Here is a 129419-nt window from a genome sequence, read left to right as displayed (position 1 = left end):
CGCACCCAAATCTTTCTTATTCTAACAATAATTACTTGCAACCCCCTGCAGGATTTAATGTTAGCAAAGGAGGAGTGGTTGAGCCGATGAAGAAGGAAGATAAGTATGAACAAGGAATCACGAAGATCTTGGAAGTAATTACGCAAGATAGGAAGATTAATGACACCAAGATCGGAGTGGTCGAAGCAAGGATAAACAACCTCGAGCAAGGAATGAACACAATCTCGGCAGCTGTAACCAATATTACCACTCAAATGGAGCAAATTCAGAAGAAGTTAGATGAGGATAGAGCAAAGGCAGCAGCAAGAGTGGATGATATTAACAAGAAATGGGTGGCAAAGCAGAAATCTGGGGACTGCCCAGATGCCGGCGGACCGCCGCAGACCACGCAGCGGCCCGCCACTGAGACGGCAGAGACACCAACCAGGCAGGACTGCCCAGTCGCCGGAGGACCGCCGCACACCCCGCAGCGGCCCGCCACTGACAAGGCAGAATCGTCCACTAAGCAGGAGCTTGTGCGGCACAACGGGATTGTACTCCCTTTTCAGCCAAAGAGGAAGTTCAAGCTTGAAGAGCAGTTCAAGCATTTCCTTAACATGTTTTGCAAGGTCCATACTAACATTCCACTTGTTGAATCGTTGCAGGAGATACCAAAGTATGCAAAGCTACTAAGGGAGGCGGTAATGAGGAAGAAAAAGCCGACTAAAGCCGACTTTAAGCTACCGCATCATTGCAGCGAGATCATCCAAAAGGAAAGGGCAGTGAAGCAAAGAGATCCGGGCCAGTTCATCATTAGATGCCGAATTGGAGAAGGGAAGGTTGACAAAGCACTGTGCGACTTAGGATCGTCCATCAATCTCATGCCACTGAAGTACTACGAAAAGCTCAACATTGGGCCACTCAAATCTTCAGACGTAACACTCAGGTTGGCAGATAACTCGTCTATCAAGACTGTAGGTATGATTGAGGATGTCCTAGTTAAGGTTGATGATTTTATTTTTCCCGCCGACTTTATTGTGCTTGACATGAAAGTAGACAAGAACGTCCCTCTAATCTTAGGGCGAGATTTTCTTGCCACTTGCATAGCTTTGATTGATGTAGGTCGTGGCGAGATTACAATCAGAGATAATCAGTCAATCCACCTATAAGATCGAGCGCGAGATGCTAAAATTTGAGGAGGCAAAGCGGGCAAAAATGGAACAACACTGCAGAGCAGTCATGGCTACCGACTTGACCAAGCCCAAAGATCCCTTTGAAGCGGAGGATCCTTCTACCTCCACTATCTACATTGTCAAAGAGGTAAGACACTCTTCTAAAAAGGGTGATGCTAATTCTTCTACATCTGCTCCACAGAAGAAGAAACAGAAGAGAAAGAAAACACCCAAAGAGGACCCCGAGATATACGTCATCAAAACCAAAGAGGGGAAGTACAAGTGGTGGAAGAAGCTAGGGACCAAGTTGCTCCCTATGCCAATTTTCAACACTCGAGTTATTGATCCGCCCAACTAGTGGGCCACTTCAAGTCGAGCTAACGACTTTAACAAAAGCGCTTATTGGGAGGCAACCCAATTTTCTTTTATTTATTTATTTTTTTTTTTCTTCTCGTTTTTTTTTATGTTCTTTTTTTAAAAAAAAAAAAAATATTACGGGGGGCGGTCGCCGCACTTAAAGCACGGCGGTCGCCACACGTGTGTTAACATGTGCAGGAAGGATCGGGCTTAGGGCGGGCCAGAGTAACCGCTGCACGGGCCGCGGCGGCCTGCCAGGATTGCTGTTTACGAAGGCCCGTGTGGCGGTCCGCCACGAGAGACGCGGCGGTCGCCGCACGCAGTCCAGAGACGGGAGTGAGCCATAAAAGGTATATTTTTCATTCCTTTTCCCATTCCTTCTCAAATTCTTTCCTTGCACACCACCCCCACTTATATAAATCACCAAATTCACACACCCACACTATCATTCTCTCAATTCTCTCCAAGTTTAGAGCTCTTCTTCTACAAATTCTCTCCACAAAAAGGTATGAATCCTAACTCAATTTCTGAGTTTTGCTTTACTTCTTCCATGGATTGTGCTTTATTTTGGGTGAATTGTTTGGTAGAATCTCTTAATTCATGATGGGGGATGACTATGTGTATGAATTTTTGAATTCTATGGTTTAATTTTTGCTTGATTGGTGATTATTAAGTTGTGAATGATGATTCTCTCTTGGTTTATAGTGTTTAAAAGTTGCAATCATGTTCATAGCATTGTGAGGCTATTATTACTTCCATGAATTGCAATATTTGTGATTTTGTAGAGATTGTTGGTTCTTACGGATATTTGGTTGATACGTCTCTGCATGGGGGATGAATTCACGTTGGGGGATGATTTTTTTTTTTGTGTCCTAATTTTGTTGATTTTGCTTAACTTGTTATTATGCTAAAAATTAGGATGCTATTGTACCCAAGCTTCCATATAAGATCTTATCTCTTCATTTTTACTTGGTTGAATGCAAGTTTGGGGGAACTTTTGATCTCCCACTGGTTGATGCTCTTTTAAGAGTGTAATTTCTTTTGTAGGATAATGGGATCAAAAGGGAAACCAGAGAATGCGAAGAACTATGGCATTAGCCTTGCCACGGAAGAGCAAAAGGCTATGTGGAAGAAAGTGTCGGCCCGAGAGACTGCACCTTCTAGATATCCCCACGATTTCCCTCTCCAAACTTTGGGGATCATGGAGGATTTTTGGAAGTTGTGCGACGTGGGTGATGGGAATGGCCTCGTCTACATGTTCCAAAGGAAGTGGCCATCGTTTCGAAAGTATACTCTCGAGTTCCTCAGCTCGCTAAAGGTCACTAAGGATCGCCGCCAAAATTTTCCACTTAGCATCGATTTCCGCCTAGGGAACCGTTGGCACTCGCTCACCATGGAAGAGCTTAGTGGGATCTTCCATTGCTTCGACCCCAACCCCGAAGAGGACAATGAATATGAATTTTCAGAGGTTTGGGGGGCGATGACAAATGAGCAAGAGCATGCAGCGGGCTATGCCAAGTCTTCATCAATTCGCAACCCCGTCTTGAGGTACCTCCATCGTGCTATGACTTAGCTTATGTTTGCTCGTATCGATGGGGGAAGTGTCTCCCAAACGGAGCTCAACGTGATGTGGTGCCTACTCAACAAGAAGGGAATCGATTATGGGACCCTCTTTACTTACTATGTGGATAGGATCACGAAGAAAGACGGGGGCGTCATTTGTTGTGGGGGATTGATTACGGCAATTGGTGAACATTTGGGGATCTCTTTTGCCGGTATGACGGACGATGGTGGAGAAAAGTTTATCACTTATGAGGTGCTATTTTCGGTGGGGCTTTTGAAGACCGATCAGTGGGGTCAAGGGTATTTTATGCAAGTAGCGGGGGATCACTTTCCCGTTCCACTCCCGCAATTGACCAAGGTTGATGTTTGGGCAAACCAAGCAAATTGGAAGCTCGACACACCCGCCCACCGGAGAGCAATCGAGGCTAACCCCGTCAATGGGGAGTTTAGAAAGAGGAACATTCCCTCTCGCATTCCTCAATTTGAGCCCGATGAGGATTCCGCGTTTGATGCCATTGATAACTATGAAGAGGGCGCGGAGCATTCACAAGCTCAAGGGAATGAAGCACCGCCACCACCGCAATCCCAACCACGACGAGAAGAGGAAGAAGAAGAAGAGGAAGTGGAAGGACATCGCCGCCGGACAAGAGCGAACCACCGCCGCGGGAGGCCAAATCCGGAAGAGGAGTTTCAAGTCAACACCTCCGCCCAATTAGGAGAAATTTTCTCCTACATGCAAAACATGTCCAACACTTGGGACAATCGATGGGCGGAGCAACAAGCGGAGAATGCCTACAACCGCCAAGGGTGGACGGCTCAAGGCGATTGGCGCACGGCGGAACAAGAATTTTGGGAGCAACAACGTTTGGAAGACGCTCATCGGCGTCAACAATATGAAGAGCTCCGAAGGATGGCCGCCGAAGCTAGAGAGGAACGAGAGACAATGAGGAGTGATATCACGTACCTCGTTGGAGCTTTCGAGGATCTTAGCGTCCGTTTCCCTCCACCTCCTCAAGATTGAAGAAGTCAAGCTCGATGACTTTAAATGAGCATTTGTACCATGTTTTTGAGACGTTTTATTTCTTTGATTTAACAATTTTTGCTTTAATTTTAAGTATTTTTGGTTTTGGTTTAATTTTGTGCTTTGCAAAAATTTTCGCAGGTTCTGACCTCTCCGTGGCGACCGCCGCAAGCTCTGCGGCGGTCCGCCACCTGAACGCTGGAAAGCTTCTTTGACGTGCGGCGACCGCCGAACAGCTGCGGCGGACCGCCACCTGGGCACATTTTTTCAGCGCGATTTTTCAAAATTCTTCGAATTTTCGCCCCGCTCAACCTCTACGCGAAATTTTTCAGGGTACGTTTTTGTTTTCAGTAGTTTACTCACGTCCCTACCGACTCTACAAACTTATTTTACACTTTGTTGTAAATAAGTTTGGGGGGATGAAGTGGTGGACCGTGAGTTTAGGGTTTTCTTTTTGTTTTTTGTTTGTTTTTGCTTTAATTTTCCAAAAACCCGTAGGAGATTTTTGTGTTCTAAAAATGTTTTCTTGAATCCATGTCATGAACATAACATGAAGAACTTAGAAACACGCATGCTTAGGGACACATTAGACCGAGTTGCCAATGATATTATATTCCATCTATGTTTAAGTGTGGCTTAACGTTTTGATATGATGGTTGGGTGAAAAGGTGCATAATTAGTGAATTGCTTGTTCGCCTTGAATCGTGCTTCTACCTTGTGAGATTTGAGCCTTAAATTCTTTCTTGTGTGATTTATCTGTATGCATGTATATGTTTCTAGAACTTGCTCTTAGTCTGCCTAAGTTTACATAGTGTTTAAGCTGATTTAGGAGGATGTTAGGCCGTCTTTTCTTAGCTACTTTTATATCCAAAATTTTCGACCCTCTCAAATTTTTCCTTTGGAGCCAATTTTGAGCCTTTAAGCCTTTTCTTTGGAAGCCAAAATAAATGGGGGGGAACAATTCCTTGGGTTAGTGTAGTTTTTGTTATCTTCTTTTGTAAAGGAATTGGAGAGATAAGGAGGAAAGTATAAAAAGTAGTGTGCTTAATATTAAGAAAGTACAAGTTGCGAAATTGAGAAAAATTCCAAATATGTGCTTGATCTTAGAAAAAAAGAGAAAGGGTGTGTAAGAAAGAAAAAAGAAAGAGAAAGACAAAGAAAAAAAAAAAGAAAAATATGTGTGAAAGGTTGTGAAAAAAAAAACGAAGGATTGAAAGTAAGTTGAAGGAGAAAAATAAAGTGTTAGAAGTGCCTTAAGTTTTAGAAAAGTGGAGTCATCTTAACTCTACTTGGGATATTTTTATATTTGAGTCACTTTTTAGCCAAATATTCCTCACCTACCAAAGAGCCTACGTTACAACCGAAAAGAAAGACCTTTCGGACTTTTCATGCTTAATCACATTGAGTAGAGGAGGGATTAGACTTTGAGCAAGCCTATGGTAAACTTTGCATGATGCATGATTTGAGTGATTTACACTTTACCTTTATACACTTTGAGAGTGAGAGAAAGAACACTTCCCATCTTTGGAAGTTTGCCACATGTGAGTGCTTGAATTCAAGGTGTTCCACGAGTTAGTAATGAAAGTGCACTATTAAGCCTTGCTTGATTTGATTGTGTTAATCCATGCTTAATCAATTCTTTCATCTTTTGAGGCAATTATGATGTCTAGTCTTTGTGCATTCCGTGTGTCTATTCTTGTGTCTTTAGTGTTTTGTTCGAGGACAAACAAAAATGTAAGTTTGGGGGAGTTGATACGCCCGGATTTTGCACTGTTTTAAGGCCATTATTTGGTCCGTTTTTGTCATCAAAATCACTCTACATGTCCATTATTTGCATATTCTATACATTTTGGTATTTTGACGTGTTTTGTGAGAAATGTGCATATTTGAGTCGAAAAGGGGAGTAAAAACGCATAGTCTGGAAATCTGGAGTCAGACGGCGACCAGCGACCGCCGCGAAGTTGTACGGCGACCGCCGGCGCCCGGCGGTCAGAGCTATGTGGCGGCCCGCCTCGGAAATTTACGCTAGGAGAAGAGCCTCGCCTGGCGACCGCCGGAGGACATGTGGCGGTCCGCCACCGAAGGGTCAGAGTCTCTGGACTCCAACGTGGCGACCGCCGGCCAAGGTGCGGCGGCCCGCCGGAGAAAGGCGGCGAATCCGACCAGCCCTAGATTTGATCCAAGATTTACCAAATTTTGAAGATCTTTTCCTTCTATGATGAGGAATAATCTTCCCCTATAAATAGGACCTCAAGCTTCATCAAAAAGAGTTTTTTTCCGACACACAACAAGAACACATTCATAGAGATCAAAAGCTAGAGTACTTCAATTGTGCAAGGAGTTGAAGAAGGATTTCAAGAACATCAAGAACGACAAGGATTCAACCTACGGGTTTTATTTGCTTTAGTTTTATGTTCAGATTGCTTTCCCTTCAATCTATGTTTTTAGTTTATTCAGTCATGTGTAACTAAACTCATAGGATTCTAGGGATGTGTTAGTAGCAACTTTGGTTATACAATTCCGTTTTCTATTTAATATCCGTTTTGTTTTTACTTTGTTTCTTCCCTAAGTTAATCATGATGCTTCATAATTGAGTGACACAATTATGTATGATTCAATACAACTTGCTTCATAACTGTGACAGAGTTCTAGCGAGTTAGATCCACTTAGTAGACACTACAGTTAGCTTCCTTTAATACGGCACTGTTAATTGAGAGTGAGGACTTTTCAAGGGTCTTAGGAGCTTTTTGGAGTTACGTGTTAGGATTGACAACCCTAATGTTAGTAATCAACATTTGTATCGCATGAGCATAAGCTAGGTGACTCGTCCTTTCAAAGTATTAACTGTGCTAGGATATTGTAGTTTGGAATTTGTATAACCATAAAGCGAAAGCACATCCCTGGAATTCCCCTTATCTCTATACTTTTCTCTCCGTGATTTGCTTGTTTTTAGTTGTTTACTGTTTTTAATATTTACTGTTTTCAAAAAGTTACAAAAAAAATTCTTGTTTCTCCAGATAGTAATTGAGTTCTAGTAGAAGATAGACACTTTGTGTACATCTTCCCCGTGTTCGATACCCGGTACTAACCTTTTGCTATACTATACCTACTCTGTATACTTGCAAGTATTTATAGTGCAAATAAAAAGTGCATCATAAACCATAGACACTTGCTAGTCTTTCTATGTTGCACTTCTATAAATATTCTGAATCTCTTGAAAAATCAAATGATTCTAACTCATAGTGCATCAAATAGACTTTCTCAACTCTCAAGCTATTTAACGAAATGTTAAAATCTTGATAGTCTAGATAAGTTCGAACAATTTCTAAGTATTTTCTTGGCCTTAAGGCTAAGAGCCATAAATACTTTATCATTCAATGATTAAGAAGTTGATGTGTTGTTGAATACTCAACCTTGTCGCACTTATATTATTTTAATACTATGATGTCTTACGCATCAACCATAAAATAATAGTTGAGCATTAATAGCTCCCACTGCAACAAAAACCTAACTGGATCAAGATCTCTTACTTAGAAGTTGCATTGTCATGTAAGTCATTGTCCTTCTATAAAATAGGTCAATCCAACTCACAAAGCATCTTTTCTCGCTTTAAACAAACTTTGATGACAATTCAGGCTCTCCCATTTTCACATCTAGTCTTTTGTTCAAATGAACTAAGACTTAAAAAATGCAGCCTTTATGAATTTGTCATCTATCATGTTACTTTGCTCTAACAGTAACATAACGACTATTATTCTGAACATTTTCTACTTTTCAGTTAAACCTTCTTGTAGTCATTTCTTGTTACTTTAGGCGATAACTTGTGTCAGAAACTATTTGAGTGATCAAAAGATCCTCAAAACATTCTGTCACTTTAGGATATTCCAATCGAATCATGTTGACAGATTCTATTGATATCCATCTTTCATCGTTATTAACCAAGACTTGTCTAGCTACTTAAAGGAAAATAACTTGACCTTATTCCTCAAAGAGCTTGTCAAGTACATGCATAATGCATTCTCGAACATTCTTCGTGGAATTATGTCGAGGAAATGGAGGACATGAATCATTGAGTATAAACTCAAGGTTTTCAGCGATGAGAAACTTATCCATTTTCGTTTCCGGTCTACATAATTTAGGCATTTGAGTTTTCTTTCTTTAAGGATCGCAGGCAAATATTAAATGACATAATGAAGATTTGGCAAATAAACTTATTATCACATACTCATGCTCAAACCACAAAACAATTATGTATCTTACAACAGCAAAATTAATAAATTGTATCATTCTCTGGAGGTTAATACGCATTAAAATTTTGACAATTTTACTGGTCACAACACCGACCATTAGATTTAGCATTACAGAATTTTATTTCTATAACACACTCCCATAACAATGTTCATGTGCTGACAACAAAACCAAGCTATCTCATAAATTCTAATTGAACCCTGAAACTCGCAGTTCCTTAGGATTATTGTCCCTACTCTGCAGGTGGCAATAATATTGGGAACCACTTTCTAGTTCATTCAATTTATTATGTGAAAAGTCCGCCCTTATGAACTTGCTATTTTCATAGGATTATTGTCCCTACTCTGTAGGTGGCGATAATATTAGAAAATCAACTTCACAAAATTTGGCAGTCCAACCGATGGAGACCGTATACAACGCACTTGTTGTAATCATCACTTAGATATTTTGTATGGTGTTTGCATAATTATCACATAAGCAGATAAAGTAGATAATCCACTTAAAATAGATAAACACCAAATAAACAGATAAATCCATTTAATCCATGGCATTTAAACACATATGATAATTATCGAAAATTATTTAATCTAGTCATGGGAGAATCAATTAAATAATTCAGTTTTATCTTGGATAATCTTTATCCAAATTCATTTACGATTTATCAAGATAGAGTCAACTATCTAAATCCACTTAGGATTATTCTAGATTTTATTTACATAAAATCAAATCCTACAATTCAAGATAACGTTGATCTAGGATTATCATTATTTAAATCGTACTAGAATATTACTAGATAGAAACACTTCCATCATAATCCTTAAGATAAATAAAATCCAATGAACCAAGATTTATACAAATCTTGATTCTATTGTGAATAGACATCCAGAATATATCAAACATTTCTTAGGATTTCTTAGATAAATAAATTTATCTAAATCCAATTAAATAAGGATTTCTTATATATCATCTTTATCCTAATCTATCAAGGATATAAATCCAAAGGATAAGGATAAATTGGATTAATACTTATTTTAATCCATCTAAGATTTGTCTTAATAGAATTAAATCTATTCAAATCTATAGGATAAAATAAATTAATATAAATATTTATCCTAATTTATCTAGGATTTATCTTGGAATAAATCCATACAAATCCATAGAATAAGATAATATTATATTATAAGCATTCAAATCTATCCAAGATTTATCTAGGAACAAATCCATATAAATCTATATGATAAGAATAAAATATTACATTATCACTATTAAAATCCATCTAGATTTATCTATGAATAAATTCATATAAACTCATAGGATAAGAATAAAATAATATTATCATTATCTAAATCCAACTAGGATTCGTCTAGGAATAAATCCATATAAATCCATAGGACATAGATAAAAGATTAGATTATTATTTTCCAAATATAACTAGGATTCATCTTGGAATAAAATCCATACAAATCCATAATATAAGAAAATAATCTAGTTAATCCATGATTTAATTCATAATTAAATCTCATATAATATATAAAATCACAAAAGATATATTCGAATCTTATTTCTAAATTTAATCTTGAATTATCTCCAAATTAATTCCAAGGGTTAGAAAACCCTAATTCAATTTTGGAAAGCGAAGTCACGAGAACGAGGCAATGCGACGTCGTGCGGGCTGCTCACGGAGGGACGCCGCTGCTGCCCGACGTCAACGCAGCTGCGTCATTGTCGCTGCTTGTGCGTCGCCTCCGACAGCTCTCTCGGCTCCGCAGCCGCTGCTGCCTCCGTGACGACGTCGCTGCTTCTCCGCGGCTGAACTGGCGCCGCTGCTGTATCATCGCTGCATCCCAGCGAACGCGCTGCTGCTTCTCCATGTCGCCAACAAATTGATTCGAACAGATTCTCCACGAATTGATTATGAGTTTCGAAATCACATTCACTCCAATTCAAATTAGAATCCGATTTGAAACAGATGATTAATCAACCTTGTAATGATTACTCAATGATTGAAAATCATATAAAACATCACATTCATAAATTAACCACATATTTGGCGATAACTTTTAATCGCAAAAGGGAATAACACACAAATAAAACAGCACAATGATTACATATAATAATCACACATTTTGATTACTAATTTCGTGTGATCAATAAAAACATGTAAACATGTTTAAATAAAACACGCAGCAACCATATTCGCCTTCGTCATAGTTCGTCGTTCATACAAAAATAAACATCAAACACGCGGCGAAGAAATATTATGCATTCAAACAATTCACATAACATGAAATTAATCCACATAATCAGAGCCAAAAATTGACTCTGATACCAATTGCTGGGGTTTGGTGCCTCTTGCACAACGGAAGACTTGTACAAAACAAATAAATCAGACGTAGGATATATTTGACCGATTATGCGATTAATCAATTCACATATTAAACAGATAATTGCATGTTAGAACACAAATAATTCATGCTCATAGAAAGTAAATCCTAAACATGATTTCTACGGTTTAGAGTTATCGATTTGATTCACCAAAGAATCGTCGATTGCTCGCGCCTTCTCCACGATGATCTTCAATACTAGACCACGGATCTTCTCTCTGGTTCCCAAACTGTATCTCGATATCAGGGTGGGCTGATCTTATCAAAATACTAGGACTCGAATAAAAGAGACAGAAAAATTCCTCACGGAGGAGGAGCTGAAATTCTCATGAAGGAGAAAAACAATAAAATTTCGTCCTCCTTCAAAAATAGAAGGAACGAAAATTTCAGAAGAAAATATATTGTGTATTTTCTGTCTCCTTTATTCTCCTATTTATATTAAGTTCCTTTTGGGCATAGACAGGGATCTATGGAAGGTTTTGGATATGAGCTCCCTCAATTAGCTTTTTACTAATTAAATTGAACCCACAATTTAATACAAGCTTTAATTGGAATATTACGAGCAGCCACTACAGAAGTAATATTGAACTCTCTCCATCCAAATCCGAAATTACAAGTAATCCGTGTTTCCGTTATTTATATTATTTATTTCCCGCGCTTAAGATATAAATGTCCATTAATTAATTAATGTCTGCTATGGACTTAATAAATTAACATCTTATTAATTCCAAGAGTAGACTTAGCAAAAAAACATTTATTTATTATTCATAGAGTAATAAAACTCCAACTGACTAGTTTTCCGAATAATAAAACCTTGTTCGAGCTCCTCTTGAGGACATTATCAAACGAGACTCATCTCGCGCACGTTTCAACATAATAGCAATCCTAGCACCGCTAGATATTAATCACCACTACCCAATATATCAGGATTATTGGGTTGCGAAAAACCCGCACCATTTGATAAGTCAAAGTAGTGCATAATCAATACCGTATGCTCAATGCTAACATATGTAGATTAAGAAATAGTATTTTATCAAGACCTAGTCTTTCAGTAGATAGCATAAAGACACGTCTTGCTGTTAGATCCGTTTAGTGCTATATCACACCAATGTCATCTTATTTCAGTAAGGCTTAGAAATATGCGAACTGACATTGCAACCTTTCACGATAGGTAGCCAAAGCCTATCCAGGTTGTGAAATTCTTCTTTTTCTTTTGCAAAGCATTGCATAGATCTGACCGTGTTACCTTAAAGTGGACGACGCCCACAACCGGTCTACTAAGCAAAAGACTTAGACTTTGTTTACTTTTTATGCATTTAAATGTTTATAAAACATCTTATAAATGAACAAGCAAACACAATGTGATAATAATAGTGATTATATTCGTGCGGAACTGCTCGAATAATACTGAATCGGGTTAAAAGTGGATTTTAGAGTTTTACGTATACAAGCAAGATTCTATTCGAGCGAAACTTGCTCGAAACATGCTTTTCAGTATACCAAACCTAACAAGTTATGTCTTGGATAATCTTTATCCAAATTCATTTAGGATTTATCAAGATAGTGTAAACTATCTAAATCCATTTAGGATTATTCTAGATTTTATTTCGATAAAATCAAATCCTTCAATTCAAGATAACGTTGATCTAGGATTATCATTATTTAAATCGTACTAGGATATTACTAAATAGAAACAATTTCATCATAATCCATAAGATAAAAATAAAATCATATCAACCAAGATTTATACAAATCTTAATTTTATTTAGAATAGATATCTAGAATATATCTAATTCCAATTAAATAAGGATTTTCTTATATATCATTAACATCCTTATCTATCTAGGACATAAATCCAAAAGATAAGGATAACTTGGATTAATACTTATTTTAATCCATCTAAGATTTGTCTTAATAGAATTAAATCTATTCAAATCCATAGGATAAAATAAATTAATTATAAATCTATATAAATCCATAGAAAAAAATTATATTATATTATAATTATTCAAATATATCCAAGATTTATCTAGGAAAAAATCCATATAAATCTATAAGATAAGAATAAAATATTATATTATTACTATCAAAATCCATCTAGAATTTATCTATGAATAAATTCATATAAACTCATAGGATAAGAATAAAATAATATTATCATTATCTAAATCCAACTAGGATTTGTCTAGAGATAAATCCAAATTAATCCATAGGATATAGATAAAAAAAATTAGATTGTCATTATCCAAATTTAACTAGGATTAATCTAGTAATTAAATCCCTACAAATTCATAAAATAAAGATAAAATATCTATAATTAATACATAATTTAATACAAAATCAAATCTTATATAATATATAAAATCTATAAGATATATTCAAATCTTAATTCTAAATTAATCTTAAATTATTTCCAAAATTAATTCCAAGGGTTAGGTCACCCTAATCTAAATTTGGAAAGACCTCACGCACAAGGCGTTGCCATGTCGCGTGCTCTTGCCTCCGTCGAACATCGAGTCCGGGAAGTGCCCACGAAGGACTCTCACTTGACTCGCGAGCCACTGCGTCGCGCAAACTGCCCAGCTCGAGAGCTTGGGCTGCTGACACAGCTTGGCCAGCCTTCCGACGATCGAACTGCCGCCATTGCTTCTCCACACAGCATGCCGGACAGTGCTGCTGCTGGTGCGTCATCGTCGCTGCTGCGACGTCGACTTCGCAGCTGCCAGCCCTGCACCGTCATCGCTGCCGCTGTGCCGTGACAATCGTCATCAACGTGCTGCTGCATCTTCGACTTCGCAGCCGCCTTGCTGCTGTGCTGCCGGAGATTTGATTCTCCAATCCACGCACAATCAATATAATTCCATTTAATTAATATGATCAGAATTCAAATTGATTCTCGCACATGAAAAAGGAATTAATCAATTGGAATTACTTTCCAACTGCTCAAAAACAGCGACACATAAAGAAGCTTCGATATCTCTCCTCTCGCCGAATTGTTTATTCATTCAAAACAAACACAATCCAATCGAGGAGAAAACATGCATACAAGCAATCACATAACATGAATTAATCTTTAGATTCAAAAATTGGCTCTGATACCAATTATTGGGGTTTGGTGCTCTTGCACAACGGATGACTTGTACAAAACAAATAAATCAAACGCGATCTATTTGACCGATTATGCGATTAATCAATTAACATGTTAAACAGATAATTGCATGCTAGAACGCAAATAATTCATGCTTAAAGAAAGTAAATCCTAAAACATGAATTCTACGGTTTAGAGTTACCGATTTGATTCTCCAAAGAATCAAGATTGCTTGCGCCTTCTCCACGATGATCTTCAATACTAGACCACGGATCTTCTCTCTGGTTCCCGAACTATATCTCGATATCAGGGTGGGCTGATCTTATCAAAATACTAGGACTCGAATAAAGAAGACAGAGAAATTCCTCATGGAGGAGGAGCTGAAAATCTCACGGAGGAAAAAATCAAGAAAAATCGTCCCCCTCTCTTATTTGAAGTAGACGCTATTTTCTATTGGCAAAAAGTGATTTTCGTCTCATTTATTATCCTATTTATATTAAGTTCTTTTTGGGCCCAGGCAAGGATCTATGGAAGGTTTTGGATATGGGCTCACCACAATTAGCTTTTTACTAATTAAATTGAAAATCCAAAATTTAATACAAGCTTATATTGGAATATTACGAGCAGTCACTACAGAAGTAATATTGATCTCCCCACCCAAATCCGAAATTACAAGTAATCCGGGTTTCCGTTGTTTATACTATTTATTTCCTGCGCTTAAGATATAAATGTCCATTAATTAATTAATGTCTACTATGGACTTAATTAATTAACATCTTATTAATTTCAAGAGTGGACTTGGCAAGAAATACATATTTATTATTCATAAAGTAATAAAACTCCAACTGGCCAGTTTTCCGAATAATAAAACCTTGTTCGAGCTCCTCTTGAGGATATTATCAAACGAGACTCACCTCGCGCACGATTCAACATAATAGCAATCCTAGCACCGCTAGATATTAATCACCACTACCCAATATATCAGGATTATTGGGTTGCGAAAAACCCGCACCATTTGATAAGTCAAAGTAGAGCATAATCAATACCGTATGCTCAATGCTAACGTATGTAGATTAAGAAATAGTATTTTATCAAGACCTAGTCTTTCAGTAGATAGCATAAAGACATGTCTTGCTGTTAGATCCATTTAGTGCTATACCACAGCAACGTCATCTTATTTCAGAAAGGCTTAGAAATAATAGGACTGACATTGCAACCTTTCACGATAGGTAGTCTAAGCCTATCTGGGTTGTGATATTCTTCTTTATCTTTTGCAAAGCATTGCATAGAACCGACTGTGTTATTACCTTAAAGTGGACGACGCCCACAACCAGTCTACTAAGCAAAAGATTTAGGCTTTGTTTACTTCTATGCATTTAAATGTTTGTAAAACATCTTATAAATGCACAAGCAAACACAATGTAATAATAATAGTGATTCTATTCGTGCGAGACTGCTCGAATAATACAGAATCGGGTTAAAAATGGATTGTAGAGTTTTACGTATACAAGCAAGATTCTATTCGTGCGAAACTTGCTCAAAACATGATTTTCATTATACCTAACCTAACAAGTGGAAGCTCTCTTGGGTACGGATTTTCTCATACTATGAGCAAATCTAAACTCCAGGCAGATGCTCCAGATGAAATCCAACTAGCCGAAGGATCACTGGCGATATGATAAATTAGGTACGTTAAATAGGAAGAAAGAGTAGAAAGAAGAGGTTTTTGTTCTCCCATAGAAAACAAAGAAAGAGGTCTCGTATAATTGATTCCTTTTAGTACCTTTTAGGTTAAAGTTTATAATCACTTAAGCTCTCCATGGTTACCAGTGTTCATCATTTACATTTTCCAGGCTAATTGTATAGATTCGACAGTCCCTGCTGAGGCTGTCTTTGCCCAAGAAGTAAAGAAATTACAGGCTGAACAAGTTACTCTTGAACCATTTTAACGAGATCATGCTTGTGTGGTCCTAGTTTCTAATTTTGTTTGTATCCTAGTTTCAGTAGGCAAATAAGATAAAATTATACTGTTCAGATTATAATTTTGACGTTTTAATATTTAAAAGCTTAAACTGAAAAACCAAACTTAGCCTGAAAATCAATAAGAATAGAAGAGTACTAGTAAAATTGGATTTCGAAAATATCAAATTTACTCCAACCGAATTTTACCCATTTCTTACCAAAACTGACCAAAGATCATAAGGACCAAATTTGGAGACGCTATTTTAAAGCATCCCAAATAAATTGGAGGCGCAATTTTAAAAGCGTCCCCAATAAATTGGAGACGCAATTTTAAAAGCGTCCCTAATGAATTCACCGACGCTACTTAAAAGCGTCTTTGATTATATTTGGCACACTCCCACTAAGGACATTTTTTAAAGCGTCGGTAAGTTATTTGGAAACACAAAAAAGCGTCCTTAATTGAGTTAAAAAGTGTCCTTAGAAGTTATTTTTTAGGTAGTGAAAGATTTAATCGGTCACGACTGCCTTTTTTTAGGGTTAATAAATACGGGTGATCACGACTAATGAGACTTTAAGAAAAGGAAATAATGTAGGATTTCAATAAGGAATTTAACTAAAACATTTAATATCCAAATTAACTGAGGAATAATTAAAGTAATGCCTTAACAGTTAAATCCAAAGACAACGAGTATCATACTTAATAATCCAATAGTAAATGAGGTTCAAAACATAGCTGTGAAAGATAGTATTATCTCAACGGAAGCATTCAAGAGAAAGAGTGACGTCATGTATGAAAACACGATGGCACTCGGAATTCAAATAAGACCAGCAAGACTTCAAATTTAGCTTAACACCACCCAGTTCGTCGCCGCTCAACCTGCATTGGGAAAACACCACCCAGCTCGTCCACAATAAAAGATAATAAAATAAAATGAGACATTTATTAAGACCGTCTAAATAAAAAAATATGAGATATTTAATTGGGACGGATGGAGCACAAAAGTACTTTTTTAGGAAAAACAAGGCTTAAGTTGATTAAGTCGTGTTGTGCTTTAAAAGAGCATTTCATCTTCACTGATGCATCATTTCTGCACTACTAAAAGTAAATATCTTTAAAAGGCCCATTAAGTCAGGCCCAAGTGTATCTAATCAACACGTCTACCAGATTGTAACCCGACAAGCCCGACCCGATTGATAAATATAAATTCACATGTTATAAAGTTTAGATTTCACTCTTTTGATGGTCTATTATGTGAATTATGATATTATATCATATATATTGTATACTTTGATAAAACACTTGAAAAAGGCATTTTGTTCCATTTTCAAACCTACTCTATAGTTATATCATGGCCTCTCTCTATTTCTTTTCCTACAGCATGGATATCTAATATATAAATCAAACTCATAGTATATGCTTGTGTAAGAGATATGTTAATTGTATAAAACTATTTTTTGGACTAATAAACCTAACGATAAGTAAAAAAAAAAAACCATTGATAATAAACATGACACAATATAATAGTAGTTTTCTATTTGTTCTACAACCAAGGCTACAAAAACAAGGAAGGGTAAGTAGAATCGAAGAGGCTTTTAAGCCAACTTTATTGCCGTATTAAATAAAGCAAACCTCTATAAATATTCATAAAACAACTTCTTTCCTTCAAAATTCCAATGAAAAATTAAAAAGAAAGGTTTGCATGATGGAGAAGACGACGCTGGCACATGACAATTAAAGTGTCAGATACTATACTATGAATGAAGAACATGAAGGCTACTGGAGATAAATGGAGCCTAACAGTAAAAGTTGTGGGAGAAGATAATGAAAGCGCACAGCAGCAAAATATAAATTGAAGCAGATTAATTCTTAATTAGTTATGGACTTTTAAATTAATCTTAATTAGTTGGCCAAAATATTTAATTGATTTTTTTTTAAATTCACTAATTAATATATTGAAGTATTTTTTTTTATTTTGAAAGTTATTTAATTTTATATTTTTGTAATAAATTTTTATCATACACATTTATGATTTAGATTTTATATGATAATATTGTTATCATTTCATAAAATTTTCACCATGTTAAATAAGTGTGAAAGAAAATAAAATGGATCGTTTCATTTTTCAACATGGTATCAGAGCAGCTAACGACCCATAATTTGTTTAAAAATCAATTGTTAATATACCTATCCAAAAAAAATCCACATATTTATGCTCGATCTTTGGTTCATCAGATGATATGTATTTAAGGTTCAGATATATGTTCAAGTTGGTGCAAAGAGAAACCAACCAAATCAAACTGAGACGGAGAAGAGGATAAACCAAATTTGGTGCTTTGATTTATCATGTCATATCTCACCACAAACCAAATCAAACCAAACCCATAGTTATCAAACAAAAAAAAAAGAAAAAAAAAAGAGATTTCAATCATTTTCTTAGCCGACAAGGAGAAACACTTTCAGTGGCGAGCGAGACTGCTTGGTTGTGTGGTCGAAATTAAGCCTCCGCCGAGGACGGAGAGAAACAAAACGTACGAGGCTGAGCAGGGAAGGAAGAAAGACCCACAACTTATGAACAAAATTCATTAAATTCTTTAGTGGTTGAAGAATTGCAGAAAACCCTGTCTGTGAAGAAGGAAAAAGTGGATCCTAGATACGAGCTGCTCCTAGACACATGCATAAAAACTATTAGAAAAAAATGAAATGACTCCTGGATAAGAGCGAAAACTCTTTAAAATGGCTCATCAATATGAGCTAAAACTATCTAAGTGGACTCCTGGATATGAGCAAAAACTATCTAAGTTGGCTCTTGACACAAACAAAAAAATATCTAAGTAAACTTGAAGTGCTTCTAAACACAAGCTTAAATTTTCAATGATTTAGCTTCTCGTCACGAGTCAAAATTGTCTGAATTAGCTCTTGACACAAGTCAAAATTTTCTATAGTATCTCCTCGACAAGAATCAAAACTGTCTGATTTAACTCCTTGAAACGAGTATAAGAACGAAGCAAATTCAAATTGAAGATTGCTTCAAGTACAGTATCGTATTGCCCGATACTTAAGGACACTACAAAAAAGGAGGTGATTTGCTAGCACCATTGTGCTCGCAAAAAGGTAATAAAGTGCTCGCAACAACCCGATTTGCTAGCACACTGCGAGCACTAATTGTGCTAGCTATAGCGCTTGTAGCAAATTTGCGACCATTTTGCGAGCAAAAGTTATTTTGCTAGCACCTTTTTGCTCGCTAATAGGAGAAGTTGACCAAGCTATATATGTGCTCGCAAATTTGCTAGCAACTCTAGTTGCTCGCTAATAGGAGAAGTTGACCAAGCTATATATGTGCTCGCAAGTTTGCTAGCAACTCTATTATGCTCGCAAGTTTGCTAGCACCTCTATTGTGCTAGCAGGTTTTTGGCCATTTGTATTCATCAGCAATTCTAATATATATATTTTTTAATTTATTATTTGGACAATTTATTAAATAAAAAATCATAATGACAATAAAAAAGTAACAAAACTAAAAAATTATATAAAATCAATAATATTGTTTTACACTTTTAGTTTATAAAGACTTGAGCTATTTTTGACTTATCATTTCGTCAACCTATTCACTGACGTTCATCAACCGTTCCCACCTCCTATTTTTTTTCTCTAAATCTGGGCGCAACTCGCATTTTGCTGTCTAGTTCAGCACGTGCTGCTGCATTTTGCCTCTCCAACTCCGCACGTGACAACTCAGTTTGCTTCTCCAACTGCTCGCGCACCTCAATAGTGACTTGCTCTCGCTGCATTTTTATTAAAGACTGAAGCAGTAGATTTTACCATTTTCTAACACGAGGCTTTATCTCCCAGCAACCTGCGATCCAAATTTACATGCATTTCATTCATAACGGTATGCAAAGCTAAATGATTGACTTGACTACTATAAAAATACTAGCAACAAAAAATAGAACTGTTTTGCAATTCGAATTTTGTGTAAAATCTTACTCATGTTCACTTCATCTCCTCCCAAGTGAATGAATTAGTACTTGAAGATCTTACTGAAATCTGGAAACAGAATATTAGCACTTAGTTAGCTGATCATAGTTTCCGGGATGAGAAATGAGAGGACCACATTTCATAAACAGAAATGAGATGTATCAGAGAGAATCTCATTCATAGTACCATCCTTATTTTCTTTACTTCTTATTCTCGAGTCACTGACTCTATATCTCTTGTATGTAGACCTAGTTCTAATACCATTTAGATAATTAAGTGAGAATCCTATATTTTCTTCTAATATATGTACTACAAAAAGGTAGCATAGATCCAATCTATTATAAAATGTATAAATACATATGCAAAACAAGAAGTGCATCTTCTCTGTGTGCCTTCTTGCACATCGGACATTAGAATAATGAACATCAGCATTTATTATAACTTAAGACAGTAAAGCCAAATACTTCACAATAAACAAATGAATCCGGATATACATAAGGGGGATTTACCTTCACATAGCGAAATCCTTGTGGATCAGCACAGCTCTTGCATCCTAACATGATCCCACACCTATACTCCATGAAATGTGAATTATTCTGAGTTGCATTCACATTACAATAACACAATAATATAGCATAACCTCAACAATTAATTAACAGAAGTCTTGCAATCACTTACCAAACATGTTCTTTTGTAACCCTTCTGCATCTGATCCCATAACTCCAAAGTTCTGCAAAGTGCCTACATCCAAAAACCAAAAGTTAATCTATACCAAATTCCTCGAGTAGTAAAGTTATGCGGAGAGATAATATATCCCCCCTTCAGCTGATTGAAGCACACCACAAAATTTCTTTAGGTATAACGGTTCTATTCATCAAGATTCTTAGTAGCACTGTTTCCAGAGCTTACAAACGAAGACCCAACAATTCTCTTTCCATCCAGAGGCCTAGTTGAATAATTGGTGTTACTTTGAACTTAACTTTTGTCAGTTTCAAGAAAAGGGGAAAAATGAAAGAAAGTGCAGATCAGTTTAAGTTGTGATTTCCTTTGCTATAGGATATATACTCGTCGATAAACAGCGACAAACATGATATAAAAATGGCCTTAGATTCTCATGTCTAAAACATCCAGTGTCACCTTTAGCCAAAATTACTAAAAGGTAAGAAATTATTGACTGTTGACAGTCGATTTGGATTACAGCAAATCTCTGCCCAACTGCCTTCTTTAACACCACAATTTGAGGAGATATTGAATATGTAGACATGTCTCACCTGGAACAAGATGTCTGTATTAGTAAGTCCCGGCAGAGAAACCTGGATGCAATAGTTTACCAAGAAACACCAACACACCACAATAAAATCTTCAGAGACCATCTCCATCATGTACGCACTTATTGAGCAGGGTTGTTTATGATATTAATTGTATAACTAGGCATCCAACAGATCAGGGGAAAAAAATAGAACAGAGCAGCCAAACTCTTGTTAACCAGAAGCACATGATTTACTATCAAGTCTGCTAAGTTCTTAAAATTAAATAGTACTAATTAGTCCAACAAATTTCAGTTCTACAACACTTTTCAGCAAGTTTAACTACACATTGTCATCCTAAATCCTTCGAAGTCAATTTATTAATTCATTTTTAAGTATGATTTAGTTAATTCATTAATTATATCACAAATTATCATGCTGTTAGCATCTCCATCAACAAACTTTCTCAAATCAACATCTAATAAGAAAAAAATCAGACTACGCACTAAATACAGAGTTTGGAAGGGTACGAACCATGCTATCTTCGACCTCATCCGGCGCGGCGGAGCTCGAGCCAAACCGAGATCTTTGCATCGCTTTGTAGGCTTGATTTTTCCCCATTTTCGTGATAGTAAATTCTACAATTTTATCCAGCAATAATCGATAAATTTTTTGAAGCGAGAGTCATGAAACAAGAGAATCTAAACAATTAAATTCATTCCATTGATTTACAGAGAATTATTGAAGATAACAATTAGAGAGGGTTATAGAAGTACCGACGAATCATTCCAGAAAACGAAATTCCATAAAAATTTTATCAATTTCTCGGCGAAGCCAAGCAGAGGGGAATCGAGTGGATTGCTACCGAGAATCTCCGATGAGAGCGGCAGAAGGAGCCGCGATGATGTGAAATCGCGGATGCACGCCTTCGATATATTCGATTAGGGGATATGCAATGAGCAATTGCTTGGAGAACGAGCGGTCCGATCATCGTGATGTTTGATTCCAGAGCTTCTCCGGCGATCATCATCAGATTTACGCTCAGCTTGAGTGATCGTTAATGACAGCGGCGGAACTGCGGCGACATGCGGCTGAAATGCGACGGCAAAGCTAGGGCTGCGACATTGAAGTTGTGTAGAGGAAGGGAGAGGGGAGAACTGATGGTTAATTAGAGATAGAGAGGGAGAGGGAGTGCAAGGGCTATAACTACGGCTGTAAGGGTGGGCGTGTGGGAATGGAGGAAATGAGAAGAATTAGGTTATTAAGTAGTATTTAACTAGCACCTATTTTTGCTCGGAAATTTGCGAACAGAGGTACTTTGCTAGCTAACTTGCGAGCACATGCATTTGTCTGCACCGTTTGTCACGATCGCGAGCACGGTTTGCTCACAAATTTGCGAGCACTATATGTGTGCTCTCAAAACTCCTCATTTTATCCCCTTACTCTCAATTGGTCATTGTTTGCGTTTTTGCTCGGGATTTTGCTTTCAATTTTGCTCGCAATTTTGTGAGCAGGCTATATTATGCTCGAAAGTTTGCGAGCACCGGTGGTGTGCTCGCAAAAAGTTGGTCGCAAACGGAAGCTTTTTTTGTAGTGGGAGGTGTGTTGGAATAAAATGATTCATCAAAAAGAAGATTGAGAGTAGAGTTGTGGAGTTTCCATTTGTCTGATCAAAAGATTAGGCTGACAGATATTCTTACCAAGACAGTGAACTCGAGAAGTCTTGCAAGCGTACTTTTTAAATTGAGTTTTAGAAATCCCACCACTCAACTTAAAGGAGAGTGTTGAAAAAAAAATAATTAAATCATAATCTTGGAGCCCAAGAATATTTGGCGCACAAGGTTTTACTATATAAACATTCTTTGCAATGCTCTATTTAAAGGGTAACATATTATTCCATCTGTCTCATAAAAGATGTCACATTTCTATTTTTAGATAAAATTCTCCTTCACAATAATATAAATATTATATTTTCTACTTCCACAACACACAGAATAAAATCTTCTAAAATCCTGTGACATTTCACGAGTGTGACATCTCTTGTGAGACGGAAGGAGTATTAAATACGATCATTTTAAGTCAATAAAATGTATCCTTAGCTATTCTCATTTTTTACATTTCCATATTTCAATTCATTTTCAACACTTCTAATAGAGTTTCCGTGATTTTTGTAAGGATCTTCATGAGTGTTCTTAATTTGCTCTTGATTGTATGGATAATTTCTTTAAGTCGTTAAATCACGGACGCAGTATTAATATTCTTAATTTTGCTTTTATTGATTAAAGCAAAATGGACAATCTGGCATTCGTGTCGTTTTCTCAAATGCCGAATCAATATTTGCACACACAATAGTGACAATAATGTGACAATTTATTTGATTAGTGGGGGTACCCGATGACTTACCTGGCTTGGCTCCAGAATTATGCATATCGACATATTTCGGGGAAACACATTATACAACATAACGAAAATCATAATAATAGGAGTGTGTCAGTTGGCCCAACGGTGAGAGGTTAATATCTAAAACAAAGGTTTTAATAATAATAATAATAATATGGTTTAAAAACTATCATAAAATTTTTATTGTATATACAAGATTTAAATAGCCAATATTTTAATAAGAGATAAAGTATTAAAACATAAGAAAAAATCATTTACAAGAAAAAAAAAAACATAACAAAAAATCATACGATTACGCAAGCATTTCTTCATCTCACAAATCTAGTAACGTACATATAGTATTTTTTATTTCATACTATTAAACTACAAAGTCAAGAGGTAGTTACTGGATATTTGTTTTCGAAAGGCCGTCTGCCTTTTACATGTCCTTAATTTCAAACTCAGCTTTTGAAATGCTTGCAATTTATGCAGCTACCGTAGCTTCAAAGTCATATAATTAGCATCAAAAAATGTCACTTGACATATATCAATAATTAGCCTCACCCTTTATAAAACCTCAAGCAAGTTATGCAATCATTTCATCCATTCCACCAAATCCCAATCACTCCTCAAAAGACAACCAATTCTTTTCCAACTTGGCTTCATATTCACAACTAATCACATATATATGTGTGTGAAGAGAAGATTTCAGCCTGCATTTAATTTGAATTTGTATGGAGGCCTTCTCATTTAGCAGCTTTTGGAATTGGTATCTCATGAGGCTCTTGCCGGGGTGGCCCCACTACCAATCTCCTTACGACTATGGTTTCTCTCTCTTGTTAGTGTTTCTGCTTACCTTCACTGCTGAGTTCTGCTCCAACTATCCCGTCAGCCGACGAAGCGATCCGAGGGTCGCTGCACTGGGTGGTGCCGCCTTGAGGGCGCTTCAGATGTTCATGACTTACTTGGCCATCATAGCCATAATGGCCACCGATTTCGTCTTCTTTGCAGCAGCGGTGGCCGGACATGCCGCCGGAAATCTTGTTGCTGGTCTGTATCAGTATCATATCGAAGAGGTCGAGTCTGTGTTGTATGACTGTAGCTGTGGAAATTATTACACTATGTGAATCAAGCTATGTCGGAGGTTGAATGCAGTTGAATATTTATTTTCTTGTTCGTTAATTTTCTTCGAAAGATGTGTCACGCATGAGTTGTAATACATGAGATAAAAATAACAAGGAAGAATGATAAGTTATCTCCAAAAATGTATGGTCCTCTCCTTTCATATTTAGATAGATAACGTGACATCAATCTATTCCAAGTGAGATAAAATATCACAAAATGGCACATCTATCTAATCCAAGAGTTGTAAAAAGGTTCCTGGTACTAGGCCATAATCTGGACCATATGCTTGTAGGTAGAGGAGCGGTGGCCTCGAGAAGATGCTCTTTACCGTCATTTATAGCATCGCGGTTATCCGCATCGAGGGGAGCCTCTTCTTGCAGATCCTTTCCACCAGCCTCAGAAATCTCCCCTGGTTTCTTGTCAAACAATCCCTTAAACTGTTGACGAGCTCGTTTGTGAATTTCCTGAACAACCCAGTGGCGCACATTGGTTCACAAACAAATGTAGTAACTTTTATGAAACCTTAATATCTGTTATGATTAGAAGTGTTCCATAACTGAGCCAAGATTTGTTTTTTGATACTAACCTGCTCCTCCTTTTTCAGTTTGAGAAGAGCTGCATTTGCGGTTGCTTCTGATGATTTGTCGACGCTCATCATCTAAAACCAAGAAGACTGATTCAGATGGGAGATAAATAATTATATGACTGCCTTTACCACCAGTAACATTTCAATGATGTTGTACCTTACTGAAATCTGCTCTAGCTTCTTCGAAGTTACCAACAGCCATGTATGCCATTCCACGGCGATACAGAGCTTTGACATGAGCTGGGTTGGCATCCAATACCTTTAAATGCAGAAACGCATTAGTCGGTCATTTCATGAGATTTCAAAAGCTAGCTACCTTCTTAGTAGGAATCTAAATCTGGAAAATATTCACCATAAGGTTTGGGGATTACCTTATTGCAACTTTCAACTGATTTCCTATATTCGCCAATTTTCAGCAAGCACGCAGCCATGTTCAGGTGCAGCAAATCCTTCAACCAATTTGAACAAGTACATAAATTAACTCGTTTCTGAAGATAATATTGCATAAATTCCTTGTAATACGTACTCTTGTGTTTGAAAATTCTTTTCCCTCCTCATCATCTTGAGGATTAACATGATTAAATTCCCGAAGCACCTGGAAAAGCAATCCAAATCACTCAATAACAGTATGCTAGTCAGAAATAACTCAAAGGGCTGAACAACTAAAATGGATAAAAGCAATGTATATTAAAAATACATGCTGCCTCTGAAAGCTTAGGAAAAGAACTGAGATCAAAATAAAAGGAAATTACATGTTCATATTTTGCTTTGGCAAGTTCATATTTGCCTTCTTTGAATAGCCTGTTACCCTGAAATATACAGAGTATAACATTGCTGCCTCAGTATGAAGAAATATCAAATATTTACAACTTAAGAACAAAAGCATAAAGTATAAGCATGGTTCGACCACAGAACAATAGATACTGTTGATTCATCTAGAATTTAGTGAAGGAAAGAAATGAAGCTTGAAAGACTATTTTTAATGAAAGAAAAAAGTCCACAATCTCACATTGTATTGATGATTGTTCATGAACTACCTGGAACATTCATCAACTTGTAAAGGAAGAAAGATATGAATAGAGAATGTATATTGTGAATTCTATCGGTGCACATCATCATTACAGATGCATCAGTACATATCTTCTGATTGTACTAAACTTTTTACACACCTGCTGCAAGCAGGTCAGTAGTTATGTCTCATGGTGGTTACTGATTCTGGTATAACATGCATTATGTTAAGATACTTATACATCACATAAAGATTTCCTTCCCTGCCGTATACACTTTTATATTTGTTCTCGCCCCTTCCCATTTTGAGAAGAAAAACACATTGACAAATGAAAAAAGTCCCCACTGAGTAATCAAGTAACATATACCGTGCCTTTGATCTTCTCAACATCATCCATTATTTCTCTAAAGTTGAAACCTGTCCAGTCCTGCATCAAGGATTCAATCAGCAGCATTGCAGATTGGGCAGAACAAATTCAGCCAACAAAGAAATCTTTAATTTTTTGGCAGGATACAAGAAATACATTGTACTCCCTCCGTCCCATTGAAGATGACTCATTTTCCTTTTTGGTTTGTCCCAACCAAGATGACCCATTACTTAAAATGGAAACACCTCTATCTCTACTTTATTCCCTCTGTCTAACTCTCTCCTCTTAACACACAAAATATAACTGCATAAAATCCCGTGCCGCCCAAGGAAGGGGTCATCTTCCTTGGGACGGAGGGAGTACTATTTAATCATAATAAATACTCCCTCCGTCCATGAATAGGAGTCTCATTTCTATCCGGCACGGGTTTTAAGAAATATTAAGAAAAGTGGATGGAAGAAAATTAGTGGAATAGGGGTCCCACTTGTATACATTAGTTTTAAATGATATGTGAGTGAAATGAGTTAGTGGAATGTGGGGTCTCTTTACCATTTATGGTAATTATGAACCGGGACTCCTATTCGAGGACGGAGGGAGTAGGTTTCTAAACAGGATTAGGCTACAGTGAAATTTTTTTGACCCACTGTATTTATGTTAGATTTTTCAATTATTGGGTGCTCTCGTATTCATAGCATGAGACATTAATCAAATTATCATTGATCATAATAAAACTGCAACAAATTTAGACTGAGTGATGTGTCTATATATTCCATTAGAAATACCCTTATGTGTCTGAGGCTATTTAGTTATCCATTTCTCACTAGTTTTCATTAACAAAAGAGGACAAAATAATACATTTCCTCAATCGAGTTCCCATACTCATAATTTAAAGATGACATTTCAATATTGAATGCATGGGCCACATGTAAGATTATTGTGGTTCAGTTTTTATTCCATATCATGATCTTAAATTTTCTTACCTTTTGCTTCTCGTAATCAAGAAGCTCAATCTCCCATTTTACATAAGCACCTTCAGGAACGTTGGCTGGCCTGTTCATATTAATGAACAACAGAAACTAGGTAAATAAATAATTGGAAATAAGTAGACCATGATCGACAGGTTAGCAGCAGAAGAAGTATTTTTTAGCAACATTTACACTACGTGTAATATCTATGTACGATCACTGGTAGTTTAACCTTGGAAACTTATCGTAAGCATAGTCTGGGGGGCATGTGACCGAAGCTATCTCTCCAGGTAACATCAATCTTGTGCACATTTCAAACCCTTCTGGCACCTATTAAAACCAGAAGTAAATAACAGATCTACAAAAGCTTTAAAGAAGTTGGACATATAAGCTTAGCTCTGAAGTGTGTCTTACAAGGCCTTCCCCTGATCTGAACTCAAAAGGCTGATCAGTGTTATCAACTCTTGTATCATAGAAAACAGTGTTTTCCTCATTGAGAAGCATCCCCTTGTAGTGGACACGTAACAGGCTATCATGAAGAGGGCAATCCATAGGAAATTCACCTAATTATTTGGAATATCACAGAAAGTACACAGGAAATGTTTTAGCAATTTAATATGCTTTATTAGGCAGAAAGAAACCTATAATGAAGTTGGTAAATGACTATTATTACAATTATTGACTTTATCCGGTGAACTGGCATTCGTTCAATATAATAGATCAAGGAAACAATAGAATAATTATTGAACAGAACCTCTCCCATCTCGCAAACGGCGTTTTATCAAGCGCCCATCCCCAAGGACATCACGGACCTGCGAATCCAAACCAAGTTATCTCAAATAACTTATAAATAGATTTGACAAAGCGCAATTGATTAGACTCCTCCCCCCCAAAACACACACCCCGATAGAAAATTGGATACTAACTTTTCCTCGAACAAGGAGAAATGAAAAGATAAGCTACTGAATATAACCATGCATTTTAATATTGGTTTACAATCACACCATCCCCTAGATGTAGCTCCCTGAGATTCTTTCCTTTGAACAACCATGAAAAGGGTAAACATATTATGCGTTTTACCTGAACAAAATGCAGCAACTCTACTTCAAAGTGGACTTCAGAAATACCTTCAATGGAGGGCATCAGAGGGCATTGAGTTAAGTATTCCTTAATGACATAAATAACTGCTTTTTCTCCTCGTGTCATTGTTCCAATTCCCAACTCAAGACCTTTTGGTATCTAAACACAAGAAAGAATAATAAAAATAGAACTTAGATATGTATAGCTATTAGTTATCTTAAAAAAAATATTAGCAAGGTATTATCAAAAAATATACATTAAACATGTCTGAAGACAAAAATAACCATAATACATGAACATAAATAAAGGAATGTGCTGCTTACTTCAGATTTACCATAGGTGAACAGAAACGGTTCCCCATGTGTATGAGAATATATCACCTTTCCATCTCCAGACTTCCCTGATATCCTACACGCAATCATATGCAAGGTAAATAACTAGTCAAGCCAAAAGTTTACAGGAACACAAAGAACCATTGTTGAGCACTACAAAAGAAATATATAAGGCTGTAAGAAAAAACACAGAGAGATAGATTAGCTTCATATCTCCAAAACTGAAGAGAAATTGTTAAAGAAGCAGTTCTTATACCAAGCTTTAACTTCATAGGGTTCTCTTGGTTGTTCCCAACCTTGTCCATCTTCCTCGACCTATTAGAAAAATTAAAATAAAAACAGTCATTCAATTATTCTCCTCATAATTATGCTTTAACATCTTAAACACGTTAGCCAAGAAAATATCAATCATCAAATAAGTATGCTCTAATAATAGTGCCTTGTTGTATGATTATGAAGGCTTATTATTTTGTATAATGCTCTACTTAACCTAAAATCATGGCAAAGATAAAGGGTCAACTTCCACTTATATGTCATTCCACACTTTCATGAGTGAAACCGACGTAGGATATGTATCAATCTATCCCCTCTCGAACCGGACGGCACATGTCGGGTGGTAAACCCAAAGCCATGGGCCCACCATCCATTTCTTTCCATGCGGGCCCACATCTTCTGTGGCAACACTTTGGTCACACCTTCGGTTAGCCCATTTCTGTAGCCTTTCGGTCACACCTTTGGAACCACGTTCACCACACCAAATTCATAGGAACATAAGTCAGGAAGCCCTAACTTAAACCAAAACCATGGTCAAAGCTAAAGGGTTAGTCCCACTTATATGTTATTCCACACTTTCATGGGGAACCGATGTGGGCCCAAGGGCCATCAAATGGATGGTGGGCCTTGTACTTAGATATGTCATCCGAAGTGTTCCGTCTGTGGACATTTGGCTCAAAAGGGGGATGGATTGATATGAATCCCACATCGGTTCCACATAAAGTGTGGACTAGTATATAAGTGGGAGTCAACACATGGTTATGGATTAAGTAATTGCTCCCTAGGTTATGGATTAAGTAATTGCTCCCTAACTTATGTGCTTATCATGATCAGATGTCATACAAAAAGCAGTAATGCATCATTCATATGTAACTAGGCAATGGATAAAACAGGCAAAGCGGGTTGGAATCAGAGTAGGGGAGACAGGGCTACGTGCTGGGTAGCGCAGCACATCTGTTTTGGGTGAATCTCCGCAACTTGGCTACAAGGTAAAAGCAATAGCAAACACAGGTAATGGGTTGGAACTTGGAATCCCTGAAACTTACCTTCTTTAAGACACCTAAATCTTCAGTAATAACCTGAGAAAATGAAGGGAAAACATCCAAATTAATAGCTTCAGGGAGGTTGAAATTCTCCAAGCTGAGTATCACACGGCAAAAGTCTAGGAAACGTAAAGTTAAATCCGTTCAGAAATGACGCCAAAGTTAATGAGATAATAATCAATACTCCCTCCATCCCATAAGAATAAGAACTTTCGAAGGGGCATGGGGTTTAATGAACAATTGGTAAAGTAAGAGAGATAAAAAGAAAAAGTGATTGAAGTATTGTTAGTTGAGAATGGGTCACACCTCTTTAGAGAGAAAAAAATTTCTAAATTAGAAAGTTCTTAATTTTAAGGGACGGACTAAAAAAAATAGTTTATATTTTTAAGGGACGGAACGAGTATGTTATTTGAGAATGTATGATGGTACAAAGTCAGTTGCAAAGCACACAAATATAATGTATAAAACTGTCTAAGCAATGAAAAGATCCGTGCATAAATTTGTATGCAAATAGCATCAAGACCACACATATTTAAGATCTTTGAAATCATAGCATAATAACAGAGAGTATGCACCTACCAGAGTTCAGCAATTTTTGTATGGGAACATATAGGGTGCAATTCTCTAATTCTACAAGTCTTAACCAATTGTAGATCACATATTGACGTGAGCATATAAACTGCATTAGTGTTTAACAAATAAGGTAGCCTCTTAAAACTTGTGATTTATAAAAACTGGTGTAAAGCTAATAAGAAAAATTAAGACATTTTTACCTTGACTTTCGAGAATTCAATCAACTCTATCTCAAAATGAAGTTCATCATCCTTGGGAAAGCCATCGGGAACAGAAACAGGGCAATCCTCCTCACCATAATGCAGCTCAGGTTTTACCTTGAACTGATATCAAATATACATCATCACCCAGTGCAATCAAGGCAAAAAAATGAGGTTTCTCGACCGGCCACCCACGATGTTTTGTATACATTAACTTTATATGGATTTTTATTCTAAAAGGATATACATATCAGCAATCTCACTTAGAAGAGAGACTGTAAGTACATATAGTCTAAAACCAGTAAGTATCCATTAAGAGTGTTATATTTCTGTTACTCCAAAAACTATACACATGAAGGAGTGAAATGATACGTTAAGTTTAAAGGGAAATCGGCGATAACATGTTGTAAAACACCTACCATTGCAACTTCACCTTTCAACATTGTAGGAAATCCTTCTAGCAATCCCAATATGATCTTGCTTTTTCCCAATACCTGTCGTTTTGGAATACCTTTGCCTGTACTCAAGAGAGGTGAGATAGTCCTTTGCCAAGTAAGCATAAACAAAATGAAAACTAAGCAATAACAAATTACTGCTCTGCAAAACTAACCTTAAGCCATCTAATTATACTAATATAGGAATACCTTTAAATGCTAAATATGAATATTCTACTAGAACTAGTTCAGCTAAAGCACATACCCCCCCCCCTCCCTATCTTACCAATGGTCATGATAACAGAAAAGCTTACTCACCTCCATATTCTGATCGAGTCGACTCCACAACAACGCCATCTAATGTCCGTATTGTACAGTGATATATAATCTGGATAAAACGTCATATTTATAAAATCACATCCATTTCTCCACAGAAGAATCATCACTAGCTATTAAACAAAAAAACAGTCAACCTGATCACCCTCTATTGGTGTCTTTTCACCAGCTCCAGGCCTTATCAAAGCCTTCATCAAGCTACCAGGAGGCATTTTCTTTTTCCTACATACAATTAATTGTGCAGTCAGCTAACTAAAATAAACACTTATACAAACTTTAAACAAAGAAAGGATGAAATAGACATAAAATTGTTCTCACCTTTTGTCATCTTCAGAAGCTGGCTTTTTCTTTTGCTGTTTGAGTTGTTGATCCGATTCCTCAACCACGGCCATGGTATAAATTCAGCAATAGCAGGATAATTCAGTTGAACTCGCGTAAATGGACTATTGGAGCTCAATTTCTGATTACAGAAAATAATTGAAACAGCGATGAACCCTAGGCGACACGGGAAAATAAATTAGGTTGAAGTAGTTGAAAATTATTGCATCTGTCTGCTTTCAGCATTTCCCATTAACTTTTTTCTGCCGTCGATTGTATTATTTCATTTCAGTTTGACGGGTGAGAACTTTACTCAATTGATCAAGTGTTATGTAGTTGGCCGATTAATTGAGTTTAAGTACTCATATTTAATATTTCCAACAGTAATATATGGGTTCTGGATCTAGAGCAACCTAACTACAGGATAAATAAACAACGTAAATCATTTTTTTTTTTTTCAAAATCCTATATTTAGTACTTCCTCTCATCCCATAAAAGATGTCACACAGCACGAGATTTTAGGAGATTTTGTTTTGTGTGTTAAATGGAGAGAGAAAATATAGTTTTTATATTCATGTGAGAGAAAACTTTTTCTAAAAAGAAAAATGTGACAACTTTTGTGGGACAAACTAAAAAAGAAAGTGTAACATCTTTTTATTAGTTCTATGTTTTTGGAGGCTAGCTCCATTGTTCTTCTCATTACTCCCTCACTGGTTCATACACCACTTGAAGCCTTCGGCCACTTGTCGAAGGAGAGTCGCCTCCGTTCCAGCCAGCCATCGTTGTTAGAAGTTATTCAAAGATCCACAAAACAATATTTACTTATTTGGTTTTACGTTTTGCTAGTTCTACTTTTATTATCTTTGCATTCGAAGTGGATTTGAGCTATTATTCCGTTTTGAACACCTTGTGCCTTGAATCTCGTTGCAATGGAAGTTTTATGTTTATTTATTTCGTGTTTCAGCCTTGTTAAGTTTCTTTCTGCCTAGTTAGTTAGATCTAGTAATTTAACGTTCGATCTTTCCTTTCATGTTGAATCTGTTTAAGAAGTAGATGTGGTGATTACTGACAGTCGCCCTTTCCGCTCTCGTCTCCATCTTCTTGAAAGTTGTGTGTGTCGTCGCAAGCTACTCAAGTTGGGCAGTCGACCTGATCAAGCCAGCCTACTTCTGTCTGTTTCACCTACAAAACTGCGGGTGAGTGGATCTAGTAAAGCTCGGACTGATCAAGCTGAGAGTGAGAAGAAATGAGAGGCTGAAGGGAATACGACATCAAAAACCTTAACCCACTGATACTAACTAATTAGCATAGGGAAGTAAGGATCGATTCCACAGAGATGAGGCGTTTTGAATTGTTTGTGTGATACGGCTTGGGGCTTGGCTCTTGCCACGCTTTACTTTGGGGTGGGTTAAGTATCTACAGATGCGGAAAAGAAAAGAACTAAGTAAGTTGAACAACTAAACTACCTAACTGATCAACTCAGAAAACATTACTATAAAAATACAAACAGAATAAACGGGGTTGTCAGGCCCCTGCAGAAGGGTACGAAAAGCAAAACAACTTTAACAGGGATCGTCTTCCTCAACAAATCAGCATAAAGAAAATAGAGCAGCAATAGATATGAAAAGCTGAAGAAGACGAAACAAAAGAAAACACATAAAACTTAAAATTACTCCTACGATTTAAGCTACGACAACGTAAAAACAAGAACTACGGCTAAAGCATGCAAAGACGAAAAGAAAACACATAGATCTAAACAGAAAACAGAGACTCAAACAGAAAACAGAAAATCTAAGCTAAGACTCGCATAAAACACAGGAAAATGAAAACATATCTAAAACATCAAAACATAAAACAAGCACGGAATGAAGAAAACGAAAACAAAACTTAGATTAAACTAAGACAAAACAGGAAAGAGAGTCGATTACATGAAAATAAAACAGAACTATGTTTCATCACCCCTTCTCGGAGTGGGATTACAGACGGAAACTAAAATATGCAAGGAACAACAAAGAAAACAGCTAACTACCAACTAACTAGACGGAACCAAGTGTGTGCAGAGGATTGAAGAGTGAGGAATTGAAGAGAACTTTGATTTTAGCTCTGGAAAAGAGCTAGAAATCCTACCTAGTCTAAAGAGAACCCCCGCTAAACTACTCAGAAATGAAATGTGGGGGAACTCCCTTCTCTTAGTGTGCAATGCTCGTTTCAAAGCTCTTCTCTGAAAGTGCCCCAACCACGGCTTCACCATGGACCATCAGGTAGGAATCCTCTATAATGGGTTTAACGAGAAGATTTGTGCTATGCTTGATTCAGGTGCAAATGGAGGATTCTTGGGGAAGACGGGTGAGGATGCCATGGCGGTAATCGAGGAATTCGCCACCAACAGCAGGGGGTGGACGAAAGAAAGGCATAACATGAAGAGGGTAGCTTCCATTGAAGAGGCCGAGGAGAGCTCTTTTGCTAAGGAATTGACTGAGCTCAGAGTTAGGATAGACCAAATGGATGTGTCGAGGAATGAGGATCCGATTCCACCAACCTCCATCATTGCGGTCTCTAAACCCGAAACTCCTGCCTCGATAGTGGAGAAAATCAATTACATGCAAGGAGGCGGTTCCAACAGAAATTATAATGGAAACCGCCCTCACCCTAATCATTCATATTCTAACAATAATTTCTTGCAACCCCCCGCAAGATTTAAGCAAGGGAGGAGTAGTTGAGCCCGTCAAGAAAAAAGAGAATTATGACCAAGGAATCATGAAGATCTTGGAAGTGATCGCGCAAGATAGAAAAGTCAATGATACCAAGATCGGAGTTGTGGAAGCTAGGATCAACAACCTCGAGCAAGGGATAAACATAATCTCGGCTGCCATTTCAAACATCAACACTCAAATAGAGTAGGTCCAAAAGAAACTTGATGGGACAAGGCAAAGGCAGCAGCACGAGTGGACGATATCAACAAGAAGTGGGTGGTGAAGCAAAAATATGGGGACTGCCCAGCCGCCGGCGGACCGCCGCTGACCTACCAATTGCAGTCTGCCAGCCACCGGCGGACCGCCGCATACCCCGCGGCGGGCCGCCACTGACAAGGCACAATCGTCTACCAAATAGGAGCTTGTGCAGCATAACGGGATTGTACTCCCTTTTCAACCAAAGAGGAAGTTTAAGCTCGAAGAGTAGTTCAAGCATTTCCTAAACATGTTTTGTAAGATCCATACTAATATTCCTCTAGTTGAATCGCTGCAGGAAATTCCAAAATATGCAAAACTACCAAGGGAGACGATGATGGGGAAGAAAAAGCCGACTAAAGTCGGCCTTAAGCTACTACATCATTGCAGCGAGATCATCCAAAAGGAAAGTGCAGTAAAGCAGAGAGATCCGAGCCAGTTTATCATTCGGTGCCTGATTGGAGAAGGGAAAGTTGACAAGGCCCTATGCGACTTAGGGTCATCCATCAATCTCATGCCACTAAAGTACTACAAGAAGCTAAACATTGGGCCGCTCAAGACTTCAGACGTTACACTTAGGTTGGCCGATAACTCGTCTACTAAATCAGTGGGTATGACTGAGGATGTGTTGGTAAAGGTTGACGATTTCATCTTTCCTGCCGATTTTATTGTTCTTGATATGAAAATGGACAATAATGTTCCTCTAATCTTGAGTAGAGATTTTCTAGCCACTTGCAAAGCCTTGATTGATGTAGGTCGTGGGGAGATCACAATCAGTGACAATTATAGTCGCTCCACCTATAAGATCGAGAGTAAGATGCTTAAATTTGAGGAAGCAAAGCAGGCAGAGATGGAACGGCAGTGCAGGGCAATCATGGTCACGGACTTGACAAAGCCTCATGATCCATTTGAAGTGGAGGACCCTTCAACCTCCACAATTTACATTGTCAACAAGGTAGGTCCTTCTTCCAAAAAGGACGACCCTAACTCTTCAAATTCTGTTCCGCAGAAAAAGAAGCAAAAGAAGAAGAAAGCACCGAAGGAAGACCCCGAGATCTATGTGATTAAAACCAATAGGGGGGAATACAAGTGGTGGAAGAAGCTAGGGACCAAGCTGCTCCCAATGCCGATTTTCAGCACTAGGATCGCTGATCCGCCCAACTAGTGGGCCACTTCAAGTCGAGCTAACGACTCAAAACAAAAGCTCTTGTTGGGAGGCAACTCAATTTTGTTTTGTTATTTCTTGTTATTTTCGTTTTTGCCTTTCCTTCACAAAAAAAAAATAATTCGAGTGGCGGTCGCCGCACTTAACACGATGGTTGCCACACGTGTGTTTACATGTGCAGGATGGAGTCGGGCCTAGGGCAGGCTTAGGGTGGGCCAGAGTAACCGCTGAGCGGGCCGCGGCGGCCCGCCAGGAAGTGCCATTTTCAAAAGCCCGTGTGGCGGTCCGCCACGCATTACGCGACGGTCTCCACTGACGATCCAGAGATGAGAATTGGCTCTTATAAGGTAAGTTTTTCATTCCTTTTCCCATTCCTTCCTTGCACACACCCCACCATTATAAATCACCAATTTCACACACCCACACTCTCATTCTCTTAATCCTCTCCAAGTTTAGAGTTCTGCTTCAATTTTCTCCAACATAAGGTGTGAGTCCTTACTCAATTTCTAAGCTTTGCTTTAATTCTTTCATGGATTTAGGTGTTTTTGGATGAATTGTTCGGTAGAAACTCTTATTTTATGATGGGGGATGATTGTGTGTGCCTATTTTTGAATTTCCATGGTTTAATTTGTATTTTGGGTGGTGAATTGTTGTTTAGTGAATAGTGATTCTCTCTTGTTCTTAAGCTAATATGTTGCGATCATGTTCATAGCATTGTGAGACTATTATTATTTTCATGAATTGTAATACTTGTGATTTTTTTTAGAGATTATTGATTTGTATTGATTTATGGTTGATACGTCTCCGCATGGGGGATGAGTTCACGTTGGGGGATGGAATGAAGTGTCCTATTTTTGTTGATTATGCTCTAATGTTAACATGCTACAATTTAGGATGCTATGATACACAAACTTGCACATGATTCTTGATTCTTGGTTTTTACTTAGTTAAGTGCAAGTTTGGGGGAACCTTTGATTACCTATTTGTTGGTACTCTTTTTAAGAGTGTAAATTTTCTTTTGTAGGATAATGAAATCAAAAGGAAAGCCCGAGAACGCGAAGAATTATTGCATTAGCCTTGCCACAGATGAGCAAAAGGCTATGTGGAAGAAGGTGTCGGCAAGAGAGATGACACCCTTGAGATATCCCCACGATTTTCCTCTCCAAACTTTGGGGATCATGGAGGATTTTTGGAGGTTGTGCGACGTGGGCGATGGGAACGGTCTCGTCTACATGTTCCAAAGGAAGTGGCCATCTTTTAGGAAGCTCACTCTTGAGTTTCTTAGCTCACTCAAGGTCACCAAGGATCGCCGCCACAATGTCCCGCTAAGCATCGACTTCCGCCTAAGCAACCGTTGGCACTCGCTTACCATGGATGAGCTTAGTGGAGTGTTCCATTGCTTTGACTCCAATCCCGAGGTGAACAATGACTATGATTTTTCCGAGGTTTGGGGCGCGATGACTAATGAGCAAGAGCACGCCGCGGGTTATGCCAAGTCTTCGTCGATTCGCAACCCCGTCTTGAGGTACCTCCATCGCGCTATGACACAACTCATGTTTGCTAGGGTTGATGGGGGAGTGTCTCCCAAACGGAGCTTAATGTGATGTGGTGCCTGCTCAACAAGAAGAGATTCGGCTATGGAACCCTCTTTACACTTTATGTGGACCGGATCACGAAGAAAGACAGAGGCATTATAAGTTGTGGGGGCTTGATCACGGCAATTGCCGAACACTTGGGCATCTCTCTCGCCGGTTTGACGGAAGATGGTGGGGAGCGATTTATCACTTATGAAGTGCTCTTCTCGGTGGGATTATTGAAAACCGACTATTGGGGTCAATGCTTTTTCTTGCAAGTAGCGGGGGATCATTTCCCCGTCCAATCCCGCAGTTGACCAGGGTCGATATTTGGGCGAACCAAGCCAATTGGAAGCTCAATACTCCGGCCCACCGAAGAGCCATTGAGGCCAACCCCATCAATGAGGAGTTTAGAAAGAAGAACATCCCTTCTCGCATTCCCGTCTTTGAAGCCGAAGATGACTCCACCTATGATGCTATTGATCACTATAATGAGGAAGGGGAGCATTCGCATGCCCAAGATAGTGGAGTGCCGCCACCACCACCGCCCCAATATAGCCAAGAAGAAGAAGAAAAGGAAGTGGAGGACCATCGCGCCGGACTTGAGCGAACCGCCGCCGCGGGAGGCCAAATCCCTATGAGGAGTTCCAATCGAACACCTCCGCCCAACTAGGAGATATTTACTCCTACATGCAAAACATGTCCAACACTTGGGACAATCGATGGGCGGATGATACGCCCGGATTTTGCACTGTTTTAAGGCCATTATTTGGTCCGTTTTTGTTATCAAAATCACTCTACATGTCCATTATTTGCATATTCTATACATTTTGGTATTTTGACGTGTTTTGTGAGAAATGTGCATATTTGATCCGAAAAGGGGAGTAAAAACGCATAGTCTGGAAATCTGGAGTCAGACGGCGACCAGCGACCGCCGCGAATTTGTACGGCGACCGCCGGCGCCCGGCGGTCAGAGCTATGTGGCGGCCCGCCTCGGAAATTTACGCTAGGAGAAGAGTCTCGTCCGGCGACCGCCGGAGGACATGTGGCGGTCCGCCACCGAAGGGTCAGAGTCTCTGGACTCCAACGCGGCGACCGCCGGCCAAGGTGCGGCGGCCCGCCGGAGAAAGGCGGTGAATCCGACCAGCCCTAGATTTGCTCCAAGATTTACCAAATTTTGAAGATCTTTTCCTTCTATGATGAGGAATAATCTTCCCCTATAAATAGGACCTCAAGCTTCATCAAAAGAGAGTTTTTCACACAACAAGAACACATTCATAGAGATCAAAAGCTAGAGTACTTCAATTGTGCAAGGAGTTGAAGAAGGATTTCAAGAACATCAAGAACGACAAGGATTCAACCTACGGGTTTTATTTGCTTTAGTTTTATGTTCAGATTGTTTTCCCTTCAATCTATGTTTTTAGTTTATTCAGTCATGTGTAACTAAACTCATAGGATTCTAGGGATGTGTTAGTAGCAACTTTGGTTATACAATTCCGTTTTCTATTTAATATCCATTTTGTTTTTACTTTGTTTCTTCCCTAAGTTAATCATGATGCTTCATAATTGAGTGACACAATTATGTATGATTCAATACAACTTGCTTCATAACTGTGACAGAGTTCTAGCGAGTTAGATCCACTTAGTAGACACTACAGTTAGCTTCCTTTAAAACGGCACTGTTAATTGAGAGTGAGGACTTTTCAAGGGTCTTAGGAGCTTTTTGGAGTTACGTGTTAGGATTGACAACCCTAATATTAGTAATCAACGTTTGTATCGCATGAGCATAAGCTAGGTGACTCGTCCTTTCAAAGTATTAACTGTGCTAGGGTATTGTAGTTTGGAATTTGTATAACCATAAAAGCGAAAGCACATCCCTGGAATTCCCCTTATCTCTATACTTTTCTCTCCGTAATTTGCTTGGATTTAGTTGTTTACTGTTTTTAATATTTACTGTTTTACAAAAAGTTACAAAAAATTCTTGTTTCTCCAGATAGTAATTGAGTTCTAGTAGAAGATAGACACTTTGTGTACATCTTCCCCGTGTTCGATACCCGGTACTAACCTTTTGCTATACTATACCTACTCTGTATACTTGCAGGTATTTATAGTGCAAATAAAAAGTGCATCAAGTTTTTGGCGCCGTTGCCGGGGAAGATAATTCACTTTGGAGTGATATCTTCAAACGAACAATTTTACTACTTTGGATTTTACTGCTTTCAATTTTTATTTTATTTTATTTTTATTTTCGTTTTTATTTATTTTTATTTTTATTTTTATTTTATTTATTTATTTTTTTTAGTTTCTGCAGGTTGTGCAGATTTACGTATCTTGTGGAGAAAATAAGATGGCGGAGCCTACCAACCACGATCTTATCGTCGCCCTCCGAAAGGAGGTGGAAGAAATGCGAGAAGAGAGAGCTCGGGCAAAAGCTGAAAAAGAAAAACGAGCAAGGGAGGTAGTTCCAGTCTTGAATATGTTTAGTCATGGTAACATTGTGGACATTCCTGCAGGACCGCAGATAGAGGCCAATAACTTCAAGTTGGGAATACCCTTAATCAATAGGGTTGAACAAAATGCCTTCGCAGGAAGAGATAATGAGGACGCGAATCGACATCTCACCAAGTTTGTGGAAATAGCTAATACAATCAAGATCAATGGTGTTGATGATGATATTGTGAGGGTAAGACTTTTTCCCTTTTCCTTAACTAATGCTGCTAAAGAATGGTATGATTGTCTGTCTACAGATAAAACCACCAATTGGAAGGATCTAGTGGTACTCTTTCTCGACAAGTACTACCCGCCTGGCACCATCCTTAAGCTTAAGTGTGAGATTTTTCAATTCATGCAAGGATCCGATGAGCCTCTATATGAAGCTCTCGCACGTTTCAAAACTCTCCTCCGCAAATGCCCGAACCATGGTTTTGGAATAGACCATCAGGTAGGAATCCTTTATAATGGGTTTAACGAAAAAATCTCTAGTTTATTGGATTCAGGGGCGAATGGGGGATTCTTGAGGAAAGGAGGAGTTGCTGCTATGGAGGTGATAGAGGAATTAGCTACCAACAGTCGGGGTTGGTCCAAAGAGAAGCACAAAGCTGAAAGGCTAGATGCAGTGAAGAGACCATGTGGGAATGAGACATCTCAAGAATTGGCATCCATCAGAGCAAGACTTGAAAAATTAGAAGCTACAGGCAAAGAGGGGAATGTCATCAAAGATGTTAAATATGTCCAAAATGGGGGGTTCAATGTGAGCAAAAAAAAAGAGTGGAGCCACCTACCAATGGAGAAAAATATGAGATGGGCATCCAAAAGATCTTGGAGGTGATGCTTGAAGATAGGAAGATTAATGACACCAAGATCGGAGTGGTCGAAGCAAGGATAAACAACCTCGAGCAAGGAATGAACACAATCTCGGCAGCTGTAACCAATATTACCACTCAGCAAGAGGCAGCAGCAAGAGTGGATGATATTAACAAGAAGTGGGTGGCAAAGCAGAAATCTGGGGACTGCCCAGTCGCCGGCGGACCGCCGCAGACCCCGCAGCGGCCCGCCACTGAGACGGCAGAGTCAACCACGCAGGACTGCCCAGTCGCCGGCGGACCGCCGCACACCCCGCAGCGGCCCGCCACTGACAAGGCAGAATCGTCCACTAAGCAGGAGCTTGTGCGGCACAACGGGATTGTACTCCCTTTTCAGCCAAAGAGGAAGTTCAAGCTTGAAGAGCAGTTCAAGCAATTCCTTAACATGTTTTGCAAGGTCCATACTAACATTCCACTTGTTGAATCGTTGCAGGAGATACCAAAGTATGCAAAGCTACTAAGGGAGGCGGTAATGAGGAAGAAAAAGCCGACTAAAGCCGACCTTAAGCTACCGCATCATTGCAACGAGATCATCCAAAAGGAAAGGGCAGTGAAGCAAAGAGATCCGGGCCAGTTCATCATTAGGTGCCGAATTGGAGAAGGAAAAGTTGATAAGGCCCTCTGTGATTTGGGAGCAAGCATCAACATCATGCCGCTGAAGTACTATGAAAAGCTCAACATCGGGCCACTCAAGACCTCGGATGTGACCATAAGGTTGGCCGATAACACGGCCATCAAAACGGTGGGTATGATTGAGGATGTCTTGGTGAAGGTAGACGATTTCATCTTTCCTGCCGACTTCATTATTCTTGATATGAAAGTAGACAAGAATGTACCTCTAATCTTAGGCAGAGATTTTCTTGCCACTTGCAAAGCTTTGATTGATGTAGGTCGTGGCGAGATCACAATCAGTGATAATCATGGTCAATCCACCTATAAGATCGAGAGCGAGATGCTAAAGTTTGAGGAGGCAAAGCGGGCAAAAATGGAACAACAGTGCAGAACAGTCATGGCTACCGACTTGACCAAGTCTAAAGATCCCTTTGAAGCGGAGGATCCTTCTACCTCCACTATCTACATTATCAAAGAGGTAAGACACTCTTCTAAAAAGGGTGATGCTAATTCTTCTACATCTGCTCCACAGAAGAAGAAACTGAAGAGAAAGAAAACACCCAAAGAGGACCCCGAGATATACATCATCAAAACGAAAGAGGGGAAGTACAAGTGGTGGAAGAAGCTAGGGACCAAATTGCTCCCTATGCCAATTTTCAACACTCGAGTTATTGATCCGCCCAACTAGTGGGCCACTTCAAGTCGAGCTAACGACTTTAACAAAAGCACTTATTGGGAGGCAACCCAATTTTCTTTTATATTTTTTATTTTCTCGTTTTTTTCTTATGTTCTGTAAAAAAAAAATATTTGGTGGCGGTCGCCGCACTTAAAGCACGGCGGTCGCCACACGTGTGTTAACATGTGCAGGAAGGATCGGGCTTAGGGCGGGCCAGAGTAACCGCTGCACGGGCCGCGGCGGCCCGCCAGGATTGCTGTTTACGAAGGCCCGTGTGGCGGCCCGCCACGAGAGACGCGGCGGTCGCCACACGCAGTCCAGAGACGGGATTTCCACCATAAAAGGTATGTTTTCCATTCCTTTTCACATTCCTTCTCAAATTCCTTCCTTGCACACAACCCCCACCTATATAAATTACCAAATTCACACACCCACACTATCATTCTCTCAATTCTCTCAAAGTCTAGAGCTCTTCTTCTACAAATTCTCTCCACAAAAAGGTATGAATCCTAACTCAATTTCTGAGTTTTGCTTTACTTCTTCCATGGATTGTGCTTTATTTTGGGTGAATTGTTCGGTAGAATCTCTTAATTCATGATGGGGGATGACTATGTGTATGAATTTTTGAATTCTATGGTTTAATTTTTGCTTGATTGGTGATTATTAAGTTGTGAATGATGATTCTCTCTTGGTTTATAGTGTTTAAAAGTTGCAATCATGTTCATAGCATTGTGACTTCCATGAATTGCAATATTTGTGATGTTGTAGAGATTGTTGGTTTTTATGGATATTTGGTTGATACGTCTCTGCATGGGGGATGAATTCACGTTGGGGGATGATTTGTTGTGTCCTAATTTTGTTGATTTTGCTTAACATGTTATTATGCCAAAAATTAGGATGCTATTGTACCCAAGCTTGCATATAAGTTCTTATCTCTTCATTTTTACTTGGTTGAATGCAAGTTTGGGGGAACTTTTGATCTCCCACTTGTTGATGCTCTTTTAAGAGTGTAATTTCTTTTGTAGGATAATGGGATCAAAAGGGAAACCGGAGAATGCGAAGAACTATGGCATTAGCCTTGCCACGGAAGAGCAAAAGGCTATGTGGAAGAAAGTGTCGGCCCGAGAAACGGCACCTTCTAGATATCCCCACGATTTCCCTCTCCAAACTTTGGGGATCATGGAGGATTTTTGGAAGTTGTGCGACGTGGGTGATGGGAATGGCCTCGTCTACATGTTCCAAAGGAAGTGGCCATCGTTTCGAAAGTATACTCTCGAGTTCCTCAGCTCGCTAAAGGTCACTAAGGATCGCCGCCAAAATTTTTCACTTAGCATTGATTTCCGCCTAGGGAACCGTTGGCACTCGCTCACCATGGAAGAGCTTAGTGGGATCTTCCATTGCTTCGACCCCAACCCCGAAGAGGACAATGAATATGAATTTTCAGAGGTTTGGGGGGCGATGACAAATGAGCAAGAGCATGCAGCGGGCTATGCCAAGTCTTCATCAATTCGCAACCCCGTCTTGAGGTACCTCCATCGTGCTATGACTCAGCTTATGTTTGCTCGTATCGATGGGGGAAGTGTCTCCCAAACGGAGCTCAACGTGATGTGGTGCCTACTCAACAAGAAGGGAATCGATTATGGGACCCTCTTTACTTACTATGTGAATAGGATCACGAAGAAAGACGGGGGCGTCATTTGTTGTGGGGGATTGATTACGGCAATTGGCGAACATTTGGGGGTCTCTTTTGCCGGTATGACGGAGGATGGTGGAGAAAAGTTTATCACTTATGAGGTGCTATTTTCGGTGGGGCTTTTGAAGACCGATCATTGGGGTCAAGGGTATTTTATGCAAGTAGCAGGGGATTACTTTCCCGTTCCACTCCCGCAATTGACCAAGGTTGATGTTTGGGCAAACCAAGCCAATTGGAAGCTCGACACACCCGCCCACCGGAGAGCTATCGAGGCTAACCCCGTCAATGGGGAATTTAGAAAGAGGAACATTCCCTCTCGCATTCCTCAATTTGAGCCCGATGAGGATTCCGCATTTGATGCCATTGATAACTATGAAGAAGGCGCGGAGCATTCACAAGCTCAAAGGAGTGTAGCACCGCCACCACCGCAATCCCAACCACAACGAGAAGAGGAAGAAGAAGAAGAGGAAGTGGAAGGACATCGCCGCCTGACACGAGCGAACCGCCGCCGCGGGAGGCCAAATCCGGAAGAGGAGTTTCAAGTCAACACCTCCGCCCAATTAGGAGAAATTTTCTCCTATATGCAAAACATGTCCAACGCTTGGGACAATCGATGGGCGGAGCAACAAGCGGAGAATGCCTACAACCGCCAAGGGTGGACGGCTCAAGGCGATTGGCGCACGGCGGAGCAAGGATTTTGGGAGCAACAACGTTTGGAAGACGTTCATCGGCGTCAACAATATGAAGAGCTCCGAAGGATGGCCGCCGAAGCTAGAGAGGAACGAGAGACAATGAGCAGTGATATCACGTACCTCGTTGGAGCTTTCGAGGATCTTAGCGCCCGTTTCCCTCCACCTCCTCAAGATTGAAGAAGTCAAGCTCGATGACTTTAAATGAGCATTTGTACCATGTTTTTGGATGTTTTTGAGACGATTTATTTCCTTGATTTAACAATTTTTGCTTTAATTTTAAGTATTTTTGGTTTTGGTTTAATTTTGTGCTTTGCAAAAATTTTCGCAGGTTCTGACCTCTCCGTGGCGACCGCCGCAAGCTCTGCGGCGGTCCGCCACCTGAACGCTGGAAAGCATCTTTGACGTGCGGCGACCGCCGAACAGCTGCGGCGGACCGCCACCTGGGCACAATTTTCCAGCGCGATTTTTCGAAATTCTTCGAATTTTCGCCCCGCTCAACCTCTACGCGAAATTTTTCAGGGTACGTTTTTGTTTTCAGTAGTATACTCACGTCCCTACCGACTCTACAAACTTATTTTACACTTTGTTGTAAATAAGTTTGGGGGGATGAAGTCGGCGGTGGTTCGACTGCCGAGGACATGGCTTAGCCGGGTGGGAGGACGACAGTCGCACGGCTCCGTCGCGGCGGCCTAATGTGAGCCGCGAGACCGCCTTAACGGTTAAAATGGATTTTTTTTATTCTTTAATTTTTATCTATAAAATACCTATTCTGAATTCTCAATTTATTTTTTTTTCATTTCAATTATTTTTGTTATAGTTTAATTAAAATATACTAATAATTTAAAAAATGTGAAGCGTGGCTAGATATGATTGAAAAAGTTTTATGTGACTGAAGTATGGCTGGCTGTGATTACCGAGTAAATAATTTTTTTTTATGCCTGAGGCAGGGTTGTTTCATAATTGTAGCCTCAATTGTCGAGAATCAAGACGCTGGAAAGAATCAATCTAACTTGGAAAAAATTTACCGAGACCCAAGAGAGATGTTGCCTAATACGGAAATCAAATGGAGAAGCAAAAGATGCAATGCATATTGCCCATAATTAACAATTAAACAAGTTAAAAGCAAAATTCGTGACACAATAAATCAAAATTAAAAACAAATTGATACTCCCTTGTTTCTGAATAAGAGTTTCATTTTACTATTTTAGCCCATTCGCAAGTAGAAATTCTGGTTCATTATTATTATAATTAAATGGTAAGAGGCCTCCACATTCCACTAACTCATTCAACTCGCATATCATTTAAAACTAATATATACAAATGGGACTCATATCCACTAACTTTCTTCCATCCACTTTTTTTAATATTTCTTAAAACCCATGCTGGATGAAAATGGAACTCCTATTCGCCGACGGAGGGAGTATTCACTAATACCTAAACAAAACATAATCATTTAAGTATAATACTCCTTCCGTCCAACTAGTAGGATACACTTTGCCATTTAATTTGTTCCAAATAATATGACACTATGTCTATTTTGAAAACAAAAAAAACAATTATCGTGCGGTAGTTGTTTTTGTAGATGCCAGCAAATCGAGTGATGGTCCTCTTCACCCGCTCCCACTATTTCCGGCACGGCTCAGCCGCATGTTACATCCCACCAGCCGGTAGAATTTGACGTTGGCCTTTCTAATGCGTGCCCACATCTTGTCGATAGTCTAATTACTCCCGATAATGGGATCTTCAACTATACTGATCCAGGCCTTTGTCAGAGCGATGCACTCCTCCTCACTCCAGATCCTCACTCCAGACGGTCCTCCGTCCCTCGGTGGCCTCCTCCCCATCGTCCCCTGCATGCGAGGACTCACCGGTGCCCCGGCCCTTGCCCTTGCCATTCTTCTTCGACTTCCCTGGTGAAGCAACCCGTCCCCATACCACCGGTTGACCCTGAGCGGGAGGCTCCGTCACGGTGATAGACCCAACTCATCCAGTGAGAAAGTCTCAATGCCGGTGAACTGAGTCTCCAGTGGAGTACTCTGGGAACCGGCAGACAATAAATCCATGTAGGGCCGATAGACATTGTCCCCAGGTGATTGGAGGACCCCACTTTGCTACCCCCCACTCCGGCAGACATGCCCTGCATCATACCGGGCATCATCATCCAGCTCATCCCGGGCATCATCCCGGCCGCCATCCCCGTCATCCCCCCACTCACCCCGGGCATTTGGAACACCATCACACCCATTCCTGCCATCTAAGGGTACATATTATAGTACCCGCCCATCATCCCCGGCATTTAGGGCATCATCCCCCCCCATTCCGGGCATCATCCTGGGCATCCCGGCAGTTCCGCCGGCGTTTCCCCCACCTCCAACGAGGAATGTCGGCGTTTGTGACTCACTCGTGGCGGGAGAATCACTGTCGTGCTTCAATTATCTTCAATAGAAATGAGAGTAGAGAGAGACAGAAACTCGTTAATACAAGTGGTGCAAATGAAATGAAGTGCAACGAGCCGTATATACAGGGGCGGATCTATGTATATAGTTGGTGGGGCATTTGCCCCTCCTCAAAAGTTTATACTAGTGGTATTTTTCTCCAAATTTAAAAATTTATTTGATATTCTCCATTAAATGCTCCTCCTCGTTACTACAAAATATGTTTACAAGTATACTTTTGCCCCTCCTTATGTCAAATCCAGGCTCCGCCCCTACGTATACATAGTGTTTAAAAAAAATAAAAATTTAGGATGTCCGCCGGGATGTCGGTCGAGTCACCACAATAAGGATAACCCTACAGACGACATCTCATCCGTCTCCCACGTCTGTCACCCACTCCTCCATGCAATAGTGGACGTCACTGATAAACGAGCTGCTCACCGGTCGGATGTCTGTCGGACGTTCGCTATGGTGGATGCTCTTTTATGGAGTAGTAATAGTTTTTTACAACTGAGCCAAACTGATTAAACAATTTAATGTGTTGGACATATTCCAGTCAAAGGAATCTAATCTAGATATTTTTTACGTAGTCGCCTTTATGGTTTTTGTCTTGCTATATTGTCTGATCTTCATTTTATTTTTATGTCTGTCGTGATTTCTGGAATAATCTACTCACTTGTGTCTATACTTGTTGACTTATTAATTTTTCCATTTAACAAGTTTGTGAAAATGGGTATAACACATGTACAATTATTTAAATTAAATCTAAACTCATTTTAAATATATGTTACATTAAAAACTAATTTTATTTTACAATTTACATTAAATTCATACTATTTTTTAGTATTTCATATATTTAGACAAAAAAGTAATTTTATAGTATGATTGGAGAAATTTTCTGCACAAAAAAAAATGAGATTTAACACTCCTATTAAAAATGAAAAGTTTTTCTTTATGAATTATCCTATAAAAAATGAAACGTTATTTAAAATGGAAACAACTTCATCTCTACTTTTTCATCTTTCTTATTTGCTCTCTCTTCATAAGCAGACAAAAAAAACTACTCCCTCCGTCCCGGAGTATTAGACTCACTTCTTTTGGGCACATGATTTAAGGAATTGATATTTAAATAGTTAAAGTGGAGAGAGTAAAGTATGAGAGAGGGAAAAAGTAGGGGAGAGAAGAGAGAGAAAAGTAGGTGGAGAATAAAATAAGATAGATATTTTTTGCTAAAAGGGGAAATGAGTCTAATATGTTGGGACATCCCAAAAAGAAAAGTTGGTCTAATACCTTGGGACGGAGGGAGTACATAAAATTATGTTATGATTCTCAAATGTTTCATATTTAATGGGATAGAGATGTATATATAATTGGAGATGATTTAAGAAAAAAACTCAAAAATAAGTACACCATCTGTTCTATAGTAATGAAAGCATTTTTTTTCGACACGAAGATTAAGAAAAATTGTGTTAGGTAAGTAAGTTAAGTTAAGAGAAAATAAAGTGGAAAATGAAAAAGGTAGAGAGATGAAGAGAGTAAAGTATGTGTGGAAAAATATGTTGAATTTTTCTAAAAAGGGAAATGATTTTATTACTCTGGAACATACCAAAATGACAAAATAACTCTGTTACTATGGAACATACCAAAATGACAAAATGACTCTGTTACTATGAAACGGAGGAATATAATAGGAAAAAAAAACAAACATTCTCGTCTTTGTACCTTTGTCTTAATATAAATAGATATGTTTTGCCGATTCATGTATTGTTTACTTTAGTAATGAATTTTAGCCAATTGGAAGGACACCCATCGTATTCTGGAATAATATTGTTAGAATAGGTAAATACTTTTCATTTTAACTTAACAAAGTGAACATTATTCATCTTGAAACAAAAGGAAAATGGAAAAAAGGCTGTCCTCTTCAACATAATTTGTTGCACCTCAAGCCAAACAAAACAAACACACATAATCTATCAAGGTTATTCCATTCATCACTTTTGTAATTTATAATCTAAATAAAAAATAATCAGTCGCTAATCTTTTTCATCATCATCTACTACTACTAGTATTAACTACTGCCACTGTCTTAGTACTACACTACTACTCTGTATACCCATATTCTTTCTCTCTACTAAAAATATAATTAACGAAATCAATGCAAAAATCACCATTTAGTGATTCGGTGTATCCCGGCTTTTTTAATACGTCCACTCTTGTGGAAGCCTGAGTTCTTGACTCATAGCGGGTTCGGGCTGGCTTCTTCTTTGTTGTCCTCGTAGGAACGGCCCATTCTGGTTTCTTCTTTGCTTCACACTAGCACCTGCAAATTTTGAGAATAAGTTGTTAGCAAATACTCCCTCTCCCACAAAAAATACTCTTTTTCCTTTTTTGTTTTTTTATATACTCCATTTCATATCCCTTTTTTGGTTTTTTGATAAATGTACATATTTTTCTCTTCATTCTTTATTAATAATATTCTCTTTCGTTATCAATTTTGTATTAAAATCCCAAAATTGGGAGAGAATAATTAGTACTTTAATGCTGCATCTAACACAAGTGTAGAGAAATTAAAACAGCAAATGAGTGAAGTTAATGACCTGGTTTGTTCCGGTTTTGGGCGGGGACGGATCCTAATGTTCTTGGCAAAAAAACTCCGGTTCCGATTCGCTCTTTTTTAAGGGCAGTTTCTCCAAGGAAAACCGTTTTCATTGGTTGCTGCTGTTGAGACTGGTGCAAAGAAGGCCAGGACGCCATGGAACCTTGACTTGTTCCTATTTCTCGGTCGATTTGCCCCCACATGCTGTGATGCTGCTGAAACTGTAGCAAAATTTGAGATTCAGTTTGAAAAATAAAAAGAAGAAGACAGAGGGGACTAACATTAGTGGCTTGCAGGTGCAGAAAAGCGAGAGAGGCTTGTGTCTTGACAAAGGGCTTGATTTCATCAGCAATTCGCATCCTCTGCACTTGCTCTGCAGCAGCACATAGTAAATCCCAACCACTAATTTCCTTGGACGAAGAAGAAGCGCATAGAGTCGATTGTGGAGACTCCAATCCCTACAGCAATGAAAAATCACAAATTCAAATTCAAATTCAAACTCAAATTCAGCAAGTAAATATGAGAGAGAAGTAGAAACCTTGGAGGAGTGAGTGATAAAATCGTCTTCGTCGCTCTCGGTCCCGGTGGCTGAGCTCAGATCATCCGCCGCCTTGGTCTTGAAGTCCATGAGCAAATCATCGTCCGTGAGAATCTCTGAGGGTAGCCAGAACTCTCCATCGTGAAGCTCTTAGGCCATGGCAACTTTATCTGGGAGGCGGAGAGGAGATGGTGGGAAATTTATGTGTAGAGTGAGGGAGTTATATAAGGTGGGAACCCTAGAAGCGCGGCGGTGCCAACAAATACTTTGAAATACAGTTGTAGTCATGTAAGATGGTGGTGGGGTCCGCCTCTCACTAGGTTCCCGCATTTGGGCCCCTTTTTTCTCACTTGGGCCTATATTTTTCATGTTTTTTAAAAAAAATTCACTTTATTTTCAATAGTTAAATAAGTAGTTGTAACTTGTAAGTAGGGGGAATTAATGGTTAAGCAACACGAATTAATCCTATTGCATTATGAGCTCTTTATTTATGGCCAAATGTAGATTACTCTAAAATCTAAATGGAGTATACACTCTCAGATTCTATTCATTCTTTTCAAATTGCCGGTGTTTGATTATTATATGGAATACATAGTTATGTAGTACTTTCTCCATCTTTAAAAAAATAGATAACATTTGAAATTATATGAGTTTTAATACATAATTGGTGAAATAGAGAAAGATGGAAAGAAAAAAATGATTGGAGTATTGTTAGTAAAGATCGAGACCCACCTCTTTAGAGAGATTTTAAAAAAAAAATAGAATTGATACATTACAAAATAGCAAATATGATATATTTTTAAAGATTAGGTTGAAAAATGTGAAAGACAATATAGAATAATCAGAGAAATTAATTTTAAAGTTGTACAAAGAAGAGAAAGTATCACACACACATCTGTTATATAATTGTCTTAAAGTAATAACTAATTTTATTTAACATAATTAATGTTGAAATGTATGCATCAGTATGGGATCCATTTGAGTGATATTTTGAGCAAGGGGGATCTCCACGTCTAAAGTGGGCGCACAGTTTACAGTTTACAATACATTCTTAATCTTACTTCGTTGATAAATTCATAGTTATTGCTCCTTAAATTTGCGCGCTGAGTTTTGTTATTTGATAGAGAGGCGACTTTTTTAAAAAAAAAAAGCACCATGAATATGTTTTATGCAACAATCAAGTGTGTGTGTGTCTGTGTGTTACACACAAATATTAAGTAATGTGTGTCTTTGTGCGTGAATAAAAGTACTAGTAGTAGTAGTAAATGTTCATGCAACTCAAATGTTTCGTGCGTGGCTATACCGACAACAATTAATACAAAATTCAAAAAACATAAAAGAATTCATAGCAGGGTATAAAGTATTTTTATATCTGGATCAAGACTTAAGTGGTGGATGTTGATAATCCCTCAATTAAGGAAATGGCAGCATTAATAATTAGAATATGGAGAGAAGGGTGACAACGTGGTGGCGCCTTTGTGATTGGTGGAGTGATGTGGCGGAAGGAACACACGTTTGTCGTTATCCACGACTAACGTGCTTCATTATGCGTTGCATGTACACTTACAAATTAAGAAATAGTGTCTGGGTATTTTTAATTTAAGGTTTTCAGATTTTCTGCCTTTCACAATGCATGTAACACCCATCCTTTTCGTACTCTAATTCTATAAAATTTATTGCTTTTAATTATCGTGACATCAATGCAACAAATGAGCCATATTGTAAAATGTTCTTGCTATAATGATTGCTACATTAATTGGGGTTAATAATTAAGTTGTGGTGTGAATCATAGTTTATTACGAGTTGAGATGTTGATTCAAGTTTAGTACTTTTGTTTCGGACGAATTGATTTCATTTTGATATTTAATTATTTGGAATAACACTAAAGTACTGATAAATTCCATATGCGAGGTTCACAATCGATTTATCAAAATTGTGAATTTGATTGACTCAATTCCATGTTGGGTACGATAAATTAAATAAATACTGGAAATCTAATCTTTTGAAATACAATCTCTAGCTTAGTATTTAAATAAAACTAGTATCACGTCGTTTGTGCCATGCACAAATTAATATATTTTTAAAACATTAATTTTCAATTTTAAATTAATTAAATAAAATTAGAAAATCAATATTAACAATGAACAATATGAGTAACAATTTTAGTTATATCAGAATCAAAAATCTATACAAATCAATATTGAAGCATAATTGAAACAAATCGTAGTATAATATAATGCTTAAACATTAAATCATGGAGTAGGAAGATAGAAATCTATCACAATAAAGAATTAAACACAATGCATAATTATTCATCATTTTTAAAACTTCTTTATACACTACATTAACATTAACTTTAAAATTAAAATAAATCTCATCATTATAAACTAAAACTTTCAATTCTTCACAATTCGTCACTCTTAAACAGAACTCATAGGTAAAATAACTCGTTTGTCATCTTTAAAGCCGCCCACCTCACCTAAAACTATAATAAAATAAGAAACAAAATCAATTTGCAATACACAAAATCAATATGTATTAAAACGATCATCCGTAGAGCAAAGCATATATAAGATGAGACCCATGAAAGTACACAATCGAACAATTCACACCACATCCATTCGATGAAAGGACAAAAATGAAGAAGTACATTGACATTGTTTCTGAGTTATATCCCACTTGGGCTTCTGGCCTTGCCAGTGTGAGATTAGATTCATTTAGCTCAATTATATGAACTCTGAGTTCTATATTTATTCACATCTTAACCATTGTTGTTGTTGGCATTCATATGCATCATATAGCAACATCGGAAGAAGAAAGATGAAAGTACCAGTGATGCTGGAGGTCGACCTATGGGACCTGGTTTTAGTACATTTGTTTATGAAGAGGAATCGGGAACTGACTTGTGAGTACGCTAGTGTTATATGGCTTTCAGTCACATCGTCTCACTATATCATCTGTATTGTTGTTTCCAGTGGCGGACCCAGGATTTTAACGATGGGGGGTCCAAAAATAATTTTAAAAATAAAATACAAATATAAAAATAAAACAATAATGTTTAAATATTAAAGTCAAATACAATCATATCATAACATTTCTCTTCTATTTTTCATCTTCTGAAATTGCTGCATAATAGTTTCATTACTAACATGAACAAAGACATCCTTTTCAATGTAAGGAACTAAGCAATGATGTAACAGTTGATCTCCCATACTATTACGTAGAGTACTCTTGATGATCTTCATTACTGAAAAAGCTCTTTCCACTGAGGCAGTAGCAACCGACAAGATCAATGACAACTTGACTAACAAATAAACTAATGGAATATTTTTATACTTTCTTGTAGAAACCATCTTCTCAGCAAGACCACCAATCCCAAATACTTGTGAAAAATTTTCGTCTATCCGCACATCAAAAATAAAGCTTTCAAGTTGATTTTCAAGCTCTTTCAAAGCAACTCCAAAAAATTCTGATGGATAATAACTAGCAAGACGAAGCAGCTTCTCCAAATCAAACGCAGAAAATGAATCTCTAGGATCAAAACATGCCATACATGAAAGTAAGTCTGTGTTAATTTCACCAAAACGATGGTTTAACTCTTGAGCTTGCATGTCAATCACAGAATAAAATATCTCAACTCGATAATAGTGGAGATTCTTCCTTTTTTCAGCTCTACGGTTTACTTTTCCTCGAGGCACAAACTCATCTTCCATGTCAAGGACATTTATCTCATATTTGTTACAGAACTCAGAAACTTCATTAAGCAAACCCTCCCAACCTTCTTCCCTCAACATTTGCAAACGTGCTTTTTTGCTACCTTGACAAGATTCATTGCATTGACAATGTCTTGATCCTTTTTTTTAGCACTTGAGAGAGTTCATGTGTGATTCCCAAGATTTGCATCATAAGATGTAATACAAAGACAAACTCAAAGAGATTAATTATTGCTGACACATCATTAGCTTCAGCCCTATGTGGATACTCATGAACATTCTCCCCCACATATACAAGAACATCATTAATCGAAGAAAACAATTGCATCAAGTTGATAAGAGTACCATAATGCGAACTCCATCGAGTATCTCCAGGCCGCTTTAACGCCATCTCTTGATTCAATCTCTCCCGGTATGAATTTCATCACTTGCAATGCGCTCTAAAATTTTCTCTCTCTGCTTTTCTCTAAGTATATCTCTGCGCTTACAAGAACTTCCAATAACATTACACAAACGGTTGACAGTATTATAAAAAGACCCAATACTTGTATGCTTTTTGGCAACAGCGACAATTGTGAGTTGAAGCTGGTGAGAAAAACAATGTACATAATAAGCACTAGGATTTCTCCTAAGTATCAAACTTTTCAACCCATTGAATTCTCCTCTCATGTTGCTTGCACCATCATATCCTTGTCATCTCAAACTAGATACACTTAAGTCATAAGTAGATAACAAAGAATCAAGTGCCTTCTCCAGTGAGGTCGAACCGTGTCACTAACATGCACCACACCAAGAAAACGTTCCATAACACATCCATTCTTGTCCACATATCGCACCACAACACCCATTTGCTCTTTGACAGATATATCTCGACACTCATCAACTAATATGGAGAAAAAATCATTTCCCATATCTTGTACAATGACTTTTGTTGTCTCAACAGCAAATGCATTTATGATGTCTTTCTGAATTCTCGGTGATGTTAGTTTGAGATTGCCAGGAGCATTTTTTAGTACAACACTAGATATCTCATCGCTGCAAGAGGAAATAACTTTCAAAAGCTCAAGAAAGTTACCTTGATTTAAGGATCCTTCAGACTCATCGTGTCCGCGAGAAGACATTCCTTGCATGATAAGATAACGAAGACAAACAACCGTTGCATTTAATCTGCAGCGATAATCAAGCTTCGATTGTGTTGACTGCTTTGATATAGAGACTTCAATGTGTTGAGCTTGATTCATCAAATCCTGACATGCTAATCTACACCTATTATGAGCACTTGTATGATTTCCAACATGATCTCGTAACCTTTCTTTCTTTCCCCAAGTAGTAAATCCCTTTGATACAAAGGCATCTTGTCCATTTCTGTGGAGTCTTGAGAAAAGATAGCAATATAAGCAGTAAGCAGCTTCCTTTGAAACACTATACTCCAACCAAGGCTTAAATTCATCAAACCAAAGTGAGACAAATTTACGTTTTCGATTTCCATTACTTGTAGAAAGGAAATTATGGTTGCGTGGTTGACATGGACCTCTTAGCAAATAAGCTCTACGAACTTGTTCTATTGAGTTTGGTGGATAACTCATTATGTCAGGTCGTTCTCCGGGATCACTTGGAAGCTTCTCTAAATCAACTTTATCATTGTCTTCATTCGGTAACTCTTGAGATTGGAGAAGTGCGGGTTCATCCTCTAAATCGACTTTATCTTTGTCTTCAATCGGTAACTCTTGTGGTTGGAGAAGTGGAGGTTCATTCACTGACGAAGATGAGACCTCGGCAATAGGAGAAACTTTCTTGAAATAACGATGCATTTATCTATATAAAAGAAAATGCACAATTCAATAAATGCATATTAGAAACTTAAATTGCATCTACATAAAATAAAATGCACAATAAGTACATACATATTAGAAACTTAAATTGGAAACCACTACTAACTCATTGAAACATTACAAAATGAATATAATACTCAATTTGGCAATCCTAAATAAACAAAGTAAGATATAGAATAAAAGAAAGATGAACAAATATTATCTAAATATTATTCACAAACAAACAATCACAAACAAACAAAGTAAGATATATATTTTTAAAGCTCAAACACGAAGACACCCCATTTTTAAATAAAAAGCAATTTTCTCTTACTCTGATTTAGGAAGTGCCGAATAGTTCTACTATTCTAGGAATTGAAATTGTGAAAATGCCGTGCTTTGATTCTATTGTATAAACAATAATTTTTTAAAGTAATATACAAAAGTGTATTGGAGAAAGAGGGAGGAAGAATTGCGGCGGGTGACATCTGGAGATGAGAAGAGTCCATTTAACTCACATAGGTTAACCACAATATAATATTAATTAATATTTAATTTAATTTTAATGTGAAATTACTAAAATACCCCTGATTTTTTTTGAAAATGTTGGGGGTCCCATGGCCCCCCCATGCCCCTTCTTATGTCCGCCTCTGGTTGTTTCCATGTTTCCTAGCTTCCACGGTGACATAGTAAAACCTCTCAGTCACTCCACTTAATCACACATGATATAGTAAAATTTTCCACTAACTCTACTTAATCACAATTTAACTGCCTTTAAATTATATATATTTAATTTATCATAATTTTTAAAATTAAATGGAAATTTTGTAAATTTTTCCAAAACTCTCATTTTATATATTGTATAAATACAAAGAGTCCTGAGCCCAAATTAATTAATTTAATTCCTATGCTTAGTGAGCCCAATTAGAGAATGAATTTCTTGAGCCCAAAGTCTCTCTCTTTTGTTTCCAACGCCAACAACTCAATACTCTCACCTCATACATGCGTTCCCTTCGTTAAATTTGCAATCCATCAACTAAATTGATAAGCTATTTGATTCCCCTTTGACTTAAGTCTAAAAAGCCAAGAGAGTGTAAAAAAACACTCAAGTGTGAATGAAAAAGTCAAGAGAGTGGAGGGGGTGACAGAAAAGGTAAACATCAAATGAGAGAAAAACCACAAGTACAACTAAGTGAAGGGTGCTTGTTAGATTCTAGGGCCAACCTTGGGTGGGCATTAGATAATCATTTGCCTTTTGCCCTTGGCGAGGATTATAAGTTTTAACCCACTAACACTTCTTGTATGTCTTTTTGTGTTGAGGAGCCTTTTGTAGTTAGTAAAATTGATGAAATGGAAGTGACGCAACATGTTGCACATGGTTTGGAAACTACCTCACCAGTGAAGGATCAAGAGGAACAAGGGCAAGTCGATGAACTCTTTGCCCAAGGTTCAAGTGCATTAGCTTTGTCTCCTTTTGATGCTCTCTTGAATGTGATTGGATTTGAAAGGCTAATTGGTGTTGATAGATTTTTAATTGATGACTTGTGTGATAAGTGGTCTCATGAACTTGAATCTTTGAATGCTAAATCTATCTTTACATCATATGATGATCCTTTCTTGAGAAATTCAGGCATTGATAAGCATGTTATTTCTATTGTGGGTTCTAACTTGAAAGATGGATTGCATGCTAAAATGTCGAAGCTTTTATTTGTTTGAAATTTTGAGCTTCATGAATATGTGAATGAGAATAGTAAAACCAAGTGAAGTGAAGTTGTTGATGACTTTAAAATTTGCTATGTATTCATTGCAAAATAGCAAGACTGATGTAAACCAAATAGATGATTATGTAACTCTAATATTTCTTGCATTTTTAGTTAAATCATCTGTATATGTCAATTAGTAATTCAAATTTGACTATCTTTTGTTAATTGATTTTTGTACGCAAGGAATGGGGTTATTTGGTTTATTAATTGATTTATAAAAGCCTAATTTATATTATATGTTTTCTTGGCAGGAAGTGCTGTAATATTGAAAAGGCACTCCAATTGAGGAAAGAATGAAGTGCTGTAATATTGAAAAGACACTCCAATTGAGGAAAGAATCGCAAGGTTTAAATGAAAGAAAATAATATTTTAATGAGATTAATATCTATTCCCAAAAGAAAAAAGAAATAGAAGGCGTGACTTTTACTTGGGCAGAAGGAAATCAAAAATATAAAAGGGGAGCAGACGCCACTTTTGAAGGCAGGGAGAAACGGAGACGACATAGGAGAGAAGAAATTGAGATACTTCCATTGAGCAATTGAGGAGAGGAGCGATTCTGAAGGAATTGAGCGTGAGCAGACGAAGAGAGAAAAGAAAGGAGAAAATTCCAGCAATCATCTACTCCAAATTTACTCTATGATTTGTAGGGTTCTATCTCCATTTATCATTGTTCTTGGTTTGATTGTGTTAGGCTAAGAATCTTGTGTTACTCCAAACACGTAGTATGACATTTTGATTTCGTGATTTATTCTATGCTCGGTTTTATCTCATGTTCATTTTTACCACTTATTTGATTGAATGGATTTATTACTTTAGGTGCATCTTTAGTGATAATTCTATAGTCTTGATTTAATGCCTCTTTAGCTTGAATTGAGATGGATTTTAGTAGTAATGAATTATCAATTGGAATTGTTTAGATGACAACTTGATATTGAATTTTGATCTTAATTACAATTGTACTTTGAATCTCGCGCTTCTGTGTTCTTAGGATCATTGAATTTGGTTTAAAGAGTAAGTGTTTAGCTATTCTTTGACTGGTTGATGTTTAGCATGTTTAGTGCTTGCAGGTTGAATAATTTTAATTGTCCTGAATGTATGAGATAGAATTGAATGCATAGGATAAATTCGTGTCTTGTCAGCAAGTGTTTGGAGTAACAATTGTCTCACTTGTGTTAATTTGAATTCAACTTTGTTTTCATTGTTTTGAGAAAGGAAAATTTTAAACGAAAACCTTCATCTTTAATGTTTTTTATTTTATTTGGAGTTAAACAAACTTACCTTCCATGTGGATCGACATCTTAAATTACTACACACGAAGCTGTATTCTTGCAGTTAAGTGGTAATATTAGGGATAATTTTGTGAACTTGAGTGCAAATCTATTTTGACTTAAAAGACCTAAAATTACACATCAAAGACCATTCAAGGGAATTGGACTAATCTATGGTCGTTTTGTGAAGGATTTTTCTACTCACATGGCTTTTGTGGATTGTGTTATGATTAATGGTATAAAAATGTCTTGTTTTCATATTTGTGCTCATGTTTTGAAATTATTGGAGCAAATGCTTGGGGCTTATTTTATTAAGAATCTTATGGTACTTGTTTCTTTCTACAAGTTTCATATGCATGATGTTGTGCTTATGTTTTATGTTGAGCATAAAGGTGTATGGATATATTGTTCCCTTATTTTTGATCATTTCTTGAAATTATTGAGACAATGGGGTGAATTCCATTTTTATAATCTTGGGTTGTTGATTGATATATCTTCTTGCATGCTTGATGTGAATTGTAATGAACCCACTTTATATGTCGGACAAGAGCTTATCAATTTGTGGTGGAGTAGTCCTTATTTGTGCAAGAATGATGTATATTTAGTTGAAGAAAATCTTTCATTGCATGATCTTGAGAATATGAATTTTGTAATTATGCCTATCTTAGTTAATTTCAACTTTGCACATTATGAGGATCCTTTCTTGTGGATGCCTAGTCTTGATGAGAATGCCAAATCTTTTGTAAAGATGTTCAAGAATTTGGGTATAGATAGTGTGGGGATGATAGAGCCAAATGGAAACAAAGTGTTTGGGACATGTGTGTTTTGACATGTTAATTGCTTTTATTGCATATCAATCAAGCCTTTCAACGCAATTGAGATGGTTTATGGTCTTTTTGCTAAAGACTTTATTTCTAATGGTCTTGTTTGGAATTTCATTGTGAAAGAATGTATAGACTTATGTGCACCCAAATCTTGTGCCTACTTTTTTAGATTATTTGAGTATTGGCATGAAGGATATCTCGATGACTTTGTTTGTTTTATTATGAGGATAATAATTTGAAAAATTTGTATGGAAATATTTTTATAGGCTTGCCCTCTATGGATTGGTTTTGGACATGAAAGAATTCATGAATTTATGTTCTCATACTTCTTGTGACTTGGTCATGAACTTAATGGAGCATGAATATATGTTGGATTGGCATTTGGTTTTGTGCTTGATCATAGACTGATAGACACCTTATTGGTGCGATACCATCTTTTGGAGTTTGTAGTGGTCCTAATCCCCATCATACTATGATATTTGATTTGCTCTTGCTTAATTTTAAAGGTATGCGAGATCGGGATTTGAGGAAAAATCATTTCCAAGGAGAGGAGGATGATATGACCACGTGTGCCGGACATCAATAATCACTTCGACGACGTGAGCCGTGGATAGATTGGGGCCAAGGATGAAAGAGAAGGCACTTCCACGATACTACAAAGCTCGATGGTCTCCCGAGGATGATAGGAAAGGAAAACACTCGGATTTGAGGATAAATCATTTCCAAGAAGGAGAGAATGATATGATCATGGGAGCTGTGCGTCAAACGTTTCAGCCGCAGCTGGATTCCAAAAGTAACCGGCCTATTGAAATGACGTCCAGATGCTTATCAAAGACCACAAATGTCTTTGTCTTTGAAAGAGGATCGCGTGAGTATCTTGCACAGCTCAATCGGAGTCCAGAGGAGAGAGTTATGACCAATTTACGAAAGCTCCGCGCTGAGGAGCGGATGGTCCAGAGAGAACGCTCAACCGGGCGTTCTATGATCTAGAAAACACTCGGTCGGGCGTTTTTGTCCGATTTTAGGAATTGAGGTAGAAAGTTCACTCGGTCGGGCGTTAGCACTGTTTAGGCCGATTTTATCCATTTTTTAGGCTTTTTCTTTGATTTTCAACCCCACCTATATATAGTCATTTGTGAGACTTTAAACAAAAAGTTGATTGATGATTGTTGAATGTTAAAAGACTCCTATGGAGCATCTCTTTGTGAGATTTTTTCCAATTCCTACTTGTAGGTTTCTTGATTTTTGTCTACTAGATTAAGTCAAGTAAATATATACATTTATGGTTGTGTATCCATAATTGTGGAGCCAATGGAGTTTTTGTCTTGGTGAAAGTAGTCAGGATTGTCCTCATTTTCTTGTGGGAGATCTTAGGTTCCAAGGAGGATTCCTCCCACTATACACTTCTTTCCATTTCTTCCCTCTTTATCCAAATCCCTTTTAAATCTAGTTTTTGAGACTAGACTCACCTCTCTTTCATATCTTTCATTAAAAATTGAAATTCAAACATTATTTATGGCACATCTTAGTAATATAGAAGGGTTTAATCATAGAAATCCTTATCACTGTGACAAACCTTTATTCTAATTAGGATGTGACATCTATCCACCATTTATTTAACTTGCATCTAACCTCACTAAAATGTTATATCATCGACTTTGTATATTGGGCCATTGAGTGAAATTTTATGAGCTTATTTCTCAACTTGTATCCAACCTCATTAAACTGTAATGTTATATCATCGACTTTGGATATTGGGCCATTGAGTGAAATTTTATGAGCATATTTACCAATTTTAAACTAAGCCCACGGATCTGATTACTCACTACTCATTGTATAGTACATAACTCTTTCTCAAACAAAATATTAGATGATAAATAATCTCTCCGTGTTTTTTCTAACTCTGATAATAAATTCGCATGATATCGCCTCAAGAAAACGTATGAGATCTTAATTTTAGTTTTGTAACTATTCATTTTCATTTTTATCCCCTATCAAATTCAATTTTCTTACTATTCACGCTTTCTTTCGTTCACCAAATAACTCAAGCCAAATCACCATCAAAATTTGAAAAAATAGACAAGAAGTCAGCATATAAACATGGAGTATATCATTACAACTGAATCAAAACTATACATATATCATATATATATCGAAATATGTTATTGAAATTTCCAAGGAAGACAATGAAGTTTGGAGCATGATCCGTTCCACGAAGATGTACATGATTCTTCAGCGCTATCACAACACTTGCATACCACTCCCAGTGTTGCAAATGTTTTCTTATCACCTGTTCATATCATCATCATCATCATCATGTTGGGATTATTTGACACAAATAAGGAGCACCATAGTTATTTAGGAACTGATCTTGGAATATGTTTCCTCCATCCGCCACTTAAACAACCCTTTTAATTCGGCACGGATTTTAAGAAATTGTTTAACTTTGTGAAGAAAGGTAAAAGGGAGAAAGCGAGTGGAATATCGGACCCATTTAAAATACTCTCTCCTTCTGCGAAAAATAGTCTCATTTTGCTATTTTGTGATGTCCAAAAAAATAGTTCCATTTCTAAAAATGAAAAGTTTTTCTTTCGTACTTCACCACTTTTTCTCCTCATCTCTATTACTTACCTACATTTTCTCCGTCTTTTTTACTTTTCCAATTTTTTCATTAAAACCTATGTCGTAAATGAGACTATTTTTTATGCACGGAGGAGTATTAGTTTTATAATAAAATGTGAGTGTAAAAAATTGGTGGAATGTGAGGTCCAAATACTAAAAGTGGAATAATATAAATAGTTCTGTAAACTGTGAACAACTCAAAATTGCAAAATGGTTATTTAAATGGTGGACATAGGAAGAGAAGAGAGAGAAAAGTTGTTACCTTGTTGAAATCGGAAGGGAATTGTCCGTATTGCTTCACCTCTGCTGGTTTCTTGAATTGCTAAACATGCTACAAGCAAAATCAAATAGATGCTCTTCCTCGTCTGAAACAAGCCCATAGATTCTGGATGGGGGTTTCGTCTTAAAAAATTTATGAGTTTGAGTCCTGGTGGGTGGTGTGAGTGATTTGATTTTTTTTGGTGAAATTATAAAGCAAGTCGATTTCTCTACGGGTCTTTTATTAGAGAGCCACCATGTCTAGAAGCAGAATCCATACAACACACATTTTTACACTAAATAATCTGTCAATATTACAATTTGGGGATTAGGCAAACGTCAACATAACAAAATAACACGCTTTCTACCGTGTTTTTTCTATTATTGCATATATTATAAATTTATTTACTCAAGAAATATTATATTTTTATATCCATCTTTGTCACTATAATAAAATTATCTTATGATAGCGACACTAACAATACCAATTAAAAATAGCATGTATCGCTATTACCATAGTCCACCGAAAAAATAAATAAAAATAGTACTCTCTCTGTCTCTCAAATTTTGATATGGTTTGCTCCGGCACGGGTTTTAAGAAATATAATGGAAAGTAAGTTAAAAAAATTGGTGAGATGTGAGTTCTACTTTTAAAGTATTAGTTTTATATTAAAATATGAGTATGAATGAGTTAGTGGAATATGTGGTCCACTATCAAAAATGATAAAAAGTGAAGTGTGTTAAAATTTGAAGAACGGACCGAAATAGTAAACTATGTCAAAATTTGGGGGACGGAGGAAGTACAACGTAAAATAATGCCTCTGGAAAGCAATGGTACTAATATAAGCATGAATACTATAAGTATATTTTAGAATTTGGCTTAAAAATCAATGCACGATAGAAAAACAAATCAAATGAATGAAAACAACATAATAGCTGGTACACTACAAATTAATTAGAGCAAATAGCAAAAAAATAAATAAAGTGTCGTCGTACCTTATTGATTAAATATTAGACACTATCAAATATTGATTAAAACTATTAATTTGTTATTTAATAGTAATTTGTAATTAAAAAAATTTATTGATATTTGAAAATCAAAATTTAAAATTTAATTTTATAAAATTAAATCTAATATTGAAATAAAGAAACAAAGTGAAGGATGACAAAAGGGAAGAAGAATGATAATTTTAAAATAATATCAGATTTAGTACATCACTGAAATATTATCATATTTAAAATGTAAAAAGACCAAATTGCCCAAATCCCCCAAAACCCCCAAAAGTGTATATTCGTCACGAAACAGTGAAAAAGGACCATTTTGGAGATAAACGCTTAGTCCAGGGTTGTCTGGGGATATTTTGAAAGTCCAGGGTTCATTGGCGAGATAAACACATAGTTCAGGGACTAATTTTGTAGTTCACTCTTTAAAAAAATAGTTAATTATATTATAATTTTGATATTTTTCTCAATTGTCTCATAGAAAAAAATACATCATTTATGCATCTAAATTTATCAACGTAATGCATAAATATATAAAATTAATGATATAATTGACTAAATATATTTAATGACATTCTTAAATAATTGAATGATTTGTTCGAATAAGAGTATTTTTCGTTTACTAAAAGTATATATAATTTCCCCAAACATTATAGGAGAACTAAGAAAAATGTCAAAAATTATGATATAATAATTGACCATTTATTGGAATTACTGAATTTGATTAAATTTTATGATTTTTTAGGTCATTTACTCAATTAATTACGTCAAACAAGTACTGTAGGAAAATATTTTTTGTAGTGAGTGTCTTGCAACTAAGCACAATGCCTCATTTTATTCAGTTCAAGATATAGAGGCTTAAAGTGTCACGACCGTATTTTGCTAAGGATAGCGAAAACGGGTAACCCGTGACTAATAAGAGGGAAACATGATTTTCAGTATACCAAACCTAACATAATGTAGTACAACTTGATGTAAATTTCTTCCCAGATGATGTATCAGAAGAAAATTATTGTACCCTAATGATGCAGCAGCAAGTTTTCCATGTAATTGATGTAACGGAGAAGGATGTTCTTAACTAATGTACAAGTATGCATGTATAATGTATCATTTACTCTAGGAAATTTAGTTCAATACAGGAGGCACCGAGTTCAGGGTATTAGGTCAATATTAGGGTTTTGTTTTCTCTTTTATCAAGGAAGATTGAACTTGGGATACCCATTATCTAATACTCCATCCATTCCACCCTAGTTGAGTCATTTTTTCATTTTGGGAAGTTCTTTCATAATTGAGTTATTTCCATGTATGGTTGATAGGACTCGATTCGGTGTGTTGTGTGCTTTGTTTTCGTGCTCGTGATATGACACATGCAGATGAATCCAACCAGGCAAGAGGATACCTAGACCTAGTTGATAAGGCTCGTTTCATGCATTGATTTTGGGTTAAAATTCTGTGCATTTGGGCTGCTAATCTATATTTTTGAGTTCAGGTGCGTAATAAATCTGCCGAACCAAGGAGTTTAAGTTACTTGACCTGGCAGATGCAAAAGAGATGAAATTGAAGTGAAATTCAAATGTCGTCGTTCAGACTTGGAGGATCAGAAGTTGGCGACAGGAGCAGATAGGATCAAAGAGTAGATATTTTAGAGCATCTTATTCAAGGGCACAAGCGTAAAATCACCAAAAGGATGCCATAGGGATCAGAACCTCACCTATATAAAGAGCTCAACCTTGATAAGGAAGGCATCGCTTTTTACACACACACTCTCTTAGCTCACTTAGGAGGTTCCTTGTTTCATTCCTGTTTTTTTCACACTTCAAATACTCATTTCACTTGCTGCGCACTTGGAGATGGGGTGATTTCTGGCCGCCGTCGTGGTTCTCATCGTTTTGCTGTTGTGTAACAATGCCTTGTGAAGGCGAAGAAACAATATTTACCTTGCTTTGTTTGGTTTGCTTTTCGTTTCAAGTACTTTGTGGTTTTTAAGTTTCGTAACTCTAGTTTCTGACTTTGATCTGCTGGATTCGAACCTATTTCTCGTTATTACGGAAGTTTATGTTGGTTTTTTTTGGATCTAGCTGAGTTGATGTTTATTTCTTGCTTTTCGCTTTCGTTCTTGTTGATTGTTGGATGTTTGGAGCTGAGATCTGTTGGTATGTTGTTGGAGGCTGTGGATTTACATATGTAGGTGTTTGGATTTGTTGAATCGTGGTGGATTTGAGTTGGAGTTTCGTAGATCTGGTGTTTGCCGTTTACGTTTTGCATGAGTATGGCTATTTACTTTTTGTTTCTGCATTCTCTAGGTCCAGTAGCGTAGATCTGTTAGTTTCGGCTTCAATTTCTCGTTTTAAGTTTAGATCTGAAGTTTGTTCTATTTTTATGGTGTTAAATGCTTTGTTCTTTCTGATATTCTCGTTTGATTCATGAAGAAGATGAAGTTTGTTGGTAGTTAGAATCAGATCTGCTTTTGTCAGTACTTTCTGCATGTACTTTTGCTTTTCTGCATGTTCTCCCAGACTCTGTCAGTATTTTCTGCATGTCTTTTTACTTTTCTGTTTACTTTTTCAGACCCTGGTCGTTTAAGGAAATTTGTCCCTATTATTTGTTTTGCTTTTGTTTGTCCAAATTAGGAAAGTCTGTCTAGTCCGTTAACTCCAGTTGTCTTAAAACTCTCAAATATTTCGTTTCTCAAAGTCATGCATGTTCCGTACGTTACCATTTCCTAGATCCAGTAGGTAGAGTAAAATAATTTTAAATCTCTCAGACGCAGTAGTTTTAGTACTCAACCCACAAATTGCATGGCAGCAGCTAACCCCCCCTTTTCCAAAACATCCCAAATACAGTTTCGTAACACATTCGTCCTCGTGAGATCGATCCTTTACTTCCATGTGCTAGTTGTAGTATAGTGGGTTGAGGTTTTTGAAGAAATAGAGTGCATCCAATGACCCCTATCTGATAGTTTCATGATCTTCTAGCCTCGGAGATCTATTCGAATCCTCTAGACCTGTTAGATTGAGAGATATCACATACTGCACTGCGCGTTTCTATAACTCTTCACTAGTCATATCATTGGACACTTGTCCAAAACTCTATCAAAACCTTAACCCACTGACTACTACTAGTATAGAGGAGTAAGGATTGATCCCACATAGATTGATGAGATGTAATACACTTGTGAAGATATTTTGGAAGGATTTCCTGCTGCCACACAATTTGTGGATTAAGACTTAACTTCTATTACTTGGAATGGAACAGGATTCCTAACTAAACTGGCCAGAAAACCAAGAATGACACAAAGTAGACATGTTCGATGTTCCTTCAACATTAGCAAAGAAAATGCAAAAACGAAGGTTTCAAAATGGATAAGGTAACTGGAAAACTCCTAAGGTTCGAATGTGAGACATAACTCCTACATTAGCCTAGACAATGAAAAGGCGACAAGGGACCATAGTTTCTAACTAAGCGACGTTATACTAAAAAGCTTAAAATTGTATGTTGGTACAAAGAGTATAAAGCAAACTAGAATTAAATGCAAAGCGATTTCCTAACATCTTTGTCCCCACGATTCAACTAATGGAAAACTAAAACCTCCATTGATGAACACAAAATCGAAAAATCAAACTACAAATCCTAAAAATACGTACGAGAGCTAAACACGTAAATGAAAGTTCTACACAAATTGACTTGCATGAGTGCCTAATAGAATGTTGTTGAATGGTAAATAAAACATATCTTGGAAATCTTAACTCATAAACTCATTCAATTACTTGAGAAACGATAGATGTAACTCAAATATGTATAAATCAACCGCTAAAAGCATCCAAGAATAAATTACGAAAAGAGATAAACGCACACCAACAAAAACCTTCAACTAGATTAGCACGTGAATCAAGATCCAAAAGCTCAAAACAATGGTTACAAGTACAATAGATTAACTAGAGAATTTTTTCAGATTCCAAATATCAGCAGAATGTAAATCAAAAGCAAAGCAAGACTGAAATATAAATTGTTTCTTGCTCCTAAAACCAGATGGACTGATAAGCGGGTTAAAATGACTCCTTCATGATGAACTTCTTGCTCAAAACTCTTGGCCTTTATTCCATGATTGTAGGAACTCGAAACTTCTTCTACATGTTTTCCCTTCTATTTATAGGATGGCTTGGCTTCAATCCTTATGGATATCTTCTTCATATTTTGACAATTTTGCCCCTTCCGAGTAGGCAACTCCTAGAAACTTGCCACGTCAATTTACATCGTTTTGCTTCACTTCCACTTGATTCTTCTTCAACACTTCTTTGCACACCTTCCTACCCCTTTCCTGCACACTCAATAGCTTGTTTGCACATATTATCTATTTAAACACATCAAACTGATCGGCAACCAATGCACAAAACACGCCTTATTTATATGCTCGGATTTTTTTGCACTGTTTTAATGTCTTTATTTGGTCTGTTCTGAGTGTCAAAGTTGCACTACATGTCCATTAATTGCATATTTTATCTATTTCGGTATTTTGATGTGTTTTGTGAAAAATGTGCATATTTGAGCCTAAAAAGATAGCTAAAAAGTCAGCTGCAACCCAGCCAGTGACTGCAGGGGGCCACCGACCACTGAGCCAGTAGCGGTCCGCTCCGGAAAAATTGTGCTAAAAAGAGAAACACGCCCAACGACCACTGGAGCATGCGCAGCGACCGCTCCAAAAGATCCAGAAGCTACGGGATGATTGCTAGCAGCCGCTGAAACAAGTGCAGCGACTGCTGTTCAAGAGGCAGAGGCTACAGATCAACCCATAGAGACCGTTGGCCAAGGTGCAGCGGCCCGCTGGAAAAACGTGGCGCATAAATTTGACCTACTTTCTTCCCAAGATTTACTATACATGGCTACTTTTTGCCTTAATTGAGGATGCACGAATTTATGGCTATATATACCCCCTCAAACATCTTCAACACAGATCTTCTTTTTGCTGCATAAATCCAAAGCATAATATTTGAGAGTTCATCTATGTTCATCAAAGTGCAAGGGTTTTGTAGAAGGATTCAAGAGAAGATCAATGCTATAAGGATTCAATCTTTGGGTTTATTTGTTTTAGTTCTTATTTTCTTTATGATTTCTCTACAAACTATGTTTTTAGATAATTCCACCATATGTAACTAAATTCATAAAATTCTAGGGATGTGCTAGTAACGACTTTGGTTTTAATATCCGTTTTGTTCTTACTTCGTTTCTATTCTAAGTTCTGGATAATTGCTTCACGTTTGATTGACACATTCTTTGATGATCTAATTGTCTTGATACATAATCGTGAGAGAAGCTTGACGAGTTAGAACATCTTAGTTGACACTACAATTAGCTTCCCTTAAAACGACGTTGATAATTGAGAGTGAGGACTTTTCAAGGGTCTTAGGAGCTTTTGGGAGTTACAAATATAGGATTGACGCCCTTAGTGAAGTAATCTATGTTTGTATCGCATGAGCAAAACTTAGACGACTCGTCCTACTAAGTAAAAACTGTGCTAGGGTGTTGTAGTTGGAATTTGTATAACCATAGCTGCGAAAGCACATCTCTTGAATTCCCTAATCTCATCTGATTTATCTCTGTGTTTTATCTGCTTAAGTTGTTTACTTCTGTTTTCAAAAGTTTTTATTATCAAAAATTCAAAAATCTTTCGTTTTCCAAATAGTAGAAGAAGCTTGGGTTTGTTATCCGGTACTGACCATTAGTGATACGCTCGGATTTTGCATGGTTTTAACGCCATTATTTGGTCCGTTTTGAGTGTCAAACTTGCATTACATGTCCATTATTCGCATATTTTATCCATTTTGGTATTTTGACGTGTTTTGTGGGAAATGAGCAAAATAAAGCATAAAAAGGGCATAAAAAGGTGAATTTCCGGAAGCTGGAACTGAAGGGACGCCCAGCGGGCCACTGCAACATGCGCAGCGGTCGCTGCAAAGACTCCAGAGGACGACTGCTGGGAAAACGCGGCGCGCGACAGTTGACTTCAAACTCAATTTTCCAGCGCTCCTGAAGTCCGATCAGGGCGCTCTGCACACCATTCTCTTCATCTTGAAAAGAGCTTCAAGTTGGTACTGGGATCACCTCAATCGAAGTTATGTGGATAGAGTTATGGCCGTTCTACCAAAGTCGCACAAAGCTGTCAACTGCAGTGTAGGCGGAAATTTAAAGAAGGAAAGAAGATATTACCTTGTGAAGCCAAAAGTTTTCCTTCTACTATGGGGAACGAAAATTACATCTTTCCTAATGCTTGGAGGAAACTTATTACCAAAACTAAATCCTTCTCAAGCCTATATATTGATGCACTATTTTTTAGCACTATAAATACCTGCAAGTATACAGAACATATATAGTATAGCCAAATGTCAGTACCGGGATATCGAATACGGGGAAGGCAAATACAAAGTGTCTATACTCTACTAACACTCAATTACTATTTGGAAGAACAGAAGGTTTGTGAAAACTTTTGAAAACAGAAAATATTTGAAAACAATTAACAACTAGATGTAAGCAAAACACAGAGACAATCGATAGAGATAAGGGACAGGGATGTGCGTTCACAGTTATGGTTATACAAATTCCAAACTACAATACCCTAGAACAGTTATTACTTTGATAGGACAAGTTACCTAGCTTATGCTCATGCGATGCAAACGTTGATTACAAAATTAGGGTTGTCAATCCTAACACGTAACTCCATGAAGCTCCTAAGACCCTTGAAAAGTCCTCACTCTCAATTAACAGTGCCGTTTTAAGGGAAGCTAACTGTAGCATCTACTAAGTGGATCTAACTTGCTAGAACTCTGTCACGGTTATGAAGCAAGCTATATTAAATCATACTCAATTGTGTCACTCAATCATGCAGCATCAAGACTAACTTAGGGAAGAAACAAAGTAAAAACAAAACGGATATTAAATAGAAAATTGGAATTGTATAACCAGAGTCGTTACTAATACATCCCTAGAATCCTATGAGTTTAGTTACACATAATGAAATAAGCTAAACACATAGATTGAAAGGAAGACAATTTGACATAAAACTAAAGCAAATAAAACCCGTAAGTTGAATCCTTGTCGTTCTTGATGTTCTCGAAATCCTTCTCCAACTCCTTGCACAAGTGAAGTACTCTAGCTCTTGATCTCTATGAATTATTTTGCAAGTAGAAGCTCTCTCTTTTTTATGAAGCTTGAGGTCTTATTTATAGGGGAAAGTCAATCCTTGTTGTAGAAGGAAAAGATCTCCAAAATATGGTAAATCTTGAAGCAAATTTAGGGCATCTCGGATTCGCTACTTTTCTCCGGCGGGCCGCCGCACCTTGGCCGGTGGTCATTGCATTGGAGTCCAGAGAGTCTGTCTCTTCGGCGGCGGACCGCCGCACGACTTCCGGCGGTCGCCGAGCGAGTCTTCTCTTCCAAGCATATTTTTCCGAGGCGGACCGCTGCATTGATCTGCCCGCCGGGCGCCGGCGGTCGCCGCACACATCCGTGGCGGTCACCGGTCGCCGTCTGACTCCCGATTTCTGGACTTTGCGTTTTGGCTCCCTTTTTCGGCTTAATTATGCACATTTCTCACAAAACACGTCAAAATACCAAAATAGGAAAAATATGCAAATAATGGACGTGTAGAGTGACTTTGACATAAAAAAGGACCAAATAACAGCCTTAAAATAGTGCAAAATCCGAGCGTATCATATATACCCCATAACCTTATTCATAGAATTCAACAAATTCATAGCCCCCAAAAGGGGAGCCTTCATGGCTCCTCCCTCCATTCTCCAACCCTAATTCCTCCATCCATCATTCCATCACCATTCTTGGAGATTGAAGCAAGGCAAGAGGAGCATGGAGACTTCAAGATTCATCCTTGGGTTTTGTTTGTTTATTTCATGTCTCGTACTTTAATTATTGTTTTAGTTCATTTGTCTATGGATTGCTAAACAATAGAATTTTGAGGTTTGACAGTATTTGACTTTTATGTTGTTCTTTTTATATTTAATGTTCAGAACTCGTTTCCACATGATTTTTCTTGAACTTTTGTTCGACTAATTGGCTGTTACCTTGATTATTGTCAATCTTTGATCGGTGATAGCTTTGATTGGTTTATCTTATATGTTCATACAATAATTGTGACATGAGTATTGATGCATGATAGGGAGAAATCGTGGTAAAACTTGAATCGGATGAACGTAGAACTAATTAGAATAACTAAAGAGTTTGTGAAATCATTATTCTTGATATTCCTCTATTTGTCTAATTTTATCTTCTTTGCTTTTATTGTTTAACTTTATTTATTTAAGCTTAGTTAAATCAAAACTCTTGTTTCTCTAGATAGTATTTGACGCTTAGTACATAATAGTCAGTTGCAATTATATTCCATGTGTTCGATATCCCGGTACTGACCTTTAGCTATACTAGATCTACCCTGTATACTTGCAGGTATTTTTAGTACTAATAAATAGTGCATCAATTAGCTATACTATTTATACCTTGTATACTTGCAGGCAATTTTAGTGCTAATAAAAAGTGCATTACTTATCAAACTGCTCACACTTAACATATACTTGTCCTCAAGTATGAAGAAACAAGTCAATAAAAACAGATAAAACGAGTTCAGGTGCATGGTTAGTTCACCCATCTGACCGACAATAAAACTGACTCAAAAAACAAAAATACTCTAGACTTAACTAAATAAATACTAAAACACAAGCATATTAACAAATACACACATGCTATTCTCAACAGGCCCTCTTTCAAGTTCAGGATCAATCAGGCGGTCAATAGCTTATCATTTTCACCTGTTAGAGTTTGTATACTAGAAATCACCTTTCGAGTGATTGAATACTGTTAAAACTCTTATTTTATTTTCCAATGAATAAAACAAATTATTTTTGTCATAATGTTGTTATGTTTTAGTAGACTGGTTGTGGGCGACATTCATTTTAAGGTAACACGGTCAGTTCTGAATAAAGAAAAAGAAGAATTTCACAACCTAGATAGGCTTAGACTACCTATCGTGAAAGGTTGCAATGTCAGTCCGATTATTTCTAAGCCTTACTGAAATAAGATGACGTTGGTGTGGTATAGCACTGAATTGGATCTAACAGCGAGACATGTCTTTATGCGGGAAATAATATATTAAAGAGGTTAACCCGAATTGCTTGTAATCACAGATTGGATGGGTGGTCAGTATTTCTTCGATAGTGGCACAAGAAATATTCCATTGGTCTTATATTGAGTTATGGGTTATAATTTAATTAGTAAAGAAGGTCCAATTGGGGAGGCCCAATCCAAGCCCATAGATCCCTAACCTAGCCCATCATAAACTCTATAAATAAGGATGTAAGGAGAGGAGACAAACACACATTACACAACACAAACCCTAGCCTCCAAATCAAGGATTTTCGACCCTCTCTCTCTAATAGAGGAATTCGAAAATTCCATATTATGTGTTCTTGGCTTTCTTGTCTTCTCTTTCAAGATCCTTATAATTTCTAAAACATTCCTCCCATAAGGAATTTAGATCTATAGAGTTAAGGGTCATAGGTTAGAAGATCCTTGGTCTTGAAATCATATTCAAGATTCAAGATCTACACGTGGAGAAGTAGCAAGCCACTTCCATTCTTTGGAGAATCATATTTGTAAGTATTCAACATCATAATTAAATTATAAATTATGTGATTAATTGCGCAATAATATGTCTCTACATGTTCAAGCATGAAATTGAATCGATCCACATAATCTCCTAAATAGATTCTTTTTTGGATTTATTTAATTTGCAATTTCCGCTGCGATTTACCCCAACAGGTTCGACTTCAGCACACTTTCCACACGCCCCAAAAGTAGTTTTCATGTTTTGAGAGCAGATTGAAGCGACGAAGAGTCTGATTCATCAACAAGATTGGAGACGAAGACAATTTGGCCATTCAATCCACCTTTGGGAGTATCTTCATTAGTTTTCATATGTTCAATTCACTTTCTATGGATTTCTCTTGTGAATTTGCGTTGAATATGGTGGCTAAATCTTTTGTAGAGTTTTGGTGAAGACCACAATGAATGCTTTTGATTAATTCTAAGACTTTTGATTACCTATGCTCTTGTGATTTCTTTGTTTCATTCTTGTGCCTTTTCAATTCAATTGCTTAGCTACCAATTGGGTTTATTGACCTAATTTTGAGTAATCGAGAGATACCTAATTAGGATTGATAAAAGAATGAACATCACCTAGATAATTTGTATTCGAGAGAAGGAATTCTAGAGTGAGGGCTTGAGCCTTTTTTTTAAGGAGTTAATTGTGAAGTATTAGAAGGAAACTTCAATATTAATGGTTAATCAACGGGTTGAGTGCACTCGAGAGGGGGATTAGCCAGACTAGCGGCTTTCCTAGTAATCCTAGAGACTTCAATTGGGTAATCAAAATTGTTGAATTGTTCGCTTCGTGTTCGTTGTAGTTGGATCCAAGGCTCTACCGTGTTCTCTTATTTGAAACTCCTCTTTTGTTGCGTGCTTTCAGCTTGTTTATGTTTAATTGTTTTCAAAAATCAAACCAAACTTCCAGGATTGTCTAGATAGTAGTTAAAGTCAGTTCGTGGTACTTAAGTTTGCACAATTTGTCTCTGCGGGATACGATACTCTTACTTGTTTTATGCTACACTAGGCCCCGTACACTTGCGGGTATTTCTCGTGTTAAATATAATTCGAGTCAGATTACAAATTTAATCTTGTGCTTTGAAGTTCTCCAAATAACACGACCTTGTGGTGAAGTGGACGTCTGGTTTGTCACTTGACCTAGTGGTCCAGGGCACCAGTCCTTGTAGAAACACTCCCTTGCTCTTTTTTTAAAAAAAACTTGAATATCAGGAAAACCGTCCAACCTGTCAGTCCAATTCGATTCTTAAAACATTGGTCCTACCATATATACGAGGGGGCTGGAATCTAAAAAATATTTTAGTTTTTGAATATCAAACTTATTGGTTTTACAAGAGTTTCATCTAAAATCCACAATGATGAAGATAACAATAAAAGTTTCGAGAAAGAGAAACCGTTTTTAGCAGTTACTTTTATGCAAGCATTATTGGCATGGATGGATATCATCTCTATGGCGGCCATGAATAAAGGGATGAGAAACTACGTTATGTCATCCCGCCACGCTGACGCCACCTTGTCATAGGCCCTTTTTTCCTGCAAGTGTTATTGGCATGGATGGATATCATCTGTAAGGCAGCCATGTCGTCCCTCCACGCTGTCGCCACCCTTGTCATAGGTCCTTTTTCCCTGCAAGCATTATTGGCATGGATGGATATCATCTCTAAGGCGGCCGTGAATAAAGGGATGAGAAACTACATTATGTCAGGCGGACGTGAATAAAGGGATGAGAAACTACGTTATGTCAGGCGGACGTGAATAAAGGGATGAGAAACTACGTTATGTCATCCCGCCACGTTGTCGCCACCCTTGTCATAGGCCCTTTTTCCTTGCAAGCGTTATTGGCATGGATGGATATCATCTCTAAGGCGGTCATGAATAAAGGGATGAGAAACTACGTTATGTCGTCCCGCCACGCTGTCGCCACCCTTGTCATAGGCCATTTTTCCCCGCAAGCGTTATTGGCATGGATGAATATCATCTCTAAGGCGCCATGAATAAAGGGATGAGAAACTACGTTATGTCGTCCCGCCATGCTGTCACCACCCTTGTCATAGGCCCTTTTGCCTTTGTCTTTGACAGGTAATTGCTCTCATTTCAACATAAAAATGTCCATGTCCAAAGAGATTTTTTCTCCGATGTTGGTGAGTTGGTAAATTGTGACAAAGAGTGGTGAATTAGATCTGTATCATGTCAATTTGTTAATGAGTTGATAGATTAGGACAGAAAATGGTAAATTAGATCTGTATCATGTAAATTTGTTAATAAATTGGTAAATTGTGACAAAGAGTGGTAAATTAGATTTGCATCATGTCGATTTGTTGGTGAATTAGTAAATTAGATCAGCATCATGTCAATTATATGTTTTAAGTACTCCTAGACAAAAGCTTCATTTCTAGTATTTTATACCAATAATACAATTATATAATTAAGAGTGAACTACAAAAATGGTCCCTGGACTATGGGGTTATCTCATAAATGGTCCCTAGACTTTAAAAATATCACCAGCAGACCCTGGACTAAGGGTTAATATAAAAAACGGTCCTTTTGCACAATTTCGAGACGAAAATGCCCTTTTGAGGGGTTTTGGGGGGTTGGGCAATTTGGTCTTTTTACACTTTTAACATTTTAAATCTGATATTATTTCAGTTACGTACTAAATTTGATATTATTTCAAAATTATCATTCTTCATCCTTTTTGTCATCTTTCACTTTGTTTCTTTATTTCAATATTAGATTTAATTTTACAAAATTAAATTTTAAATTTCACTTTTTAAATATCAATAAATTTTTTTAATTATAAAAATTATTAAATAACAAAAATTAATAGCATAATCAATATTTGATAGTGTCTAATCTTTAATCAATAAGATATGACAACGCCTTAGTTTTAAACAATATTTAATAGCTTTAATCATAAATAGATCATATAATATGATTTATTCTGAAATAAATATGCATCTAATGTAAGACTAATACAATTTTTGTATATTAATTTGAAAACAATCAAAATTACTAGAAATTTCCAACAAAAGTACTCCTATATAAAATTTTTAGTCAACTTCATAATATTCTATCACAAGCAATTATAACAACCGAACGGAGGCTAAATAGAATAGCTCTTATTTTTCCATCATGATTAATATTATTTTTTTGTACTTCTTCAATTCAGCAGACTATTATATTAAATAACAAAATTTAATAGTTTTAATCAATATTTATAGTGTCCACGAATTAATAGTTTTAATTAAAAAAATTTATTGATATTTAAAAATCAAAATTTAAAATTTAATGTTATAAATTAAATCTAATATTGAAATAAAGAAACAAAGTGAAGGATTACAAAAGGGGAGAAGAATGATAATTTTGAAATAATATCAGATTTAGTACATAACTGTAATAATATCAGATTTAGTACATAACTGTAATAATATCAGATTTAAAATGTTAAAAGTGTAAAAATACTAAATTGCCCAAACCCCCCAAAACCCCTCAAAAGGGCATTTTCGTCTCAAAACAGTGCAAAAGGACCTTTTTTGATATTAACCCTTAGTCCAGGGACTGTTGGTGATATTTTTAAAGTCCAGTGACCATTTATGAGATAACCCCATAGTCCAGGGACCATTTTTGTAGTTCACTCTATAATTAAATAAAAACAGGGAAATTGGTCATAAAAATCACGAACTATCACAAAAATTTTGTATTTCCCACAACCTTTAAAAGTAATCATAAAAATCACCAATTTTTCAAATTGTGCGATTTTCCCACACTTCAGTTTCCAGCGTAAATTTTGCCTACGTGGAATCCTGATACTAATTCTATTGCATACATATAATCATTAATTTAATTTTCCCTACAAGATGAAATGTTTCTCCGATTATTACACATAAGTTTTTTGGCATTCAACATAGGCAAAATTGATGCTGAAAACTTAAGTGTGGGAAATCTGCACAATTTGAAAAGTTGATGATTTTTAAGACCACTTTTAAAGGTTGTTGGAAATACCAGTTTTTGTGAAAGTTGGGAAATTGGACGTAAAAATCACAAACTTTCACAAAAATTTGGTATTTTCCACAAGTTTTAAAAGTGGTCTTAAAAATCACCAATTTTTCAAATTGTGCGGATTTCCCACATTAAAGTTTCGGCCGTAAATTTTGCCTATGTGGAATGCCGATACTTAGAGCATCCATATCATCATTTGTTTCATCTTCTCTACATGGTGGAATGTAGCTCCGACTTTTGCACGTAGGTTTTTTGGCATTCAACGTAGGCAAAATTTATGCTAAAAAACTTTTGTGAAGTAAATCTGCACAATTTGAGATGTTGATGCTATTTAAGACCACTTTTAATGGTTGTGGGAAATAACAAATTTTATGAAATTTCACGATTTTTCTAACAAATAACTTATTACATACCAGTTATACTTATATGTCAAAGTCTTTACTCATGGGAATGAAGTACACAATTGCGAAGTTTGCAACTGCATTGTGTAACATTCTTCCAGCTGCCACATTCGTGATGGCATGGTGTTTCAGGTAACTTACCTATCTCATTACTTGCTTTAAATATGTAATTAGTTAATTAATAAATGTCAATTTATTTGCATGAATCAATTTAGGCTTGAGAATGTAGAAGTAAAGAACGTCCGCAGCCAAGCGAAAATACTTTGCACATAGGTTACGATTACAGGAGCAAAGCTAATAGCATGGGTAACGGGCCCTGATCTCAATCTTCCATGGACCGGATCAGGAGGACCAACACATGATCGTCATGAATAATCAAGGGTGTCGTCTTGATCACAGTTGGATGCTTTAGCTGGGCTACGTTCATAATCTCGCAGGAATCCAATTAATAAATTATAGCTAGTCTTAAATAATTAAAAAAAAATATATTTTATGGTGATGGATTTGTAGGCTGTGACGTTGCGTGCGTATCCTGCGGAACTGTCCCTTAATGTATGGATATGCATGCTAGGATTAGCAGAGGGGGCAGCAGTGGCATTAGCGGCAGAGAAGGAGAACGCTGCAGCCTGGGCCATCAAATGGGATGCTAGTTCTCTTGCGATGGTCTACATTGTAAGCTAATTTTATAATTCACTCGGTAATGCATAAATAAGTGAGTGAAAACTAACTATATATTTATCGTGTGAGGGTTGCAGGGTGTATTTGGCTTGGGATTTGCTTATTACATATAGGGCGTTGTAATGATGGAAAGAGGCCTTGTTTTTCTCACTGGATTTAGTCCTCTAAGCATGGTCATTGTGGCCAGGGACGGAGCAAGCATTGGCCCCATTACCCAGCCATGTCCCTCCCGTTCAGATATTGTGTTTGCTGTAGTGAGAAATCCTATATTAATTGTATTGAAAGATTTAATTTTTCTTGTGTTTTGAGAAAAGAGAAGAAGAATGAATAACATCACTTGAAAATAACGTGAAATACATGTTGGGTTTTCTTGTATTCATCTAATGAGCGCAGCGGAAATTGCATACAAGAATACAGATCTAGATTCATAATCATATTGCAAGTTGAGCATGTAAAACACAACGGAACTAAATCTTACTTGTTGTGTTGTTTTCTTCTGCGATTGAATCCTGCAAGTTGAATCCACTACTATCGAGGTCCACGTGCAATCCAATCCGATGCAGGAACTATCCCGGTACAATTGCTCCGTAGAAGAATGCTAGGAATTCTCTCTACAAAGCTTTACGTATTTTCTCTCTAATGTTACGCTATTTCTCATGTCCCACAATGGAGAATAAATAACCATTATATAGATGAAGAGTCACTAGGGTTTCATGATTGTTGGGCTTATGAACTAATATAATTATAGCCCAACTATAATTAATTAATCCATATTAATCTAATTCTAGCCCATTTCCTTTCAATCTCCCACTTGGACTAGCATTAGATATAATACGCAGTTCCAACTTTGTACCCTTGAGCGGATCAAAATACACTTATAGTGTGACCCTTTAGGCCCTCATTATCGACGACGATCTAATCGAAGTCTGCACAAAACTCCTAGACTGCGTTGGCAGCGTAGCTCGATATATGAAGGACGTTTACGTGAATTCGGTAAACAAGCCTCTACATAAAGTTTATAGTAATATCCTTTCATTCACGAACCACCCGATTGAGCCTAAGATTTGCTATGTGTCATCCAAATAGCTCAATCACTTTATCTCATCTTTATTAAATGACCCATTAGATCATATTCAATTACTTTAATTGAATATATCTTTCGCATTGGCCAATGACTTAGTGGTCAAGTAATATGGAGAATTTGAGTGTTCTCTCGAAATTCTAATCGAGGAATGAATCTCAATCTTGGCTCAACTACCATTTTCATTTATCTTATGATATACCCAACACAGGTCCGTGTCTCAATCCTCCTTTGGGAGGCAAAGCGTTGGACAAGATCAAAGCACACCACTCAACAAACAAAATGTGTAATGACCTCAGATCCAAGGACTATTACATACTTCATGCACTAATAAACTGTAGACACTTAACAAAACAGTTTAATAGTAGGGTATACCAATACTCTCCAAAGTATACCATGTGTCCATCACGAGTATCAAATATCTCATAGCTGTGAGAACAACTACATTCTCGAAGAATGTGATGCAAACCCCATGCTAACCTATAACATATCATCAATATCCCATTCTTGATGATCATTGGTTAGGGCTATTTTAGAATTATACTATATCATTAATGTCTCACCCCATTAACGACAGTCACAATTCAAGGGAACAAATATTTAGAATAAAGACAAACATTTAAACAATTATTCCAATAAGTGCACAAAACCCATAGAAAATAAAATTTTCATAGAATGTGATCAAGTAATAATGTCTCAATACAAAATGTTTCTAAGACATATAAAACTTCAACTCCCACTGATTCAAAGCCATCTACCAACATGCTTAACACCTAAGCTCTCAAAGTGCTTGTTGTGTTTTGCTATACATAACGGTTTAGTGAAAGGATCAGCTAAATTATCATCAGTGGGTACTCTTTCTAATTTTATGTCGCCTCTTTCAATTATTTCTCTGATCAGATGATATCTTCTAGGAACATGCTTGTTCCTGTTCGTAGCTCTGGGTTCTTTTGCTTGCGCAACAGCACCAGTGTTGTCACAGTACAAAGGTATTGCACTACTGGCACTCGGAACAACACCCAGTTCCTTAACGAACTCTAACAAAGCAACAGCTTCTTTGGCAGCTTCAGATGCAGCAATATACTCGGCTTCGGTGGTGGAATCGGCAGTTGTACCTTGTTTGGAACTATTCCAACTCACTGCTCCACCATTGAGGATAAAAACATATCCAGACTGAGACTTATAGTCGTCATGGTCTGTTTGGAAACTAGCATCAGTATACCCAGTAACTGATAACTCTGGTTGTCCACCATAGACTAAGAAATATTCTTTAGTCCTTCTAAGGTACTTAAGAATAGTCTTAACAGTTTTCCAATGTTCCTCACCGGGATTTTGCTGAAATCTGCCTGTCATGCTAAGCGCATAGGCCACATCTGGCCTAGTAGATATCATGGCATACATAATAGATCCTATAGCCGAAGCATATGGAATCCTCTTCATGTTGTCTCTTTCTTTGTCATTAGAAGGACAATCCTTCTTTGACAATACAATGCCATGTCCCATAGGAAGAAAACCTTTCTTAGAATTCTCCATTGAGAAGCGCCTTAACAACTTGTCTATGTATGTGGATTGTGATAATCCCAACATCCTATTTGGTCTATCTCGATAGATCTTAATTCCAAGGATATAGGAAGCATCACCCAGATCCTTCATCATAAAGGATCTAGACAACCACTCTTTCACGGATTGCATCATGGAACGATCGCTTCCCATAATCAAGATGTCATCAACATATATGATAAGGTATACGACGTTTCCATTTTCGCGTTTACTATAAACACATGGATCCTCTTTGCTTCTGACAAAACCAAACGATTTGATTGTTCTGTCAAAACAAATATTCCAACTCCTCGAAGCTTGCTTAAGTCCATAAATGGACTTCTTTAGCTTGCACACTGCATTCGGCCTTTCTTTCGATATAAAACCTTCAGGTTGTGTCATATAGACATCGCCTTCTAATTCTCCATTGAGAAATGCGGTTTTGACATCCATTTGCCAAATATCAAAATTGTAGTATGCAGCAATTGCAAGTAATATCCTAATGGACTTGATCTTAGCAACTGGCGAAAAGGTTTCATCATAGTCAATGCCTTCGCGCTGACTATAACCCTTTGCCACTAACCTAGCCTTGTAGGTTTGTACTTTGCCATCTGCATCTCTCTTCTTTTTGAAGATCCATTTGCAGCCTATAGGGTAAACCCCATCTGGCAAGTCAACTAGTTCCCAGACTAAGTTGAAGTACATCGAGTCCATTTCAGATATCAAGGCTTCTAGCCACTTCTCTCGATCGGTGTCTGACACCGCCTCGGCATAGGTCTTAGGCTCATCGTCATCTAAATCAACTTCATCATCTTGGTTCTCACCATTAGATTTAGTCTCTCAGGTGGACGACGAGTCCTTCTAGGCCTATTGAGTTGGTTTTGCTCTGGATCAGGCTGTTCATTCTGTATGTGAGAAGGTTCAGGAATATCACTATGATCTTCTTGAGGTGGAGGTGATGCAACTATTGCATTATCTTGTCTTTGATGCATCTCATTGTCTTGAGGTGGTCCCTCGAGAGTCTCTCTAAGGTCCTCTCTAAGAGTAATTTCCCCTCCCAATAGATCATCAAAAACTTCCACTGAGTTATTGTCCAATCCAGTGGATAATCCCTCATCCTCAATGTTATCTTGTGGTTCTTGAATTTCTTCAAGATCTACTATATTTTGACCTTGTTCCTTGGAGACGTAACTGTCTTCAAGAAACGTCACATTCCTAGAGATTATCACCTTGTGATCTCCAGGGCAGTAGAACTCATATCCTTTAGTTTCTTTAGGATATCCCACAAAATAACATTTCTCACTTTTAGTTTCCAATTTATCAGTCATCATTTTCTTAACAAAAGCTGGACAACCCCAGGTCCGGATATGGTTAAGACTTGCTTTCTTGCCACACCATAACTCATATGGTGTTTTCTCAACTGATTTAGAGGGAATCCTATTTAGAATGTAAATAGCCGTTAGTAAGGCATGGCCCCATAGGAATAAAGGGAGACTGGCGAAGCTCATCATGGATCGAACCATATCTAATAATGTTCGATTTCTCCTTTCAGATACTCCATTCATTTGAGGTGTACCAGGAGGTGTCCAGTCTGACTGGATTCCATGTGACTTCAAGTAATCAAGAAATTCTCGGCTCAAGTATTCCCCTCCTCGATCTGATCGAAGAGTCTTGATACTTTTCCCAAGTTATTTCTCAACTTCACACTTAAACTCTTTAAATTTCTCGAAGGCCTCGGATTTATGTTTCATAAGATACACATATCCATACCTTGACAAATCATCAATAAAAGTTATGAAGTACGAATAACCACCTCTTGCTTGAGTTGGAAACGGTCCACACACATCTGTGTGAATTAACTCTAGCAAATCCTTAGCACGCACCCCTTTCCCAGAAAATGGGTTACTTGTCATTTTTCCTTTGAGACAGAATTCACAAGCTCCGTATGATTCTAAATCAAATGAAGTGAGATAGTCTAACTTTCTCAATCTTGCTATTCTTTTTTCATTAATATGACCAAGTCTGCAATGCCATAGATAAGTTGCATTATTCGTATTACATAGCTTAGGTCTTTTGTTTTGCACATTGAAAATATTTCGTTTGTATTCAAGCATATATAATCCATTTTCAAGAGCGGCATTTCCATAAAAAAATCCATTAAAAGAAAACGAGCATCTGCTGTTTGCAAAATGGAAGGAAAAACCTTCAATGTCTAACATCGGAATGGAAATAATATTCTTAGAAATAACTGGAACGAAATAACAATTGAACAATTCTAGTCTATGTCCTGAGGGAAGATCCAATCTGTAAGTCCCCACGCATTCGGCAGCAACTCTTGCTCCATTCCCAACACGCAAATCAACTTCCCCAGGCCTCACTTTCCTGCAGTCACTTAGACCCTGCACATTATTACAAATGTGTGAGCCACAAGCTGTATCTAATACCCAAGATTGTGATTTATTCATAGACATATTTATCTCAATGACAAACATACCTGAGCTCCCACTTTGTGCACCTTGTGCCTTGAATTTTGGGCAGTCTCTCTTCCAGTGTCCCTTTTCATGACAGAAAAGACACTCATCCTTTGATAACTTCGACTTCTTCTTAGCCCCTCCACTCTTAGGCTTTAGAACAACATCCTTAGATGCTTTCTTCTTCTGTTGCTGCTTATTCTTCCCTTTGGAAGACTTCGCAGAAGAGCTCACCATGAGCACAGATTTTACCTTAGTAGTGGAAGACTCATAAGTCTTAAGCATGTTGTGCAACTCTGGCAGCCCAACCTTCGTGTTGTTCATGTTGAAATTCACAATGAAATTCTCAAAACTACTAGGAAGAGACTGAAGAATTAGATTTGTTGAGACATTTGCGGGAAGCACCGTTCCAATCGATGCTAACCTCTCAATCAAACCAATCATTTTCAGCACATGCTCAGAAACCTTGCCTCCATCATGAAGCTTGCACTTGAAGAGATCGCGAAGTATCTCATACTCCATAGTTTGAGCTTGTGAAGCATACAAACTCTCCAAGTGTTTAACCATCTCATATGGAAGCATGTGCTCATGTTGTCTTTGAAGTTCCAAACTCATGGATGACAACATGATGCACTGAGCATCATTTGCATTTTCAACATGTTTCTCATGAGCAGCTGCGTCAAACGTAGCAAACTCAGAAGATTCCTTACTGGGAACGACACCAATTGGTTTGTCCAAGACATAATCAATTTTGTCATGCCTTAGCACCAAGCGCAAACAACGGAGCCAATCCGTGAAATTTGACCCAATCAATTTGTGTGTTTCCATCAAGCACTTGTAAGTCAAGTTTGACATTTTATCTGAACAGAAAAATACAATGAAAAGTAAATTAGAAAAGCATATAAAGATCACATTCGTATCTCTAATCAAACAAGAGTTTATTGTATTGATTAGCTCCCACTAATTTTAACATATATTATGTCCCCCAAACATAAAATACGAATTTATATCAAATATAAATTTTAGTGGTCCAAGATCCAAGTCCATATAATCGCAGCCCCTGCTTTGGCTGATCACTACAGTAATATTACAAGGTAGGCCTCTAAGCCAATTGCAACAACTATTTTGCAATTCTTGGTTTATTAATCCAATTAATATGCATCCATAAACTATTTAGGTCGCTTTGGCTTTACTAAACAATTTAAGCAAGTCAACCCCATCACACGATGCCAACTATGCATCTATGAATGAGCTTAGACCTTGTGGATTTAGAGTAAACGCTTTGGCGTAAAACTCGTGGTCGAAAAGGCTAGGAACATCAAACAATTATGATGGACGATGCATTTGTTTCAAAAACAAGACTTATATTTTATGGGGAAAAGTGTGATACTAGTTATGTGAATATAATATCCAATATTAAATTTCAAACAATTACTGGGCGCCGCCTACCCAGGCATAGTATAACACGGACTACAAATACTGGGCGCCGCCTACCCAGACATAGTATAACACGGACTACACATACTGGGCGCCGCCTACCCAGACAATAAAACGGTCTCTAACTATTATAGTTAAAATAAATAAGCATAAATCAAATAGCATGCTTATCACATAGGATATCAAATAATGCTCAACAAATAAAATCAAATTTTATTCTTTAATTAAATGTGGACTAATAATACACATTAATTCTAAATTAATATAAATTTTAATTTATCAATCTAATTGAAAATCAATTATGTAAATGAGATTATACATAGTATAAACAGGCTACTGCCTCACGCCCATGTACAATGATGCAATAATAAAATAAACAGCCCAACTGCTTATTATTGTGTAGCCAAACTTATTTAAAACCGACCCAGTCATGTTAATTAAATCTTGGCCCATATTTGCATCACCCTTCACAAACAAACGCCACTGACATTTATTGCGAAGAATCAGTTGTCGTCAATTACCGTCTCCACAAGCAACAACATTGAGCCGACTTCGGTGGAGCGAAAAAACGGAATGAAAACTGATTTGAGTTATAAGTCTCAAAAGCTTTGGAATAAATAATATTCATTATCTGCACCATTTTGGAGTAAGAAATTGAATCCAATTCAAAATTAATTGCGTAAAACAATTCCGAAAACAGTTCATAACTTTCAAAATTTAAGTTTCCAAAACCAATTTCGCAGCTTTTAATTTTAAAAGATTTTGACATATAAACTTGAGTTTGGCCATTGGTTTTTGCAAAGTCACTTTTCGTTTATAAAGAATTGAAGTTTACATAATCAAATAAGAAATCTAATTTCTCAGAAATCAGTGCAGAATTTTTCAAAATTTTCGGATTCGAAGTTCGAAACTTTAAATCCGTAAACAATTATAGTTTTCATTTATTTTCCAAAAATTTTCAATTACATGAACACGGTTAATCCACAACTAATTAGCAAACAAAATAATTATGAATCGAGCCCCGGGCTCTGATACCACTGTTGGGTTTTCTTGTATTCATCTAATGAGCGCAGCGGAAATTGCATACAAGAATACAGATCTAGATTCATAATCATATTGCAAGTTGAGCATGTAAAACACAACGGAACTAAATCTTACTTGTTGTGTTGTTTTCTTCTGCGATTGAATCCTGCAAGTTGAATCCACTACTATCGAGGTCCACGTGCAATCCAATCCGATGCAGGAACTATCCCGGTACAATTGCTCCGTAGAAGAATGCTAGGAATTCTCTCTACAAAGCTTTACGTATTTTCTCTCTAATGTTACGCTATTTCTCATGTCCCACAATGGAGAATAAATAACCATTATATAGATGAAGAGTCACTAGGGTTTCATGATTGTTGGGCTTATGAACTAATATAATTATAGCCCAACTATAATTAATTAATCCATATTAATCTAATTCTAGCCCATTTCCTTTCAATACAAACTGCATCGAAGAAGAAGATAGAAGAAATAATGCAGATTGGAATGAGAGATTAATTTTTACAAATTGAAGAAGAAGATAGTGGCGCTTCATTAGGCTTTAGTTAATCGGGCTTTTTTTAAATGGGTTTGGATTTATTTGGTCAAATTTTAAATAAATGATTTTTAGTCATTAATCCATTACTCTTTCAAAAGTAAATAAATGAACAGTGAGGATCACCTCATACTTTTTCCAATATTGGGAAAACTAATTTATTTTATTTAAATAATTGTAGCACGTAATAAAAAAGGCTTCATTTTTAATTAACATTCTGTTGAATTTAACTGGATTCACTTAGATTATAATACTACAAGAGGAATGATACGCTGGGCGCTCAAAATGAGCGCCAGCGTGAGCGCCTCCTCCCCTAATCCCCTATTCAATTTTCACTCTTTTTATTTTTTATTTTTTATTCATAATTTCTCCACGCTATCTCCACTATTCAATTCTCACTCTTCTTCTATTCACAATTTCTCATTTTCTCTCTCTCTGTTTCATCCTACAATTCTCTGTTTCAATTCTCCAATTTTCTCCTGCTCAATTCTAATTTTCTCTCAATAATGATTCAGTCAATCGCCGTTCACCGATAACTTGGATCGCTAAGCTGAAGATTTATTCTCAAATTTTGGCTCTCAAATTAGCATCAAATCTGAATTTGATACTTTCACATGGATTTTTCACAAAAATTTCTCAGATTTCGTAGCCTATCTGATCATTTGATATTTTTGAAATTTTAGGAGAACTAAAGAAATTACAAGCATAGAGATTTCTGTGTTAGAGAAAAAAAGTTATGGCATCTCAATTTCTCGGATTCATATCTCTTGCCTTCTGATTCGTAGAATTTGAGTTTGGAGGAAAAAAATTGTGGAATCTCAATATCTCTGTATGGGGTTTTCATCTGTCGGCAAATTTGAGAATTTTGAAATAGTAGTAGTGAGAAATTACAAGCAGATGTGTTGTGGAATCTGAGTTTGGAGAAAAAAACCTTATGAAATCTCAATTTGGAGAAGAATACGGTGGATGGAGAATTGAGCACATATGTTACAGTAAAAAGCCTTTGCAGATGAAATATTTTGACTCTATAGTAGTTGAGATTAGATTTGTCAAGAATGATAAAAATCTTTAATAATAATAAAAAAATAAAAAAGGAAGTGGCGCTCACGCCGGCGCTCAATGTGAGCGCCCAGAATAACAATCCTCAATACTACAATACATAACAAATAAAATATTAGGATAACTTACTTATATTACATAAAATCAAATTAAATGACAAATAACAAAATTACAACATCTAAATTAATTTTATTATTATACATTTTTATAGATGTATTTCTAATAGTTTCGTTCAACTTAACTTTTGAATTATTTATAGTCATGAGCACTTATTTTCATATTCCAAATAAGATGGTAGTAATTTTTTAATTTGATTGCATTTTTTTTGTTCGATCTCATTTTTCAATATTGAACAAAACAGCAAATCCAATTAAGTATATTTATATATATTTAATTACACTTTGAATATTATTATTATTATTTTAAATATTTTATTTTGTTAAAATTTCATCACCAGCTAGTTCGTGTGATTTCATCAGCGGCTAGTTTGTGTGTCTGGTTCCGTCCCTGATTGTGGCTATCTTGAGTACATTCATTTTCTCTGAGAAAATGTATGTACGAAGGTATGTACATAGTAAAAGATAACAATTGGTTTGCTATGATGTATTTTAGTATTAATAGTTAAGATTATGATAACTGCAATACGAATGTAATCATAATAGGGCTTTATTTCGTGATATGGGGCGAACAAAAAGACAACAAATCCCCTTCCATGGAAGCAGAGACAATAGTACAACTTAATGATGCATAAATGTTGGAGACTATATTATCTTAGTTTATTTCCTTTTTTGCCTTGGAAAATTGGTCAGAAAAATCGAGAACTTTCACAAAAATTTAGTATCTTTCACAACCTTTAAATATAGTGTTAAAAATCAATTTTCAAATTGTGCGGAATTCCCGCACTAAAGTTTTCAGCATAAATTTTGCCTACGTTGAATGTCAAAACACCTACGGGTTCCATCTTGTAGGGAAGATGAAACTGATGATGATATAGATGCTCTATAATTAGTATCAGTATTCCACGTAGGCAAAATTTACGCAGGAAACTTTAGTGTGGAAAATCTGTACAGTTTGAAAAGCTGATGATTTTAAGACCACTTTTAAAAACTATGGAAAATACCAATTTTTAGTGAAACTTCATGATTTTTCTGACTAATTTCATTTTTTTTCTTTAATAGTTTATTAATTATTAATATGTACGTCGTGCATTTAGATAATATGATAACACAATTTCGAATTATATAATATTGGATGTTTAATGAGGAATGACTTAATAATTAAATAGTCCAGTATTTATCATCATTATTTACAGATAAATTTTAGTCATCATTTTAAATATTTATGAATTTTGGGTACAATTTTAAATAATAGTAGATAGTTAATTAATTATACATGATACTCAATACTATAGCATTTATAGTTCATAATTATGCTTTAATAACTGATGGGAATCATAATTAGGATAATTATGCCTATTTCAAATGGTGCAAACGTGGGAATCAAGCTATCATTAGCCATATTTTATAAAAGAAACTGTAAACTATAATGGAAAGTTACAAATGAAAATATGTTAATTAGGATTTGTATGCATACAAGATTGTGTATATGCGGCAATTACAAAAATGAGTCTTGTAATCTTTGAACCACTATCAAAATCAGGCGTTTGAAATGAATTCTTAATGTGGTTGCATAATTTATTGTTAACTTTATTATACAACGACAAAGATATTGGCAAATGACGTTTTGTACTCTCTCCGTCCTATAAAAGATATCATACTTGTGGAACAACACGAGATTTTAGGAGGTTTTGTTTTATGTGTTAAATGGAAAGAAAAAATATAATTTTTATATTCATATAGGAGAAAACTTTTTTCAAAAAGGAAAATATGATATTTTTTTAGGACAAATTAAAAAGGAAAGTGTGACATCTTTTGTGGAACGAAGAGATTAATTCACACTCTTTTAATTATCTTAGCTTTTAAGATTTTCATCGAACTCTTTTAATTATCTTAGCTTTTAAGATTTTCATCGAACTAAGGAACACACGTCACTATCTAGTTACGTTTGACTCAATGGAATTTGTTGCTATTTATGTTGACTTGCCTAAGTAATGTTAACCTGCAAACTACTCCCTCCGTTTTAGTGAAGAACACCTCTTTCCGGATGGCACATAATTTTATGTATATTTATTTTAAAATGTTTAAAATTGAGATAAAAGATTGCTGAGTGTTTAAAAGTAGGAGAGAAGCAAAAAGTAAAAGAGAGAAAAAATTGTTGAATATTTAAAAATAGAAGAGGGCAATAAAGTAAGAAAAAGAAAAGATAATTGAATATTTAGTTATTTCTTAAATAAGAAGGGAGTCATCTTGGTTGAGATGGAAAAAAGAAAGAAAGTAGATACGATTAATAAACACAATGCACTATATGAAATAATACTTATAGTACATCTCAAGCTGCTCACTAGCTTATAATTAAATGGAGTACACTATGAGTTTAGAAAAAAGAATTTAATTAGGCAATTCATAAAAATCCTACTTTTGGGCCTCTTCTTAGCAAGCCCACGCCACACCCTTCACTGCCGTTCAGTTTAGCCCGTTTGGCTAAGGACAGTCAGCCCAAGTCTCGGACAGCACGCTTGGCAGCCCAGCTCTTTTTCTCTAAGACCTGCAATATGCAAACAAAGCAAATTAAATCCTAACGTACTAATATCAACAGCCTGCGAGGAGAATTAGAAGAAAGAGACAACCCTTCTTTAACAAATGGAGGGCCAAGGACCTTACCCAAAGGGCAAAGTCAGCTCTCCCACCCATAGCAGCCCATATATTCCCTCCGTCTCATTAAATATGAAATATTTGAATTTTGACACGGGATTTTATATAGTGTTATTTTGTGAGTAAATGAGAAAGAGTAAAGTAAGAGAAATGAAAAAATAGAGATAGTTGACTTTCTATTTTAGGAAACGTTTCATTTTTAATGGGACAACCCAAAAAGAAAAACGTTTCATTTTTAATGGGACGGAGGGAGTACCATTTATTCAACATTTCTCCAACAATTTCTAGCTCCCTATTCACTCTCTATGCTCTCTTTTTATTTATTTTTTTATCGGGATTTGTAATTTTTGATTTCAAGGGTTTTAATTTTTTTTTTCTAGGATTTGCAATTTTTTATTTCTAGGGTTTGTAATTTTTTATAAATACTTAGAACAAAGAATTTTTGTGTTTTAATTGTTCAGCGTTTTTTTATTTTACGAGTAAAATTGGTTTGTAGTTCTAAATAGTGCAATTTAATAGTGGGTGCCTGGATGTGGCCTGGAAAGTTATATGAGTCGTGGCCTAGAGCAGAAAATTAATGAAATAATGATGTGGAGGGGACTTGGGGCCTGGATTCAGGCCCCAGCTAAAGATGCTCTCACTCTCTCATATCACACACTTGCAGTCAGTGGCAGAGCCAGAATTTTAACATTGGGGGCCCAAATTACCATTAAAATTTATTGAGTGTGTTCAGTGCTAACGACATGGAAATAACTTGAACGTGAAAAATACTTATAAAAATCGCGGGTGAGAAATGGATGATGCACATATTTTACTACTAATATTTTATGATATATTTTGGTAGTATTTATAATTAGATCAAAGAATTATTATCTACAATAATATTCTTTATAATAAAGAGCATCACATTAAAATTGATTTTATTAATATCTTAATAATTTATAATATTTATGAAATCAAAGAATTATTTTTTGTCTTCTTAAATTATAAAAACCATCCTTTTATGAATATGAATTAAGATAATTTTTATGTGAAAAATTCTAGTAAAAAAATCAATAAAAGTTAGAAATGTGAAAAAACCCACGAGACAGAAACAAATGGAGTAGAAGAAAATTAACAAAATTTACTAATTTAAAAAATAATCAGAAGCTCCATATGGGAATCGGACTAGGTACCTCCCAATCAAGAGGCTGAATATCAATCCAACAGCACACTTCATCTTGGAAACAATAATTACATATACTATATATAGTAAATATTGAAATGGGTGAGGGGCCCGAGGTCCCCCAGGCCCCATCGTGCCTCTGCCCCTGCTTGCAGTGGTAGATCCAGGTGGGGGTTGAGTGGGGTCGGCCGACCCCACCACTGGCCACAGAGTGTCGCCAGAAAGTTAATTTCATCAGCCTCCGATTCTACGGTGTTCGCGTCGCTGGAAAGTTAATTCTTGATAGGGGAGGCGCTGTCGAGAATGAAGAAGGAAAAAGCCTTTCAATTTTTTTGCCAAAAAGAGAGAAATGAAAATGAGTTCGGCGCAATGGCTTAGCGGTTTAGGTGAAGACTATGAAGAGAGAATGGATATGTCATCATTATTTTTCTTACCAACATTTACCTAGTTACAATGCATCAAAAAATATACCCCGTGCCAGCACAATATGACTAAATTTTGAAAGAGTAAATATCTTAATTTCTAATTGTAAAATGAGTTTTGAGTTTTATTTCTTTATTTATTTGTATTAATTCTCATAATTCCATTAAAAATATATTCTAATCAAATAATTTCAAATAGTGTTAAATGGATCATATATTTTTATAGATCAATAAATCAACTTATCTAATATAAACAACATCTACAAAGGAAATAACTTAATTTCTTCCAATTTTTGTTTTATAATATAATTTTTCAACCTTATCATTCATATTCCAATAATACTTTTAATTTTAAAAAAATTGTGATGTTATAGAAAAGTATACTCTTTATGTCTCGCCATAAGGGTTGCGTATGTATTTTTTGGATGTCCTAATAAATTTAAGTCATTTTTTTATTAAAATATAACATAATTATATACTCTATCTTACTTTATTATCGATCTGTTTGTCTATTTTATTTCATCTCATATTTTTTTTCTTTCTCCATTTAACTCTCTCAATATCATTTTTGTTTAATTTTATTCCAAAAAAAAGTGTTTCACTTATGGCAGGACGAAGGAAGCATGTTGTTTTCGGAATATCGATACTCACATAAATTATTTAAATTAAATTGTACATTTATAAAATAATTCATTTATATAATTATTTATTATCTAATTTGACTCCACGATATTTAGTTTCTGGATCCGCTAAACCCTAAACCCAACAAGGAAGCAAAGCCTTTAATTATCTCATCTCAAGATACAAGGAAAACAACATCCTACTGTTAAGGAAAGTGACAATAATACATTAGAGCTTTGCCTAAAATGGCAAGTTAGCTCCTGAAATCCACTACCATCTGCCACGCTCTAATGTATTGCTCTCACTTTGCCTAAAATGGTGAGTATCTACTTGCACAATCAAACAAAATGAGTAAATGAGGAGTCCTTCAAACCCATGCTAAACACCAAACTGCATCAAGTTAAAGTTAATTACCACGTGTACACACCATGTACTGTAGTAAGCTGCCATCGAATCCTCAACTAAAGACCAAATCAGATTTTCCTTCCAAACCTATTCTCACTCCTTTACCTCAACAATTCAATTAGAAATCGAGAGACAGTGAGTGAGGAATCTAGAGAGTTTCTGTGAACAAGAATCACCAACTCAAACTTAGAAGTCTCAAACAGCATGCTAACTTCTAGATGAATTCAGTAATCACATTCTTTTTTCTTTGTTTTTGCCTCTTTCATGATTCATCTTTATAAGCATAAAACGTAAGCTACAATCTGCCCAAGCATACCCTTTTACTCTACTCACAATTGGAACAGTAGGCGACTGGAAAGGTGGAAACCGCCGGAGACGACGACGGTGGCGTCGGCGTGAAAATTAAACGGAAGGGAGCAGAGAGGAGTATTCTTTTTGTCTAGGGATTTCTTCTCTCAATTTGGGGATATCCATGAGAGAGATTTCAGAATATGAATTTTTTGATATTTGGTATTAAATGCTAACCTTTCTGACTGTGGGTTCGAGACATGCGAATTTTTCCGAATAATAATTTTTTATTTATTTTTACTATCTTTTCAGAAGATGGATTAGTGTTATGATTTAGGTGAAGAACAAGAAAGAAATCCCAAAGGCACTTTCACATACAAACACCTAATGGCTCCACAAACTAGCAACACAAGAACTAGCAAGCATACCTTTAAAATCAACCTTAGCCCGACAAAAGATCAAATGCAACCTGAAGGATTTAATAAGTCTTCAAAAGATGAAGAAGGTGAGCTCACAAATATGGAGAAATTGTTTCTTACCAATATTCAAAAGCTGAGAATGAAAACCCTAAAAAGAGTATTTATACTAAACCAAAAGTAATAGAGAAAATAGTCTTCAAAATCTTTAAAAGATGACATTTTCGAAAAAAAAAACCCGGCCGGGCATTTTGGGGCCTTGCCCGGGCCTTTTTATTGCCCGGCCGGGCGGTTTTCGCCCGGCCACGGTTAGTTCCTCAGCAGCTCTGCGCGACTTTCATCAAACGACCATATCTCTCTCATCCGAACTCCGTTTGGGGCGTAAGGTACCCACGCGAAGGTATTTCTGTTGGAACATATATACTAAAAAGCATTTTTCGAGTTCATTTTGAATTTGATAAATTGCTTGTATATTGTAAACACTCTTCATTTAATGAGAATAATAAATGTTTTCTTCATACTGTGTATTTTACTTTAATGGGCATTGACCGTATTTCATTATATATTAAATTGTATAATTAAAGCGCCGGAAAGTAAAATCAGTCTAAGTCTTCTACATTGAAGGTCGGGTCGTGGAACATGTCATCACAGTAGGTGGCCCAACCGGTACCTTGTAGAAGTAAAACTTTTTCACAACCTAGATAAGCTTTGGCTACCTATCGTGAAAGGTTGCAGTGTCCATCCGAAAAGTCGTCTTTACCTTGAGAACGACTAGTGACACTAGTGTGGTATAGCATTGAATGGATCTAAAGTATAGACACGTCTTTGTTGCTATCTACTATAAGACGATGTCTTGGAGATTTAATATTTCCTAATCTTTGTAATAATATAGGACACACGTTATTTAATCATACGCTGCTTTGACTTATCAATAGGTGCGGGTTTTTCGTAACCCAATATTCCTGATATCTTGGGTAGTAGTAATTAATAACTAGTATGGTGTCAGTTTTATTATTACATTGAATCGTGTGCCTGCGTGGTTTGACTATATCCCCAAGAGGTGTTCGAGAGAAGTTCTATTATTCGGAAACCCAGCCGGTTTGGATTTAATCCAAGAATAAATAGAAAAGGAAAAGTATATTTTGATATACATCTCGTACTAGACAAACTCTTGGAAATAAAAAGATATTAATTAATTTAAAGTCTATAGCAGACTACAAATTAATTAATGGATATAGAAAGTCTTAGACACGGGAAATAATATATTAAAGAGGTTAACCCGGATTGCTTGTAATCACGGATTGGATGGGCGGTCAATATTTCTTCTATAGTGGCACAAGAAATATTCCATTGGCCTTATATTAAATTATGGGTTATAATTTAATTAGTAAAGAAGGTCCAATGGGGGAGGCCCAATCCAAGCCCCATAGATCCCTAACCTAGCCCATCCTAAACTCTATAAATAAGAATGTAAGGAGATGAGACAAAGGTAATCACAAACCCTAGCCTCCACACTTGGCTTTCTTGTCTTCTCCTTCAAGATTCTTATAATTTCTAAGAGATTCCTCCCACAAGGAATGTAGATCTATAGAGTTAAGGGTCATAGGTTAGAAGATCTTTGGTCTTGCATTCATAATCAAGCTTCAAGATCTACACGTGGAGAAGTAGCAAGCCACTTCGATTCTTTGGAGAATCATTGTTGTAAGTATTCAATAACATAATTTAATTTAAATTATGTGATTAATTGCGCAATTATATGTTTCTACATGTTCAAGCATGAAATTGAATCGACCCACATAATCACCTAAATAGATTCTTTTGTGGATTTATTTAATTTGCAATTTCCGCTGCGATTATCCCCAACAACTGGTATCAGAGCCATGCTTTTAGGCTCTGATAATGTGGGTTTAATCTTGTTTTTTCAAAACTACATGGATCAATGAAGAATATTTTAGATCTATAAGTGAATACTCTAGATCGGCTAAAGAACATTCTAGATCTATGAATTTTTATTCAAGATTGATGAAGAATGTCTTTATCTACAATAGAGTACTCCAAGATCTATAGAATATATTCTAGATCTATTTTATATAGTTGTTAAATGGAATATTCTAGATCTATAAGAATATTCTTAAGAATATTGTAGATCTATGATAGTTTATTCTTGATCTATGTTTATTGTGTTCTACTTGTGTAGATCTACATGTTTGAAAAATGTGATGGATGATTGTTTTCATGCTTGCAATATTGCGTGATTGTTGAATCTTGTTGTTCTTCGTTTTATTGTAAACCCACGGGGGTTGACCGTGGTAGATTAGGTTTTGTTTTTCCCTTGTATATTTCTTTTGTAAGCAAATGTAATAGTTAGAATACAAAGAAATGTAATACGATGGATCAAAACAAGACGAAGAACAAATCCGGCGAAGGAAGAACTAGGCGGCGGCCGAAACCCTAGCGGGCTCGGCCGCACGCAGATCTAGGCGGCGACGGAGGCGGCTGGCTTGGCGGCGGCAGCGGCAGAACAGCAGCTGGCAGCCTTGGCGGTGGCTGAAACCCTAGCGGGCTCAGCCGCGCGCAGATCGAGGCGGCAGGGCGGCTGGCGGTGGCGGTCGCTGGTGCACGGCGTCGGCGGTGGCTGGCGGCTGGCGGCAGCAGCGGCGGCTGCGGTTCCCGGAGCTTGGCGGCGGCAGGGCAGTCCCGACGATGAAGACGACGGCGGCGCAGATCCCTACAAGGCGGCGGCTAGTTGTTTTTATTTTAGGGCGAAACCCTAATTACGGTTTTAGATGGCCCGATTAATAGGCAAGGCCCAATGTGTGGTCTTGACCTAATTTTTATGCCCTAGATATTTGTTTTATTCAAATGGGGTATATATTTTATTTAATCCTTTTTATCCGGAGTACCATGGTTCATGGAAAGGATAAATTGTGATTTATTTTAATTATTTGGTTTTAGACATTTAGTGGTTTAAAATCAAATGATTTATTTGATTATATGTGATGTGACAAAGTGTGCAAAATTATTTGCCTATGTGATTTACATCTTATGTGAGTTAAATAAATTATTTGCTTGCATGATAATCAAATGAAAACCATTTTATTAAAATAACTAAGCCATAATTACGAACAGTCATGTTGTATATGGTCTCATGTTACTAAACTCTCGTATCAGACTTTCCTCTTCTGTTAGGAAAGCAGCTAGCTGGGTGTAGCTCTTTCGGCTCAAAGCATCTTCCACTGCATTTGCTTTGCCAGGGTGGTAATTGATGCCACAGTCGTGGTCCTTTACCAATTTGAGCTATCTTCAGTGCCTCATGTTTAAATTATTTTGCTCGAAAAAGTATTTCAGGCTCTTGTGGTCCGTAAAGATGTCACATCGACCTTCGTAGAGAAGATGCCTCCAATCTTTAGTGCATTAACCACTGTTGCTAACTCCAAGTCGTGGGTTGGGTAGTTCAACTCGTGCGGCCTCAATTGTCGTGACATGTAGGCAATCACTTTGTTGTTTTGCATCAAAACACATCCAAGTCCCACCTTCGAAGCGTCAATGTAACCACGTAGTTCATTCCAGGTTCCAGTACAACTAAAATTGGTGCGGTGGTCAGTTTTTCCTTCAAAAGTTGGAAGCTCGCCTCACACTCCAGAGTCCAATTAAATTTCACCCCCTTCTTGAGTTGTTGGGTCATTGGTCTCACTATCTTGGAGAATCCCTCTATGAACCTTCGGTAGTATCCTGCCAAACCCAAGAAACTCCGAATTTCGTTTGGTGTCGAAGGTGACTTCCATTGTTGTACCGCCTCGATCATGGCGAGATCTACTCGGATTCCTTGTAAGGACACAATGTGGCCAAGAAAGTTTACTTTTTTGAGCCAGAACTCACACTTGCTGAATTTGGCGTACAGCTTCCCGGTCCTTAATGTCTCTAAAGTGATTCGCAGGTGTTTCTGGTGCTCCTTCTCATTCTTCGAGTAAACCAGTACGTCATCTATGAAGACTAGAACGAATTTATCCAAGTATGGGTGGAATACTCGGTTCATCAAGTCCATGAATACTGCAAGTGCATTCGTGAGTCCGACCAGCATCACAATGAACTCATAGTGACCATATCTTGTGTGGAAGGCGGTCTTCGGTATGTCCTCCCTTCGGACCCTCAATTAATGATATCCGAACCTCAAGTCCATCTTTGAGAATACACCGGATCCTTGCAGTTGATCGAACAAGTCATTTATCCTTGGTAGTGGATACTTATTCTTAAGGTCGATACACATCCTCATCGACCCATCTTTCTTTTCGACGAACAGTACCAGTGCGCCCCACGGTGAGACACTGGGTCTAATGAAACTTAAGTCCATGAGCTCTTGAAGTTGTATCTTGAGTTCCTCTAACTCTTTAGGCGTCATTCAATATGGTGCTTTAGACACAGGTGCAGATCCTGGCACGAAGTCAATTGTGAACTCCAATTGTCGATCTAACGGTGGCCCAGACGACATTTCGGGAAAAGCGTCCAAAAATTCTCAGCACGACAGCTACATCTTCAACTTTCCTTTCCTCTTTCTCCTCTCCGTGGAGATAGATGAGATAGGCAGGACGCCCTTTTCTGATCATTGTGGTAGCTTGAAGCGCGGAGATTATAGCCATTCGCCGGTTCATCGAGATTCCATGGTATGCTGTTGGTTCCTTCCCCGGGGCTTGTAGAGATATATGTCTCTCCTTACAACGAATAGTAGTAAAATTCGCGGTTAACCAATCCATTCCTCGTGGTTCACTTAGTTTTATTCATCATCCCCGTATTGATCGATAAACTAGTTTCACATGGATCTCTACACCGTACAAGACAATTAGGCCCGTGTGCCTAAAAATTTCCTTAACATTTTTTTTTCCAATATCATTATCTATGCATATAACACAAAATTCAATTTCTTAGCAGCTCGTTATAAGTGGTTCGTAAATGCGATTTATTCCACGTCTCGTTTTATTGGTCATGTCTGCACTTCTGGTTGGTGTATCATTTCGGCACGTAAGTTTAAAAAACTTATTTCCCACGTGTATCTTAAGAGATCAAGCTTTTGCCTTTCCTTCTAATGTTGCATCAAGAACTCAGAATATGTATCAAGAACACAAATATGTATCAATAACACAAATTTTAATCAAACAGACTTAACTTGGATATGGGCCGATTTCAATTTATAACAACACTGTTAAAATGTCTTTAAATTGGAAGAGTTCCAAGATCACTCAAGGAAACAAGAATTACAATTTCAGCTCGACTTTTGTTTAGAATCTCAATACTAACGTGTAACAATTGGTTTGGGTCATCCCAATAGAGCTTGAAATATCATAAGATAGGTCATGAAAATAGGATGGATTTGAAATAAATCTCAATTCCTGTAGTAGGCTACCAAACAAGATAATTCAGTTGTCCGACCAAATTTGAAAGGTCCCATGCATCGGTGGACAATGATTCAAACATGTCATGACCAGAAACGATCAGTTGCATAAGGATTTGGTAATGGAGGCAGTTGTCACGAAGCAGTACTAATCATGGTTCAACAAAGATCAAAATATGGAATAATGATATCACATCAATGGGTTCATAAGTTTGTAAAAGGCAGCCAAAGTCAAAGGGACTTTTTTCAAAAAAAAAACAGGTGGATTAAATCTATTAAGGGAAAGTACAAAATGTAGGCCTCAACTTCGTTTTGGAGAATGAAAAGTTCTGATATGGAAACGATACATGTAGTGCGATTGGGCCAAAAGAATTGCACTTCTATAAGAAAGAACCTGCCATATACATAGCTACAAATGAAAGCTGAATAAAAGTTCGAAGAATAATATCCCATAGAAAACATGTATGGGAGACGTGGTCATAGTGAATGACATAATTACAAGCAACTTTAGGAATAAAGTTCAATGATGAAGGCTCACAAAGTCAAAATATTGTACAATACAATCAATCCAAGTTTCCAAAGTTATAAGGGCAAACCCCAATTTCCAAGAACTGGAAGTGAGTCATGACTTGACGTTGGAAAAAGAAATAATGGGAATTACTTGCAAAGTATGAGTCAAACAAGGTGTTAAATAGACAAGGGCTCACGGTTATTCGAAAGATCTGAAAAAGAACTTCTTAGAATCCAAGTAAGTACTATTGATTAAAATAGTTCATTCTAGCTATCAAGGTCGCACTTCCTCGTTCATCTTTTGTGAGCCGAACATGGTAACATCGTTCTAAAAAAAACCGTGGGTTTGCGTGTCATGGCGACTAATAACTGTAGTCAAAATCCATATCTTCATGATATTCTTTGCACGTCATAACAATCGCTTTCTTAAAAACGTTGTAATTATACTCACGCTCTCACCATGATATAACAATAGTTTTCGTTGCCTCACCACTTTTAACATAAGAATGAGTTTAATTTATTAGATCGAAGGTACGATCTTTCTCCGTTGTAGGATTACATCACTTAGCATCTCCTCTTGTCTCGTATATTTTCGTGTTCGAAACTTCTCTTCAATTTGCACACCTTCTCCTCTTGAACTCATTATTGTACGTAATGACTCTTCGCATTCTCCTTATTCATATCGTTCAGGAAGGCAATAGTGAATTTGTAATTATTCAATTAAGTTCGAATTCGCTGATGGGGTTTGAATCCCCTTGCACAGCGGAAGACTTGTACAAAACAAATAAATCAGACACGGATCCATTTGACCGATTATGCGATTAATCAATTCACATGTTAAACAGATAATTGTATGCTAGAAAACAAATAATTCATGCTTAGAAAATATAAATCCTAAACATGATTTCTACGGTTTAGGGTTATCGATTTTGATTCTCCAAAGAATCGTTGATTGCTCGCGCCTTCTCCACGATGATCTTCAATACTAGACCACGGATCTTCTGACTGGCTCCCGAACTATATCTCGATATCAGGGTGGGCTGATCTTATCAAAATACTAGGACTCGAATAAAAAAGAAGACAGAAATTCCTCACGGAGGAGAGCTGAAGAATTTTCGAGCTCCTCTACTAATTAGAGAGGGGGACGAAAATTTCATCTAATAATTGTAATTCTGTATGTCCTTTATTCTCCTATTTATATTAAGTTCATATTGGGCCCAGTCAGGGATCTATGGAAGGTTTTGGATATGGGCTCCCCCAATTAGTTTTTTACTAATTAAATTGAACCCACAATTTAATACAAGCTTATATTGGAATATTACGAGCAGCCACTACAGAAGTAATATTGCACTCCCCATCCAAATCTGAAATTATAAGTAATTCGGGCTTCCGTTTTGTTTATTATTTATTTCCCGCACTTAAGATATAAATGTCCATTAATTAATTAATGTCAGCTATGGACTTAATTAATTAACATCTTATTAATTCCAAGAGTGGTCTTAGCAAGAAACACTTATTTATTATTCATAGAGTAATAAAACTCCAACTGGCCAATTTTCCGAATAATAAAACCTTGTCCGAGCTCCTCTTGAGAACATTATCAAACGAGACTCACCTCGTGCGTGATTCAACATAATAGCAATCCTAGCACCGCTAGATATTAATCACCACTACCCAAAATATCAGGATTATTGGATTGCGAAAAATCCGCACCATTTGATAAGTCAAAGTAGTGCATAATCAATACCGTATGCTCAATGCTAACGTATGTAGATTAAGAAATAGTATTTTATCAAGACCTAGTCTTTCAGTAGATAGCATAAAGACAAGTCTTGCTGTCAAATCCATTCAGTGCTATACCACACCAACGTCATCTTATTTCAGTAAGGTTTAGAAATAATCGGACTGACATTACAACCTTTCACGATAGGTAGTCTAAGCCTATCTGGGTTGTGAAATTCTTCTTTTTCTTTTGCAAAGCATTGCATAGAACCGACTGTGTTACCTTAAAGTGGACGTCGCCCACAACCAGTCTACTAAGAAAAAGACTTAGACTTTGTTTGCTTCTTATACATTTAAATGTTTATAAAACATCTTATAAATGCACAAGCAAATACAATGTAATAATATATTGATTCTATTCGTGCGAAACTGCTCGAATAATACTGAATCGGGTTAAAAGTGGATTATATAGTTTTACGTATACAAGCAAGATTCTATTCAAGCGGAAGACTTGTATAAAACAAATAAATCAGACACGGATCTATTTGACCGATTATGCGATTAATCAATTCACATGTTAAACAGATAATTGCATGCTAGAACGCAAATAATTCATGCATAGAAAATATAAATTCTAAACATGATTTCTACGGTTTAGGGTTACCGATTTTGATTCTTCAAAGAATCGATGATTGCTCACGCCTTCTCCACGATGATCTTCAATACTAGACCACGGATCTTCTGACTGGTTCCCGAACTGTATCTCGGTATCAGGGTGGGCTGATCTTATCAAAATACTAGGACTCGAATAAAAAAGAAGACAGAAATTCCTCACGGAGGAGAGCTGAAGAATTTTCGAGTTCCTCTACTAATTAGAGAGGGGGACGAAAATTTCATCTAATAATTGTGATTTTGTCTCTCATTTATTCTCCTATTTATATTAAGTTCATATTGGCCCAGTCAGGGATCTATGGAAGGTTTTGGATATGGGCTCCCCCAATTAGCTTTTTACTAATTAAATTGAACCCACAATTTAATACAAGTTTATATTGAAATATTACGAGCAGCCACTACAGAAGTAATATTGCACTCCCCATCCAAAACCGAAATTATAAGTAATCCGGGCTTATGTTTTGTTTATTATTTATTTCCCGCGCTTAAGATGTAAATGTCCATTAATTAATTAATGTCTGCTACGGACTTAATTAATTAACATCTTATTAATTCCAAGAGTGGTCTTAGCAAGAAACACTTATTTATTATTCATAGAGTAATAATTATTCATAGAGTAATAAAACTCCAAATGACCAGTTTCTCGAATAATAAAACCTTGTTCGAGCTCCTCTTGAGGACATTATCAAACGAGACTCACCTCGTGCGCGATTCAACGTAGTCGCAATCCTAGCACCGGTAGATATTAATCACCACTACCCAATATATCAGGATAACTGGGTTGCGAAAAACCCGCACCATTTGATAAGTCAAAGTAGTGCATAATCAATACCGTATGCTCAATGCTAACGTATGTAGATTAAGAAATAGTATTTTATCAAGACCTAGTCTTTCAGTAGATAGCATAAAGACACGTCTTGCTGTTAGATCCATTCAGTGTTATACCACACCAACGTCATCTTATTTCAGTAAGGCTTAGAAATAATCGGACTGACATTGCAACCTTTCACGATAGGTAGTCTAAGCTTATCTGGGTTGTGAAATTCTTCTTTTTCTTTTGCAAAGCATTGCATAGAATCGACTGTGTTACCTTAAAGTGGACGTCGCCCACAACTCGTCTACTAAGATAAAGACTTAGACTTTGTTTGCTTCTTATACATTTAAATGTTTATAAAACATCTTATTAATGCACAAGCAAATACAATGTAATAATATATTGATTCTATTCGTGCGAAACTGCTCGAATAATACTGAATCGGGTTAAAAGTGGATTATATAGTTTTACGTATACAAGCAAGATTCTATTCAAGCGAAACTTGCTCGAAACATGCTTTTCAGTATACCAAACCTAACAATCTCCCACTTATACTCAAAACATGTTTTCGAGTATACCCACTGCCAAAAACTCTCCCACTCCCACTTATACACAAAGAAGGTATTGATACTAGATATATCGAACCACCATTCATTTCACATCATGTTTGAACATGCTGCCACAAAGGCATTTTATGTGAAAAATCTGCTTGGTTGTTCACTGATCATATCATTTCCACCATAATGTCTTTGCTGCGTACTTGATCTTTAATTAATTTCATCTCTCTATATGATTGCTTAGCTTTATTAGCTCGTGTGTCCCTTGAGTTAGCCTTCACTAGAGTCATACTCCAAATGTAATACTCATAGGCATACTTAAACTTACGATTAAAGCTATTAGGAAGATACTCCTAAGGTAAACACATATTCAGAGGATGACTTACTCGATCACTGATTAGTCATAAAACTAAGTCAGTGTAACCCTAAGGACATTACATGAATGACTGGTAAACTAGAATATAGCAATTAGTCTTTCTCAAGCACTATGGTATACTCTTTACCTCAATCGTAGTCCTTTGTCATGGTTAATATGATATACGTTTTTCATGCATAAGCACAACCAATATCAAACTTAGTACACATTATAGCGTACATGAGACAACTATCTCCGAAACTAGTCTCATAATTCTTGATCTCACTAAGCATCAAACGACACTTGACTAGAGACAAGACAAGTCCATCTTGAAAGGTATAAACCTTTTCATGGAATTTCTAATGCTAAAATGTTCCAAGCAATGTGTAGATATAAGACTCCTAAGAGAATCTCAACATTCTTTCTAGCAATCTTAAAAGGACTTAGATGCTAAGAATGTAATTAGTTTCTCTTAAATCCTTTATCTTAAACTGGGCAGACAACCAGTTTCCTACGCCAGATGCCAATCTTAGTTGTTTGCAACTTTTGTAGATTTCATCATCGTAGAGTACCAATAATACCATATGTAATGCACTTTCAACTTCCTTGTGCTTATAGCACTGTTAAGGACACAAGTCAAATTCCAAATATTTGACAATTTTGATAAAACACATATACTCTGATTTAGATGCTTGCCTAAGACCACGAAGGTCTATATAAGCTTCCAATCATGCGTTTCTTGCCCTTAATTACATATCCATTAGAATGTTCTAGTAGATGATTTCCTCAAGACTTCTATCTATAGAAGGCTATCTTGACAATCATAATACATACATTCTAATTTATGTAAGATATAATAGACCATATGATCGATTAAATCCTGGCACAACGATAGCGAGAAGATAATTTTCTTTGGGCATAACCCATTGTCATTGTCTAGCTATTTGAGATCCACATTTACACTTGCAAAGATACTTGCTCCCACTGACTGACACAGCCTGTAGGTAATATTGTAAGTCTTGTAAAATATGTTTTCTATCTTAGATTGTAATATGGAATCTATCACCTTCTCAAAGATGATTATCCAAATTAACCAATACTACATTGTGGTTAAAGGGATTATGTTCAAGTTAATCTAAGACTGAGTCTTACGACACTCTTAGACCCATGAATTTGTTGTGTTCCAGTGGAACGCTCCTACTACGACATGGTTCTTACAATCTTAGGTACTGAAGTTGATTTTATTAGTGCAAAAGTTTCTAATGGTATGACTTCTTGGTAATGTGGAAAATCTGATATCTCTCTCTTTATTTTGAGAGTTATCACGCTGTTAGGCTTGTAGTTCATCTCTTGATCTTCATACAAGAATTATATCTTTGAAGATTACAGAACTTATAACCTTACATCATTTGGGACAAACCTTATACATACCTCAGTACTCAACTCCAATTTCTTGGACACTTTTCCGACACGTGTTGGAACAACATTACACCTTGAGATGTGCTAGACTAGAGTCGCTCTAGCCCACAACTCGTATTTTGTAGAAGGTACTGATGTTGGTAGTTACTTGACGATATCCCATCAATGACAAGATTTTAATGAGTACAACTCATCACTTAATCAAACTTGTCTTAGAAAGACTTCGATTCCTTCTTACATAACTATCTCATTCATTAGAAGAATGCTTGGATTCGTCAATGGAGAATAGACTCCCACTACTGATCATAACCCTTTGCTCGTCTCCTTATGGTGTAAACCATTGAGACTTGCTAGTCTTTCTATGTCGCACTTCTATAAGTATTCTGAATCTCTTGATAAATCAAATGATTCTAAGTTATAGTGCATCAAACAGACTTTCTCAACTCTCAAGCTATTTAACAAAATATTAAAATCTTGATAGTCTTGATCAGTTCGAACAATTGCTAAGTATTTTCTTGGCCTTAAGACTAAGAGCTATAAATAATTTATCATTCATTATTTAAGAAGTTGATGTGTTGTTTTAATACTCAATCTTGTTGCACTATTATTGTTTTAATACTATGATGCCTTAAACATCAACCATAAAACAATAATTGAGCATTAATAGCTCCCACTGCAACAAAACCCTAACCGGATCAAGATCTCTTATTTAGAAGTTGCATTGCTATGTAAGTCATTGTCCTTCTCTAAAAGAGGTCAATCCAGCTTACAAAGCATCTTCACTTCGCTTTTAAACAAACATTGATAACAATTTAGGCTCCCTGATTTCCATATCTAGTGTTTTGTTCAAATGAACTAGGACTTAAGAAAAATGCAGCCTTTATGAATTCGTCATCTATCATGTTATTTTCCTCTAACAGTAATATAACGACTATTAGTCTGAAGATTTTCTACTTTTTAGTTAAACCTTCTTGTAGTAATTTCTTATTACTTTAGGCGATGACTTGCGTTAGAAACTATTTGAGTGATCAAAAGATCCTCAAAACATTCTGTCACTCTAGGATATTCCAATCGAATCATCTTGACAGATTCTATTGATATCCATCTTTCATCGTCATTAACCAAGACTTGTCGAGCTACTTAAAGGGAAAATAGCTTGGCCTTATTCCTCAAAGAGCTTGTCAAGTACATGCATAATGCATTCTCAAACATTCTTTATGGAATTATGTCGAGGAATTGGAGGACATGAATCATTGAGTATAAACTCCAAGCTTTCAGCGATGAGAATCTTATCCATCTTCGTTTCCGATCTACATAATTTATGCATTCGAGTTTACTTTCTTTAAGGATCGCAGACAAATATTGAATGACATAATGAAGATTCGGCAAATAAACTTATTATCACATACCCATGCTCAATACATAATCGCAAATTACCACAAAACAATTATGTATCTTGCAACCGTAAAATTAAAATTTTGTACCCTCAAGCAGAGGTCAATACGCATCAAAATTTTAGCAATTTTACTGGTCACAACACCGATGAATAGTCCAGAGACCGCAGCACGGCATGGCCGCCAAATGTTGCCTAAGCACGACCATCAGATTTAGCATTACAGAATCTTGTTTCTACAACACACTCCCATAGCAATGCTCATGTGTTGATAACAAAACCAAGCTATCTCATAAATTTTGTTTGAACTTCTGAAACTTGTAATTTCTTAGGATTATTGTCCCCACAGCATGGGTGGCGATAATATTAGAAACCACTTTCTAGTTCATACTATTTATTTGAGAAGTCTGCCCTTATGAACTTGCTATTTCTTAGGATTATTCTCCCCACAGTATGGGTGGCGATAATATTAGAAAATGGCTACATAAATTTGCAAACCAATCGATGGAGACCGTATACAACGCACTTGTTGTAATCATCACTTAGATATTTTTATATGGTTTTTGCATAATTATCACATAAGCAGATAAAGCAAATAATCCACTTAAAATACATAAACACCAAATAAACAGATAAATCCATTTAATGCATGACATTTAAATTTAAACACACATGATAATTATCGAAAATTATTTAATCTATTCAAGGGAGAATCAATTAAATAATTAAGTTTTATCTTGGATAATAATTATCCAAATTCATTTAGGATTTATCAAGATAGAGTCAACTATCTAAATCCACTTAGGATTATTCTAGATTTTATTTCGATAAAATCAAATCCTACAATTCAAGATAACGTTGATCTAGGATTATCATTATTTAAATCGTACTAGGATATTACTAGATAGAAACACTTCCATCATAATCCATAAGATAAAAATAAAATCCAATCAATCAAGATTTATACAAATCTTAATTCTATTTAGAATAGACATCCAGAATATACCAAACATTATTTAGGATTTCCGACACGTGTTGGAACAACATTACACCTTGAGATGTGCTAGACTAGAGTCGCTCTAGCCCACAACTCGTGTTTTGTAGAAGGTACTGATGTTGGTAGTTACTTGACGATATCCCATCAATGACAAGATTTTAATGAGTACAACTCATCACTTAATCAAACTTGTCTTAGAAAGACTTCGATTCCTTCTTACATAACTATCTCATTCATTAGAAGAATGCTTGGATTCGTCAATGGAGAATAGACTCCCACTACTGATCATAACCCTTTGCTCGTCTCCTTATGGTGTAAACCATTGAGACTTGCTAGTCTTTCTATGTCGCACTTCTATAAGTATTCTGAATCTCTTGAAAAATCAAATGATTCTAACTTATAGTGCATCAAACAGACTTTCTCAACTCTCAAGTTATTTAACAAAATATTAAAATCTTGATAGTCTTGATCAGTTCGAACAATTGCTAAGTATTTTCTTGGCCTTAAGACTAAGAGCTATAAATACTTTATCATTCATTATTTAAGAAGTTGATGTGTTGTTTTAATACTCAATCTTGTTGCACTATTATTGTTTTAATACTATGATGCCTTAAACATCAACCATTAAACAATAGTTGAGCATTAATAGCTCCCACTGCAACAAAACCCTAACCGGATCAAGATCTCTTATTTAGAAGTTGCATTGCTATGTAAGTCATTGTCCTTCTCTAAAAGAGGTCAATCCAGCTTACAAAGCATCTTCACTTCGCTTTTAAACAAACATTGATAACAATTTAGGCCCCCTGATTTCCATATCTAGTGTTTTGTTCAAATGAACTAGGACTTAAGAAAAATGCAGCCTTTATGAATTCGTCATCTATCATGTTACTTTCCTCTAACAGTAATATAACGACTATTAGTCTGAAGATTTTCTACTTTTTAGTTAAACCTTCTTGTAGACATTTCTTATTACTTTAGGCGATGACTTGCGTCAGAAACTATTGAGTGATCAAAAGATCCTCAAAACATTCTGTCACTCTAGGATATTCCAATCGAATCATCTTGACAGATTCTATTGATATCCATCTTTCATCGTCATTAACCAAGACTTGTCGAGCTACTTAAAAGGAAAATAGCTTGACCTTATTCCTTAAAGAGCTTGTCAAGTACATACATAATGTATTCTCGAACATTCTTTGTGGAATTATGTCGAGGAATTGGAGGACATGAATCATTGAGTATAAACTCCAAGCTTTCAGCGATGAGAATCTTATCCATTTTCGTTTCCGGTCTACATAATTTATGCATTCGAGTTTACTTTCTTTAAGGATCGCAGACAAATATTGAATGACATAATGAAGATTCGGCAAATAAACTTATTATCACATACCCATGCTCAATACATAATCGCAAATTACCACAAAACAATTATGTATCTTGCAACCGTAAAATTAAAATTTTGTACCCTCAAGCAGAGGTCAATACGCATCAAAATTTTAACAATTTTACTGGTCACAACACCGACGAATAGTCCAGAGACCGCAGCACGGCATGGCCGCCAAATGTTGCCTAAGCACGACCATCAGATTTAGCATTACAGAATCTTGTTTCTACAACACACTCCCATAGCAATGCTCATGTGTTGATAACAAAACCAAGCTATCTCATAAATTTTGTTTGAACTTCTGAAACTTGTAATTTCTTAGGATTATTGTCCCCACAGCATGGGTGGCGATAATATTAGAAACCACTTTCTAGTTCATACTATTTATATTTGAGAAGTCTGCCCTTATGAACTTGCTATTTCTTAGGATTATTGTCCCCACAGTATGGGTGGCGATAATATTAGAAAATGGCTACATAAATTTGCAAACCAATCGATGGAGACCGTATACAACGCACTTGTTGTAATCATCACTTAGATATTTTTATATGGTTTTTGCATAATTATCACATAAGCAGATAAAGCAGATAATCCACTTAAAATACATAAACACCAAATAAACAGATAAATCCATTTAATGCATGACATTTAAACACACATGATAATTATCGAAAATTATTTAATCTAGTCAAGGGAGAATCAATTAAATAATTGAGTTTTATCTTGGATAATAATTATCCAAATTCATTTATGATTTATCAAGATAGAGTCAACTATCTAAATCCACTTAGGATTATTCTAGATTTTATTTCGATAAAATCAAATCCTACAATTCAAGATAACGTTGATCTAGGATTATCATTATTTAAATCGTACTAGGATATTACTAGATAGAAACACTTCCATCATAATCCATAAGATAAAAATAAAATCCAATCAATCAAGATTTATACAAATCTTAATTCTATTTAGAATAGACATCCAGAATATACCAAACATTACTTAGGATTTCTTAGATAAATAAATTTATCTAAATCCAATTAAATAAGGATTTTCTTATATATCATTTACATCCTAATCTATCTATGACATAAATCCAAAAGATAAGGATAACTTGGATTAGTACTTATTTTAATCCATCTAAGATTTGTCTTAATAGAATTAAATCTATTCAAATCCATAGGATAAAATGAATTAATATAAATGTTTATCCTAATTCATCTAGGTTTTATCTTGGATTAAATCTATATAAATCCATATAATACGATAATATTATATTATAATTATTCAAATATATCCAAGATTTATCTAGGAATAAATCCATACAAATCTATAAGATAAGAATAAAATATTATATTATCACTATCCAAATCCATCTAGAATTTATCTATGAATAAATTCATATAAACTCATAGGATACGAATAAAATAATATTATTATTATCTAACTCCAACTAAGATTTGTCTAAAAATAAATCCATACAAATCCATAGAATATAGATAAAAACTAGATTGTCATTATCCAAATTTAGCTATGATTCATCTAGGAATTAAATCCCTACAAGTCCATAAAATTAGGATAAAATCTATAATTAATCCATGATTTAATACAAAATCAAATCTTATATAATATATAAAATCCACAAAAAATATATTCAAATCTTATTTCCAAAGTAATCTTGATTTCTTTCCGAATTGAATCCAAGATGAGAAAATCCTAATCAATTTTGGAAAGCGAAGTCACGACACGAGGCGTGCGACGTCTCCATCGTCCGTCGAGTTCGGGAACTGCCCACGAAGGGCTCCCACTCGATTCGCGAACTGCTGCTGTTCTGTGTCGCGCAAGCTGCCCAGCTCGAGAGCTTGGGCTGCTGACGTAGCTTGGCCAGCCTGCGACGATCGAACTGCCGCTTGTGTCCAGCTTGCCTCCCAACGCTGCTCCTGCCCTGCAGTTGCCTCACGAGTCCGGGAAGTCACCGACGGCAAGCTCCCACTCTGATCGCAACCGCTGCTGCAGCTGTACCGCAGTCGCAGGCGCTGCTGTCACGCGCAGATCTTTGCCGCTACTTCTCCGCTTTGGGGCTGCTGCTGCCATGATCGACCCAAAAAGCCATTGCTGCTGTCACGATCCTAGGCCAGCCCCATCACGCTGCTGCCCTTTGGAGATCACTTGTCGCAAACAAATCACGAACAGACACCCATTCAAACAAAAGCCAAACAATTGATTCTCCATGTGATTACCGTAAGTAATTTAAACAATTACATACACAACTAACCATTGTTTATAATGATTACATATGTTAGGAAATTAATTAATCAACACATAGACTATGCAATGATTAATATATGAAATATAATTCATACTCCCATGGCAGAGCGCAATTTTCCGTTCATAGTTTTCGAGAGATTACAAACGGAAACACATCTTATCATGCATTCAGGCAATTCACATTACATTAAATTAATCCACATAATTAGAGCCAAAAATTGGCTCTGATACCAATTGATAGGGTTTGAATCCCCTTGCACAGCGGAAGACTTGTATAAAACAAATAAATCAGACACGGATCTATTTGACCGATTATGCGATTAATCAATTCACATGTTAAACAGATAATTGCATGCTAGAACTCAAATAATTCATGCATAGAAAATATAAATCCTAAACATGATTTCTACGGTTTAGGGTTACCGATTTTGATTCTTCAAAGAATCGTTGATTGCTCACGCCTTCTCCACGATGATCTTTAATACTAGACCACGGATCTTCTGACTGGTTCCCGAACTGTATCTCGATATCAGGGTGGGCTGATCTTATCAAAATACTAGGACTCGAATAAAAAAGAAGACAGAAATTCCTCACGGAGGAGAGCTGAAGAATTTTCGAGTTCCTCTACTAATTAGAGAGGGGGACGAAAATTTCATCTAATAATTGTGATTTTGTCTCTCATTTAATCTCCTATTTATATTAAGTTCATATTGGCCCAGTCAGGGATCTATGGAAGGTTTTGGATATGGGCTCCCCAATTAGCTTTTTACTAATTAAATTGAACCCACAATTTAATACAAGTTTATATTGAAATATTACGAGCAGCCACTACAGAAGTAATATTGCACTCCTCATCCAAAACCGAAATTATAAGTAATCCGGGCTTATGTTTTGTTTATTATTTATTTCCCGCGCTTAAGATGTAAATGTCCATTAATTAATTAATGTCTGCTATGGACTTAATTAATTAACATCTTATTAATTCCAAGAGTGGTCTTAGCAAGAAACACTTATTTATTATTCGTAGAGTAATAATTATTCATAGAGTAATAAAACTCCAACTGACCAGTTTCTCGAATAATAATACCTTGTTCGAGCTCCTCTTGAGGACATTATCAAACGAGACTCACCTCGTGCGCGATTTAACGTAGTCGCAATCCTAGCACCGCTAGATATTAATCACCACTACCCAATATATCAGGATAATTGGGTTGCGAAAAACCCGCACCATTTGATAAGTCAAAGTAATGCATAATCAATACCGTATGCTCAATGCTAACGTATGTAGATTAAGAAATAGTATTTTATCAAGACCTAGTCTTTCAGTAGATAGCATAAAGACAAGTCTTGCTGTCAAATCCATTCAGTGCTATACCACACCAACGTCATCTTATTTCAGTAAGGCTTAGAAATAATCGGACTGACATTGCAACCTTTCACGATAGGTAGTCTAAGCCTATCTGGGTTGTTAAATTCTTCTTTTTCTTTTGCAAAGCATTGCATAGAACCGACTGTGTTACCTAAAACTGGACGTCACCCACAACCAATCTGCTAAGCAAAAGACTCAGACTTTGTTTGCTTCTTATACAATTAAATATTTATAAAACATCTTATAAATGCACAAGCAAACACAATGTAATAATATACTGATTCTATTCGTGCGAAACTGCTCGAATAATACTGAATCGGGTTAAAAGTGGATTATATAGTTTTACGTACACAAGCAAGATTCTATTCGAGCGAAACTTGCTCGAAACATGCTTTTCAGTATACCAAACCTAACATTCGCACCACATATTTTTTTTTTCTTTTGTCTTATCACTCGGAAAAGTGATATTGCAGTTGTAACAACTTACCACTGAGTTCTAGCACGTTCAGTCTAGCCTACCTCTTAGGCACTCTATATTTTCAAGCATAGCTTAAAGTCCCGTACTTCAACGTTTATTCGATCATTACTTAAAGGTTATTCAAGCATCATATGGCTTCTACGCTTGCGACAAAGTCCAATGAATTTCATATCTTCACTTTCTTAGTGATTCTAGACGATACCTCGTACTTCATCGATCATGAATTATCACCACATAAAACTTAATTCATACACCGCGTAATTAAACATCTTTATCCACATACCCCATTTGGTGTCCATTGCATAACACACATAACATATTAAATTATGTAAAAGTAAATTCATTCAATCCATCATCTATGGAATCAGATTTCATAAATAATGCAGTTCATGTCCATCTGTATCACAGATCACAAAATTACAACTACACTCGCATTCATACTTTGCATTTCAAAGTTTCATAATCATGCAATTTCAACCACATAGGCATAAAATTTTGTAGTTCATGGAAGCAACATGTATGTTCTTCAAGTAAAATTCGCAGTTTGAACATGTAATAACAAATTTCAACATCAAGCAATACGAGTTCACATTCGTACTTCAATATCCATCGCATTTAACGCCATCAAGTTCTAGTTTAAACAAATTAATTACATATTCACCTAGTGTTTCCCAGTTCATATCTTCCCAACATTTTCCAGAAGCTATAGTATTTATTTCACATTTCCAATAGACAAAACTGTCATTTTCACAAGGATAAATTTTCAGAAGTCGTTTCGTAGCAGTCAAGTAATCACAATCATGCTCCATGGTTCACAATAATTATGAAATTCCAGTCATGTATAATTTCATTTACCCAGACTCATAGAAATTCAACATATATTCGCAGAATTTCTCTATCAAACACAAATACCAATTTACGTGAATTGTTCATCATATTCGGCATAATCGTATTACGCAATTTCGTATCCATATATATATATATATAGGGTTTTAATCTATCAAAAGAAGGTCCTAAGTACCAAAATAAAGACCAATTATTAACCGTCAGATCCATAAGTGAATGACCATGATTTGTTGTTTAAATTATTTCGTTTGAGTCATAATAAAGGCAAAATGCATCATGTGGAGGGTATTTTCGGTAGAGTAAATAAATGTACCGTCATTACCGTTTTTAGTGGGCGAATTTAATGGTAGTGTTTACTGCACATGCTAAAATCAATCATTTATTGAAATCTCCCAAATCAAACGACTTCAATCCCAAAATCAGAGACCCAAAACCTAATCTACTCTCTCTCTCTCGCTTCTCCAATCAACCAAAACTCCCCTCGCCTACGATTCTTCAGCAATGGTGGATACACGCTCGGCCGGAGTAGCGAAGGATGACGGAAATGGTTAGCAAGAGTTTCTAAATCCCTAGTTTTCGAGAATGTGCAATCTGAACTGACGCAGTGTTCTTTTGGGTTGGTACCGCCAAAAACAACAACGAAAATTTGTATGTTGTCTAAATTTTTTGGGTCAATTCTATTCGACTGAATTGAGACATGGTATCGATGACCCAAAACAAGGTTAACTTTGTATGTATTTACCTTTTGTACCTCTACTTTTGAGGTACTCATGAATTTAAGTGGGATATACTTTTATAATATGAGACATATGGGAAATTACAAGCTATGAAAAAAACTCATATTTTTTATGCTTTATTTGTGTTATTGTTATACACTAATTTAATGATCTTTCATATACAGCACCACATAAAAATATATGTGCAGAAGGTGAAAAAGGGAAAGGAACTGCTGAAGATGTTCCCGTTTCTGGAAAAGGTCCTTACATTCAAAAATCATAACTTGAAATGATTGTAATTTACCAATTAGTAAAAATACAGAGCAATCAAAGCTCTTCGTCGGTTAAATTATTCTGTTGGTATTGACAAATTAAAAAATAACCCAATCTTAATATGACCGAAAAATACAATAACAATGACCCAAACAACACATATTCTTTTTCCATCCAACAATATTAATATGACTGAAAACTGCACTTACAATGACCTAAAGTTTCCCTATTGAATAATAAATTAGTCGTTTGAGTAAAAATAGAATCGGTTAAGGGTACTACATCTTGTTTCTTGTAGTTTAAATACCATATGATGAGAATTACTTCATACATTGAGTCGTACTAAATGAATAGTTGGTTCATGTCATCGTATGGGTAATTTATGTCATAATAATCCAATTTTCGAGTCATTATATAACACTACGGAATACCAGAATGCGTCAAACGAATCTGATTGAAATGTTCGTATCAAACAAACTAAAGTAAAATAAACGATTATTCTCATGTTTTTGACATATTAAAAAATCCCAATATTAAAATGAGCGAAAATACACAAACAATAACCCAAACATCTTATATTCTTTTGGGGCATACTAAATGAATATTTGGGTCATAATAATCCAATATTCGAGTCATTATATAAAAGTACGGAGTACCAAAATGCGTCAGGAAAAAAAACGACTAATGAAAGTTATCAAACCATGAAAAAATCTATGAAAATTAAGAAAATAAATTTATAGATTACAAGAATAACTGACTGATAAAGTGAAGAAGGAGATGAGAAAATATTGTTAAAGAGTATTTAGTTACAGTTATATTAGATCTGGAGAAAACTCAAATAATTTGGCAACTATTTATTCACAAATAATATATCTTCATGGAAAGAATTATAATGGAAGATTGTTGGAATTGCGGTTAAAGAAGATGGAAGATACGTAGATGGTGAAGGAATTGAAGTTGCTGAATGTTAACTCATAAATCACGCAGAAGATTTGTTAGTAGAAAGAGAAATAAGCAAGATTGTAGGGATTACCATAACAATCGACATTATATATTGACATTACTAACCTTATATGATATTTAGTGATTAAAAAAATAATACTTTTGAAATAAATTGAACCATCATATCTTATAATCTTAAGATCCGAAACGGTTAATCCTATGGTCAAAAAATGGTCTGTATTTCTTGATTTAAATCCATTCTTGTTTTGATCAAAATCCTATATATATATAGATATATATATATATATATATATATACTCCCTTCGTCCGTCATTAGGAGTCCCGGTCACTTTTGCACACTCATTTTGTAAAAATGATAATAAATAGTTAAGATTGAGAAATGGTAAAGTAAGAGAGAGAATAATGTTGAGAAGAATCTTATTAACATTATTATCTCTTTTACTTTACCATTTCTCCACTATAACTATTTAATATCATTTTTATAAAACGAGTACGCAAAAGTGACCGGGACTCCTAATGGCGGACGGAGGGAGTATATATATATATATATATACATAGGATTGTGATCAATTGAGATTTTTTATGCTATTGAGAAGAGATGCAATGTCACGACCGCACTTTGCTAAGGATAGCGAAAGCGGGTAAATCGCGACTAATGGGGGATTAAAGAAACGGGGAAAGAACTTGTGAATATGCCCGAAGGCCAAGTCGATCATATCATAGAATAGAAGTCAAATGTACCATTACATGGTCTTAGAACTAGAATAAACATTACATCAATAAATCAGAGTTCGAAGGTGAGATTCTAAGATGTCTCACTTCACAAAAGAGCAGCGGAATAAGTCCATACTAGACGACTTCGTGTATGAAGACACGAATCGTGAAAAGATCCACTGGGTTATTTAGAAGCATCGACTCCGATCATTTCTCCTTCCTCTTGACGTTCAACCTGCACATTTATAAATACATGCAGGGCTGAGTACAGGAGTACTCAGTGGACACATGCCGAAAACAAAACATACAATATATAGTTGTCATCCATCCACAGTATCGCACGGGGGTTTTTCTTAAAAGGCCCGAGCATACTAAATTTTCTTGTGATCTTAAAAGGTCTGACTGCAGTCTAAGTTCTTTTGGATCCTCGCCTTATCTGAGAATCGTGTACCGTGAAGGTGGCCACCTTCAGCGGACACATCGCCGGCCAATAGCTGATGGCTCACGGCTCTCGTGCACATTATTCCGAACAGGATTTGCGGTCCTATTGGGAACCGAATTCGTTAAACTCGGGCTGGCATCGCCAAAACCCACGGGCTATTACCCCAACAGATAGGCCTCAAAACAAACATTTTATGGCATGACAACAACTTTAAAATAATCACTGCTTCATTTTTGAGAAAATGATTTTTCATAACTTCAAAAGTATTTGCTTTATATCCACACTATAGTGCTGGATATTAAAAGAAAGCCCACCTGATATGCTTATGTCTCAACTCAATTACTCGCTTTGGCCTCACTCGCCCTCGAGCAATTTATCCCTTGAAAATAAATAGCGAAGCACGCTAATTAATACTTGAATTACTTCTCTTTAGAAAGAATGCATGCATCCTATTGGATAGCACCTATATCTCAGTCTCGGCCTATAGGATTGTTCTTAATCCCACCTCGGCTTCACTACTCTGCAGAGTTTATTTATTCTCTTTATTAACTTGGAGAAATTCTATTTTCTCTAAATTAAATATTCGGGCACTTATTAACAAGAATAGGAATTCTTGGAAAGTCTCTTCAAAAATCCTTCTCTTCGGATTTTTCTTAAGGCCGCCCATGGCGTCGCGGGGCGACGCCGGTCGGCTTTCGTGTCTCCCACTTTACTACTTTATTTCCCCGGAGTCTAAATAAATTATTTGGAAATTAATTTATCAACTTTCGAGCTCCAACTCTATATTTTCCATCTTTGGAAACTTAGTAATTTATTCGGGAATTAATTAATTAAGCTTCATCTCAATTCTTAAATTAAATTCCAACTGCTCATAATTAAATCCTTGGCCCAATCTACTAATTAAATGCTAGAGCCCCACACTCCTTACTAGCTTAGGGTGGCCCAATTTCTTTAGTATGTTCCTGGGCCCAACCTCTTCATCAATTACTAAGGCCCAAACACATTAATTCAAGGTCCAATTTCTATACTCCCTTCCACCCATCGGTCAACTCTCTCTCTCTCCTACATTTCTCAAAATGCAGATTGGGGAAAATCAGCTTGGAGAAGAAAGGGCGGTGCCTCCTTCTCTCCCTTCTTCTCTCGGCGGAACTCAGCCGCCCCCGTCTCTTCCTCGCGACCTCTCCGGCGATCGCCATCCTCGGCGTCGCCGGAGCCCTCTCCTTCTTCTCTTAATTCCCAAAACAAAAATCAAAATCCCTAACTTCAAAACCAGAGGCGGCGTCTTTCCTCTCCGGCGAAACCACGCCGCCAGGCACGCCGGGGTTTCGGAGTCCCGCCAGCGCCGGCTCTCGCGCACGTTCACCACTTCGCTACGCGAGCAGCGGCCCTTCTTCACCGCCGTTCCCCGTCATTTGTCGCTGCCGCCGCCTTGCAGCGCAGCTTTCCGGCGAGAGGGGGCGTGGGGAGGCATCGCCTTCTCCTCCCTCTCTCAGCCGCGACCTGCAGCTTCTTCGCAGGAGCTTCCGGACTCCGTCGACGCTCGCCGTTGCCCGGTCGCCCCTCCGCCTAAGCTAAGTCCTCTCCCCCCAACCCCTTACTCCTTTTTCGAGTTATGGCAGTAGCTTATTTTTGGAAAAGAAATTCTCCATTGGAGTCTTGTGTGGCTTATGGTGATATATTGCTCAAATTGAAATCTTGCTAAGTTCTTGCTTATGATACTATGCCACTGAATTCTTAGGGAGGGGGTATCATGCGGCTATCTCTAATTTGTATAGCTCTAAGCTCTTGAGCTTCAACTTAGTGTTACATGATTGCTATTGTTTTCATCCTTGCTGTGAGGATCCTATGAAATTCTAAGTTCTTGTGCTAGCTATTCGTTGTTCTACATGATGCGAAGAGTGTTGGGGTTGAGGTTGTTGGGATTACCTTAACGTGGTTGAATCCTCCTCGGTGGTGGCTGTCCTTGCCGTCACCACTCGCTGCCCTCTCCTTCCTCCCTCGCTGCTCTTCTTATGGTGTTGTGTGGAATTTGTGGTGATGAAATGTGGTGGTGGAGGAGGTGAAGAGAGGCTGCTTATATGGTGCTAATCTATTGAAAGCTAGGTTTGAGACTTGGAGCCAAAGGCTCCTATTTTGGGCTTGTTAGCTCTCTCACTTTCGAGCTTGATGATTGTGAGATTCTTGCCGTTTTGGTGATTGTGGCTGATCTTCTTGGCTGATTTCTCGGCCTCGATCGACGGGGAGATGAGAGTTTGTCTCATCTTCTACTTTTGGGCTTGTGTAGGAGCTCGCTCTCCAATGCCCCTTTGTCTCGACTCCCTTTTGATGTTAGAGGAGATGGTGACCAAGATTTTCTTACCTCATGCTCTACTTTGTAGCTTACTTAGCTATATTACCCATTAAATGCTCCATCTCTTTATTTAGCTTGTGCTTCCCTCTCTCTTTACTTGTGTGTCACCTTCTAATCCCAATTTGGTGTAAACTTTGTAGGTACATGAAGGCATTCTTGGAGCTTGTGGAGGGAAGCAAAATCGAGATTAAGAAAGAGAGGGAAAGAAAGAAGATGCTCCTCTTGAGCTCATTTGGTTCTATTCCCAATTTAGTTTGCTTCCAACTTGAGAATTAAAGAAGTAGGATAGATAGTGTAGAATAGGTTCTTGTTGATTTTATCACACTTGTAGGCATGTACTATTTCCATCATCCATGTATTTCTATTTCTTCACGGTGTATCCACATTTTTCTAATAAAAGTATTTTCTCCACTTTTATTCTTGAAATTTAAATTCTCCTTGCATTTTATTTCCTCCAACGAAGATACTTAAATTACTCCAAAGGCGAATACAACGAGGAAAGTACGATTACACATCTTCTAAAAGAAATTAATTAAGCTAATAAATCCGATTTATCTCGAAAAAAGGGAACGAAATTCCGGGGCGTCACATTCCACCCTCCTTATAAGAAATTTTGTCCCGAAATTTGTGCAGCTCTACTTGAAAAGTTCGGGGTAACGTTCCTTCATCTTATCCTCCAACTCCCACGTGGCTTCTTCTTGCCCGTGGTGTTCCCACAGTACTTTCACTGAAGTGATCGCCTTATTCCTCAATTGTTGCACCTTTCTGTCCAAAATTTTCTTTGGCTTTTCCTCATAGCTCAGATCCGGATTAATTATCATCTCTTCTTGGTGAATCACGTGCTTCGGATCGAACACATATTTTCTAAGCTGATATACATGGAACACGTTGTGAACGTTTCCAAAGCTTGGCGGTAGTGCCAATCGATAAGCTACTGGTCTGACCGCTTCCAAAATCTCATACGGTCCTATGTAGCGAGGTCGGAGTTTTCCCTTGACTCCAAATCTGGTTATCCCTTTCGAGGGCGATACTTTCAAGAAAACCTTATCTCCCACAATAAACTGCAAATTCGTCCGCCGAATATCTGCATAGGACTTCTGTCTGTCCTGAGCCTCCTTGATCCTCTCTCGGATTTTTCTGACAACTTCTATCATCTCTTCGACCGCATCTGGGCCCAGAATTTTCCTCTCACCAACCTCGCCCCAATAGAGGGGTGATCTACACTTTCTTCCGTACAGAGCTTCGTACGGAGCCATATCAATCGTTGCCTGGTAGCTATTGTTATAGGCAAACTCTATTAGCGGCAGTACTTGTTCCCAATTGCTCCCTCTATCGAGCACTACTGCCCTTAGCATGTCCTCTAGCGTTTGAATCGTTCTCTCCGACTGCCCGTCGGTCTGTGGATGAAAAGCAGTGCTAAAATTCAGCTGCGTCCCTAGCTCTTTCTGTAGGCTCTTCCAAAATCTGGACGTGAATTTAGCACCTCTGTCCGACGTGATCGTCGCTGGTATGCCGTGCAGGCGAATGATCTCCCTCACGTACAACTAGGCTAGCTTCTCTGACCCATATCCGCCACCTTGTGGCTTGCTTGGTCCAAAAAGTCGTGTCACCGCGGATCACGCTTTCGTGCCTAACTCTGTATAGCTTCGTCTCAAAAATTGTTGCTTAGGAAAGCAATTATAGGATTTATAGTTCATCCTTTGTAGTCTCATCTCGAGCTACATTCTTTAAGGAAACTCTTTTTCACACTATGTTCTTTCATTCTCGACTGGGATTATCTCTGGTCACACTTGCATTGGTTATCTCAAAATTTCACCTCTTTACTTCTAACTCGGTTGAACGTCATGGAGATGATCGAGTCGATTTCTTGGAATGATCTAGTGAACAAGTCTAGATCTTGACTGAAGAAAGTTTGGATCTCAGAGCAGGAAAGAAACTGTGTGCTCTGATACCACTCTGTCACGACCGCACTTTGCTAAGGATAGCGAAAGCGGGTAAATCGCGACTAATGGGGGATTAAAGAAAAGGGGAAAGAACTTGTGAATATGCCCGAAGGCCAAGTCGATCATATCATAGAATAGAAGTCAAATGTACCATTACATGGTCTTAGAACTAGAATAAACATTACATCAATAAATCAGAGTTCGAAGGTGAGATTCTAAGATGTCTCACTTCACAAAAGAGCAGCGGAATAAGTCCATACTAGACGACTTCGTGTATGAAGACACGAATCGTGAAAAGATCCACTGGGTTATTTAGTAGCATCGATTCCGATCATTTCTCCTTCCTCTTGACGTTCAACCTGCACATTTATAAATACATGCAGGGCTGAGTACAGGAGTACTCAGTGGACACATGCCGAAAACAAAACATACAATATATAGTTGTCATCCATCCACAGTATCGCACGGGGGTTTTTCTTAAAAGGCCCGAGCATACTAAATTCTCTTGTGATCTTAAAAGGTCTGACTGCAGTCTAAGTTCTTTTGGATCCTCGCCTTATCTGAGAATCGTGTACCGTGAAGGTGGCCACCTTCAGCGGACACATCGCCGGCCAATAGCTGATGGCTCACGGCTCTCGTGCACATTATTCCGAACAGGATTTGCGGTCCTATTGGGAACCGAATTCGTTAATCTCGGGCTGGCATCGCCAAAACCCCCGGGCTATTACCCCAACAGATAGGCCTCAAAACAAACATTTTATGGCATGACAACAACTTTAAAATAATCACTGCTTCATTTTTGAGAAAATGATTTTTCATAACTTCAAAAGTATTTGCTTTATATCCACACTATAGTGCTGGATATTAAAAGAAAGCCCACCTGATATACTTATGTCTCAACTCAATTACTCGCTTTGGCCTCACTCGCAATCGAGCAATTTATCCCTTGAAAATAAATAGCATAGCACGCTAATTAATACTTGAATTACTTCTCTTTAGAAAGAATGCTTGCATCCTATTGGATAGCACCTATATCTCAGTCTCGGCCTATAGGATTGTTCTTAATCCCACCTCGGCTTCGCTACTCTGCAGAGTTTATTTATTCTCTTTATTAACTTGGAGAAATTCTATTTTCTCTAACTTAAATATTCGGGCACTTATTAAAAAGAATAGGAATTCTTGGAAAGTCTCTTCAAAAATCCTTCTCTTCGGATTTTTCTTAAGGCCGCCCATGGCGTCGCGCGGCGACGCCGGTCGGCTTTCGCGTCTCCCACTTTACTACTTTATTTCCCCGGAGTCTAAATAAATTATTTGGAAATTAATTTATCAGCTTTCGAGCTCCAACTCTATATTTTTCATCTTTGAAAACTTAGTAATTTATTCGGGAATTAATTAATTGAGCTTCATCTCAATTCTTAAATTAAATTCCAACTTCTCATAATTAAATCCTTGGCCCAATCTACTAATTAAATGCTAGAGCCCAACACTCCTTACTAGCTTAGGGTGGCCCAATTTCTTTAGTATGTTCCTGGGCCCAACCTCTTCATCAATTACTAAGGCCCAAACACATTAATTCAAGGTCCAATTTCTATACTCCCTTCCACCCATCGGTCAACTCTCTCTCTCTCCTACATTTCTCAAAATGCAGATTGGGGAAAATCAGCTTGGAGAAGAAAGGGCGGTGCCTCCTTCTCTCCCTTCTTCTCTCGGCGGAACTCAGCCGCCCCCGTCTCTTCTTCGCGACCTCTCCGGCGATCGCCATCCTCGGCGTCGCCGGAGCCCTCTCCTTCTTCTCTTAATTCCCAAAACAAAAATCAAAATCCCTAACTTCAAAACCAGAGGCGGCGCCTTTCCTCTCCGGCGAAACCGCGCCGCCAGGCTCGCCGGGATTTCGGAGTCCCGCCAGCGCCGGCTCTCGCGCACGTTCGCCACTTCGCTACGCGAGCGGCGGCCCTTCTTCACCGCCGTTCCCCGTCATTTGCCGCTGCCGCCGCCTTGCAGCCTAGCTTTCCGGCGAGAGGGGGCGTGGGGAGGCATCGCCTTCTCCTCCCTCTCTCAGCCGCGGCCTGCAGCTTCTTCGCAGGAGCTTCCGGACTCCGTCGACGATCGCCCGTCGCCCAGTTGCCTCGCCCCTGCTGCCGCCGTGATCCGCAGCTTATCCGCGGAAGTTCTTCGGCTCCGTCGACGATCGCCGTCGCCCGGTCGCACCTCCGCCTAAGCTAAGTCCTCTCCCCCCTACCCCTTACTCCTTTTTCGAGTTATGGCAGTAGCTTATTTTTGGAAAAGAAATTCTCCATTGGAGTCTTGTGTGGCTTTTGGTGATATATTGCTCAAATTGAAATCTTGCTAAGTTCTTGCTTATGATACTATGCCACTGAATTCTTAGGGAGGGGGTATCATGCGGCTATCTCTAATTTGTATAGCTCTAAGCTCTTGAGCTTCAACTTAGTGTTACATGATTGCTATTGTTTTCATCCTTGCTGTGAGGATCCTATGAAATTCTAAGTTCTTGTGCTAGCTATTCGTTGTTCTACATGATGCGAAGAGTGTTGGGGTTGAGGTTGTTGGGATTACCTTAACGTGGTTGAATCCTCCTCGGTGGTGGCTGTCCTTGCCGTCACCACTCGCTGCCCTCTCCATTCCTAGTATTATGTCCACATCCCACATGATCATAACACTCAAGTTGTTCGCTACAATCTTAAGTTCGCCCAGAGTGATCTCTAAGTTCGAGCAAGTACGAGAAATCTCTATACGACCTCCTACTGGGGAAACTACTTCCATTCTATGTTCTGACTCCTTAGTAGCGAGTTTCAAAGTAGTCACGCAATTTGCAGAGATAAACGAATGCGAAGCACCAGTATCAACCAGAAGCATAACAGGGGTATTGAAGATCTTACCCATGCCTGCCAAGTTTCCCTGGTTCACCTCTGGCTGCTTTTGCCTCATTGCATAAGCTCGAGCCTGTGATGGGAGTTTTGGCCTCTGCTGTTGATTCTTTGGCGCCTGCTGTGGATTTGCTCCAGGTTGAACATTCATCGCGCGCAGTTGAGGGCGCTGAGCTGACGGGTGAGATTTCGCTCCCGTCCCCGAAGTCTTGTTTGGGCAGTATTTGGCAAAGTGCCCAGTCTTTCCGCAGTTGAAGCAACCATCAGTCCCTGACTTGCAGATGCCGCTGTGCAGTCTGTTGCATTTGGGGCATAAGTTGGACTTCGGGGTATTCCCCTTGAATGACCCAGGGGTAGTTTGATATCCGCCACCTTGTGGCTTGCTTGGTCCAAAAATTTTAAAAAAATAAAACAAATAAAAAAAAATTAAAAAATAAAAAATTAATAAAAAATTAAAAATAAAAAAAGTATTTATTGAATAAAGTTGTTGACATTTGATGTGCAGGCTATTGACGATAATACCCCTAGTTGACATAAACTACATGTTGTTGACATATCACAAATATTGTGAATGAGTGGCTGAGATTGCATCTCAATTCTCAATTAGGTTCATAAATCTCAACCTAACAAGACCATATATATATATATATATATATATATATTATATATATATGTATGTATAGGATTGTGATCAATAGAGATTTTTTATGCTAATTGAGAAAAAAGATGCAATATCAGCACTCATTTTTATTAAATGAGTGGTCCAGATTTTTCACATTCAATATCTTTAGATTAATTAATTATAAAAGGGCAGAATGGTAATATCATAGTAAATTTTATTCAATAAATATTTTTTTAAAATTTTAATTTTTAATTTTAATTTTTTAATAATTTTTTTAAAAATTTTAAAAATTGTTTTTTTATTTATTTTTAATTTTATTTTAAATTTTTAATTTTCAACTACATATACAATTCATGTCAACTATACACATATAATGTACAATCCATGTCAACCACACACAATTCATGTCAACTACAAACATATAATGTCAACTACATGTACAATTCATGTCAACTAGTATTTATTGAATAAAGTTGTTGACATTTGATGTGTAGTTGACATGAATTGTATATGTAGTTGAAAAAAAAATTTTAAAAAATTTAAAAATTTAAAAAAAATTAAAAAAAATTAAATAAAATTAAATAAAAAAAATTAATAAAATTACAATTATGCCCCTCTGTTGACATAAACTACATGTTGTTGACATTTCATAAATATTCTGGATGAGTGGCTGAGATTGCATCTCAATTCTCAATTAGGTTGATAAATCTCAACCTAACAAGACCCTATATATATATATATATATATATATATATATAGGGGTGCGTTAGGCTCCTTTGCACCCTAAGTGTCTTATTTCCTTCTTAATCTCAGCCCTTGGATCCTTGAATTGGATGGTTGTGATTAATGCATTATTAGTGTATAATGTTGCATTATTAGCCGCTGTGCATTATTAGAATGAAAATGTGCATTATTAGTCTATAATGTTGCATTATTAGCCACTGTGCATTATTAGAATGAAAATGTGCATTATTAAATGACACGTGGCATTAATCTAAACGTCAGATGACAAAATCGTGGGGCTAGGATTAAGAAGGAAAAAGGACAAAAGATATGAAAAGTATTTGAATACATCCATATATATATATATATATATATATATATATATCAATTGAGATTTTTTAGGGTAATTGAGAAATGAGATGCAATATCAGCCACTTATTTTTATTAAATGAGTGGTCCAGATTTTGACACACAAAAAATATTTTTAGATTAATTTATTATGAAAGGGCAGAATGGTAATTTCATGGTTCAATATACTCCACAAGTTCAGTCCCCTCCTCAGCGTATTAGCGCCGCTAAAGCTCAATCTACTCCACCACCACAACAGTAGCTCCTGTCGGACGATGACGATCTTGAGCTGCTGTCGATCAAGCCTAATTCACACAGCTACACCTCGCTAAAAGGATCTCCTCCCGACGACGGCGGTCAATTCGCACAGCTGAATTGTTGCGGTTTTTTGTCAATTAGTTGTTAATTTTAGCTAAAATTGAAGTTTAAAAGAGTAATCAATCCGATGTCGTCTTCCTCAGCTAGCTAATCTGGATCGTCTCATCTAAATCAGCCTTTATTGATGAGTTTCTGTGATTAATCGATGTGAAAAAGGAAAACGAATTGGAGAAGTGAATTCAATTTGAATTTGATTGATGAATTTGGGCGAGTTGTTGTTATCAAGAAAATGGCGGAGCTTGGATTTCAACAAACTGCGAAGAAGGCAAAGAGAAATTCGAGAACAGAGTAATGCTTCATATCTTTCAAGCTGTTCTACCAACTGTTTGTGGAATTGTCTCTTTGACTTTGTTTCTCTCGCACATATGGAAAATCATGGGCTTAAATCATCTCTCACTAAGGTAATACACTTGGCAATATGTACAAGTACCACAAGAGGACACAAGACGGCCGCGCCTCGAAATCTGACGGCAAAACGCATCGATTCTTCGATCAATTAGAGGCGTTGGAGAACGCTCCTCCGCCGCCGTTCACACCGCCGCCGCAGCCAATGGCGGTGAGCTCTTTACGAATGCCTTCGATATCACAGATCGCGCCATTATGTTGTTGACAAGCTGTTGACATTTTGCTATAAGTGTTATTTTTTAGTTGTTGACATTTTAATGCAATTTTTGACATTTGATATTCTCGGTATTGATATGTGAATTATAAGTGTTATTTTGTAGTTGTTGACATTTTAATACGAGTTATTGACATTTGATATTCTGGCTATTGATATCTGAATTATAAGTGTTATTTGTTAGTTGTTGACTTTTTAATACGAGTTGTTGACATTTGATATTCTCGGTATTCAAATGTGAACTATAAGCGTTATTTTTTAGTTGTTGACATAATAGTTAACATAATATAGGTCGTTGATATGAAAATATTTGTTGTTGACATTAATTATTTATAAAATGTTGTTGTTGACATAATAGTTGACATAAATAAATTTTGTTGTTGACATCATAGTTGACATAAATAACATTTGTTGTTGACATCGTAGTTGACATAATGTCTCTGTAGTTGATATCGCGTGAAAATGACAAAAATAACCCCTTGTTGACATGAACTACACGTTGTTGACATGGCGCGAAAATTTTGAATGAGTGGTTGAGATTGCATCTCAATTCTCAATTAAGCCCAAAAATCTCAACCTAACAAGACCCTATATATATATATATATATATAGTCCCATTATTCACAAATCTGGTCTTAAAGACCGAACTAGAGACCAAATTAGGGCACTTAGATCTAGATTTTAATGGATGAGATTAAACCATGTCTCATGAATTTCGCTACTTCATTATGTAAGCAATATACTTCAAATCAGGAGTATTTCGGTCAAATTACATCATAAGAAAAATTCAACGTTGCTTCTCCTCATTCACGCCGCTCCTCTTCTTTCTCATCTTTCTCGTTCTCTTCTTCTCCAAATCGAAGAATACTTCTCCAAATCGAAGAATTCTTCTACAAATCGATGAATTTTCTTCCACAAAGCGACGAATCTTCTTCTACAAAGCGACGCTCATCTTCTACTCCGAATCAACTCTCATTTCTACTGCAAATCGACGCTCAAACGTTGCTTCTCTGCCAAAATCGACGACTCCACAACTTCCTCTTCTACAATCGACGACATCTCAAGCTGATTCAAGTCAATTAGCCACATATTCGAAATGGTTGACACACGAAAGTCGTTGACCGGTAGTCGTCGATTAACCACAGATTCAACATCTCTATCCGTCGATTTCAGCATCACTATATGCAAACTTCAACATCTCCATCAGCCGACGTCCACATCTCCACGCAATTTGAAATAGTTGACCCCAGAAATTCATCAATGGAAGGTGAAGGTTTATATTATATTGTTTTTCTGAACTTCCTATTTTGAAGTCTATGACTAAAATTGTTTCGATTATCAGTTTCAGATGGACGCCGATTGCGTTCCGGCAGAACGTTATGCCTCATGTAATACACTATATTGAAGTTTTATATTTTTCAAAATTCTACTTTACTTCATACTTTCTTACTTTTTTTCTGATTTTTGTGTAATTAGTTCATCAATCAGTGGGTAACAAGTTCAATTAGGGGTGAAATATAATCGTTTGCTGGTGGCTAATTCGCAGCATGTCGACAAAGTTAATCTCGTGTGAAGTTCTTTTGTTGGTTGGCTTGAAGGTAAAAATGAAGTGATACCCTATTTGTTATGAAGTAGTTAACTCATGGACTGAAGTAATAAACAATGAGCTGAACTGCCCGTTGTATGCATAATTTTGCGAATAATTATAACTGTAATGAACTAAATAACCTATCTGATGAAGTATTAACCTCATATAATGACCTAATAAGATGATCAAATGAATTTAACTTTGTTGTATACATAAGTTTCACGAATATCTAATATAATGAAGTAATAACATGATCAGAAGAACCTAATTCTAGTTAATATGAATTGTATTGTATACATAAGCATGTGAAAATTTGTACTAATTAAGAAGCAAATAACCTAGTTGAGCGAAGAAATAACATGGTTGTATGATCTTAAATAATTTTTGAATGAAGATTTTTGTTTCTCATGATTTTTGACTAACAACAGTTAATTTTTTATTACTTCACAGTACTTTTGATATTTGAGAGATTACTCCATCCTCTGGCCGAACCTCTGATTCAGGTAAGACACATTTGATTTTTGGCTTTGATTTGTCTTTAGGAGATATTACTTCAACATTTGATTATTACATAAATCTATTACTTCACTATACTTTTGATATTTGAGAAAAAATGTATAAAAACTATTTGGGTGCGTAAATCGATATAGTTCATTTCATGAGGATATTACTTCATTTCACGAGGTTATTACTTCATTTGATGAGGCTATTAGTTTGGTGCTTGATTTTTGTTTATTTCCGAATGTATGTTGTTAATGTGTGCTTCTAGTTCATTTCTGGAGTCATTTGAATTATGTGGTAAAAAATAATTTGCATCTTCTTAATTTAATTCATTACTTCATAATTTGGAGACATTGCTTCGTGGAAATCAAATCACAAGGAAAGTTCGTCTTACGTTCGTATGAATTTTATTAACTGTGTTGTATGCATATTTTGCTAAGAAATAGCAATGAATGAACTAACTAACCTATTTGATGAAGTAGTAAATTCATGGGATGAAGTAACTGTGTTGTATGCATATTTTATGAAGAAATAACAGTTGAATGAACCAATTCAGCTATTTGATGAAGTAATAACCTCATGGAATGAAGTAATATAAACTGACTTGTTTTGTATGTATATTT

The 129419-nt window shown here is 36.9% G+C and overlaps 4 protein-coding genes, 1 long non-coding RNA gene and 4 pseudogenes across 5 annotated transcripts; 2 read left to right on the top strand and 7 right to left on the bottom strand.

Annotated features, from left to right (window-relative positions):
• Positions 1–24110: 24110 nt before the first annotated feature.
• LOC125206178 (copper transporter 2-like) lies at positions 24111–24503 on the top strand. The gene has a single exon (XM_048105466.1). The coding sequence runs from the start codon at positions 24111–24113 to the stop codon at positions 24501–24503; it is 393 nt and encodes a 130-aa protein (XP_047961423.1).
• Positions 24504–24628: 125 nt separating this feature from the next.
• PAS1 (FKBP-type peptidyl-prolyl cis-trans isomerase family protein) lies at positions 24629–32349 on the bottom strand. Its single transcript, XM_048104444.2, has 20 exons — positions 32018–32349; positions 31837–31921; positions 31682–31751; positions 31349–31446; positions 30930–31052; positions 30160–30192; positions 29097–29155; positions 28832–28916; positions 28509–28667; positions 28183–28240; positions 27843–27991; positions 27661–27758; positions 27444–27513; positions 26464–26523; positions 25840–25896; positions 25614–25682; positions 25459–25536; positions 25245–25346; positions 25088–25159; positions 24629–24965 (listed from the first exon to the last, which is right to left on the bottom strand). The coding sequence occupies exons 1-20, from the start codon at positions 32089–32091 to the stop codon at positions 24711–24713; spliced, it is 1854 nt and encodes a 617-aa protein (XP_047960401.1). The 5' UTR covers positions 32092–32349; the 3' UTR covers positions 24629–24710.
• A 16791-nt stretch (positions 32350–49140) lies between these two features.
• LOC125204479 (uncharacterized) lies at positions 49141–50536 on the bottom strand. Its single transcript, XM_048103144.2, has 4 exons — positions 50309–50536; positions 50052–50228; positions 49772–49991; positions 49141–49494 (listed from the first exon to the last, which is right to left on the bottom strand). Exons 1-4 carry the CDS (start codon positions 50396–50398, stop codon positions 49373–49375), a joined length of 609 nt encoding a protein of 202 aa, XP_047959101.2. The 5' UTR covers positions 50399–50536; the 3' UTR covers positions 49141–49372.
• A 2858-nt stretch (positions 50537–53394) lies between these two features.
• On the bottom strand, positions 53395–54349 carry LOC125206177 (uncharacterized; annotated as a pseudogene).
• Positions 54350–54734: 385 nt separating this feature from the next.
• Positions 54735–55832, bottom strand: LOC125206176 (uncharacterized). Its single transcript, XM_089061413.1, has 2 exons — positions 55779–55832; positions 54735–55709 (listed from the first exon to the last, which is right to left on the bottom strand). The coding sequence occupies exons 1-2, from the start codon at positions 55830–55832 to the stop codon at positions 54735–54737; spliced, it is 1029 nt and encodes a 342-aa protein (XP_088917539.1).
• A 5944-nt stretch (positions 55833–61776) lies between these two features.
• On the bottom strand, positions 61777–62821 carry LOC125203138 (uncharacterized). The gene is made up of 2 exons (XR_007173302.2): positions 62572–62821; positions 61777–61977 (listed from the first exon to the last, which is right to left on the bottom strand). It is a non-coding gene; the product is annotated as an uncharacterized LOC125203138 (long non-coding RNA).
• A 12398-nt stretch (positions 62822–75219) lies between these two features.
• Positions 75220–88478, top strand: LOC125206175 (WAT1-related protein At2g37460-like; annotated as a pseudogene).
• On the bottom strand, positions 80133–80831 carry LOC148923156 (secreted RxLR effector protein 161 pseudogene; annotated as a pseudogene).
• LOC148923155 (uncharacterized) lies at positions 83535–84253 on the bottom strand (annotated as a pseudogene).
• Positions 88479–129419: the final 40941 nt, after the last annotated feature.

This window comes from Salvia hispanica, chromosome 6 (assembly GCF_029641045.1).
Source record: "Salvia hispanica isolate PSC_SH4W2 chromosome 6, Shi_PSC_v1, whole genome shotgun sequence".
Classification (NCBI taxonomy): domain Eukaryota; kingdom Viridiplantae; phylum Streptophyta; class Magnoliopsida; order Lamiales; family Lamiaceae; genus Salvia; species Salvia hispanica.
Note: the sequence above shows the minus strand (reverse complement) of the source record. Positions and strands in the feature narration are given on the sequence as shown.

What these genes read in the sequence shown, in the direction of transcription:
- LOC125206178 (XM_048105466.1), top strand. Translation starts at nt 24,111, where the DNA reads ATGGAGGCCTTCTCATTTAGCAGCTTTTGGAATTGGTATCTCATGAGG.
- LOC125204479 (XM_048103144.2), bottom strand. Translation starts at nt 50,398, where the DNA reads ATGGACTTCAAGACCAAGGCGGCGGATGATCTGAGCTCAGCCACCGGG. An exon ending in TTATCACTCACTCCTCCAAG is followed by an intron (nt 50,229 to 50,308) that starts GTTTCTACTTCT and finishes TCATTGCTGTAG; the next exon opens with GGATTGGAGTCTCCACAATC. An exon ending in TGCACCTGCAAGCCACTAAT is followed by an intron (nt 49,992 to 50,051) that starts GTTAGTCCCCTC and finishes ATTTTGCTACAG; the next exon opens with TTTCAGCAGCATCACAGCAT.
- LOC125206176 (XM_089061413.1), bottom strand. Translation starts at nt 55,832, where the DNA reads ATGCATCGTTATTTCAAGAAAGTTTCTCCTATTGCCGAGGTCTCATCT. An exon ending in CCGAGGTCTCATCTTCGTCA is followed by an intron (nt 55,710 to 55,778) that starts GTGAATGAACCT and finishes GTCGATTTAGAG; the next exon opens with GATGAACCCGCACTTCTCCA.
- PAS1 (XM_048104444.2), bottom strand. Translation starts at nt 32,091, where the DNA reads ATGGCCGTGGTTGAGGAATCGGATCAACAACTCAAACAGCAAAAGAAA. An exon ending in GCTTCTGAAGATGACAAAAG is followed by an intron (nt 31,922 to 32,017) that starts GTGAGAACAATT and finishes AATTGTATGTAG; the next exon opens with GAAAAAGAAAATGCCTCCTG. An exon ending in TGAAAGGTGAAGTTGCAATG is followed by an intron (nt 31,053 to 31,348) that starts GTAGGTGTTTTA and finishes ATTTGATATCAG; the next exon opens with TTCAAGGTAAAACCTGAGCT.